Below are 107,677 nucleotides of genomic sequence, written 5' to 3'. Positions count from 1 at the left end.
TGCGATGCGCCCCCGCCGTCGGAGCTCCTCGTCGCCTCCTTGCTAACTGTAAACTTGCTCGTTCTAGAACTCCCTGTGCTACTAGTTTATTGCATTTTCTTTTGTAATTGTTTTTTTTTTTTTGGGTTTTTCTAAACTATACCCCTAAGGCCAGGTAGTTGAGTTTCTAAGGTGTACTCATGCTTTTTCAAGTTTCAAAGCCATGCCCTTCTTATCAATACTAAAATGTACCCTTATTAATTATTATAAAGTTAATTGAGAGTGTGATTTCGTGGCTTCAGTTTTCGTTATTAGGGTTGTAGTGGTTAAGACTTCTTTCTCGTATCATTTCCTTACCTTTTATCATCTTTTTATTAAATTCATAGTTAACTTTAGGTGACATGGAAGTCCCAAGGAGGGTACCATTTATTAATAGTAGTGAGTTGAGGGGCATAATTTAGAAATTTGAAAAGGCATGGGTACACCTTAGAAACTCGACTACCTTAGGGGCATAGCTTAGAAAACCCTTTTTTTCCTATTTTACTTGTTTATATATTGTGTGGGTTGATATAACCATTGCATTTTGTGGGTTTTAATTTGATTGTATTTTGTGCGTGAAAATAGAATTAATGGAAAATATAAAATCCCTTTTCTTAAACCCGTATTATTTGTCGAGTTATACTTTTTACTAATTGTAAAATATTGTATAATACTTGGGGCCTGTTCTCTTACGTTGAAATTCAGTTAAGTTAAGTTCAGTTCAGTTCAGTTCAGCTGAGTTCAGTTCAGTTCAGTTCAGTTCAGCTCCTAATTTCCTTCTCTTATAAAATATTCATTTCAGTTCAGTTCAGTTCAGTTCAGTTCAGTTCAGCTGAGTTCAGTTCAGTTCTGTTCAATTCAGTTCAGTTCAGCTGAGTTTAGTCAATGAGAACAGGCCCTTGATGTAATTAGTAAACCGATGATATTAATGGGGTTTATACTTATGCAACTAATGTAATTATTTCAACTTAATATTAGCTCAAGACCGTTTTAATTCTGTTGTAATATCATTATCAGGTTATATAATTTGAAAATGAATCAATCAAAAAGGAAGGTGAAGAAAGACGAAATGCAAAAAAACAAAGTTGAATCTATAGCAACTAAAGCAATTACAGGAATAGATACAATGAAATCTTTCAAGGAAATCAAGAAGTTGGAAAACTTCTCATGGAGGTTTCCTCGTACATTTCGAGTGCCGAGGTGGAATGCGAGGGATTCCCCACTTCCTACCCCCATAGAACAGCATGTGGAATTTTGTATTGCCTCGAGTATTAAATGATTGTTCCAAACTCAAGTAAATCTAATTGCCTATTTTTTTGGCAAAGTGTCCGTCGATGTATCTCATGAGTTCATTCTTCATAAGCTGAAGAAGCTTCCAAGAGGCAAGAATTAAGAAATATTACCAATATGTTGAAATGGGTTGTTAAAAATGGGAATAGTAGTCACTCCGGATTACGATGCCATAAAACGAAAAATCAATGAAGGGGGCCCGTGTTAAAGTAGATTGGGAAATTAGTGTCGCGCCGCAAAGTGAATTCTGGGTGAAGGATCTGAAAAAAAAAAATACTTCTGTGCTGTGGAGTTTGTATTGCTGAATTACCTATTGAGACTAACACAGATATATTCCAACCGTTATTTGTTCAAGATGCAAGTATTCCACCTGATAACTACTCTTCAAATTCTGCTCTAGAAATAGAATAAAGTTTAGCACATGCGGTCTTGTTATGTGGGTGGAACTCCAAATTAAGTTGATGGTGAAAACTTTGAATTTTTAAACTCTTATGGCTTAGCAAAGAATAGAATAGAATGCCTGAGGTTTCGCAGATGTACCAATTTCCAAACTAAAGAGAGGTTCTATTGGATTTATGCGCCTTCGGTTAAAAAGTGGTTTTAATTTTGATCAAGATCAATGGGATTAAACTAAGGCAGAACTGAAATACGAAATAGTTAGATTAATTGTCTATTATTCTGGTGAAGTGGGTGTCAAAATATCTCATGAGTTTATTCTTCATAAGCTGAAGAAATTTCCGAGAGACATTTTATGTAAGTGGATTCAAATATCATGAAAAAAAAATACATTAAATTATTCATAAATTAACAAATTACGTAAAACAACAAGTATATTATATTATACATCGTTAATATATATAAAATTTTGTGTACAGATACACATCAGATTAAGATTAATTATAATACCCCGCATTTTCATACATATTTTCCTAATTAATTAATTAAGGATTATTTTATAAAAAGGGTATTTTAGTAAATTTATTATTTGGAGCCAAAATAATATTTGAATTTTGGCGCCAAAAGCATTTTGAAAACTAATCATTATTTTGGATAAGATTTATTATCCATTTATCTTATTTTAAAAACCGGATTATTTACATATTTTGGATATTTTAATTTAAGAAAAATAATATTTTATAAATTAATTATTATGGCCGAAAATTCCCATTTATTTAGCTAGGAAATTTGGATATTCTATGTATAGAAAATATGATTTTCTTAGTTAATTATTGGTGAATAATTGGTATTTTAATTAATTAATTATTTATTTAATTATTCTATATTATTTACACAATTATTTTTTATTCCTTAAACCGAGCAAAATCTTCCTAAATACTAGTAAGGGAATCTCCTATTTTCCTTAATTCTAATTCTCCATCTTTTTAGTATCCAATCATCATATTCTCTTCCCTTTTGTTCCTCTTGATTATTCCCCAAGTAATTCTAATTTCCTTATTATTTTTTATGACATACATACATTCCATATTCAAGTATATACAATCACCTTAATATCCAAACTTTCCTTAATTCTTTATTCACTTCTCCAAGTAATCTCTTAAACCCTAATTACCATAATTCTTCCTACATTTTCCTACCATAATTCATGCTCATACTAGCCTATAAATATCCCTTCATACCTCTCACATTCTTCACACCAATTCTCTTCTTTTCTTCTCCTCAATTTTACACAAATCATCCCGTTTATCTTTGAAGCCAATTTTCGGGCACTTCTGGTCAGTTTATGGGGTATTGACGTTTCACATAAGATTGTTCATCTCGAAAAATCCTTGAGGTTAGGCTCAAGAATCACCCGATTCGGAGTTATATTGAAGGAGTTATAGCCTCTGCAAGTTCTGCCTATTATTTCCTACGCAAATCCAATTCTTCTCTTTTCCTTGGTTTCTTATCTTTTCTTCTTCTCTTCTCTTATTCATTTATTATAATTATTATTATGGGGGATTTATAAAAAAATTATTATGAGTATTTTTAATTATATAAAATCATATTTTAATGATGTTTATGAGAAATTAATTAAAAGGTTCATGTACATATAGTTGGGGGTTTTTAATTATTTGTTAACCTTATATTGATTAAGGTTATATTTATTTGTAGGGTGTGTTCTATCAAGATTCTTGATGAGGTTCTTTTGGTGTGTTTGCTAAGCAAGAATCAAGGTACGTTAGGTGGCTAGATACCTTTGATAGTAATTGGTTTGAATAACATATTTTATATGATTTGATTGGTGATTGAATTAAATTGATTTGAATTGTGATTTTGAAATAAATTATGTTTGGAGGTATTGATAAAAGTATTTTGAATGATTGATTTTTAAATCATGTTTGAATTACTTATCGTGTTTAAATAAAGGATTTGATTTTAAAAGGGTTGTTGAATTAAATAAAAGGTTTTTCAAGGAAGAGTTATTGATTTTGAAATTTATTAATATGAGATTTTATTCTCAAGTATTTATTTAAGAGGTTTTGATTTGAAAGTATGTGGAATTATTAAAAAGGAGTTTGAATTATATTGGATTTATTGAACCATTGAAATATTATAATTAATGCTTTATAAGCATGTTGGTAATCCCACTATGCGGATTTTGGTTTATTGATAAGACTATGGACTTTGTATGACCTAGTCTTTCCTCAAGAATAGCCTTGTAATATAAGGAGACTAGCTTGGAGGGTGTGCACAATTGGGTGAGGAATTGGATTAAAAGAAATTGGTTCAAAAAGGAATTGGATTTTAAAGGAATTGGTTTATCAATTATTTTTGTTGAATCATTGGAATTGGTTTTGAATCATGGGTTTTGGAATTATTGGATTATTTATTGGAAATTGGTTTTAAAACATGTTTGCGAATAAATTAAGTTTACATTATCCTGCACTTATCGTACTTAGCATATTTTGCTAATCCGTATTTCCTATTTGTTTTGGTTCGCCCTGTTTACTGTAATGGTAAGCAGTGTTGACTATTTTTAGGTGGAGTCATGAATGAGCATATGGGAGTCCCGGGATTTGCTTCACTTAGTTTAGGAATGTTGGTCTTGTGTTTATTTTGAGTACTCATAAAAATGTTACTATTTTTATAAGTATTAATAAAGAAGAGTATTGAAGTTTCCGCTGCAAAGTATTGTTATTTTTAGTAAGTTGACTAGCCTTGCGTAATCACGCGGCGGTAACACGCCCAAGTCTATCTCTACGGTATAATTATACGTATTATACTAGTATTTCCGTAGAGGGAGATTTGGGGGTGTTACATTAATAAACCTATTTTTAAAAAAAAAAATATTTTAACAATTTTTATAAAAGAAAAAAATATGAGATTAATGGACCCAAAACTTTGACTTTAGATCTACCTCTGCTGTTGCTATAACTGTACTTTCAATGAAGGACATTAATATATTTAGGAAAAATTGTTAAAAACTACCTTTTAGATGACATTTTTTTTGTTAAAAACTACCTTATTATTTTTTTTTATGAGAACATACCATTATAATAAAAATTTTTGTAAGGACATACCACTCACCAAATTTTAAAGTTTGACCTTATATCATGGCGCTGACGAGTCACATGCCGGTCACGTGACTTCATTAAACCCATTTTTTTTTTTCTTTTTTCCTATTCTTTTCCTTCATCTTTTTCACCCTTTACCCCATACTAACCTTCTCCCTCCTCAATTCAAACCCACCTGCAATAACTCCATCGATATACTGTAGCAAAGATGCCAAAAATAAAATTACATTGAAGAAAATTATACTACACGCTAGGACTTTAAACACCACAATTAAGGTAAGTGCACTACTTATTTGCCTATTAGGTGCTTTCAATTTATTTTTTATTATTTTTTCTTTTTTTTTTGGCTTTGCATCTAAAGTTTCTCCAACAATTAAACATGGCTAAAGCTGGAGTCATAAAGAAATGGAAAGCTATAGCAAGCAAGGGAGGCAAGGGAGACCAACTACAATTTAAAGATGCTATTGACCGGTTCGAATTGGCCAAAAATATTAACATACAGAAATCCCCAATTAAACTCTAATATAGTTACACAATTTGTCAAACAACCACAACAAAGATTAAGATATTTGAATTAAGATATTTAAACTTGTTGTTTGTAATTTCTAAAAGGTTCTATTTCTGGAAGAAATTCTAATTGAATGCGTTTAGAGGAGAGATAAATTGAGGAGAGAGAAGGTATTGGGTATCATTAAGGGGAAAGTGGTGAGAAAGATGAGGGCAAAGAATAGGAAAAAAAATGGGTTGAATGTAGTCACATGATTGGTCAACGCCGTGTTGTTGGGGTCAAACTTGAAAATTCAGTGAGTGGTATGTCTTTGCAAAAAAATTTGGTTTAATGGTATGCTCTCACAAAAAAAAAAAAAAAAAAAAAAATAGTAGTTTTTGACAAAAAAATGTCATTTTCCATATATTTATAAAGTTTTAAGTGTTGATGATTCTAATCTTTCTTTTTTTATTTTTTTGACAAAGGATAAACTATTCTAATCTTTCTAAATATAATGAATTTTTGCTTTACGCTATTCAAGACCCAAATTTGGCTCATGTTGTGCTTGTGTATGTGGTATAAAGCCCAATACTACAGCCCACACGTCTCCTGGGCCAGCTACACAAACGAGCCCAGCTCAACATCTCCCTCCTCTTCCTCTTTCTGGGACGCGTGCTGATTCCCCCTATCTAAGCTCACACCGAAGCCCACCTTCCTCTCCCCTTTCTCCTCCTAACTTGGGCGCTAATGTTGGGCAGAATAGGCCACAGGTGGACCGTGGGCCTGTTCAATCAGCCACGGCCCACTCGCGGTCTATCCACTCAGCCAACCCAAGTGCTCCCCCTAGCCCACAAGTTCATACTCCAATCCCAACTCTTCTTTCTTCTATTACCACGAGAAGCAAAAATGGGATATTTAAACCAAATCCGAAGTATAAAAATTTCAACACTATGGTTTCTAATGTTACGAAATCCCCTCTCTTTCGTAACCCCATTTCTGCTCTTCGTGACCCGAATTGGAAAATGGCAATGGATGATGAATTTAATGCTCTTATTAAAAATAAGACGTGGGAGTTGGTGCCCCGTCCGCCTGATGTTAATGTTATTCGTTCTATGTGGATTTTTACTCATAAGGTGAAATCTCACGGTTCTTTTGAGAGGCATAAAGCCCGTCTTGTAGGTGATTGCAAAACACAACAGGTTGACATTGATTGAGTGGAGACTTTTAGTCTGGTGGTGAAGCCGGCTACTATCCGTACTGTTCTTAGCCTTGCTTTATCTAAAGCTTGGTCAATCCATCAGCTTGATGTTAAGAACGCATTTCTGCATGGTAAGCTTGAGGAGACGGTCTATAATTCTATATGCATCAACCCCTTGGGTACCGTGATAAAACTCACCCTGATTATGTGTGATTATTACGGGGCTCTTTATATGGTCTTAAGCAGGCACCCCGGGCGTGGTATAAAAGGTTTGCAGATTATGTTGCTTCTATCGGTTTCACTAATAGTAAGAGTGACAATTCCCTATTTATTTATCGTCAGGGGGACAATGTGGCTTATTTGCTTTTATATGTTGATGACATTATTTTTACTGCTTCTTCTGATTCTCTGCGGTGTTGTTCTATTATGTCCCTTCTTAGCTCGGAATTTGCTATGAAGGATTTGGGTCAGCTTAATTATTTTCTTGGCATAGCAGTGACAAAACATAAGGGTGGATTATTTTTGTCGCAACGCAAATATGCGGAGGAAATTATTGACCGAGCAGGGATGGCTTCGTGCAAACCTTCGGCTACACCCGTTGAGGTCAAACCGAAGGACAGTTCTACAGGTTCTCCTTGTGCCGATCCTACATTGTATCGTAGTCTTGCAGGAGCCTTGCAGTACCTTACCTTTACTAGACCAGATATATTATATGCGGTCCAACAGGTTTGCTTACATATGCATGATCCAAAAGAGAGTCATATGGCGGCTCTCAAACGAGTCATTCGGTATGTACAGGGCACTATTGATCATGGTTTGCATCTGTATTTGTCCTCTATTTCATCTCTTGTGTCATATACGAATGTTGATTGGGCCGGGTGTCCGGATACTAGACGCTCCACATCCGGATATTGTGTGTATTTGGGTGATAATTTGATTTATTGGTCCTCAAAACGGCAACCGACTCTATCTAAGTCTAGTGCTGAGGCAGAGTACAGGGGAGTTGCTAATGTAGTTTCTGAGTCATATTGGCTTCGAAACTTACTTTTGGAGTTACATTGTCCAATTAAAAAGGCAACATTGGTGTATTGTGACAATGTGATCTGAGTGCTATTTATCTTTCTGGCAATCTGGTGCATCCTCAACGAACAAAGCATATAGAGATGGACATTTTGTTTGTTCGGGAAAAGGTAGCACGTGGTGAGGTGCGTGTTCTTCATGTTCCCTCTAGGCACCAAATTGCAGATATTTTTACAAAGGGGCTCCCTCGTGTCCTTTTTGAAGATTTCAAGGATAGTCTAAGTGTTCGCCCTCCTCCCGCTTAGACTATGGGGGTGTGTTATGATATATTAGTTGTTAATATATCTTTGACTTTGTATATATTAGTTTCCTAGTTTGTAGTTGTGAATATTTTGATGTATATCTCTTAGCTTAATTAGTGGCTTAATTAGTGGCTTGATTAGAGCATGTAATTTGTATATATTCATAGTCAATGGAATGCAATTCTCACGGAAAAGATTTCTTTCAGTTCTCAAGACTTTTAGCTCAAATTATATAATGGCTGGCTATACTACTTGGGAATTCAGCAAAGTGATCTATCATTAATTACTTGAGCAACGCATTGACAATGTAGTAAATTTACAATTATCTTTAACAACATAATGAGTAAGAGAGGAATCAACAAAGATGCATAAATTAGACTACACATCACTTCCAGAGTTTCTCCATAGGGATCCCTTAGTCGGGTCGGTTAATAATCAGATTCGAGTCAAAATCGGGTTAGCTTTTGACTGTTGCAATAATAAATAAAGATGAGAAAAGGGAAAGAATAATAAAAGTTGTATTCAATCCATTGAAAATTGTACAACATATCACATATATATAATGCAAAATAAAACTAAAAATAAGGAACATGATCCCATGATCATTGAACATTCCAACATTAACCCCACTAAACTAATCCATTACTATAATGACTCCACTAACATTACGTGTTAACTAACCACTAACAATTTGAAGCAAATATTCCAACATTGATAGCTCTAATTACATAAAGTTTAATTTAACAATTCAACATTACATACTCCTCTCTCCTATACGACTTAACGCAATATTATTTGAATCTTTGAACACCTCAATGTTACTGGTAGTACAAAAGTGTAGTCAAAGCTAATAACTTTAAAGTCTTTAGAAATCAATATTGCAAGCGTTGACCGGGAGACAAATGAATAAGTCAAATTTAATTATGTTTTTTTCTTCTTATTGTTCCTTTATCAAGTTTAACATACACTAATAGTACTAAACTACGATGTAATCAATGTAATAATGCAATGCACATAATTTTCAAAGTTTGGCACAATAATTCAAAGTTTGAAACTTGATTAGAACAGTATAGTTGGACTAGCTTATAAATAATACAAGTAATCAATATTTTAATATCATTTAAACATTATTATTAGATATAATGAGAAGCCAAACCTTATTTTTCTTCATCATTTTACTCAATATATGTTGCTCCATAATAACAATAGTAGCAACTACAAATTACCTTCCTAGAGGTTCTTCCTTGAATGTTGAAGATGCTTCTTATAAACTTCTCGTCTCACCCGACAAAACCTTCACTTGTGGCTTCTACACTTTCAATGACACCACCAATGCCTATTATTTCTCAATTTGGTTCACGAACTCGAAAGAAAAAACCGTTGTTTGGACGGCTAACCGAGAGAAACCCGTCAATGGCCGAGGCTCGAGGCTCACTCTAAGGAAAGATGGTGCGTTGGTCTTGACTGACCTTGATGGCTCAAATGTCTGGCAAACGAACACTTCCTCAACAACTGTCAATCGAGCCGAGCTTCTTAACTCCGGGAACCTTGTTCTTAAGAACACAAGTGGTAATATACTTTGGCAAAGCTTTGATTTTCCTACTAATACTTTGCTCCCTACTCAACTCTTTACCAAAGAAACTAAATTGATTTCGAGGGTCAACCCTCTAGTTTTTGCTTCGGGCTATTTTAGTTTCGTTTTTGATAATGATAATGTGCTGAAAATGGTCTATGATGGTCCCGAAATTTCGAGCTTATATTGGCCTGATCCTGATTATAACATCTTTCAAAATGGTAGAACACTTTATAATAATAGTAGAGTCGCGTTTTTTGATGAGATAGGGACTTTTGTTTCGAGTGACAAGCTTCAATTTAGTGCTTATGACATGGGTTTTGGAATTAATAGGAGATTAACAATGGATTATGATGGGAATTTGAGGCTTTATAGCCTAAATAATGTGTCCGGGTTGTGGGTCATAACATGGCAAGCAATAGCTCAACAATGTCGAGTTCATGGTTTATGTGGTAGAAATGGGGTTTGTGTTTATTCACCTCAACCAAAATGCTCTTGCCCTCCATACCACGAACCCACTAGCTCGACTGATTGGAGTAAAGGATGCAAGCCTAAATTTGATAGGAATTGCTCTGACTCCCAATTCCTCGAGATGCCTAATGTTCGTTATTTTGGCTTTGATCTTAATAGCACTACAAATGTTTCTTTCGAGCATTGTAAACAGCTTTGCTTGGGGGATTGTCGTTGTCAAGCGTTTCAATACGTCGCTACATGGGGAAGGAAGTGTGTTACAAAATTTTCCCTTTTTAACGGACATAGTCCATTTCAGGCTAGCATTTATCTCCGGATTCAAAAGAGGGTACATGGATTAGAACCCAATAACACCCTTAATGTGTCGCGTTTAGATTGTGGTGGTGGCAGGGAACCGAAAATAGTACTTCTGCCCAATACATATTATGTCACCTCGAAAAGTTTCAAATGGGTTTATATTTACTCTTTTGGTGGGACAATTGGAGCATTCGAAGTCATAATTTTTGCTGCAACCTGGTGCTTTCTTTTCAGGAAACATGGCATTTCGGCTTCTTTGGAAGAAGGGTATCGAAATATTTCTAGCCAATTCAGGAGCTTTAGTTATAGCGAGCTCAAGAGGGCAACAAAAAAGTTCTCGCAAGTTCTAGGGAGAGGAAGTTTTGGAGCTGTTTACAAGGGTGTTTTGGTTGATGACCGAATAGTGGCAGTAAAAAAACTAGAAAACATGATTCAAGGGGAGGAAGAATTTTGGGCTGAAGTGAGCACATTTGGTCGGATCAACCATATGAACTTAGCCCGAATGTGGGGTTTTTGCTCGGAAGGGGTATACAGGCTCTTAGTCTACGAGTATGTGGAAAACGGATTATTAGATAAACACTTGTTTCGTCCTCCACTTGTACTAGTGATACCGTTCTTGCTTGGAAACCGAGGTTCAAAATCGCGATAGGAACGGCAAAAGGCTTGGCTTATCTTCATCATGAGTGCCTTGAATGGGTTATTCACTGTGATGTAAAGCCTGAAAACATTCTCCTAGACAACGATTACGAGCCAAAAATTTCAGATTTTGGCGTAGCAAAGTTATGCCAACGAGATAATGGTCATGGTTTGTCCAAATTATCCAAAATTAGAGGCACGAAAGGGTATATGGCTCCTGAGTGGACAACAAACCTTCCTCTTACTGCAAAAGTTGATGTTTACAGCTACGGAGTTGTAATACTAGAGCTCGTGATGGGAATTCGACTATCAAGTTGTTGTGTAGAAGATTGTCTTGGTGACGAAGGAATACATGAACTGGCAACCTTTGTGAGATTAGCGAAAACAAAGATGCAACAAGGTGGACAGGATTCATGGATGACGAAGTTTGTCGATCCGAGATTAGAAGGAAGATTTAACAAAAACCAAGCTGAGAAAATGATAGAGATCGGACTTATATGCGTGGAGAATGACAGGAATAAGAGGCCAACTATGGAATCAGTGGTCCAAATTCTTGCAGATTATGAAGATGAACTTGCAGTAGTGTCTATTACTTCAGATGATCATTTGTGATTTTATATATGTAACTTTCTTTTTTAAAACAATTATTTATGTAACTTTGGATGATGAAATTGTAATTTTTTTTTTTTTGTTTGAAAGTTATAATTAAGTAAAATCATAAGCATAGTAACACTTCTTCAGCTTGTGTACTGTTGAATGAAAGGCTTTGGTAAAGTGATCCATACATTTATCGAAAATTTCAAGCATACATTAAGAATGTGAAAATACTAGTTATCTACATGATTATCAAATTTGACATAATTGCTAGCTAGCTAGTTATTTATCGTATCACAAGTAGTACATTGTTGGCTTAGGTGGTTCCATGATCTCCACAGTGCCTTCAAGCATTTTAGCCACCTTTCCCATCGACGGTCTTGCCTCGGGTTTCTCTTGAACACACCATAAAGCAGTTTTCACCATTCGATCAATTAATTGAAAGTGCACCTTATCATCGTAAGAGTGTTTTATTTGACAGTCCAATATTTCCTCCATTTTTCTCTCTTCGATTGCCATTTCGAATGCCCACTTGGGAAAATACCATTCTTCACTAGGAATATTGACAGAATTTCCTTGAATCATGTTTCTTTTTCCGGTTACTATTTCTAGCAAAACCATTCCGAAACTGTAAACATCAACCTTTGAGGTAACACTCGTACCAAGATGGTTATACCATTCAGGCGCTAAGTAGCCTCGTGTGCCACGGACTCTTGACATAGTCACTAGTTGCTCCTTCTTCTTAAGCTTTGACAAGCCAAAATCAGCGACTTTAGGGCAAAAATCATCCCCTAAGAGTATGTTCTCAGGCTTGATGTCACAATGTAACACCCATTCCAAACACTCTTCATGTAAGTATGCAATAGCCCTTGCCACCCCAATGGCAATCCTATACCTGATATCCCAATCGAGCATGGGTCTTTGCTCAAGGCTCGACGTTGAATCAATCTCATGGTTATTATCCCCATCATTCCTCTTATTATGGGTTGGTCTAAAGAGATATTTAGCCAATGACCCATTTGGGACATGTTCATAGACCAAAATTCTTTGGCCCTTTTCGTTACAAAAGCCCCATAAACGAACCAAATTGAGATGGTGCATACGTGCTATGATAGTCACCTCGGCCCAAAACTCCGAATCACCACCGGTGACATTTTTCAAGCATTTAACAGCCACCGGACGACCATCTTGCAACTTCCCTATGTAAACATCACTAAAGGCACCGTTTCCTATAACATTTTCCTCAGAGAAATCTTTTGTTGCTGATTTAATCTCAGCATAAGTAAACCTTTTGGGCCCAGTTGTTGGAAGTAGCCCAAGCCCAAGTGTTTGGGCCATATCTCTATACTTCACATACCTCTTCAAAAAGGCCCAAAATAAGAGCACTCCACTAGCAATCTCAAAAGTGAAAATGACACTTACAATTATGATATTCCAAGTTGTGTTGTTGGACTCTCCGGACGGGTAGGGTAAACTAATAAGGGTCGGGCATGTGGTGTTGAGCAATTCCGACATACCTGTGAAATTACTTTGATGCAATTCGGAGTTGGACACTCTAAGGTAAAAGGACATTTCCGTATCAGGGGACCAATAGCCATTCAATAATTTCTCAAGTTGGAGTACGCAATAGCCTGATCCATCATACTTAAACCCAAACCCGAGGCATTTGTGATTTTCCAAACACATAGAAGAGCAATTAGCAAAGCTAAATGTCATTAAATTTGTTTGGTTCGACCCACCTGAGTAGTTAACATAATCAAGACGCAAAAATTTGCTTCTTGAAGGATCAATGTTGGGAATCTTGATCACACACGAGTCTGACGTAGGGCTTCTCATATAACCAGGTGGGCATACACATTCGTAACCCGATAAAGTTGACCCATCACTATAACAAATATAACCCGGCCCACATAAACCATGTACTTGACAAATCTCTAGCAATGCCTCCCAAACAGGGATCCATATCCCCTTCTTTGAGTTAAAAGTAAGGATCCGAAGGTTCCCATCATTTCCCAATCTGATCATTCGAATCCGATGCTTCCCAAAATCCGCCAAATAAATCGGGTTTCCATCTGTTACAACCCGCCCATCAAACCCAAAACTCACAAGCCGATTTGTAAGGGACCAATAAGTATCCGACCCATTAAAAACCAAGTTTTTCAACCCGGTAAGACTAAACTTCCCATTTTTAGTTTTTAAAACAATACTTGTATTTGTTAACGTTTGATTGGGAAGCAAAGTATCAGTTGGGTAATCAAAACTCTGCCAAGAACCAAACACCAAATTCCCATCATCCCTGAGAAACAATCCGGTGGCGTTCGAGTTCACTGAAGTTGGGGTTGACCATATTGTGGGCCCAGAAGAGCTTTTGATTAGCCGAAGCTGACCATTAGAAGTGATGATCAAGGAAGCCGTTGCTTGAACAGGGATATCCCAGTTGGCAGACCAAACTATGGTTTGAGCAGATATGTTGTGGTACCAAATTGAGAATGTATATAGGTTGGAAGAACCGGGGAAATGTCGAAAGCCGGCTGCGAAAGCCGAGCTTGGAGAGACAAGGGTTTGATTTCGCAAAGGATGCCATGGGGAGTTTGAGATGGAGAATGAGGAGATAGATTGAACAGAGGAAAATGAAAGCAGAGGAATTATTATGAAAATGAAAAAAGAGAGTGACATTTTAATGGAATATAATGGTAATATGAAAATGAGGAATTAATGAGATGATAGGATGATTGTGTTACTTTGTTTTATAGGCAACAGTACATTTGAATTGTATTCTTTGGTTGAGGGAAAATTTCATGAGAATTGACGTAAAAATAGTTTGTGTATGAACCTCGACTGTGCCACTACTAGAGATTAGTATGTCGGAATTGGAGTTTGGGCGGGTGAATAATGCCTCAAACGTAAACATAATTGTTGTACTTGTTAGATAGGTAAAATTTTAATTAATTTAGATTTAAGAATGAAATAATAGAGGTCACTTTTTACATTAATTTGGCTATCTTCTTAATTGTATGAAATAGATAACCAAATTTCATTAAAGATTAAGCAATGTAAATTCTCACAATTTAGCAACTAGTAATATTTTTTTGTCAATAAACTATAGTTTAGGCCAATTGGATCTTAATTACAAGCTAGATAGTAGTGTATTATGTACTTCAGTAGTTAAACTATAATTAAAAGGCCAATAGCAATGAATATGCTTATATAATTATATTTGATTATATTTACAGAATTACAGATAATCTTAATGAGGTAAATAAAAAAGAGTGAAGGGAGTGTTGAATAAGGCATAACAAGATGTAATTGATGGGACTACAGTCTACAGGCCCTGTTCTACACGTTTTTAATTTAGACTTTTCAAAGTCTTTTGTTTAGGCTTTAGGGTGTAGAGAATTACACTTCTAATTTTAGGTCTTTCTATGCAATTAGCAATTTTATCACTCTCAAAGTGTACAGCCCGCTAACCCGGACCGGAAGAACCTGAGAGAGGTTCCAGCCTAGTAGGGCCTTTCTCCTCGCAAAAAAAAAAAAAAAAAAAAAAGAAAAGAAAAAAAAAAGAAAAGAAAAGAAACATGCAATTAGCAATTTTATACTTCATAAAATTATGGCACTCAATGTGAGTAAAGGGTAAAAAACTAAATAGATAAAACCCTTTGATATACCATCGTATTTAACAGTGGGATATTGGCCAAAAGGTATAATTGAGGGCATAAGGTTGTATACTTGTATTTGATTTTTTTTTTTTTTTTTTTTTTTTTTTTTTTTTTTTTTTTTTGACAAGAAGGTTGTATACTTCTATTTGATTGATGGAATACATGTCAAGTACTCAATACGCCCTAAATATTCTACCAAGTCAAGGTCTATAATTAAATTGGTCAATGGTCATTTATTCATTTGCTTTTATTTTTCAATATTCGCGATGCATGTAATAGAGTATACAATACTTCCGAAATTGATGTAAATTACCATAGTACTGCTTTGATCAAGTTGTACAATTATGTGCACCAAAAAAAAAAAAAAAAAAAAATCAAGTTGTACAATTATTTACTTGAGGCAAAATATTGAATTAATGTACTATGATTGACCTATATCATTACTCCGTATGCAACAATCCATGATGTTGGTGCCTTAACTTCTCAATTCTCATGTACATACCTTAAACCCTTGGAAAATCAGGTCTCTTCTTTACCCTTTTTGTGTAAATGACATTTATATGGAAGATAACTAGATAAGAAAAGAAAACAAAAATCCTAAATTTGGAACACAATACAAATGCATCCTGATCCTAGTGCAAAGCTATTTTTACAAGAAGTTTCCCAACAAATAATATTAAGTATTGTCCTTGAAGAGTAGAGTAGTGTTCACACTAAATACCCTAGCTTGTTTGATCCCTATATTGCGTACTTGCATGTACTCACTACACCCCTTATTGTTTGCACCGTTTGATCCAAAAAGCTTCCACAAAAAGTAGGCTCATATGGTGCATACAAAAAGGGATTGAGGGAGTAATACATAAGTTACATTGTATGTTCATAATAAAATCACAAGGGGAGTAGTACAGTGCATGTGCCATCGGCAAGAGCTGAGCATACTATTCTATCCTTATTTCTTACCAACCTATCTTATCACGGTCATTTGAAGAAGCGAGATTAACTAATTACATTAGAAAGAGGAAGGGTTAAGTCTACTTATTTAATTTCTAATCCCTCATGAAAGTGTACTCAACATACTTTCATATACAGATTGCTATTGTATTGATTGTGGTACTCGATTATCCTCAATAATTGATAACATTGTTATATGTACGTACTTTTTGTTTTGGTTTTAAGTATCGCAAAGAACTTAAAATTTATTCGGAGTTCTCAACATTCCCACCCCTTCATTATCTATTAAACATGAATATAATCATCGACCACACCTTCGTTATGGCTTAGAGGCGATGAGATACATAGCTACGTACACGCTCTAGAGAAGTGAGTCCAGAGTCTGGACCACGCGGTGCATATTCACAACTTATTAGAAGCAGTCAATGCTTCACATACATAGCTATTATGCAATAACATGCAACAATGTATGCTCAAATCAGGCAACCAAAGTACGTATTATTGATTCACTAATTTACTTATTATAGCTAAGTAATGTCTCTCGCCATGAAAATCCAACCCCTGATCATTTACTTCTTCAATTCTTACGTCAAAGACGCGGTTGCAAACTTTCTCATTTTCCTTGACAAACTCTTCACTTAGCTTGTTGATTCTTCATACACTTTCAATGAATTGTACTATGATTGACATAAAACTTATAGAACGTATTTAAATATCTATCTATCTACTTTATGACAAAATTTATAGCTATTGAATTGGTTGTGTCATAAATTCTCATGTCTAATAACAAGGACAAATAAGGTAAAATTGGTATAAACCACCTTTTTGTCCGACTTTTTTGAAAAAACCACCTTTTAAGTTTTTTTTTTAACTAAACCACCTTTTAAGTACCTAAATTTTTTATTGCACCACCCCTATTTCAAATCTAACATATTGCATCTCAACCATCCACTTCCAAATCATCAACCATAGCAAATCTTTCCCTTCCATATCAACCATCCACTTCAATTACCTCAATTTAGGTTTTGAGAATAAACAAATATTACAATTTAATTTTGTAGCAAAATTAAGTGTGGTTTTTTAGAGCGTTACTCAATTTAGTCATGCATATACATAAAGGGGAGGGTCAAATGTTTTTGGAGGTGAACAAAATACATGATTTAGGAGTGAAAGTCACAAGTTGTGGGTCCCTTTGATGTCTTAGTTAATTTTTTTGTCATGATTTGAAATAGGGGTGGTGCAATAAAAAATTTAGGTACTTAAAAGGTGGTTTGATTTAAAAAAAAAACATAAAAGGTGGTTTTTTCAAAAAAGTTGGACATAAAAGGTGGTTTTTACCAAATTTACCGACAAATAATAGTCAGATTAATTAGTATAAAAATTTGTCTTACCGATTGGTGTGAAAAATGCAACTATTTACATTAATAAACCTTTTTTATGATGATTAACTAATTAATGATTTACATATGCAATATTGTATAATTAGTATTGCGTCTCATTTTGTTTAATCCAAGTATTTACATTAGACATTATGTGTTTAAAACTTGACTCCGAAACAATAAAAAGTCAAATTTTAGGGGACAAAAGGAGTATCGAATCGTCGATTAGAGAACGACTAGTCGACTATGCATGCCAGACCCATCATATACGTCTAATGCATGTTACATATATCATTTCTTTGACATCCGTACTTAGCTTTAGCCTTGAGTATGGACCACGATGTTAACTAGCTAGTTTAAGTAGTCAATTTTTGAGATCTTCCCTAATTCACTACCCCACCTAATTGCTTATTATAAATTGTAACATAACATATTATCATGCACCAATTATTTATACTAACGTACGTACGTAATTATTATTAATCACTATGACAACCAAAACTTTCATCTTCTTCTTCCTTGTTGTTAGCTCATATTTCTTTGTTCTAGCATTATCATCCTCTAGCTCAAACCTTCTTCCTAAGGGCTCTTCCTTAGACGTCGAAGACACGGTTTCGAGCTTCCTTACTTCCCCTGACAAAACCTTCACTTGTGGCTTCTACACTTTTAATGAAACCACCCATGCCTATTATTTCTCAATTTGGTACACCAATTCAAATGAAAAAACCGTTGTTTGGACGGCTAATCGAGACAAACCCGTTAATGGCCAAGGCTCGAGGATCACCCTAAGGAAAGATGGTGCCTTGGTCTTGACTGATCTTGATGGCTCAAACGTATGGGAAACAAACACTTCCTCAACAAGCGTTAATCAAGCCGAGCTACTCGAGTCCGGGAACCTTGTCCTTAGGGACAAAAGTGGTAAAATTTCTTGGCAAAGCTTTGATTTTCCTACTGATACTTTGCTCCCTAATCAACCTTTTACTAAGAACAAAAAATTGGTATCTCGAATTTCACCCTTAGAGTTTTCTTCTGGATACTATAGTTTCTTTTTTGATAATGACAATTCTTTAAAAATGACATTTGATGGTCCTGAAATTTCTAGTATATATTGGCCTGATCCTGATAACGATGTCTTTACAAATGGTAGGACAAATTATAATAGTACTAGGGTTGCAAGTTTTAATGAAGAAGGAACCTTTGTTTCTAGTGATTTGTTTAAATTTAGTGCTTCGGATTCGGGTTTAGGGGTTAAAAGAAGGTTAACAATGGATTATGATGGGAATTTGAGACTATATAGCTTGAATTCTTCGTCGGGGTTATGGACCATAACATGGCTAGCTGTTACACAACAATGTAGTGTGCACGGTCTATGTGGTAGGAATGGAATTTGTATTTATACACCTCAACCAAAATGTTCATGTCCTCCTCATTTTGAACCCATTAGTTTAAGTGATTGGAGCAAAGGCTGTAGGCCTAGATTCGATAGGAGTAGTCACAATAATTCTCGTTTCGTCGAGGTACCCCATGTCGATTACTATGGTTTCGATCTTAATGCTACACAAAATGTTACTTACATAAAATGTAAAAATCTTTGCTTAAAGGACTACCGGTGTCAAGCTTTTAAATACATTCATAGGGGAACTATGAAGTGTTTAACGAAAGGAGCTCTTTTCAATGGATACAGAGCCAAAACTAGCTTACATATGAGGATGTCAATAAGGTCACTACCATTATTAGAGCCTAAAGTTGTCCTTAATGCATCGCGATTGGAGTGTGGAGGTAAGGAGCCGAGGATAGTACCGTTGCCTAATACGTACTACGATGCCTCGAAGAACAACTTTAAGTGGGTGTATGTATACTCATTTTTAGGGGTGATTGGAGTAGTTGAAATGATAATTCTTGTTGCAAGTTGGTGTTTTCTATTTAGGAAACATGGAATTTCGGCTTCTTTGGAGGAAGGGTATCGGACTATTTCTAGTCAATTTAGGAGCTTTAGCTATAACGAGCTTGAAAAAGCAACCAACAAGTTCAAGCAAGTTCTAGGAAGAGGAGGATTTGGAGCCGTGTACAAGGGTGTTTTGGCCGATGCTCGAGTTGTGGCCGTGAAGAAATTAGAGAACATTGTCCAAGGAGAGGAAGAATTTTGGGCTGAAGTAAGCACATTTGGTAGGATCAACCATATGAACTTAGCTCGAATGTGGGGATTTTGTTCTCAAGGGAAATACAGGCTATTAGTCTATGAGTACGTCGAAAATGGTTCTCTAGACAAACATTTGTTCTCGTCCTCCAACGATTTCCTCCTCGAATGGGATAGAAGGTTCAAAATTGCCTTAGGCACGGCGAAAGGCTTGGCATACCTTCATCACGAGTGCCTCGAATGGGTAGTCCATTGTGATGTTAAGCCCGAAAACATACTCCTAGACACCGAGTTTCAGCCTAAAATCTCGGACTTTGGCTTAGCAAAGTTGTGTCAACGCGGTGGTCATGGTTTGTCCGAATTGTCCAAAATCCGTGGCACAAAAGGTTACATGGCTCCTGAATGGACAACAAACCTTCCTCTTACAGCAAAAGTCGATGTTTTCAGCTACGGAGTGGTGATCCTAGAGCTCGTACGAGGTAATCGAATGTCGAGCTGCACGACAGGCTATGATCATGATGATGAAGAGACACCGGAACTAAAGACTTTCGCGAGATCAGTAAAGAGAAAGGTGCTAGACAGAGATGAGGACGACGACTCATGGATGACAGAGTTTGTAGATCCGAGATTGGAAGGGAAATTCAGCAAGACTCAAGCTGCTAAAATGATTGAGATAGGGCTTTTATGTGTTGAAGATGACAGGAATAAAAGGCCAACAATGGAATCAGTTGTTCAAGTTCTTGGAGAATGTGTAGATGTAGCTGATGCAGTGGATGACATAGAACCTTAAAGTATTACAGAGTGAAATTTAACGAGATATTATCGTATATGATGTACTGTTTTATGTTCAAGACAATTTTAGCAGTAGTTTGTAAGGATATAATTATAAATTGTTGTATGTTTAAGTGTATTTGAGATTAATTTTTAACCTAGTCTTTAATCTGATTATTGAATGATTTATCTTCAATAAATTTGATCATGTGAAAACTAAGGGTTGCCAAACTTATATTTGTCCCTATTATAGTTATGCTTGTTGACCACACTGATTAATTGTTTTCAATCCAATCTTTATTGTTTCAATATTTTGTGTAAATTACTTACATGTATAAACTATGTTACTCGGACACGGGTACGGGTATCCGATATTGGTACGGATCCGAGTGTCCGATACGTCATTTTTAAAAATTTAGGACACGGGGACACCGGCTAAACTTTGGACTCGGGTACGGATACGGCAATAAAATTTTTTAAGGAAAAAAACCGGATAATTAGTGCAACAAAATTAAAATATTCATGAAAATTGATTACATAAACTGATAAACACATAACAAAAGAAGTCTTAGAATAAAAACTTAATATCCCAAACAATACGGACTACATAACAAAAGAGTGAAAGACCAAATGTACTGAACAATATATCAAAAGATGTTCTTCAATTCTTCACTTCATAGTTTTAAACTTCCAAAATTCCTTCAGCAGCTCAAGGATGACTAAAAAAAACACTTCTTCTCAAAGGTCATTAAATGATATAGCTTCAAATTCTGGTTCATTGAGGGAAAGGTCAGCAACTTCTAACAAGCTATCTCCATCAATATTATCTCCCCCTTTAAAACCATGCAAACAACAAAAGTTAAAATAAATAAAATGAGACGTTATTTACAAGTTGAACATGAAAATAATAAATAAATAAATGTTACCAACTTACCAATATCCCAATATTTGCTTGGTCCCTCTGTGTAATCCTTTTGCTTTCTAGAGAGCAATCGTAAGTTGTTGTGAATATAGACAAGAATTTCCAAGCGTAGAGTATTAAGCTTGTTTCTTTTGATACTTTGGATGCCCCCATATGTGCTCCAATTCCTCTCACAACAAGAAGAAGAAGCGGGTTGTGATAGCAGCTTGAACGCAAGGCTTTGCAACATTGGAGCACCTGAGCCATAATTGGACCACCATGACATGGGATCTTCATATGCCCTTGCTGCCATGACATGAGGTTCATTAAAGAACCCTAAACCCCCAGAAAAAGCTCCATATTCAAGAAAGACTTTCCGAGCATCATCGGCATTTGGGAAAAGCCTTTGTAAACACGCGTTTCTGTTTCTTGAAACCTCTTCATCTTCATTAGGAGGTACTCTTGGAGTGCTGCCTCCCCCTTGAATCCATTCTTGAGTGTAGTATTTAGGAACTAAAGAATGTGCCAAGCAATGTAAAGGGGTATTGCTTTTGTTCCACCTACTCTCAATGACTTTTTGAATAGCATCATAAAATGGAGACTGCCCTGTGAGAAAATCAGCATCTTCATGATCGAAAATAACTTTTTTCACTTGTTCGATCATCGTATCCCACATGTCATACACCAAATGTAAGACACATGAGTCTGTATCAGCAGCCCTCAAGAAGTTCATCATGGGTAGTGTAAATTCAAGAAAATAATCAAGTCTATCCCACCATCCATCACTCACCAACAAATCCTTAACCTCCCTCGCCTTAAGTTCAACATAACCCTTCCCATTGACCTTAAATTTCTTCCAGTCAGCATCCATCACAGTTTTTTCAAGAGCATCCTTTACCTTTCTTAGCCTAGTTGCCATCACTATCTTAGACCCAAACCTAGTTTCAGCAACCTTTAAGAGTCTTAAATCAGAATAACGTTCAAAAATTGTTTTGGACAAACTATGATTTTGAATAAAATAATTAATTTCATCAACTTGCTTCACTAAATCTGAAATCCATTGACACTCTTTGAAATAGTAAAGTTGTTCGGAGTCTTTCATAAGTAGGAGGAACAAACCCATGCAAGTTTCCATTGGCTAGCCTTTGACAAAATTTTCTGAAGTAAGGATTTCTTGCTAAGTTGAAAGAGAGCATACCCGTATAAAACATCATAGCACATTGTTTGTCAGCTTCTTCCCTTTCTAACACATTGAAGGATAACTCCAATGTACCTTTTCTTTTCTTTGAATGAGCTAAATCCGAACCTTCGGGAAGAGAGATGTAATCCTGCTTTTGTTTGGCGCTTAAATTACGAGACCTTTTCTTCTGTTCAGCTTCATCATTTTCCCTCTTAATCTCTCGATATATGTCGTCTGCGATTGTGCAAGGTGAAACACCCAGGTTGGGAATTTTAAGCAAATGCCCTTTCACTTTAGAATAAGAACCACTGACTTCTTTGTTGCAATACTTGCATCTCCACTTCCTGTTACCACCTCCACCAGCAGACAATTGCAAAACTTCGACATGACTCCACAACGGTGTATCGTCAAACCCTTGATTCTTAGTTGGTCGAGGCATGAATGCTGGATACAATTATAAATTATAAGACAAAATTAAATTAATTAAATAATACAAATAAATAAGAAAGTATAAAAATTGATAATATATTTAGAAGATAATCATATATGTAATTAAAGATTATCAAAAGAAAATTAATCAGGGGAATTTGATTCCTATGTACCTTGATTCTCAATTTTGTGGAATGTTTCAGCATATCAAATTTGTGAAACATTTTATTTTGATGGGGTGTTTTATATAGAAGACTATGGAGTAAACTGTAAACCAGTAGGCAGTAGTTAATGAGGGAAGGGGAAGAGTCAAGGAGGAATAAGCATGAGTAGTCAGGGAAGAAGAAGGATTAGAAAGAATTTAAGACCAAAACCTTTTATTGTGCATTTGTGCATCACACGTGGGCTTTTCCCAAGGTTTTGGTCTTATCAAGATTTTTATTTTATTTTTAATTTTCAAAGTAAGGAAAAAAAAAACGTATCATCTATTTATCTATTAATCAAATTAATGTATTACCGATTAATCAAATTGATAATCAATAAATAATTTGATAATCAATCAATAAATTGATAAGTTATTGATCTTGTAACTTAGTAGTTAATCAATCGATAAATTGATAATACATTGATCTTGTAACTTCGTTCGACTTGATTCTAAATAGGTTAGCCAATAACTTAATATGAACAATTCCTTAGTTATTGATCAATCTAATCAATCAGTCGTAATACGATCGATCGATCAATAACTAAGGAATTATTCAATACTTAGTTATTGATCAATAAGTTAACCAATAACTCAAAATAAATAATATCTTTATTGTTGATTGTTGTTCTTATAGTCTTATAGATATTATTCACTACTTAGTTATTGATCAATCGATATATCGTGTTACATTGATTCGATTATTTCGTATTACATTGATTCTCAATAGGTTAGCTAATAACTCAATATAAACAATTTCTTTGTTGTTGATTGTTCTTATAGATATTATTCAATACTTAGTTTGATCAATCGATATATCGTATTACATTGATTTGGTTATTTCGTTCGACTTGATTCTCAATAGGTTAGCTAATAACTCAATATAAACAATTTCTTTGTTGTTGATTGTTCTTATAGATTTTATTCAATACTTAGTTATTGATCAATCGATATTCGTATTGCATTGATTCGGTTATTTCGTTCGACTTGATTCTCAATAGGTTAGCTAATAACTCAATATACTACCTCCGTTTCGTATTAGTTGCAACTTTGGGGTATTATTTGTGAGATATATAATATTCCAAAGTTGCAACTAATACGAAACGGAGGTAGTAAACAATTTCTTTGTTGTTGATTGTTCTTCCAGATATTATTCAATACTTAGTTATTGATCAGTCGATATATCGTGTTACATTGATTCGGTTATTTCGTATTACATTGATCTTAATAGGTTAGCCAATAACTTAGTATGAACAATACCTTTTTTGTTTATTGTTGTTTTTATAGAGTTGTTTCAATACTTAGTTATTGATCAATTGATAAATCGAGAATTTGTTGATTCGGTAATTTTGTTTTATTTGATTCTAAATATATTAGCCAATACTTTAATATGAATAATTCCTTTGTTGTGTATTGTTGTTCACTTGTTGTTATAGAGTTATTTGACTTATTTCAATACTTAGTTATTAGTCCATCGATAATACATTTCCTTATAACTTAGCTCGCTATATTAATCTTTAATAGGTTAATTGATTTGGAAAATTAATTGATCAACTATAAATTTTCTTCTTGACTCTACTAAATATTACAATTACTTAATTGATCTAAAGAATAAAAACAAATATTTACAATTGATTTATAACTAATAAAATAAAATCATATAAAAAATAGCGAAGATAACCTTTCTTTTTATGTCAATTGAAGTATAATTTTATAAAATTTTTTATTTAAATAATGTATAAGAGAACTGTGATTTTGATTAATAAATTAGATGTGATTTTACCACCAGTAAAGTGTCTCTATGTCATTTGAGCTTTTTTTTTAGACTAATAAATTACAATTGATTTGTACAATGGAATGTTTTTAAATTTATACATTAAAGCGTGCAAAATATAAACAATATCCTTTTTTTTTTGTTTTTTTTTTTTTTACAATAGACTACTACAGTAGTAATTGAAATTCTAATTAATATATGTTCAAAAATTGTTTAAAAATACCTGGTAAAAAACATTCAAGAATTTTGAAGGTTGTTTTTTTTAAAGATAAACTTTCTTACTTTTTGTTCGCTATTTTATACGTCATTTTTTTAAATCTGTACTCCATCTATTTTTTATATAGTGTACCATATATTTTTTTTGAGTAATATTTAATTATTTATTCAAGTTGTTATACTTCATTTGGATTTTTTTTAAACAAAATGTATACTCCAGACTCCAGTTATATATACTCTGTATTGAAGTTTTTTCACCATAATATATCAAATATTTTCTTGATAATCAGAAATCTTTTTTTTTTATTTTTTTTATTTGGCAAAGATAAAAAAATTTATTGAGTCTATTTTTAACTAATTAAGATAAATAATATAATATTTAATTTACACAATACGAAGTATAAAACCTTGAGATAACTTTCTTAAAAAAAAATACTTGGGATAGCTTGTTTGGGAAGCCAAACCATTATTATTAAAAAAACGAGTATCAGTGTACCACAAAACCTTTCTGTACCAATGTATTGGAAACCACAAAACCTTTTAAATGTACAGTACACTTCAATAAAAAATAAAAATAAATGTACATTTGTACAGTACAAAATTTTCTCCGCATCTCTTTCTTGGAAACCAGAAAATAAAACCCTAGATCTTCTTTAATGGCCGCATCTCTTCTCTGAGTTATCTTCTCCGCCTCTCTCCTCTTTCTCCGCCCTCTCTCTCCTCTTCTCAGTCTCACTCTATCTCCTTTCGTCTTCATCTCTTCTTTCTTCCGCCCTTTCTCAACTTTCACTCTCATCTCCTCTTTTCCCCACCAGCCCGCATCACCATCAACTAAGGTTTCGAGGTTTTTCGAACTCCATAAGGGCATCAACTAAGATTTTTCATTTCGAACACCATCAACTAAAGGGGTTTCATGTCAAATTCGGCCATGAAAACTCTAGATCTAGAGTTTTCATGGTCGAATTTGACCATTAAAACCCAAAACCGACGTTTTTTTGGTGTAATGTGAGGACGTGAGGTATGTTCTCTTTTTATTTCGTTTAATTTGGTTTAAGTTTTGTTTTTCAACTTTACTTTAATGGTGGTTTGTGATTGAAATTGTGGTGGTGGTAGGTAGTTATGGCCTTTTGGGTCGATCTGGGGATGAAGGGTGGTGAAATAAGGTGGGTTGTGGTAGGTGCGGAACTGCATATCTAGGTTAGATGTGTGGTTTTGTTTGTTTGGTTTTTGATTGGTGTGGTTTGGTTCGGTATTTTTTGCTTCTTCATCTTCTTTTCTGCTCTAGCCGTACCCGAGAGCCAATCGGAGTATCCGGAACGGATTTCATACCCGAGTCCGTGTCGGGTCGTACCGACCCGGGTATGAGGCCAAAAATGGCGTGTCCGAGTAACATAGTGTATAAAACTGTAAAATATAGAGGAGAACGTTTCACATGTCAATTTCATTGATAGCATTTTGTAGTCCTTCCTCCACATACTTTTAAAGATGAGTAAAAATATAAGGTACCTCCCTCTGTGTTTTAATAAGTGTTACAGTAAAATAAATATTATTGTATAATACATTGTTGGATTTGTTGTGTAAAATGTATACTTTCGTAAAATTAATTTTCTTATTATTTTTATTAACATATGATTTGATAAATTAATGATCAAAGTCATGTTTCAACATGCGTGTTTGGTCAAAGTATAACACTTATTAAAACACGGACAAGTATAGAATTATCCAATATTTTCATTATCCCTTCAACTTTTATGCTTTTTCTTAGGCTTTTCCTTAGACTAGGGCAACTAACGCGCGCGATGCGTGCACATAGCTAGTCATATCTAGTTACTCTTTCGGCTTGGTCTTAAAAACACAAATTTAGTTATTGGCAAAATTAGTGACAAAAAAATATGTACACAACTATGTTTATGAGTATAAATATCCAAGACAACTAACATTAATGCATGAAAGCAAATAAGTACGTAATTAAATATTTCAGAGGGTATAATTGTCCAAACACTATTCATTAAAAAAACTTGTACATATTAATGAGGGTATATACGTAAATGAACATTTTAAAGGGTATAATTGGCATTACACTATTCATAAGAGTAAGTTTCTACTTTTTATAAGTTAGGGAATCTTGCAATAATGACTCCATCTTTCCCACATATGAGTATATGACATAAATGGACAGCAATTAAACATACTTTTTTTTCCTTATTATTTCTCTCTTTCCACCTTTTACCCAATACTTTTTTTTTTTTTTTGACAAATAATAATAATTCATTGACTACTTATTACTTTATTAGTCTACCAACAATTACAAAATAATACCTCACATGGTAAGCACTAGGTTTTTTTTTTTTCTTTGAAACAAAGTAGGCAGTAGTTAGTGGGGTGTTATTTTATGAAATAATTAGAAAAAAAATTGCTACTTGTGTCCAAAAATAAATAATCAAATCATAGTGATATATCAAATTATCAATTGTTTCAAAAAAAATATAAAAATTAAAAAATAAATAAAAAAATTATCAATATAAGAAGTTGAAAATGAAAAATGTAGACGATTCACAAATTGAAGCTAAGAATTGTTAAGTGATCACCAAAAATAACTACTAACATTAAGGGATGGCTCGACGGGGTCCACCACAAAATAGAGTAGGGATCGCATCGATAATTGAAGAAAATGGAAAACCCCTTTTAATTCACAGATCAAACCTCCCAATTTCCAATCGATCATCAAACATAAAAGATACAAATTATACAATGGTGATTTTTGCGAAAAGATTCGCAGGAAAGGTTGCCATTGTTACAGCTTCTACTCAAGGAATTGGATTTAGCATCGCTGAACGACTTGGCTTAGAAGGAGCTTCTGTTGTTATTTCTTCTCGTAAACAGGTTACTCAATTCACTAAATTTCTTTCCAAATTCGAATTGGAATTGAAATTGGAATCGTTTGATTTTAATTTGGGTTTGAAATTTTGATCATATTTGTAAAATTTTGTTTCTTAATTTCCTCTGGGTCTTATCTATTTTGCTGATTTTATGTGAATTTCTGTAGTTCTTGGGGTTTTTTAGCTTGAATTTGAAATTGGGTTCGTTTGATTTTTGATTTGGGTTTGAAAATTTGATAAATTTTTTTTATTGTGGAGTTTTGTCTTTAATTTCATCTGTGTATATTAAATTTGATTTAATTAAACTAATTTTGTAGTTCTAGATTATTTAGCTTGGAATAATAGTTAACGAGTCTTTTGTATATATCTGGTTTTAATCAAATTTGATGATTTTTTATGTTGTTGAATTTTTAGCTTGAAATAGTTAAGTAGGTTCATTTGATTTGATTTGGGTTGTTGCAGAAAAATGTGGATGAAGCAGTTGAGAAGCTAAAGGGTAAAGGGATTGATGTTTTCGGTGTTGCATGCCATGTCTCAAATGCTCAACAAAGGAAGAATTTGATAGATGAAACTGTAAAGGTGCCTTTTTTTATCACCTTGATTTTGTTTTTGCTTTTGTTTTTTCGATGATTTCTATGTTTACATTGATTTTATGATTTTTTTCTAATTATAGAATGAATCATGGTTGTTGATTATGCACTATGATGGGTTTCGAGATATTTTATTAAGTATTTCGGTATATTAGTGCATCTAATTCAAATTTTTACTCAGTACCTATTTGATCATGAAATGTTGTTCGAAATTGATTAATGTGTCTTTGGTACCCCCAAAATGTCACCCTGACTGTGAGATAATGGCGTGCAATTGAAATAGATAGATTGTAAAGTTCTCAAAATTTTAGCTTCAAAATGAACTAGGGAACTTCTCCTGATGTTATTCTTTTATAATGCTCTCTAATCTCTAAAGGCATAAGCTTTTTTAAGGAGTGACTTGCTCGTTAAGGAGTGACTTGCTATCTTGTAAGAATATCTACCAGGATTCTAGGAATAACTTTTCTGAAATGCTATAGCTTTCCTTCTATATTTTATTAAGTTTTCAATGGCATTCTATACTACGGAGTAGTATTTGTTGCTGTCTTTCTGTAAACTGCTTTCCTGGTGAGCTCACAGAAAGTGCTTTCTTGCTTGCAGAAATACGGGAAAATTGACGTGGTTGTATCTAATGCAGCAGCTAATCCTACTGTGGATCCGATTTTAGATGTACCAGAATCTGTCCTAGACAAGTTATGGGAAATCAACGTCAAAGCTTCAATACTCCTTCTCAAGGTAATTTCAGTAAGAAGCTGGATTAGTATATTGCTCCCTCCATCCGAAATTAGTTCTCAAGTTATCAAAACATCTCACAAGTCATAATTAATGATATAACATGAAATTAAAAATCCTCCTGTAAAAAAAAAAAAAAAAAATCCACCCTTTAATTGTTAGTTGTGTTATATGTTATATCTAGTTTTCCCTAATATTCATGGGTTTAATTGAAAATCCATACTGTTCTAGCAAATGTGACTTAACTTATTCTGGACATTCAAAATTAGGACTTTGTTGAGGGAGTAAATCAGAATGTATGAGTTGTTGACAGGGCCGGCTCATAGCATGAGCACAATGAGCGATCGCTCAGGGCCCCACTTTGAGGGGGGGCCCAATCATTTTTTATAATAAAAAAAATAAAAAAAATCTAATTTAGTACTTTTATAAAAAATATATGTATATAATTAAAACAAAGCAAAATCAGAAAAATATGCTTCAATATATTTGTTCCAATTCAAGCATTCTTAAAAAATGAAAATAAGATACTAAGATAGGTATCCTTCAAGGTTTTTTTTCCCCTCTAAGCCTCTCACCTCCCAATCTTTATAACTTTGTCTCTTAAAATTCTTTGATGAACTTATATACTACGTAATTTTATTTTTTTTTTTTGTTCAAAATAAGATTATGAAGCATTAGAGAAAAGATGAGTCCAATTGTGAAAAACGTTAAAAAAAATTTAGCAAAAAGAGCAAGTTAACCCAATCTCAAATGACTTAGAATTTGTAATATACACCCGAGTGTAGTACCGTACACCCAACTAACCTAAGGTTAATTTGTTTTCTTCATTTCATGATAAAATGAAAAACGATCATCAAAATGAGAATAAATACTCATGGGTGTATGACTGTACAGGACACCTCTCCAAATGACTATCATGTATTTGTAATTAATTTTAATAAACTTTTTATTATAAAATTCACGAAATAGTTGATTGATGTATTTTTATATAATACAAGTTTATTGTTTAGGCCTTAGGGGCCCCTATTTAGTTTTCGCTCCGGGCCACAAAAATGTCCAAGACGGCACTGGTTGTTGACATGTCAAGGCTTGTGCTGCATGTGGTGGGCTATCTTTTGTATTACTAGTATGCATATTTGGTCTAACTGACTATATTGTCTCTTCTATGGAGGCTTAAGTTTCTGCCATATTCTTTGGCTCTTTGCTCTCTGCATCACATTTTCAAAATATTTAGTGCTACAAATTTTCCCAATCTCTTTACCCTTCTTCAAAACAGGTCGATTGCTCTAGTAAAAATTTGCCAATTGGAAGCGTTGAAAGCATGGGCAATATAAAAAGTCGAGCAGAAGTGGACAAGAGCCTTTTTCTCAATTGTTGCTTCCTATGGATAACCTGATTCCAAGGATTCTTGAATTTTGGTAGTCACATACTCACAATTACATGATAGCATCTAACATACTAGTAGCCACTTGTTCAGTTTTCTGCAGTTTGGTCTTACGTGTACAAGCGTGTCTTCCATTAAGTACTTATTTTTCCACATATGGATAATGGAAAGTAATTGACAAGCCCAAGTAATTACTACGTATTTTCCGTTGAATTGTGTTTTCTAATGATTTGTTTCCCCACCCCCCTCTCCCTGCTCCCTTGGGTCAGTGAGTTGTATCTTCACATTTGCTGTGCTGCAACTGTTTCTAACCTTCAAATTCTTATATGTCTTCTTTTTAGGATGCTGCACCCCATCTGACCAACGGCTCTTCAGTGGTTTTCATCTCATCAATTACTGCTTATCAACCCCCATCATCTATGGCTATGTATGGAGTGACAAAAACAGCTCTTCTTGGACTTACAAAGGTACTAGTTTCAAGTCTTACAATCTGGATGCCATATATTCTGTATGTAAAACTAATACAAAGTTTATGATTCATATCATACTCCCCTGTTCTTGAGTAGGCATTGGCAGCTGAGATGGCCCCAAAAACTCGTGTCAACTGCGTTGCTCCTGGTTTTGTACCTACCCGCTTTGCTGATTTCCTCACAAGCAATGATTCAATTGTAAGTATCATTCTAACACACTTTCACCAGAAGTTTATAATGTACACAACCTTGAAATGGTAGCTAATGTTATGTGGAAACTATAATGTCAGAGGAAAGCTATTGAAGAGAAGGCACTACTTAATCGACTTGGAACCACTGAGGACATGGCAGCTGCAACTGCCTTTCTTGCTTCTGATGATGCCTCTTATATCACTGGAGAAACATTGGTGGTTGCAGGAGGCACTCCATCCCGCCTTTAATTACATTTAAACTCACCTTTTTGTTTGCATAGCAGTTGAAACAAGATTAATAAATCTAAATGTTTTTTTTAATTTTTCATGATTTGCATTTAGTATAGTCTTATAGTTATTGAGGCCAGGGAAAATCAGAGCTCACAGTAACCCAGAAAAATTCCCTCTTATGAGCTGTTAGGAATTCCGCCACCTAAATAAAGGGTCTGGAGAGCATGATTTATGAACACGATAGGTATTATACGAAAGAAAGCCATCTCTGTTCCCCAACAATCTTTACAAGGACTGTAAACTTAGAGTGGTTGTTCAGATACAAGACTGAATATTCAGATACAGCAGACAAGAAGCAGTTGTTCTGCCTTGTTCAACTCAAATCATCAAATGGCAGATAACTTCAAAGCAGCAAACAAATCACATATCACCACAAACAAAAGCTCCTCATAAAATAGCAAAGTATTTATAGATCTATTGTACACATTTTATCGAATTCAGCCTTCATGCATTGTATTAATATATCTGATTTTGCCTATTCAAAAAATATATATATATATCTGATTTTGCATGAATGTGTTAAAATTTGTCAAGTAACTTATTACATTTCAATTGAGGAAGAAGATGAATGATTTACCTGGAAGTTGGGGGAGTTGGATTTCTTGGTGATTTTTTTTTTTTTTTTTTTTCATTCACTGGTATATCCATTTAAGGTTCTAAAACAGAGTACTGACACGAAATTTAGACGAATCCTTTGAGTTAAAGTTTGTGTTCGCAGGACTATACAAAGCTTGTATCATCACATTAACTGCTGCTTAGCTAGCTAGCACAAATAATCAGGAAAACTCATATATCTGATGCTGCAGTAATTCCTACTGTATATGCCATTTCAGAGTTCAGACATACAAGAATCAGTCCTGCATAAGCAACTGATTAACTCAAAATCAACGCGAAAGCTTCTGTACTTCTCGTCAAGGTATGTTCTGTAAGAATTGGAAAAGCTTTGATGATTTATCTTCAACATGTTCTACATGAAGCTACTATTAGTTCAAGATTTACAGTATGCTAACATGTCAGTGTCAAGCTCAAGATTAATGTATTGTTTAAGCCTATAATATACTCCCTCCGTCATTATATTTTTGCATTACCAAAATATGGGTCAAACTTGAAAAACTTTGACCTTAAATTCTCCTCGTTGGACAAAAAAAAAATAGTCATGTGAGATCTTATTTGGTTCGTCTCATTATAAACTTAATTAATATCAACAAGTTTTGACACGTGTTTTGGAGATTGCACAAAGTCAAATGGGGCAAAAATAAAAGGGGGACAGAGGAAGTATTTAACTACGGAGTAGTTGGGAGTGATAATTGACCTGTTGTCATATACAGCATATTAGCATAGTATTGGTGGCTATACAAGGGATTCGAATGGCGGCCTAACGAAAAAATATATCAAGTAGTAATAAATTTCATAGTTTATGAGTATAGAAATGGTTATAAAATAGGCTGTACCTTTTGGTATGCACCAAGAGGCCATTTAACATGTACCATTTTTGCAGCTATATATATAGGACATCCGTATCTCTAGTCCATCACTCAACTCGACACAAAAACGGTGTAGTAGTAGAGATGATGAAGAAGAATGGTTGCGTCGGTTTTGTTCTGATGCTTGCTTTTCTGCTGCTGTTAACTGCACCTCAAACCACGGTGTCTGCTCGCCAACTTCTTCCCCTTTCAAACATTGTTAACACCAAGTCTCTCGCTGATACAATATGCTATATGTGCGAGGACTATAACTATTGTTGCGGAACATGTGTTTGCTATTTCAATGTCATTGATGGGGAGTTCATATTTACTTGTGACAAAGAAATTTGTGATTGATCAACCAATACAATCCAACAATGTACGCTTGTTCAAACGTAATATAAATAAGTTGTACGATCTAGCATGATAGCTACCTTCATTAGTATTATGTTTTCCATAATAATCTTGTTCATAACTATTTGATTACCGTTTCCCCTTTTTATCAAAATCCTTTCCATTCCATTTCCATATTTCTTACCAAACACCCCCTTAGTTCTTACATTTCGATTGAGGAAAAGATGAATGGTTTACCTGGAAGTTGAGGGAGTTGGATTTCTTGGTTTTTCTATTTTTCATTGACTATCCCCTGAAATTTATTGGTATAGCCATATAAGGTTCTAAAATGAGTACTGACGATTTTAGACGAATCATTTGAGTTAAAGCTTGTGTTCGCAGGACTATACAAAGCTTGTATCATCACAGTAACTGCTGCTTAAATAATCAGGAAAACTCATATATCTGATGCCATTTCAGAGTTCAGACATACAAGAATCAGTCCTAGATAAGCAACTCATTAACTGGAAATCAACGCGCAAGCCTCTGCACTTATTAACATAAACCTACTATTAGTTCAAGATTTACAGTATGCTAACATGTCTATGTCAGGTTCAGGATTAATATATTGATTAAGCCTATAATATATTGAATTAGTTCGGAGTGATAATTGACCTGTTGTCATCATATACAAGTATACAACACATTGTTGGTGGCTAATTGGCTATAAAAGGAATCCGAATGGTGGCCTAATGAAAAAATATATATTAAGTAGCAACAATTTCATAGTTTATGAGTAGAGAAATTGTTATAAAATATAAGCTGTATCCCTTGGTATGCACCAAGAGGCCATGTAACATGTACCTATTTTGCAGCTATATATATGTAGGGCATTAGTGTCTCTAATCCATCACACAACTTGACACAAAAACGGTGAAGAAGTAGAGATGAAGAAGGAGAATGGTTGCGTTGGTTTTGTTCTGATGCTTGCTTTTCTGCTGCTGTTAACTGCGCCTCAGACCGCGGTGTCTGCTCGCCAACTTCTTCCCCTTTCAAACATTATTAACATCAAGTCTCTCGCTGATTCAACATGCTATTTCTGCGAGAACCAAAAGTATTGTTGCGGAACATGTATTTGCGATTACGAGGACGTCGATGGGGAGTTAGTATTTACTTGTGACAAAGAAGATTGTGATTGATCAACCAATTCACTCCAACAATGTATGCTTGTTCAAGCTTAATACAAATAAGTTGTATCATCTAGCATGATAGCTACCTTCATTAATGTTATGTACTCCATAATAATCTTGTTCGTAACTATTTGTTGGTTTGGGCGATATCTAAGTGTTACTCATACCGTCTTACATCATGATAGAGTATAAAACATATGTCTGGGTCTCAATTATTAACTTAAGCTTTTGATTAAGATGGTTCAACGTGATATAGAGGTCACGGGTTTGAATCTCATTCACCCCTCCTTCAAAGTGGAATTTTCGCGCCGAGTATGAGAGAGATTGTGCTGCATCCACATTTCAATCCCAGGGGGCCTTTCATATAAAAGGGAGTGATAGAGTATTAAACATTTTCATGAGCCTCAATCATCAGTTTAAGCTTTTGGTTGAGATGGCTCACATACACATCATATTAAATATCATTATATATCATTATATTGTGAAACAGTTGAGCTGAGAATTATAATAAAAATTGATTAGTTGGAAGTGATTATTGAGGTAGCTGGATGACCCCCAAAATTGTCCGTATATGAGAGTTGTTAATCTTGTTATAGCTAAGCCATAGTAATAAGATGATTACATTAAACTATGCAAAGTAATCATCGCTGGAGTACATTTTTTTATTTGTTGAAAGGATGATATCATGTATCATGGTAATGATAATGATAATGAATTACTCGTATATATTTCCTTTATTCTTAACAGTTTGACTTATTTTTCATGTAGTGTGGTCAACTTGAATGTTAACTAATTTATTTAGTTTATAAAATTTCTAGGATTATAAAGGATTGTGATCAAAATTTCATCCATATTACTTGCATTTGCTGCCCTCTCAATACCCAAAAAAATGTGGTCGATATAAAATAACCTTGGCAATACCTTGTTTGATTGTGTTAGATTTGCTTTAGAATGAATAATGATCAAAGATATCCATTGAATGAAAAATCTTGTAAAAGTCGAGTGTATTAAAATTTCACGTTCAAATGGTGCTTTTTTTTAGGAATTTTTTGGCCATCATAACAAGGAAACATAAGAGTATTTAATAAATATCCCTCTTAATTTGGGTATTTGGGTATAGACTATGAACTTTGCTTCTGATGGCCCAAAATGGATGGGCCGACCCTAGAGGCTTTGTTTAAACTTCTCTTTTAATGGCCCAATTGGAACAAAGATCATGAATTCAAGTAGCCCGAAATAAAATGTGGGAAAAAGGGGGTGATTACAGCTGATTAATTATTAGAGGGTGTTAATACATAATTTGCTATCAAATCTCGTTCATATTAATGAGTTTGGAGCTGAGTTCTTTGTACACCAAATAATTATCGATGAAATTTCATAGTATTAAACTAGTACGTGCATATGTCAAACAAAATATTTAAAGTTTGAACATAAAAGTAAAAGTATGCACAATATTATAGAAAGGAAGGAGTACTTAATTCTTTATATAGCTTAATGACTGTGACAAAATTCATATTATTTTCCATTTATTGTTGTTGCAATTATGTGAACTAACCTCTATGGCAAAACCTTGTGAGTTGTGACTTTGTGGTCAATCACATCTATAAGTCCATACCCACTTACGTACTTTCAAAGAAAAATAATTAAATAAAACAAGATAAAATAAAATTCCTTTTCTCCCTCAATTTTCAAGATTTTAGGCTGTAATAATTGATGTAAAGAGTAACCAAACCCTTTAACATACATTATTGCCGTCCAAAAAGAGAATAAGGGGTATGAGTATGTATGATTTCACATACTACTACTAACTTAGTAACTTACTAAGGGCTTTTTTGGCATTATTTCTTATTTTCAGTATACTGTTTTTTTGAAAACTAAAAACTAAAAATAGAAAACAAGAAAAAGGTATTTCCACTTTTCTGTTGTCAGTTTTCAAAATTATCATGATTTTAATAAGTCTAAATATTTTTTGATTCATTATGTGACATATATAATATACTTTTAAAAAATAAAAAACCACAGCGATGCCAAACGTACCCTAAGTTAATGAAACAAGAAAACTAAGGGCTTTTTTGGCATCATTTCTTATTTTCAATAAAAAACAATAAAACAATAAAAAAAAAACTAAGGGCTTTTTTGGCATCATTTCTTATTTTCAGTATACTGTTTTTTTGAAAACTAAAAACTAAAAATAGGAAACAAGAAAAAGGTATTTCCACTTTTCTGTTGTCAGTTTTCAAAATTATCATGATTTTAATAAGTCTAAATATTTTTTGATTCATTATGTGACATATATAATATACTTTTAAAAAATAAAAAACCACAGCGATGCCAAACGTACCCTAAGTTAATGAAACACTTTCACTGTTTTTTTAATTACAATAATAAAGTAGAATTTCACACTATGAAATGTAATTCAATAGTTAGAGTGAGTGATGACTCTTATGATAAGTACCATTTAAATATTTAATTATCCTTTTTTTAAAAAAAAATTAAAAATTTGAAAGTATAAATCAAGATGAATATATATATTAACAATATTTCACATACTTCCACAAGATGAATAATACAAAAGTTTATATAATTCAATAATTTTATTTTATTTTTTAAAGGCAGATGAAATATAAAATCATAAGATAGATTCTTTATGGCAATTTCATCACCTAACTTGTTGATTTCAATCCTGGCTAGCTAATTAAGTAATTAACATTATCACGACAGCCATGGGCAAAAACAATATGTCACAGCCATCAACAATATGAATTTTTTAAGGACAACTTTAATATCCAATAATTTTTATGAATCTTCACCTAATAATGACATTAGTCAGCTTTAAATTAAAGAGTGATTCTGATTCCATTTGGTATTTTGGTACGTAGGACATAGTCCTTAATCCTATAAGATTTTCTTGTGTGAGGTACCACTTTATTAAATCACATTTTAGGTCCTTGTCCGAAAAAAAATAAATTAACTTCATAGTATGTAGTATGTACATACAGTATAATTTTCTTTATTAACATTAATTAACAGTTATCATAGCCTTGTTAGCAAAAGAATTACTATTATTTATTCTCTTTGATTTAAAAAAAATCTCAAAATATACGTTTTAAAAGACCATTAATCAAATGTCGCTTATTATCATAAGAGAAAGTAATTACTTTTTTTTTCAAAGAAAAATACAACGATAGACTTAGGACATGTTCTCATACGTTTATTTTCAGTTCAGTTCAGCTTAGTTCAGTTCAGTTTAGTTCAGCTCCTAATTTCCTTCTCTTATAAATATTCATTTCAGTTCAGTTCAGTTCAGCTCCCAATTTCCTTCTCTTACAAAATATTCATTTCAATTCAGTTCAGTTCAATTCAGCTGATTTCAGTCAATGAGAACAGGCTCTTAGATTATGAAATTCGATCTTAAATTTTAGATATCACCTCAGTTTGTTTTTTATTGTGTGTGTGTGTTTATGAGAGAAACCCTAGAAATTTGTTTAAAGACACAAGAAGTCCTTTTGGAATCATGGATAGAATAGCATAAAGAATAAAATAAAAATTGTGACCCAATGGATTATATTAGAGCGCTTACTTCAATATATATAAATAATTTTATGGTCTATAAATTGTTGAGGACTACTACGTGATGAGAGAAGATCATAGAATATTCTTGCCAAGTCCACATATAATTAATGATCATCAATCAATGATACTGATAATAATGAACTTATAATTCACCAACCAAACTATGACCAAGTAAACATTAGAAGAATTTTAGATATTATATGTATCATCTTATACACAACGAATGTATTATATACGGAGTAAAAGACATAATCGTCTTCTCCGACCTTAACAATTTAACAAAAAAATTCAACTATCCATTGACCATTGTATGTAGTATCCATTAGAATTCCAGATACTATTAAAAAAATGAATGATAAGAAAAAGTGTAAATGTGTGATGTAGTAGTGCAAAAATTCAAGAAAAAGACATACTTTTTTTTTTCTTATAGTTGATCAAGACATAATGCTGAAGGTAAGCTAAAAACCTGTCAAACACGTCGTTTATTTTTTTTTCAAACAATTAGATACATACAATAAAATTATGTAGTGTTTGATACTTTGATTTATTCTCCCTTAATATCATCTTTTAAAATTTTCAAAAAAATATTGAAAAAAAATATTTCATTTTTCAGACTTGAACCTCGATCTCAAGTCCTCAAGTAAAATGGCATGCTTAATTACTTTCTTTGGGTTTTACTTTTTGTTGTTTATGTTTATTTATTTATTTATTTATAGCTGTAATGATTTGACCCCGTTTTCAACTAAATATAGTATATTAGAAGTAATACAAATTCTTAATATAATACGCGGATATATTATAAATTGTACTTTTATTACATATAATTGCATTTTAGGGAGTGTTTTATTTCATGTAAATAGTCAAATAAAAGGCTAAATACTAAACACTAAAAAATACTCCGTAGTTGGTAGGCTTAAAGTAGTCCAAAATTTATTGGGTCTATAATTATTCTTAATTGTCAAATTTGGCTTGTAAAAATTTTGAAATAAATTTCAATGTGTGTAGTACAATATAAGAGTGTTTAACAAGTTCATTGACCTATATAGTGTGTGTAATAATGTTTTCAGTCTTTTGTTGTATTCAATCGAGCATATTCATTCAAAGATGATATGGTATGAAAGAAAGTAAAGAAATGTCTTCTTAGTTTTCACTACGACCTAGATAACGAGGAACAAAATTTTGATTTTGTCAACTTTAAGATTGAAATTATAGCTAGAAATACCAGGCCAAGTAAATTTTAATAGTAACTATGGCAAACCTAGGTTATTCGTACTTCAATCTAAGATACATCGATACATGACATTTAAGTTTGCAAACTCACGTATTAAAAATCTTTTGTACATACTTCGTATATGTGTTACTCCGTATTATATAGGTCAATTATAGTGTTAAGATTACTTAAATACATCAAATAAATAGAAAGTTCTATATCCACATGATTATTTTTACTAATGTGCACTTACCTGATCCTATTTGGTCTAATTTAGTGTCGAGTAGTCTCACCTGTACTAATTATTTTCTAGTGCTAAATTGAAGTTTACTTGTATCTATTAACACATACATCATTAGAACTCTCATTGATCTGAAAGTTTAAATTGAACTTATTAGATAACAACCCTTATTAACCCCTACCAAAATATCATAACTATATGAACTTATTTTTACTAAAATAAGTAATAAAAACAACGTGAACAAAACATGACCTTCTGATATCATATAACCAAAAAAGATTCATGACAAACCAGCAGGCTAGTGAAAACTGAAAACGGGTTTCCCTAAAACTTGGCCTTGACCAGTAGTGGTCAGCATAAAAGGAAGGAGATTATAGTTAAGTAGAGATTAATTTTTTTTTTTTTTTTTTTTGACCCAAAGTAGAGATTAATATTATAAATATGTAACTAAGGACAATTGTGTTGTTAATGACTTCTCTGATCTAGGTATGTATGTTAATTAAACACTTAAACTTTGTGCTTGATGAATTATTTAAGAACAATATTCATAAACTTTGATAAACGTATACTTCGTGCATATAACATAATTCAGTAAACAGCTTTACCAAAAGCTAGTCTCTTTGACCAACAAATGTTATACGTAGTATAAAACATAGAGGACTTAAACTGGTGCATTGCTTCTTTTAAGTTTTACTAATGGAGAATCTTTGTTGTCAACATGTTGCATGAGTTTATATTAGTATAACAGTGGTATACTAATACAATTTAAAATTATTATTATATATTTATACCTTATCAATCATACTAATTTAATTTGATAATGCTTCTCAAATAATTACTACATTAAGTCACATATCTTTAAAAAATTATTATATATTTATACCTTATCAATCATTACTAAACTAATCACAAATTGTAGAAAATGAATGTTATTATGGACTCGTATGTACTATGTAGCAAGTAGAATATTGTTGAATTAATCTAAACTGATATCTCAAAATAAAAGTTGTGTAATTTTTTATTACAAAGTTTTAAAATCGATTAAAGATATTGGTGATCAAAGTTGTGTATTGACAAATGCGAATCATTATAAATTACATACTTGTATTAAAGAACAAATTTAAAGAAGTTTTGTAATACGAGTAATATTATTCTAATAATACATATCACCAACAAACATCATGCATGTAACATGTGGAAAAGTTATACCAATTGTCCAATTTTTAAAAGATAGCATCCCTAATTGGTTAGTTGATATACTTATTTTGATTAAGAATATAATAATGAATTAATGATCATCTTCTTTTTTCTATAACTGTATTCATATTAAAAAAAATTGAAAGCTTCTTTTTCTTTTTTTATATTTTATTTTTTTTTTATTTTTTTTTTATGTCACTTTAAACATGACATGTCATCTTCACAACATAGTTTGCATCTAAAAAATGCTTATAACAAGACTTGAACTCAAGACCAACAAGTCTTAACTTACAAGTCTTACCATCTTAGCCATTTATTAATTGTGTTTTTTTATCCAACAAAATTATAATTAACTTAGATAAGTTAATTGGTATTTTATTATACTATTTGTTTTCATTATGTAATGATTGACTTTGACAACTAAAAAATGTTTATAGCAAGACTTAAACTCGAAACCTACATGTGCAAACTAGCAACCGGGGCATCGCCTGGACCGCACACTAGTTGTTATTAAATAATACAAGTACTACGTCATCCAAGTCTCATATCATATTTGTGTATTCAATTTCGTTCTTAGCATTTAAAATCTAGGCTAATTTAATTGTTGAATTCTAGTAGGTCTTGTGGAGTTTCAACAATTATATTGGCACCGTATTACTTAGCTTGACTTAAATGACTAGTGATGAGTTTCAATTCTAGCTTAATTTACTAGTCGAATTCTAGTAGATTTGTGAAGTTCCAACAATTAGGCTCTGTTTGTTTAAGCTGTTGTGGTCTGCTATATTCAGTTAAAATCTGTTCTGCTTGATCTGCTTAGTCCTGCTCTACTAAGTATTAATAATATGTTGACATTTATTGTGCTCTGCTCTATTAAAATCCAGTATACTTTGCTTAATTAGAAGCTCAAAAGAACGTGTCCTGAGTATTGGGACCATATTACTTGACTTAAATAATCAGCTAGTGATGAGTAATAAGTTTAAGACAATTATGCTATGCATATGCAAATGAACCTCGAGTGGTGAGTCACTTATTACCGAGGCCTTGGGCCAAATGTCCCCTTCTTTTCCTCCATTCTCTCTCCCCCCATATATTCTTTAATTGGTTGGCCAGACACAAAGTATGCAAAGATACGCATTCCTATGACACAAAAACTAAGTTACACCTTTTTTCTTTAATTAATCAAAGCACCGAAAACCATATAGAAAGCCATAAAGATAAAGACAAACAAGGAGCAAAATTTAATGGGAACAATGGAACATAACATATTCCTCACTCTCTTTATTTGATTCTCCTAACCTTTTCCCCTATTTGCTACATTAGCATATAATAATATTTTTGTTTCAGGTTAAACGGGTTTAATGTAATAGTTTGATTGACATGTATATTTATTTTTAAGGTGTTTAGAAAGCTACGAGGACAAGTGATGAGAATTAATTTCTGGATCTCTTAGAATTAGGAGGAAATAAAGCTCTAAACACCTGAATTATCTCTCGTCACTCACTCTCACATGTATAGTTATTAGTGTGTAACAACTTTGATTACTAATAACTTTGACCATCTATTAACAAAGCTCACAAAATTGATATGTTGAAAATATATTTTGAGATAAATCTGAACATAATACTTCTAAAAAAAAATATTTTGATATGGGACATATAAATAGTACAGAAGTTAAACCGTTGCATATAACTTGAAACGAAGTGGGTAAAAACCAAGGTTAGCCCTATAATGAAGCGTATTTATTATTTAACATTTAATATGTACAGTATTATTCATTTATTGATGTCTGATATTGAGGATACTGTTATACGGTTAAGTATTAGCGCATAGCGCCTATATGTTTTAGAAACGTATAGGATGACTAAATGTACCACTACAGCCTAATAAGTGACAGGTGGTAGGTATTTTAGGAGAAAAATAATCAACGACATAGGATGACAAAAAGTACCACCGCATGCATAATAGTACACAAAAAGTACTATTAATACAACTTATACTTTAATGGTACATTATAGTACACAAAAATGTACCATTGTAGAAAAACATCAAATGAAAAAAAAATAATAAAAACCCCATGATACCCTCCTATATGCATGCTAAACATATAGGTGCTATGCGCCTAGAAGCACTCCTCTTATACGGAGTAGTTCTAAGTGGATGATTTTGAGGATATCTCAGAAATATAAATAAATTAAAGATACAAAGATGCACAATTATTGTGATTCAATAATGTCAGATTGTTTCAGCAAAAAAAAAAAAAAATGTCAGATTGTCAGATATACTGACACTTATATACTCATATACTTTCTTTTTTTTTTTGAACACGAAGTGGAATATAATTACAGTATACTCCTAAGTTTTTTAACAATATTACAGTACAACACAAGTGGAATATTAATAAATTTCAAATTTATCTTAATTAAACTAAAGTATAAAAGTCTAGAAGTAAAAGTCTCAAGGGATTTCTCTCTCGTTTAATCATAGTACTAAAAAATGAGATCAAATTACGAGTAAATATATCATTTGTCTTTAATGATTTTCTATGAGGATTAAAAAACACACACAACGTATATTTTTGTAAAAATTTTGTATATACAATCCAAAAGTACATATTCCTATATCGAGTTTATATATATATGGATTAGCCATTATTTAGAGCGAAATTTTGACCAATATTGAATTGACTGGATTGTTGAAAAACCCTAATTAAGATGTTTGTCTACTTTGTTTTTTTATAAAAACAACACGAGATTATATTAAATCAATATCCGTCAAAGTTGTAAGGCGCGACTTTGAAGAAAAAGGATTGTGGATCAAGACAAACAGTACATAGTCATCATAACCCTAGCTAGTATCCCACCTAACAACTTGGTGAGCTCGAGTATTTCCTGCACTTTTTACATGAGAAACAACAAAGAGATCAAAAGCTAAAGAAAGAGCAACAATGTCATCAATAAGAAGATACACGAGACAATTGTGCTAGCATCACTCTCCAAATGAAACCTTGTGAATACTTATATACTCCGTATCTGATTTACACAAACTAATCTTATTAGTGAAAAAGTGAAAAACTTTAGTTAAAAGATCGAGTGGACACACTGGAGTACTGGACAATCAATTTACATATCCCTTTGAATAAGCCAACAAAATCTTTTCACGGTGAAAATATTTGTTATTTATACCACCTTTTTGTGTGTTGTCATATATAGAAAATCAAAATAATTGGTGTATCAAAAGTTGGCTAAAATGCATGCATATCACTAATATCAGCATATGCATGGGTTGAAAATAGGTCATTTTCGCACCTTTAATCAATCCACTTTATATTTATTTTAAAAAATAAATAAATATTAAATTTACTCCACTTTGTATATAAATATTTTTCATGCAAGTGAAGATATATGAATAATGTTTCTTTTCCAGCAGGGGGCAGATATAAGGAATACAATTTAAAGATATTCGGAAAAGTTTTCTCATGAGGAGTGTCTTCTAACATTGTCCTTTGTTCTAACTGTAACACAATCTATATATATTACGGAGTAATTTTTATATTTAAAATGAATACTACTTTGTATATGCTTGTTTTTTTTCCTTATAACTAAATTTGCTTTTTTTTTTTTTTTATAAAAAAAAAAATAAAAAAAAAATCTACTTTGCCTTTTGCACCTTTGCTATATAGTAATACAAAGGTACTTTAGGCTTTAGCTACTTTATGTATTTTGGATAAAATGAGACTATATCTTAATGAGTTGATTACTTAATGTGTTTATTTGGTCTTCTTTGATCGAAATGATTAGTCAAATCAAATCATGATATTTTCGATTGACACTCCCACGTACGTACATGTAGGCATGTAGTCACTAAATGAGACATATTCTAAGAATTTTAGCATGACCTTCAAAATATACGAAGTATATATTATTCCATTTATTAAAATAATGACCTACAGAAGATGCTATTATGAACATAGTTAATCATATAGTCGATATAATTTTTATTTGTATTTTTAAAAGCAAGGAGACCTTTTTCTTTGTTAGTTGTTGTTTACATGAATTATACTTGTAGATATCATAACTAATTAAAGCTAGGAATAACGTAACAATGGCGGCCATGTCAAGTCGATGTATGGTTTAATTTCAAGAACCAAAATAGTGCAGTTTGTGCAGTCCTCTAAGGCTCTAATTCCTCCAATGTCCAAGACTAGCTATGACACAAAACGAATACTAGCGAGCTGAGGTATGTCGTGCTAAGACATATATGCATGCCATTTAATATATAATACGAAGTACATTTTCAGGTATTAAATTAGAAATATGTATTAGAAAAAATTACGTTCTGGTTGGAGTAATTAATTAATATATATTTAGAAAATGATTTGTATTGATCACAATGACAAATAGGCCATGAGAAGCACATAATTTGACAAATAAGTACGTTAAACACAATTTTATGGGAAGTAACAACGGGGAGCATACACAAACATTTATGTTTGCATTGTGAAGAAAGAGACATAGGGATGGAAGTAAGCATGTAAAGTGAATTGTTGTTGGTGTAGATGTGAGAGTTGAAGACCAACTTTTTTTCTCGGGCCGGGTGACCCGATTTCTCAATGACATCACATGAATAGCGTTGGAAGTGTAGATTTTAGAACTTTTTCTCGGGCCGGGTGACCCGAAATCTCAATTACATCACATGAATAGTGTTGGTAGTGTAGATTTTAGAACAACCTTTACATAGTCTTATTTGTGCTACACACTTCGCCTTCAAGACATAACTTGAGTAATTAGATTAAACTGTGATCTCATAATTATTTTAAAATTACGTGGAAAATGACATTCCAAACTTAATGTTGGTTTGTGAACAATTCGTGGTTAATGTTAAGTGTTTTAAATTTGGACGGCATGATCATTTACATGTTGGTTGATTTGTGAGAAGTAAGAAGTGTTAAATATTATCTTAATAAAATATGAACGAAAGTACTTATTATATACGAAGTATAATATATATATCAAAAAAAAATTGTTGTATGGTGTATAAATTATTGGTAATTAATTCATTTCTTAAAATTTACTAACATGATTTTAATTTGAATCATGTTAAATTCATTAAAGGATTTTCTAAGGTATGCCCATATAATGGATTGAATCAAAGTGATACTACCACGTAAAGTCAATATACTAGGATTTGAATACTGGCAGTTGATGGACATTAGAAGATTAGACTACAATATATACGCTAGCAGGTAATTAAGGACTTGAAATGATTACATGATTAATAAGTTTGTGATAATAATACTGATCAATAATCAATCAATCAATAACATAATACTAAAACAGGCACCATAAATGACACGTGTTACTTCCTGGTATTGTGTTTTTTCTCCAAACTCCTCCCTTTTCAGCATAGCAAAGTCTTTTATTTTTGGAATATTTGTATAATACAATTATAATAATATATTATTCCTAATTAATCTAATATAATATCTTTATAATTATTGTATTCCTTTTTGTTTTGTGTTCTATCTATTTAAAATAGTTACACAAGATTTTGAGACTTTTTTAATTAATGGAGAATAAATTATAATTTAGAAGGTTGATATATATGGTGGAGATTATAAACTAACGGAGCCAAAAAAAATACAATATTAACGTTTAAATTACCATTCTATTATTTTGAGACAAAAATTATCATTATATAGTTGTAAAATCTTATGAAATAATAATAATTGAGTTAGTATTCTGTTAAATGTTTCCGTAATCACAAAGTCTTATATGTGGCTAGCCACATGGTGTGGCCATTTCACATAATCACATACAAGACAATTAAATAAGTAGCATGAGGTTACAGTGATGAGTAACTGGGGTTACCTTAATATATGTAGGTTACTTAAATGAGAAAGAGGGGTTACTTTCTTAGATAAGTGGAATCATTCTTTCATTTTTTAAAGCATAAGAATAGGGGTTACTCACTTACTCGAATGAACAAATGGGGTTACTTATTTCTAAATTACTTGATTTCATTCGTATGATGAATTTGGGTTACTTTTATGGATTACGTGAGGTTGCTCCAATGAAAAAATGAGGTTACTCATACATATAAATAAAGATAACTCTTATAAATTAATGTGGTCACACCATGTAGCTAGTCACATACAAGACTTGCCCTTCTGTAATAACTTTACTATCTTATAACTTTTTTTTTCCTTTAAAAAATCAATTAACTATTACTAAAGCATGTCATGCTTACATCGATCATTTTGGACATAGGGCCTGTTCACATTTACTTAATTTCAGTTCAGTTCAGTTCAGTTCAGTTCCAATCAGTTCAGTTCAGTTCAGCTCTTAATTTCCCTCTCACATAAAATATTCATTTTAGCTCAATTCAGTTCTGTTCAGTTCAGTTCAGTTCCAATCAGTTCAGTTCAGCTCCAATCAGTTCAGTTCAGTTCAGTTCAGCTCAATTCAGTAAATATGAACAGGCCCATAGTCGCTATCCTAAAAAAACTTCTCGCCAATATATGATGTCATCTTTAAGTTTTATTATTTTTTTTAATTATTCTACTTAACTTATTTATTGGAAGTACTATAGTTTTTTAATTTTGAACTAAATTAATTCATTATTAAAAAGTCATACAAAATTTACATTGTATAGATTTTCTAGGAATAACATATATACATCATTAATGTAATATAATGTATACTATTTATAAATATTTTTCAACACCACTGATCAAAATATTTTTTTTTTCTCAATCGTAGTTTTAATAATTATTGCCTTATTATTGCATTTGTTAATTCCACATAAGTTGCTTTTTTTTTTATATTATATATTGTATATCACAAAATAATTATGAGAAAAAAGACTATTATTACCGTGCATCTATCGCACGAGCATTAATCTAGTTTTAATATAATATGATGTGGTTATTCCATGCTCCTATCTCACTTCAAAATTGTCACTCTCTAATAACTAATGAGCTTAATTACACCTAACATAATAATTTAAGGCTTATGAATGATATGATAGATCCTAGATGACCTTATCTAAACACAACATTGCTCTCCGTTTTCTTACTTAAATTAATATTTTTTTTTTGTTTTAGAATTATTTATTGAATTACCTGTTATTTTTGCTCTTAGCATATTATAATAATTAATATATACAGAGTACGGAGTACAAAGTTTTAATAATACACAATTTTAAATGATATTATTGTATTTACATGTTAGTAAAATAATGGATCATTTCCTATCTTAAATAAGTGACAACAACCAATTAATTATTAGAGTTGACAAACTTGATTATAAACTTTAATCGATCTATTTAACTACCTTACTAAAGAATTATATATGTGATCGAAGTAAAAACCTATGAAAATCTCAAAACTTCGACCCTTATTTTTTGGCCAATTTCTTGAAAAAAAAAAAAAAAAAAAAAAAAACTGGTACCTCTTATATTAATTAAACTCGAATTAACCTCAAATCATCCCTAAATGTGCCACAAACATGTAAAAGATAATAAAATTGTTAGCTCTAACAGAAAGTTGTTAGAGTTTGTTATTATTACACTATATATTCTGTAATTGTAAGATTATTCTTTAGATTCTTTCATAATAAAATTTCCTCTCATAATTTCTCTCATATTTTCTCTCTAGAATTTCATCTTCTTCTTCCGCTTTTCAACAAGCCTTGTAAATAGACTAACTATAAATCTACACGACTCAGCTCATTCCTAACTCAAGGAATATGGTAATTTAAGTTAGGTAGTAATCTATTTCTTGATAATCTTAATTACTACAAAAACTCCACCTATAATTAGTAGGTAAACCATCCTTTATTAATTTGATCCCTTGCCTCGAGTACTTTTGTACTGTACCACTAGTCCTATATTATAGTACAACAATACTACAGTACAACACCTAATAATACCAGAACTAACTACCATTTTAAGTTTAATTTATTAATGATACTTTGTGATTAAAATTAAGTTTCAATCAATAAATAAAAAGTTTAGGATACCTCTATTTTTAATCAAAGAAAAATGTTAAGAGTGTATTAAATGCTTATATATAACCCTTAGGGCTACATATAACATTACCCTTAATTAAAAGATGTTTTAATATGTTAATTTTGCACATTTTTCACTACAATTTTTTCAACTTCCACTCCATCCGTCCCCGAAAGAACGACCCATTTGACCTAATTTTAGTCCCAAAAAGAATGACCCACTTGCATTAAAACACCCACTAATTTGCAATAATATTAGTCCAAAATTAGCTTCCACATATAAAAATTTGATTTTCCATTTAATTTTATTACTTTATCTCTCTATTTTTTTAACAAACCCCATGTAAACTTCTTTCTGTTTAACTTTCTTAATACCCAAATGGGTCGTTCTAGTATGCCATTAACATTTGTATTATGTACTACAGTGAAAATTTTTCAATATTACTTAGCACTGAAATCAATAAATTAAAAAATCTCATATACAAGTTTGTTTTATCTTATGCAACCAAGAGATTGAATATGAGGTTTGGTTTACATTATTAATAGTATGAATATTCTTTACCCAATAAAAAAATGTTCTGTAAGGTAAAAAGAGTGATCAATCCTATTAATTCGAGACCTCTCACAAATTAATCAAGTTCAACTTTGTACAAGTATGTATGAATCTACTCAACATAGTCTTTAATTAACAACCAATTTTATTTTATAAGGCCTTTTTCAACTAAGAACTAATCCAGAATCTCCTGTATTATTATTCCAATTTTATTTTATAAACTGTTGAATAATTGGTAGACACTACAGCAATATAATTAAGTTTATATTTTTGAGCAACAATATTCCACAAAAGAGAAGGTAAAGTGGTAGAGAGAAGGTATAGTATGATTAATTTTCCACTTTATTTTCTTACATAATAAGGATAGAACATATCAGAAATAAAGGGATTTGACAGCCTCTTTTTCACTGTACTCCGTAATCTTTGTCTTTTTAGCTTAAAACAAATACGGACCATAAAATGTTCCATTACTCAGCCTCCATTTACTAGATTCTGGAGTTTCCCCTTGGATTTACCCATAGTTTAAGATGATGAAAAAAAAAAACACAATTCAAAAATCTAGATGATAAATCAATATAGTTAAAAATTAATTGTGATATCAATTTTTTTTTTTGAAAAAAAATAAAATAAAACTCCAATCCTTTTATTTATCATCACTATGTTTATTTTTCAGAAGGATTAATAATCATGTTGCTTGTACAAATTGATCCCGCATAACTGCAATGTACTCCGTAATAGCTAAATTAAAACGAAGATAGTATACCATTACATGATTGGATCCCCTTATCAACAAGACATTATTAACATTTTTTTTCTTCTCATTTTGACTTTATATATCCCAAATAAATGATTTATGAATCATGTATTTATGTTTTAAGATTTCCTCTAACATTTCCTCCAAAAAAATAAAGAAAATTAAAATGTCCCCTATATTACAACTTATACTCTCCCAGGCATATTAAAGGGTAATTAAAGTATTGAAGGATACAAAAACATTACAGTATAAAAAAGGTGAGAGGGAGAGCAATTTAACAATGGAATATTTGTTGACATAGAAAAAGTAAGAGAATTAGAACCTAATTACAAAAATGGAATAAAAAAATGAGACAAATGATTATGGAGTGCAACGAATATAAGTTGGGCTAATTCAATGCTTATAATGAAACCCACAAAAAGGTGACCTTAAAGCATCATTGATCAACACTTCTTAATTAAAAATAATACTCGTAGTACATCTTCCTAATACTTTATCATCCTAAAATATCCTACTAATTACCTACATAAACATTTTCAATTGACTAATTATAGGTAATTATGTAAAGGGTGCAAAATAGTTATCATACCAATGTTTTGCTATTAGCCTATCATTGTAATAGTTATAGTAGGTTAAATTTTCAATAAGCATTCATTATGAAGTCTTAAGTAACAAGTATTAAGTAACCTATAATCCTGATTCGATTCACTACTCTATAAATTGGGCATTTACTCGATCTCAATTGTTTTTATTCTAAATATAACATCCTATATATTAAGAGAGGTTAACTCCGAAACCCTTTATTAATATCGCAAATACTACCAAGATTAGAGCAATTGCTCAATCTGACAGCCTAATTAGTTCATATTACACACAACTTTCTCAAAGGAAAAGTTAAGAAAAATGACTATGTTTTCCCATTAATTTTGACTCAACATTTTAGTTCAACTTCATCCACCAACCAACCCAAAATAGAACAAAGATACACATATTTGCATGTTAAATTACTATAGCAAAAAACATAGCAACCCCCCATAAATGAGGAAGAAAAATCAATTTATTTCCAACCTGAAATAGTATTTATGATTGCATTACATAATTTTACATATAGAAGTACATATTCTACCCTCTTTTTTTTCCTTTTTTTTTTTTTTTTTTGGAGGTGGAAAAATAAAAATAAAACCCTAATCTCATATGAGAATATTATCAAAACTGCCCATACATATATTTTTTTACATAGTAGTACAAAAAAAGAAAGAGCAGGGGAGAAGTATATCATACAAGATTGAACCTTTAAAACAGAGCATTTAAAAAAAAAAAAAAAAAAAAAAAAAAAAAAAAAAAAAAAAAATTGATTTAGCAGATTTATATTTCACATAAAATTAGCAAAAACTAAAACCCACCTTAAAATTTTTTATTAATCAATATTTCTCAACCCCAAACACTTCCCCAAATTCTTTCACCAATAAAACTGACAATCTTCCTAACAGACCCCTGTTTCATTTCATCACCTACCATCTTCTCATCATCATCTTCATCTTCACCTCCTTGTTCATCAACCCGGCCCAACTCAGGCCCGACTCGGCCCGACCCATCTGACCCATTACGAGTAACATCATCATTAACCTTGATCTTATCAGAAACCTGATTATCATTATTATTATTATGATGATCGAAGCTTGTTTTGTTGTGCTTCCTCTTTTCTTTCCGGGTTAACCCCTGTTTCTTCTTCTTCCTTTGCGCCACCAAATTATCTTCGAAAGCATCGATAATTTCATGAATAAGCTGCCTATTAGGGGAAGAATCCCATCGAGCCCAGTAGCTAGTATAGCAGGTGAAGCAGTAACAGCTCGAATAAGGAGGGTGTTGCTGAAGATTACTATTATTAGTAATATTATTATTAAAATGGCTCTGTTTTTTGGCAGAGGATTTAGAAGGGTCAAAATCAAAAGGGGTAGAAGAAGAAGATAAAGAAGAAGAAGAACAAGAAAGAAGATAAGCTAAGACTTCTTTGTCTTGAGGAGAGAGAGTAGCAGCAAGTGTTAGGATTGCAGCAGGAAGATAAGAGAGAGAAAATTGATCAGAAGATGGTGTTGGAGGTGAAGGTGAAGGTGAAGGTGAAGGAGAAGGGTGGACTTGACCTTTGCGGTAGAGTTTTTTCATGGTGGAGAGAGAAAGTAGAGAGAGAAAGAGAGGGAGGAAGAAGAAGAAGAAGTCTTATCTAAGGAGTTGAGTTGGGTTGATATAGAAGAAAGGGAGAGAGGAAGAATATTGAGGTTAAGGAATGGTTGATGAGTCTTTTTTATTTTCTCTTTATTGTGTTGAGTTGTCATTGTGGACCTTTGTTTTTATGTTTTTAAGTTCTTTTACTATATGGTATGGTGTGGGTTATGTAATGTAATAATGTATGTTATGGAGGAATGTTATTTGGTTTGGTTACTTTGACCTAGTCTATACAAGAAAAGAGCTCATTAACGACGAGAAGTCCGTGGTGAACTTGCCATATACTTCCCTTGTTTTTAAATACTTGCTTTACTTTTTTTTTCCGACCATTTTTAAATATTACTCCATTTTCTTTTTTGAAAAGCTTTTACAATATTTAATTCATTTCCCACACTTAGTGGACCCAACATAATTAATACTCTCTCTCTCTCTCTCTTCCTATTCTCTCTACTACTTTTTCATTTTACAATTTTTTATTTTCTCAACTACCCCACTACCTCCATATTTTATTACTTTCTCCAATGTCTCCTAAACCTCCATGCATGGAGAAATGGAGCAAGTATTTAAAATAACATCATTTATAATTGATGAGTTATGACAGGATTTTCGGTCGCAAGTACATCCTAGAAGGGGACATTCATAGAATAACTTTTCGGTCGCGATCCCATTGCAAAAGCAAATTATGAGGGATAAAACCCCATCACGAAAGTCTATTATATATAGAATGTTTCATTGAGATTTTGGTTGAGTCATAGGGAGTTAGGTTGGGTCGTTTGTATGAAGTTGTGTATGTTTTATGACGAGCTAAAAGATCGTCATTTAAAGTGTTATATTTGAGATAGTATTAAAGTCAGTAACTAGTGGGATGTTATAAAATAATCATAATTTTATAGTGTGTTCTCTTGGACTTATTATTATAATTTTAGTTTTATTAAGTTTATATTAGAATAGTTAAGCGTCATTAAGTTTAGTTCAACACAATTCAATTATACTTTAGTACAAGTCAACTTTAAAAAGTTTGGTTCAATTCTGTTCAATTCAGTCCAATCTTCATCATCACCAAAGTAACAACAATAATAACATCGCAAATTTAATATATTTTTATTTTTTATTTTTTATTTTGACAGGATTATATACTTTAATTTGGATTTGCCTTTATGATTTTAATTCGAGTTGATCATGCTTGGCTCGAGCTTAATTAAATACAATTTGTTTGGGACTTGAATTTGATTTATTTTGATTACAAATCTTGATCGTTCAGTTAACTCAAGTTGGACTTTTCAAGACTTAAGTCAAATAAACCAAAATCTACGCAAAATGTAGGTTGCATGGGCTAAGTCAAAGGTGATTGGCTTTTTCTTTTTTTTTTTTTTTTTTTTTTTTGTTGTTTTTTTTTTTTTTTTTTTTTTTTTGGTGATAGGTGATTGATTGGCTTTAACTTTTAAGAACACTAAGTCACTAATCTATAATGTAATTCATGTTACATCATTTTCAATCTCACAAGGCAACGCAAGGTGAAGCATGCCACAAGCTCGACCTGATGATCAAAAATCTAAGTCAATAGCATATATAGATAGAGTCTAAAGACGAGGTGGATAGTTATTGAATTGGGTATACATAAGTCATGATAAATCATTTTGTTAATACTCATGCATAAACAATTATGGTTTGTGTCATTTCACGATAAGTCAGATAGTTGTCAAATCAGATTAGATTTTTTATAGCACGTATTAAGACTATAATAATTATAGTAACGGCTCATGATCTATCAAAATCTTGCTCAAAACCACATCAAGTGGTCTCTAGCTAATCTCTTTACAAAGAATGTTAGATAACAAAAGCCTAAAAAACTTATCAAATTCACCCCTTGCTCATAAGTTCCTAATTCAAGAAAATAAAGATCACTTACCAATTTAAGAAGGTGAAATACAATTATACAAGTGGTATGTTACCTTAGTATGTAAAAGGATGAAGATGACGTATGTGATAGGGTATTAAGTATAGTGAATTGGGAGCAGCCTAGCAGGGTTCACGTGCATCGCGGTATATGTTTGGCAGATTCTTATTACAAAGTACCATTCAATATTTCAATTCAATTGATTATGCCGTTATTGGTTTTTGCAGCGCTTCAGGCCAGTGTATCTGCAGGAGTTCTTCTACTTACTTGTAGGGTATGCCCTACAATTTAAGGGTGTCAATCTAATCTGTTTATAGTCTTGTTTCCAACTCTGTAGTTAATGAATATGTTAGGCATACTCGTAGAGTTGAGGATCGGATACATTTAAGCAAGACTTGTTTCACTTGGATTGGATTAGTATTGTAAGTCTGAGGATATAAGGTCGAGTTCTTTTAAATGCACGTCTGCACGTGTTTAGAATGATATCCCTTTAAATCCCTCTCCTCAATTTCTAGTGTTGGAATCTCAAAACTGGTTTAAGAAAGTGTAACATTTGTGGTTTAAGTTTAAATCCTTAAAATAGAAAGTCAATTGAAATTACGTCTTACAATAGGGAGTACACAATTACTCTTAAAAAAACTGGATGGTGCAATTCAAGTAACTTTTAAACTATACTATCGATAGAATTTGTTACATACACCCAAGTTTACCATACACCCAACTAATCTAAAGTTAGTTTTTTGTACTTTTCATTTGATGATAAAATGAAAACAATAATTAAAATACTCATGGATGTACGGTACACCCGAATGTATATATAATAACCTCTCTATCTAGTATAAGTGTATAACCATGTATTCTCATGTAAATACTACCTCCGTTTCATAAAATCTGCAACAATTTCCCAAAACGGAAACTACACATTATGTGCAACAAACTAAAAGTTACCTCTTTTAGTAAATTTTTTTGTGTCAAATTACCACCATACCCTTACTAAAGTTTACTTAGCTTCAATAAACAACATATTAACTCTTTAACCCAAATTAATTTATCCCTAATTAAAACCCTAACCCACATTCTCTCTCCTCCCTCACAACCATATCCACCACCAACACCACCAATTTTTCTCTCTCCTCCCTCTCAACCACCACCACCACCAATTTTTCTCTCTCCTCCCTCTCAACCACCACCACCACCAGCACCATCCTTATCCTCTTTTCTCTCTCTTCTCTCACCGCACCACCACCACTCAGATCCACCACACCACCACCACCACTCACATCCACCGCACCGTCTTTTCTCTCTCTTCTCTCTTCTCTCGTGGTTGGGGGCGCATTTCAGATCATGGTGGCGATATGGGGTTGCGATTCTTGACGGTGGTGAGGTCGGGTTTCAATTTGATGATGGTGGTGAGGTAGGTCGGGTTTCAATTACCCTCGATTGCCGCGCGACCCTCGCACTCGTGAGGGTCACCAATTTCTCCAACTCCAGTTCGCCACTGCTTTCACCATTTTCAAAGTCGTCGTCGTACGATTTGGTTGGATTTGGGGGTCGTGCGATTTGGTTGGATTTAGGGGTCTGCGATTTGGTAGCGTTTTGGTGGTCGGCGATTTGGTTGGGTGGGTTCGTTGGTGGTGGTAAGTGGGGGTTTTGGTTCTTTGGTGGTGAGTTGGGGTTTTGGTTCGTTGGTGGTTGGGTGGGTTTTTAGTGGTGGTGCGAGTTGGTTGGATGGTTTTGATGGTGGTGGTGCGAGTTGATTGGTGGTGGTGAGGTGGGGCTTCGTTCGTTGGTGGTCTGGTGGTGTTGGTGGTCTGGTTGTGGAGTTGGTGGTCTGGTGGTGGTCTGGTTTTGATGGTGGTGGTGTGAGTTGGCTGGCTGGGTTTTGGGTGGTTGTGGTGGAGTTGTTTTCTCTCTCATCTAATTAATCTCATGCCCTTTTGTTTTCCAATCTTTGCTTAAGAAATTTTGCCTTGGGAATTGTGCAAGCCCCTTTGTTGCAGATTTTATGAAACGGAGGTAGTAGTAAATATTTACAACCGAAGTTAACTTAGATGTTACGAAAGAGAAATGGTGTTAAACTATTCTATCTATCAATTTATAATAAGAAATAATACAGTTTTGTGAGATTTTGTTAAATTTATTTTGATACTCCCTACATTTTTAAATAATTGCTCCATTTCTCTTGAGCACGAATGTCGATGTTAATCTTTGATCAATAATATCTTTAATTATTAATAAGTATAAATTTTAACAATTGAAAATTAATAATCAATTCACTGAGACGATTCCAACAAATAGCCACAAGACTATATTTTTTCTCATGTATAAATTACAAATATTAGTCAAAGTAGGATGAATGAATAGTGTAAAAAATAGAATTGGAGCAAGTATTTAAAAACGGAGATAGTACATAATTGTTTAATACATATGTATGGAAATTAAGATATTTGCTGATTAAAACACATCAAAAACTCTATAAAAAATCCCAGATAAAGCGATCTTTAAGAGATGAAGGGACCAATACCGGAGTGAGCAATGTACAAGAATTTTAGCCTTTGTTTTTTTGAAGCAACTTCCAATTTTACCTGAGTTGGGTAGGCAGCATCTCATCTCAACCGCAACGGGCCTGTAATAACTGACGAATAACAGAGGATAAAACAGGGCCCAATTCTTTTTTAGCCTTGTAAATATGGATTGTCATTATATTTTTGTTCTTTTACGGTTTTTGGCCGACTTTTTTTCATGCTATTATTAATTAAAATTATTGAGTGAATTGTACTTTTCTAATTCTGACCGCACTACCCTTTTTTTTTTTTCTTTTTTTTTATCAGGCCAAATTTTTTTGCTGAACTCCCGAATAAAAATTGTGAAAGTGTACACATTAAAAAGTATAAACAACACTCGTGAGCTCTGACGTCTCCAACATTATTTGAAATAATCTACTCGTACAGTCGTACTACTAGATTCGTATGTTGTAGGTCCACTCTACAATTTTTCGCAATATGTTCCACTTCTCGTTATCTTACTTACGTGCTAGTAGCGGAGCCAATAATCAACACTCATGATCATAATATCGATACAATGTCTTTAAAATCTTGACTACGTCATTGCCATTAATAAAGTGTTTGCAATAATTTATACTTGTAAATGATTTTGAGTATGTGATAATAATTTTAATGCTGCCAAAGTGCCGATATTCAATCATTTGAATGGCTAAAGATTGATTTATAGTTATATCGACTTTTCGAGAATCTACAAATTAAAACGACTATATATGTTTTGGAGCCTAGCCAGTAGCCCCTCTTTCGCACCAAAAAAAATCCGCTTGCTCCCTTCTCAATTTGCAATAAATTATGATATCCTTTTCGATACTCAATCGCTAGTAGCTAATATAATAAATCGACTATAGCTAGTAAAAAAAGTAACCATGTATATAAAAAGAAACTAAATTTGTTGAACACGCCCTTAATACGAAAAGTCACTTGTAAGTTTGTAACCCTTTCATTGATCATATTTTATAATCATTTGGTTGCGTAGGACTTAGAGGGTTGGTACAGTTAGTTTATTGTACACTAGCCTAGTTTTGAGGTTGCTTGTTACTGTAAAAAAAATCCAAATGTATAACGACATCGCAAAGTGAATAGAAAATTAAAAGGTGTTAGAGGATTGTCATTTGTCAGTGGATTTGGTGAGGGGCAATTGTTAATGTAGTAATAATTTATGATTTTTGCTATGAAATATGGTTTACTACTTTACTTGATTTGGATGGTAGACTGATTACTTACCTCTAAATAAAACTATAAGATAAAATGACTTCAATGATAAGCTATAATATTGGAATATATCACAGTAAATACATACGGTTTTCGATAATAAACCATGTATGTGTGCAATATTGTAGGCAGAAATCAATCTCAGATTTTGAGTACCACCTCATCGAATATTCAAGTGTTGAACTTATCGAGCTATTTTGATACGAAGTATATAGTTATCATTAACGCGGTGTACTAATTAGAGTGGGCCGGCAGGCCCGGCACATACTACTGCTACAATATTTAAAAATTCTAATAACAACTTCATGCAGCATTTATCCTGCCTATCTCATCAGTTGGGCTTTTAAATTATACAAGAATCAAAAGGACTTAATGAATTCATATAATATTAGCTTGAAATGATTAAGAAAATCTTCATTTCTGCATACTTTTATTTATCTATGCATAAGATAACAATGAAAAAGGGACAAAAAGATGATGATAATTGAGTTTAAGCCCTTTAAGGGACCACCCCAAAACACACTTAGCATCATACACGTAGCAAGAACTTCTTTCCATAATAAGAATATGATTTGGTTTATTTGGTTCACAATGGAGCAGTTCAGAAAGTTACAACTGATGTATGTCTGTCTCATTTCAAAGATCAAATAAACCCATACAGATTGAATTATTGGAACATGAACATATCATCAAGTCAAGCCGAGTTATGTAATCAAGTAATGTGACTCTGAAGTGACACAAGAACGATGTTGATGGTATCGATCATCAAATTCACCTTGGCAAACTAGCATAAAGGAATGTGGGTGACAGGAACATGCTAAGAAGAGCTACTTAAACGGGACTTGATCCATGATTCAAGGTTCTTCAACTCCTCGTTGTTAATAGAATGTCCTAAACCTGGATAAGCCTGCAATAAACCAATCGGGTGTGGTGAGTCATGATACTTCCATCTCGAGGATGGGTAAATCTAAGAAGTAAGAATATTTTTCTGCTATGTATGTAAAGACGATCAAAAACATGTCCCAACAGTCTAATTTTTGCCCATCTCAGAGATGGATGTTTATCAATCTTGATGAGTGGAAAATAGCAAACAACTAAACATCATTAAGTACCTTAAACTCGCATGTAACACCAGCTTTTTCAAGAAAAAGAGGACCGGCTTGCCCTGCCTCGAATAGGACTGTAGGGTCGGTTAATCCATGAGACCAAAAAAGTGGTGTCTGCACAAAAACAAGCTATATAAATAACAGTTTTTACACCAAACAAGTGTTACTAAAAAAGACGGCTAAAGTGGCTTGAAAAAAGACATTGACAATGTGGAAAAAATACTTTTTGAGAAGCCAAAAGGTGGGTAGGCATGCAAGCAAGTGCTTCTAAAGTATTTTATATACTGAAGACTGAATATGTACATATGCCTTTTATATTCAGTGTTGTAGATTTCAACAAAAAATTGACTCATTCCGTGTACAATGAATCTTCAAATTCCACACGGGTCAGCCAGAATTCTTTTCCTTAACTTCGAAGTCTACGTAGAATGAAAAATGGGAAGAAAAAAAAAAGAAAGAAAATAGATTAAGTGTGCTTGGTCCATGAAAAGTCACTGCTCAGAGTGCTTAATGATCTAATGCATGATAATTAATAAAAAAGGATGCAAGTTCAGACTCGTAAAATGTTTCCCACAATAGAAACAAAAACAGATTATAGTATTGAATTGCAAGTACACGAAACTTGTACCTTCTTTGCGTCTGCTGGAAACTTTTCAATTATGGAATGATTAAAAGGAACCCAGCCACTGAAAACTGCACCACCTCCTAAAGTTTTTGGATAAAGCAATACACTAGCCAAGGTCAAAGCACCTGCAAGAATTAACCCCCACTGAATAAGTTTCCAAGTAGTTACAATCAAACCTTGAGGATAAATTCCAAGTGCGTGAAGGGATTAAGAACAGGTACCTCCTTGACTAAACCCACAAACAAATATGTTCTCAGGACTTATGCCTGAGTCAATCTCTTTGTCTATCATTGCATGGACATTTTTCACTGCTTTCAACACAGAAGTTTCATCATTTGGAGAATGCTGAATAAAAGGGAACAAAGGTACTGTAAGAATAAATATATATTCATACTTCATACTCCAGTAAAGGTACCATAAGCTTAAGTACATCTGTACATGTGTATAGTCCAGTAATATTTATACCCTTTGTCAAATTAATGGACCCCAATCCTTTATAGGCCGTTTCAAAACAATAGGGTTCATTGACTTCATTCTAGATTCTAATAAGTTAAAACTTGTACTTAATTAAGTGAATTTATCCTTAATGTTACACTAAGCTAATAATGTAGTAAATCAAAAGAGATGTGGAGCACTATAATAGTATGAAAATATGGTTCTCAGTCACATGTTCCAACCAACTGACCTTCCCCACTATTTAAAGGCAGAGGGATTATTACAAATTACATAAGTTAGCAGCCAGGAATGTCAATGTACTGCACAAAGTTGTTATCACACACAACATTATTCAACAAGTATGCCAAAATTGAGTTGGTGACTGGTGAGCTATGTATCAGACCAAAGTCAAGAAACTTCTCCCCTCTTTTCTCCAAGAAGCTAATGTCTAAAAACTAAAAGTGAGTACTGATATTGATCAGAATGGTAGTGAAGCTGACATCGGGAACATAGATGCGCTACAGACTTTTTTAAGTCTGAAGGGCATTGAATTTGTGTAATGTGTTAGTACATGGTCCAAATAATTGCAAAGTTGAAAGAACATGAGAATAACAATGAGCTGAGTTGGTTTCAGGTATTCCTTATACGAAGTATGAGAGAAAGTGTTACATAAGTCTCCAAGCAAATAGGTGAGTTTCACATTAAATTTGATCAACAAAGTGATAAATCAGTCTCGCTTTGATTATAAATTTTCATTTTATAAGCTTGGATCAATGCAGTTAACATGTATACCTTTATAATACTCCCTCCGTCCCATAAATGACATAATATAGTTCCTATTGTGTTTTTTTTTTTTAACGGTTATCAAGAAATGGGAGGAGAAAGTATAAGAAATACATTAAAAGTGGAAAAAAAACTAGATAAAAGTACAAGGCAAGTGGATAATTTAAGGGGAGAAAAAGTGAAAAGTACAATTATAGACAAAAGTTAGAGAGAAAAAGTGGAAAAGGTACAATTCAAGTGGATAATTTAAGGGTAAATTAGGAAGTTCAATGAATAAAGTTAAATAATGAGGGTATAATGGTCTGTATATACTATCCAAAAATAGAAATAGGAACAACATTTTGGGTCTCCAAAATAGGAAAACAGGAACTATGTTGTGGGACGGAGGGAGTACATAATATAGGCTGAGGTAAAGCCAACAATATATGCTCCCTCCATTTCCGTTATTAATATAATAATCCTCTATATAATTTATTTACTCTACACAACAAACGTAAATTCCTTTCAAAAAGTTTCTCTTCCTAACCATTTAAAAAATTAAACAGCTGAAAAATAAAGACTATTGGCTCTGAGTAAAGCACAAGAATGATTCTTGGTGTCTGAGAATCTCATAAACAATTACAAAAGGATCACTAGGTCGCTTGGCTTCCAAGGAGTTGAATAGAAAAAACACTCTTGGTGATCAAGGAGGCCCCTCTCTAGTTTCAGCTAGATAATTTGATCGCCTCTATTATAGATAAAAGAGTGCAAGTTAAAGCTTTAAAATTGTAGCCTTAAGAAACTTTTGAGTTCAGTCTCACATAAAGATCTATGGGGTTATGTAGATATCAGGCTACCTTAAAGGCCAATTTGAAGCTATGGAGTCTTCTGTCCAAGATTTTCAAAGATTATCCATGAGTGTGATCTCTAGGGCACAGTGTTTGAAAAAGCGCGCCTAGGCGCTGAGGCGCAAGGCAATAGGGGGTAAGCGCCTTTTTGGGTCTAGGCGAGGCGATTTTAATAAGGCGCACTTGAGGCGCACCTGAAGCAAAATTCTGCCAACTGTTTATATAGTGCACCTCACTTCAAGGAGGCGCACCTAGGCGCTGCATAGCCCTTATCGCCTCAGCGCGCCTTGAGCTTTTTTATACATTGCTAGGGCACGACTCTGACCCTTCTTCAAATAAGTGCATATTCTAGTTCTGAAATAAAAAGACCAGAAGCTTTAAGCATTACTCTATAGTTGTTGCTCAAGTTGTGTTATGATACCCAGAATCATCATAGATGCATATAGCCTTGGTTACAGGCTTCCTATGGAATTTATTGGATTCAGTGTCAAATATGTTCATATGGAGGATGTGGAACCCAAGCAAGCTTGCTTTAGGCTTGAGGAGCTTCAAGTTTTCAAAAGAAATTCTTCAACTTTTGTCCTAATGGGGTATAATAGAAAATGGCCTATATCAAAGTACATCCACAGTAATCAAGTGAGACTACTTGTGTATGAGGGAGGATTGGGGCAATTTCTTACAAGATATCATCAGTGGTCTCCTAGAGATCCTTGTGTATTGTTTATGAGTTCTCAAACAGCAAGAATCATTCTGTGCCTAACTCAGAGCCAAAAGTCTTATGTTTCAGTTATTTTGCCTCAAAAAAAAAAAAATGTTTTCAGTTAGTTTTTAAATCCGACTTCCTTGGCCAGATCAATAGCACAACTATCCTTGGAAAGTTGGCAACTGTAAGTAGCTATGTGTCCATGTCAGGAGCATTAGCCAATGCCTATGACATTCCCTTAACTTTATTCAGACAAGGCATTGGATGATATGAAAGTCGATTTTTTAAACGATTCAAAACAGAGACACATAAATGAGGCAAAACTAACAACTGAATATCAAGAATAATCTAAATGAGTAGCTTACAGCTGTCACAGGTATCTCAGGAATGTCGAACCATGAGGGCATGACAGCACCATCTGCAAAGGAAGGCAGGTTATCAGAATAGAAAAAATGTAATGACCTGTAACTCTAAAGAGGAGAAATTTCTGGATAAAAGTTCAGAATAAAATTTCAAAGGATAGAGAAAAAAACAAAATACTTCTCTATTTTACAAAATAAGAAAGAAAAGAAGAATGGCATTAGAAAGTGGAATTAGCATTTTAAATTTCTTCCATAATACTCCGTATTGTAAACAATGAAGAAAATTGGGAATCCTAAACTCCATCTTGTTTAAGTTCAAAAATGGGTATATTAGACCCTTGTAAGCAACTTCCTTAATTTTTTTATCCTTTTTCGTGGGGTAAGATCCTGATGGTTAAATTCTTTAGTTGCTTACTTGCTTTCCTAGCAAATGTCATTTAAGTAGTTTAGACATTAACATTAATCAAACTTACATAAGGATTTGAAACAGACGAGTTGCCTACATTTATTCCCCATTCATTAGGCAAGTCTAGGGGTGCTAATCGAGCGAGTCGATCACGAGCTGAGCTGCTGAGGGGTGCTCAACTCGAAAACTTTATACATGTGCTCAACTCGTGCTCGCTAAAGAATCAAGTCATAAAATGATAAAAGAGGATATTGTTCAAAAATTACCATTTCTTGGGTATTTCCTGATGACCTCCATGGACACTATACAGATGTATACAATATTGGAAAAAAAAAATTACGGAAATTAAAAAAAAAGGAAGGAAGAAAAAAAAAAAAGCAACCGCTGGCACAGTAAGCGGTGTTCAAATGGCCGACCTGCAATGGCTCTCAGCAATCATTATTTTGATATCTTGAGTTTTGAAGCATGCAAACACTATTTATTGCACACAAACTATCTGTTTGCTGATTATTAACTATTACACTGAATGACAATTTCCTATGGTCATACCTTTCTCTGTTCTCATGGCTTGGCAAAATACAAAATTTTAAACAGTACAAATTCATAGGTGCATCCTGGTAATTTGGTATACCTAGAGCTAAGCGTACCCTATGATTGCTCATTAAGATCTTCAAATGAACCAACTTTAGTGCATCTAACTCTAGGGAATTCTCTTATTGACCTAACTCACAAAGTAGCAAATAGATGATAGACCTCGAACCATGAGATTTTGCCTGAATTACTATCGACAGACAGAATAACGTCAACAATGCAACATAGCTTATCACCAAATACCTCTTCTGTTCAGATTCCAGTCACTCATTTCCCTATCCTAGATGACTTACAATGACGGCAATTAAAACCGAAGTTTAATCTTGATCATTTATCTCAACTGTCCAAGTACCCTATGCCCAAATTCTGACAGGTTAAGCTGTTCCATGAGCAACATCAAACCACATTGGAACCAATATTTGAAGATCATTTTTAAACCATTACTGCATTACACTTATTTCTTGCACGCCAATCATAATCCTCTTACCCACACACCAAATGTGAAATTAAAAGATGTAATCCAAATAAGAGAAACATCAATTCCTCTTTCACACTCAAAACACACTTCCTTCAACTCCACATTACGCAGTGATCGCAGTCTACAATCAGATCACTTAATATAGCCATCCTACATTCATATTCTGAAATCTCAATTCCAAGTGCTAATTAAACCAGAAACAAAACCAATTTAGATATGCAGCAAAGGATGAGATACCCAGAAACCAGTAATGCTAATTTTTTCAGCAAATTCAGAAACTTGATTATGAAAAAGTCTTCTCTTTCACACAAATCAAAATCAAACACAGAAAAGTCTTCTTTTTCACACAAATCAAAATCAAACACAGAATCAATAGAAATGCACACCAAAACTAGAAACTAAACACCCAGAAACAAAATTACACAAAGAATCAACAAACGATAACCAATTTCATTTACAACCCACAAACGAAAATTACCAAAATCAGTAAAAATAAAAAAACAAAATCAAGAACTTACAGTTGCAGGTAACTGGGTTTGGTGGGGCAGAAGGGAAAGACCATTTGGAGGAATTAAACTCAGGAGAAGTGAACAAACTTTTGATGGGTTCGTTGGCTGGTCCAGAATCACCCAACCCGTGAAGCCATAATATGAAGCTCTTGCTCCGACCCGCTGCCATTTGCTTCGGGTTCGGGTTAGAGATGAAGATGAAAAGGAGGGTGATAAAGAGTGAGAATGCGAGCACTGCAATTGGCTTTGCTAGTAGTGAAATTGAGCCTGCTCCTACCTTCATTTATCTCTCCTGTTTTTCCATGGAGTTTCTTCTTTTGTTTTCTTTGGTGCTTCTTCAACTCTCAATTGCAAATACCTAAATTGCCCTGTTTGTTAGGGATGTAGTGTACACGTTTAACATTTCATTAAGACTTTGTGATTAACGTAAGGATTTGCGATTAAATTACGCATTGACTAGAGTTATTACGGACTAAATGAAGGTAACGTTATACATTAGTCAATTAGCTATTCGATACGCCTTCCCAATGATCCCTCGGAAATTATGAGAAGGACCTTAATGCTTAACCTTGTCCTGAAACGTTTTCCTTAAGCTAATTTGAAATCTATGATACACAAAATCAAAATACTTAGGGAGTTTTTGAAACTCAATGTCGAAAGCTCAGGTAGTGACGAAGGACACATCCCGAGATTAAAAATGATTGTGTTAGAGCCGAATTCGCCTACTTGTTAGCCACGTTAAGGTATGTGACAATAGACATCAAAACAATTATGAGGAAATGTCTGAAACCACCTGAAATGATAGTTAAGAGGCAAAATATCACTGTAGTTTAAAGACTTTTAAACACCCAAGTAGTCTCTCGGAAGTCTAAGACGGCAGCACCCATGGAAAACACTTCGTTCTCTATTATTTACAAATTTGAAAAAGTTAAATATTCTTAAATTTGAAGGTATACGATACATGAAATTGAATAAATTTCAAGAAATAATTTCAAAAGTGACATAAACGTAGGGGGTAGCTAACAAGGTCATGAATTTAGCGTACAAGCATAACAGTCTTCCTAATAGGTCTCTAAAACACCAAAAACAAGCTTGTTTCAATGACTTTGTGACAAATCTAGTATTGACTAATGTTTTACATGGTAATATGTAGTCAAAATGAGTTTTGTAGGTTCCTATTCCTATTCAAAATAACTTGGGCCGTGTTTGTGTATAGCTTAAAGTTCAAGCTGATTTTGACTAGCTGATTGTATTAAGTAATTTGACTAACCTATTTTATCAGCTGATTGTATGAAAGTGTTTGGTTAATAACTGATAGCTTAAAGTTGTTTGAGTATGTAAAATGACCAATAAGCTAATTGTGGAATAGGTAGTTTAAGTAGGATTTTTAAATTAAATGGGTGTATAAGTGTCATTTTACCATATATTAATGAATAAGCTAATTAAAAAAGGAGCTTTTCAAAAAGAGCTTATTTAGTGGAATAAACTCTTTAATAAACTTCCCATCAATAGTCAATAAGCTAACGTTGATTAAATAAGCTGTTTACCAAACACAACCTTCATTTTTTCATTTTTTGCTCACCGTTAATATCAATCGCCTTTAAAAAATGTGTCAACTAAACAAGAACGGAATATTATCATGGATGGAAATGGGTAGGTAGTAGGGCCCACGAGGCGCACAAATCCAATTAGACATCAGAAAAAAGAAGAGAAGAGTGATACACCGGAGAATTTTCACAGGCGAACCGTTCTCTTTTGACCTTCTTCTCAAATCTGAAACAGAATCCATGGCAACTTCTAAGCTTCAAGCTTTATGGAACCATCCTGCCGGCCCTAAAACCAGTAATCCTCTTTTCTCCTTTCAATTGAAATTATATTAAAAATTTATACTTTATGCTTTTGATTTCCTTAATTTGTGATGTTATTGATTTCCCTGAATTAATTTGGTGTTATTGATATCATAACTACTTTGGATTGTTGAAAATTTGTGCCGAAAATTTAGACATTTTTATTATTGTAAGGGTTATTAATTGTTGAAAATCTATATGTTCGATTGAATTGTGCTCATTAAATTGAATTTGCTGGAGGTTTTATGGGTAATATTTGGAATCTTGAGCTTAATATTGGTTTATGAAAGCTCTGTAGAGCTTAGATCAGGATTCAATGTGGGTCTGTTTCATGTGGTTGGTGGCTCGGTTTGGATTGATTCATAAAGGGTTGCTGAATTGCTATGGTGAGAGTGGAATTGTGGTATGAAACTGTCATTTCTTCAATTGGTTATGCTAATTGCAACTAGCGTCGATACGGGTATGTATGATGTATCTAGGTGCTTTACTTAACCCGTCTTTGATAAATTTGCAAGTTTTTGTTATTATGAAGTGCATTGTGCAAAGTTCCAAAATGGTGGAATGTTTATGTGTTTGTGGTGTTTGAACTTTAGGTATTGGAGTATATGGCAGCTTAGTTGGTGTAGTTTGTGTATGTGCTACTGGGGTATCATGATTTTTTGGTTAATAACAGGAAGATGTGCCTGGAAAATCTTATGCTTTTAACAGAAAAAAGAGCCAAGGATCCTATAATATATAGAGTATATTGAAGTCAAATTTTGTCCACATAGGGTGATATTTCGCCAAATTTATCTTTATAAAAGAAGTTTTGTGCTAGATAAATGTGAAAATTAATTTAAAAATCCTTTAGTTCCAAATTCTTTGTACTGCAAATATCATGTGAATGGTGATAGCATGAAAAGTGAGAGCATGTTATTGCCCAATTGCCCTTGAGTAATGGCAGGAACTTACTGAGCAATGTATGATGCCTAGATAGCTTGTCGGATGTCTAATTCTTAGGTTATTCACTGATTTGAGACTAAATATGACTTCCTTTGATGATGAGAGAAAATTTATTAAGTTGGTTTGGCTTTAGAAGTTTATGTATGGACCAAACCCTCAGTATGCTTCCCCCCAAAGTGATCTTTTCTTTCTCTCCTAGATTTAATTATCATGGCCTTAGCTCTAATTGTATCTTTGTTACAATCATCTCCAAATAGAATGTTGGCAATTTGATAAAACAGAAGCTCTTGCTTTTCTCTTTCTTTAGTGTGTTGATGGATGAGGTATAGAGCATGCAATTAAGTGTGAACTTATGGACATCAATTAAGAGTAATCTACATAGAAGCTCGAACTACATATGTCAAGAGGACATATGAGAATTTTCTGAAGCTGAACTTCTATATATAAATTTGATGTGTCATAAATATGAGTAAATAATCTGACTTAATTAGACTCATATGATTGGTATCAAGGAATTAAAGTTGGAATGTGATAGTGAGAATATGATGGTTTTCTCATGCCTCTAGCTATTTTTTATGATCCATGTTTACTCACTCATCTGATAACTTATTTTCCATCGCAGTTCATTTTTGGGCTCCAACTTTCAAATGGGGCATTAGTATAGCCAATATTGCTGATTTTGCTAAACCACCAGAGAACATATCATATCCTCAACAAATAGGTATGTGTGTATAACTGACACTAGCAGCTAGGCAGTCTTTTTTGCTAAACTCTGTTGTTCCTTAATTCTTTTATTTTTCTGATGTCCTCTTCCTTGTACTTCTCAGCGGTCACAGCCACTGGAATCATATGGTCTCGCTACAGTACAGTAATTACTCCAGTGAGTTTTCATTTTCCTTTTTTAATGCTGCATAGAATAATATTTTTGTGATTGTGTTCTTAGTAGTTTTAAAAAGCGCGCCTAGTTGCTAGGCGAAGCAAGGCGCAGGCCAAAATGCCTCGGTCTTCCCATTCTATAATTTGTAGATAGTAAAAATTTAGCTTCCTTAATGTTATTTACGTTAGACTTTCCACAAACATTATATGTAAATACGCAACTCCTGATATGGTTCTTGTATTATTGGGTTATAGTCTTCTTTTTGGTGTTTGAAGGCCAGCTATATACTTGATGCTATGTACTGTTTACTTTAGTCTTCTTTTTAGATTCCTGTAAAACTTTTGAGAATGCACTCTACTTTAACAGTGGACGTTGTGCTATATTCATATATACAGGGTATATGTTTGCAGATTGCCTAAATGTTTAAATTCTCTCAGCCTACCTTACCATTGTAGTCCTAGGTTGATGGTGAAATGAGCCCAATAAGGCTATGACCCAATTTCATGTCTTCAGTTTTTCACTGAGCAAATAAGTTTTTTTCTTGATTAAAGGTTTATGATCTAAGTCTGTGTTGCCTGATATTCCATGGAAGTAGCCTGGTTGATTTGGGTGGAGGGCTTAATAATGCTTGCATATACAGTCACAATGGTTTAGATGTTCTGGCATACATTTCTGTTGGGCATAAATTTTGTTTGTGTTAAGCATTGTTTTGAGATGTGCAATCAAATCCATAAGGCTTATGCCTGCTATGTTTCTACCGTTTTGCGGCTCCAGGTTGTTGATGAAAAACCTACAGGCTACATTGATAATTATTCTCTCTTTATGTGGCTTCCTGCTAACAATATTGCAATAATTGTTGCAGCTTGATGCCAAACTTTGATCTTAATTTGTGAGGTTCCACCGTATTCTCTGATTTTAAACTTACACTTCTTTGCATTTAAATTTGATGTATGGATGGTGTTCATGTGCTGTAACTGAGGATATTTGTGCATTTCTTTACCCTTCAATCCAGTAACTTATGTGTGATTTATTATCTCAATGCATGTGGTAGTGGCCTATAGTATGATCAGAACAAATTTGAATTCCCTGAGCTCAAAAACTAGTCAAATGGCACACGACTAAGCATTTCTTGTTTATCATTGCTACTTGAAGCTTTTTTGTTTAGTGTGTATCAAATTGGATATAGTTTTCTCTATGCATTGAATTTGGTTGAATTCCGCCCTTAATCTTGTTCTATTCTGATATGCGGGAAGCTTAATCAGATGAATACTTCTCTTTTCAGATCAATCTGTGGAATTGGTAGAGTTCATTCTTAGCTTGTTCTTGATCCATGCCTTAATTATGCTGATGTTTCTTTTACTCCTGGCTGCAGAAAAATTGGAATCTTTTCAGTGTAAACGTGGCTATGGCTGGAACTGGTCTCTACCAACTTTCCCGAAAGATCAAGTAAGTCTATCCTCCCTCCTTTATATATGGATTTCAATTAGTGTATTATGTCTTGGAACACCAATAGCAATGAGTCAATAATATAACAACCCTGGCATATATCATATCTTAAATGGGAAGGCCAAATACTTGCAACTTAACCTGTATTTTTATTAAAATTTCAGGCACGATTATTTCCAAGAGGGAGAAGCTGTTGCTGCAAAAGAATGATTACGAAAAGCTAAAGAATAAAAAACCTAAAACACAAAAGTTCCATGCCCTAATTTGGCTTAGATCGGCATTTGTCCTTGTTTTTGCTGATGAATATAGCTGACACTGTAATGTTTTCTTTTTTTCTGTATCCCATTATAACAACAATTTTGATGGGGGCAATTCTTGAGCAAATTTGAAAAGGCAACTGAAATTTACATTTCAGTATCTTGTAAACCTGAAAATACAAGTTTCTCAGATCACAGTTGTTGGAATTGAAATGATCCTTATCTTTCATTGCTGTATTGCTTACGTATTTGGTTAATTGGGATTGTAATGATCCTCATAATCTCATATACACTGTATATAAACTCTTCTGAAGCAGGAACTAATTTGACCTCAACAATCAGGCTGTGACCAACTTTGATTTGAGACTACTAAAACCAAAGGATGGCATAAGAATATCCATTCATTAATCCTTATCTTTGCAAGCATAATCATTTGTCATTCCGATAAGTCTAGTCGATTACTTCATCCATTCGAGCCAAAGGTTGACGCAAACCGTTCTATTATTTCTATTTCTATAGATGATACATATGGAGAATTGCTTCTTTGAATCTTTTGTCCCATTTGTTCAAGTTAAGTGGTCTTTTCTGATAAGTTGATACACCATTCATGCTGTTGAAATGCTGATAAACTTTTCTTGTATTTCTAAAATTTAACAAAATGTCATTTGATATATCAAAAATTTATTGTCATTGTCAAACTCATTTCAAATTCTGTAAATCAATCTTTTTACTCATTTCAAATATACAAATCAGTCTTCTGAAGACAATGTTTATGTCATAGCCCTATTTTTAATTCAATTAACTCATTTAAAATCGATAAATCTTTGTTCAGTTTAATAGCAGTTCTTGACTAAACTTCCAAAATCAATAAAAACATTAGTAACTTCATCTACATCCACACCAATCAATTTTAACAAAATCATATTTCAAGCTCCAAAATCAGCCAAATTCACCATTAAAAAAAAACTTTAAATAAAATGTAGGCACTTATAGACGCAAAGCAGCTGAAAAAAAGCGCAGCAAAGCCTGGAAAGTGTCGCAAAATAAATAATTAATGTGACGAGAAGGGTCTCTTAAAATGGCTTTTATTTATGCCATCTCCTCTTCTCTCCCTTCTCAATCCTAAATACATTAATTAATTAATTAATTAAGATTAAGAATTACTGAAAATTAAATAAATACTAAGATTAATAGAAATAGAAAATGTAAGAAGCTCGGTAAGCAGTAACGTTGATTAAAATTAACAACAAACGGCCAGATAGCTTCTATTTTATATTGCTACAGCCATTTTGGCAAATCAAGAGATTATTAGAGTATTCATTTTAAACTCTTCTCTTGGTACAATGCAGCTCAATAATTTTCACAAATTTAAATGACATAATTTTTAGTTTTTTGGGTATAAACCCAAATCAAAATAAGATCAAAAACTCAGATTTTTATTAAAAAAAATAAATAAATAAAAATTTATGGGTAGAAAATCAAATGAAATTAAATCAAAGACAAGATTGAGAAGAAAACAAAATTGAATCTTTGCTCAAAAAAATGATGAGTGGAGCAGAGAAAGAAATAGGCGATTATTAGGGTTGGTGTGATATGTTAATGGAGTCAGATACATGCTCGTATTTATATCGATAGTTTTATGAGCGGATGCTATTGTCTAATGGGCTAGGTTAACTTGAACCTTTTATGCTCATAACTGGTGGGTTTTGGGTTGTTTAGCCCATGTATGTTTTTTTTTTTTTCTCTCTTCTTCTTCTTCTTCTCTTGGTGTTTTATCATCAATCAATACTATCTATACTAAAAGACACACCAGCAATGACACGTGTCATCTCCAGGTGTGTCCTTACCGCTGATGTCATTACTTTCCACATGTCAACTTCTTGTAAAAAATTTTCCCTCTAAAACTAATAATTTGGTGTTTAGAGAGCCACAAGGGCAGGAGTGAGAATCGATCCCATGATCTCCTGGAATCGGGAGGAAAGCTCTAACCACTTGAGCTATCCCTCACTCTCCCTCTAAAACTAATAATGACATCATTAATTTTTTTTATCAACAAAAATAAAAATTTGAAAATGCTAAATTAATTATATATTTTTCTAATAGATTTTATATTTGAATTGACTAATTATGCAATTTCTATTGGAGAATTAAAGGAAGGTCAGACTATTTCATTTTCTTATAGACATTACGGAGTATCTTTTTCTCCTACTTCATATATTTTATACAGTACAAATTACATGAATTGGGGTACTCACTCTTTATTAATTTATCAATTTATTAGATTTTTTAAAAATTATTTCTACTACGTACATATTACACACAAATAAGCTAAAAGATATTGTTAAATAAAATAATAAATTATTGTTAAACTCGTGCATCACACGAGCCTAATCTAGTATATACTAAAAGACACACCAACAATGACACGTGTCATCTCCAGGTGTGTCCTTAGTTATTTTTCTTTTTTTTTATTAAAAAAATCTACTTATTAATTAAGTAAGCAAAACATTCAAAATATATATATTTTTATACATATTTCATATTAATGTGGTAATTATTAGTATATTAAAATAAAAATAGTTCACAAATCTTTCTAAAAAAAGGTTAGTCAACTATAAACCAAAAATTACATACTTTAAATTACAACCAGAAAAAAGATTGCTCGATTTTTTTTGTCTACTTTTATTTATTTGTGTATTGGAAGCGACAATTAAAAAATACAAATATAAAAATTAACCTATCACATACTTTTATTATCCCTCAACGACTCATTTATAATTATATTAATTTTCAATCAATAATCTATAACTATAGATCACCGTGCATGGCACAAGATCTAACCTAGTTTAATAAAGTTTAAAGAGTTACAATAGATATTAATGAGAACAATCACATGATTTCTAAGAATTGACTTTCCTCCCATTGTACTCCCTTTCTTTTGAACTATCTTGTCATTTTGTCAAACCAAGTATGATAACATATTTAAACCTTTTCCTTTTATACTTTTCTAGCCAATTCCCAATTTTAAAACATTATTTGTGAGTTTATGTCTCTCAAGGCCTATCAAATACTTTCACCTGAACTTTGGAATGAATTTAACCAACAAGAAAATTCAATTGTACACAACCTTAAATAAGTTAAGACCTCAAATTCTATCCCAAGACACTTACACACCAAAATCACGAGACAAAGGATTTTCCGGACTTGCCACCAACCTAAGCAAAGACAAGTAAAGTTAAATAAAAAGAAAGTTAGGGCATGTTCTCATTTACTAAACTGAGATGAATTGAACTGATTGGAGCTGAACTGAATATTTTATGAAAGAAGGAAATTAGGAGCTGAACTAAACTGAACTGAATCGATTGGAGCTGAACAAAACTGAAATTGAGCTGAAGTGAATAGGTCCTTAATTTGACCAGAATTAAGTTAGATATACAAAGATTATTACTTCATACTTCGTACATAACAAGTCTTGATCTTTAATATCAAAACTATGACCAATACAATAACAATCGAAAGTAATTTGAAATATCTTTTTAATACGTTCGATCCGTTTGATCACAAACTTTACATAAACCCACTATTCAATATTAACGATATGACCCGAAACCATGAGACCCAAATCATCGCCGATCACATACCCGATTTGACAACTCTATTAGAAACATAGGTACGGGTGAAGACAAACCCCAAAGTTTAACAAAGGCCCAATTTTAAAGGCATGTACTTAACACTTCTCCATTCCTTAAACCCCCCAAAAAATATCCACATGCCAAACCCGTGATCCCTTCATAAACAAACCACCGTAAAAAGATGAGAGAGAAAACTAAGTAACAACCAAAAGAAACCAAAATTGTTACGCCTGTTTTCTTTTCTATTTTCCGGCGAAAAATCCACCGTTAAATCCGCCGTCGATCCACAAAACCGCCATTAATGGAGGGAGTCGGGGCTCGTTTAGGCCGATCTTCTAGCCGTTACGGCACAACCACCGTCTTCAACGGCCCCGTTAGAAAATGGAAGAAAGAGTGGGTCCCAATACCCCCTTCTTCTTCTTCGTCTTCTTCTTCAAATTCAAATCATCATCATCATAGTAGTAGTAATCATCATCATTCATCCTCTAATGGCGCCGTTAATGGTAGTAATGGTAACAGTGGGTCTCATCTTCGTCTTTACAAGTGGGCCCCTGTTAATAAGGAGAATTCCAATTCTAATTCGAATGATAATAATAGTAATTCTAAAGTTAGTACTATTGATGTTAATGGTGGTGGTGTTGTTGTTAATGGGAGTAAGGATACTTCTATTGTTGACGACGTCGTTTCTGAGGAGCCTCCCAGAAGAAAATTCAAGTATATTCCGGTAATTTCCCCCCTTTTTCTGTTTGTGGGTTGTTGAATATTTGATTATTTTTACTTAATTGGTTGATTTATGGAAATTTCTGCTGATGAATTGAGGTGGGTTTGGGTTGAATTTTTGTCTTGCAGATCTTTTTTGAGAGAATAGTTGATTGTTTTTAAATTGTTGGAGATTTGGGTGTTTTAAATTGCTTTAATTGGACCTGAAGTTGATGATTTGAGTTGGGTTTTTGGCTTGAATTTTGGGGGAAACTTTATTGGGGATAGTGCCCTAAATTTTTGAAAAATTAGGGTAATTTTAAATGCATTAATTGCACTCTTTGCTGTTGTTTTGAGGTTGGGTTCTTGCAATTTAGTTCTTGTTGTAGGTAACAAGCTGCGATCTTTTTTCCCTTTTTTTTCCAACAAAATTATCTAGTTGCCAATGCTTTAAAATCCTAAAATAGATTTGATTTGAGCTTGTGAATTTGATTTGACAAAAGAAAGAAAACCAGGCAAACGACCTACGTCGTTTCAGATGGATGGAATTCGGTATCTTTCTTTGATTGGCAAAGAAGGGATCAATGTAGCTAAAAAGAAGATTCAGGGTTTAGTACAACTTGATGAATTATTGGTTTCTTTGTACTACGTAGTATTTAGAAGCTAGGAAGGTGACTGGTTTGAAGTATACTTTTGTATTGTAGAATATGTCTTTTAAAGTAGGATTATAAGTATTTGGCTGACACTTGGCAATATCATGGATTGTGTAAGATAGCCTCTTGTTTAAAAGGTTATAATGTCCTTTGAGGTATTCAAATCTATCACAGGGGTCAGGGTGTCAATTTATTAGTATAATAGCATGTGCTTTTGATGAGGTCGTACCCTACTTAAAATAAGTATAAACTAGACTGAATCCTGAAATTAATGTGATTATATCTGTCTTCTAACACCCAACAAGTAAATCCAGAAATTTTGAACAGTTTATCATTACTCTTTACTATATATGGAATTGAATCTTTAATTATGCCTTTAGTGGTCATGGTTATTCGATATATGAGATGAAAGGACTTTTCTGGTTGCAAAGCACAGTTTGTGGGCCAGTTGTTGTACTTTGTTATTCTTTGTTTGCAAAGACCTAGGAACTTGTATTGTTGGAAGATGTTTTTGTTGTTGTTCTCTTATTTGGTCACCGGAAGTAACTCAATACTAGATTGTCAAGTATGTTTGCACTTGAATAATCCTGCTTAGTGCTTGTGCTTTTATCCTTTTGTCCTAAATTCCTAATTTCTATTGAGAAATTGGGTGATGGCGAGGAGAGGGCTCATGGAATGGATGAGTAGATTTTGTAAACTAAGGTAGATCTTCATTGTTCAAGGAGTGTTCATCCCGGGTTAAGTTATGCTGATGATCAGGGTTATTAAGGGTTTATGTGGATATATGGTGCTGCACAATTGTCCTCTTAAGTTGGCCTTGATACCCTTTTATTTCTGGTTGATTTGTAGCTCCCTTTTACATGAGTAAGCTGTACCTTGAAGGTTTAAAAAGAAGATTATAATATTTCTGTTCTGTGGATGACAATGTTGGAATTCTTATATCCAGAATTTCCCTTTTCCCCTGGCATTGAGTTGATTCCTAATAGCATTAGAAGAGATTGATTAATTTGTGATTGTACCAGTGAAGTAGTACTAGCTGCATGTGCTTATATGCATAGATCCCTTGCTTGAGGATGATGTTCTGAATTATGGTGGGTCTATAAGTCTATTAGGTTGTGATTTTTGGAGCCAGCTAGTATTTTGGAGTTCAGCTGCTTGAGTATGCAAATGTTAGCTGGAGCATGTAGTAAATGTTTGGTGTCAACAGGGAGACTTTATGTGGACAGTACCCTTAAGTAATTATTGTCTATTAGTTTTCTACTATTCTTAGGATTTTTTGTAGGAAACTAGATGGTCTACTCTTCATATGCAAAAATTAGGAGGTTATGTAATTGGTTGTTAACCTCGTTGGAGTAGGTTACTTTCTAGGTGAATTTGATTATATGTCATGAGAGAAAATAAAAGTTCTAACACAGTGGAGAAAGCAAAAATTTGATTGTTTGGATAGGCTCGGTATAAAATTCAGTTAGGAGTTTGGATTAGGTTAGGATTTGATGTAGAACTCTTGTATGATAAGAGTGTTCTTTAGGGTGTTGTAACTCAACATGTCATACATATCATTGATAGACATAGTGCATTGTTTATTAATTTTGTCTTGGTTTTTGGGTTTATTGCTGTTACTTGTGTTTGAATCCACATTCAAATAACTCAATGTGGTAGCCCCAATACTTAACAGGTCTATACCTTGTAAAGTTTGATTCAGTTAAAGAAAGAATGGTCTTATCTTCTTTCTTTTTAGTTACCTTATTTTTCTTTAATTCCTGGGATTTGGAGGATTGCTAAATTTGCATTGCAGCTTTGTGGAAATAGAGGTGTTTATTGATGTATGCTAATTTGCATGTACTAGAATGTCTAATTGACTATTTGACTGGTCAGAAGTGCTGCCTTGTTTTTTTTTTTTTTTCCCCTCCTACTGATAGAATAAAAGGTTTAATGTAGACAGAGAAATCATGACGATTGGGACTTGAATTACCTCTGATATAGCTTATAGAAGATACTGATGTGTATGCTGTGGAATGTCTCAGGAGTGGCAAGATTACTGTCAGTCGTATAAGATATTGAAATTAGAATATTCTATGGCAAAGGGGAGAGTATGATGGTTTTTTTTTTTTTTCCTATTATTATAGTTCTTCTTTACAGCCCCCTTGGCCACTGATAGACCTCCCCAGACCTTGCCAACATTGGGTCCAATCGTCCATTATTAGTTATAGTGGTTTTGGGCCATTTAATTCATTGTTTATCTCCACGTTATGGGTTGAAATGACTACTCTGTGGAACACATAGTATAAATATCTGTATATGTAGTAGCTTCTAGTCTTCTACAATTAATTGTGACCTATTGTCTCATTCCATGAATTACTGCCACTAGTGCTGCCTTTAGTTGTCTTTTTGAGTTTCTGGTCCTTTACATGGACTAGGAGTCTACCTTTTCTTCTATGGTGTATTGTGTTTGAGGGTATGTGTTACCTTATTGACCCTCTCATTTGGATGGAGGTTGAGGATAAAGGTCTTTTTCATCTATACTGGTGTGTTGTTGTTTGAGGGGATGTAGTAGTTTAATGACCCTCCCTATTGGATGGAGGTTGAGAACCACGGTCTTTTTGAGATGGCTTTGATAACACTGCAAGTACGTGCTATCATTCAATTTCATTCAAGTTAGTACATTGTAATTTGCTTGAGACTTTGATGTAGGGCAGAGACCACCCGGGGTATCATTTATAAATTGGTATTTCATTGTGTTTCATTGTCCTTTTGTGGGAGACAATTCAAATGCATGATGCATTATGCTAAATCTACTCCTTGGGATGGACTGAATAAAGCTTGATGTGTTATCTCGGAAGAACGGTTCTGTGTTTCTCAAGTACACTTTGGGAAAATCAGTAATTCTTAATTTTTGGCAATATATTTGGGTTCTATTTCTAAGGCAGTAAGGCAGGTGGATTCTCAGATTCTGTCTCTCATAGCTATCTTCTTATCAACCTTTATGATCACAAATGCACATATCTTTTGACTTTATTGTGAATATTATGGTAATGATGACTGACAAAATTTGCTAAATGAATCATATCTTTGCTAAGCACTTTGACAGATTATTTATTTGCTTTGAAAATTATGACAGATTGCAGTGCTAGAGGAACAAAAAAAAGAAACAGAAGAGAATTCTGATGATGATGATGACGAAGCTAAGCCTGCTGAAAGCGATGAAAATGCAGGAGAACAGGCGTCTAAGAGCGATGGTAATGTCGAAAAACCTGACATCAATGATGTGCCCATGGAAGAGGACCAGGTAAATTAGTTTCCACTAACTTGTTCATTTTGGTCATAATCTATCTTGAAAACTTGTATGTGCCTCCCAACTAATGCAAAGTATAATTTAAGTCTAATACGGTAATACCTTTGTCCAACCAAACTCTTGCATTCTTCAAAGTCAAATCTTGATGATTGGCCTATATCAATCTATATTAGTAGAAGCGAGTAAAAAATGTACAAAACAATTTTGAAAGTATGGTCTAAAGTACACATATAATCGCGTGCTAAAAGTTTAAACTTAAATTAAGTTAAAATAGAAGTAAATTTTAATGAAAAAGAAAGTTAAATTGTAAGGTTAACACAAGATAGATGGAATATGGTTCATCAGCTTAAATTAACAGAAGTTTTTGGTGACAAATCTGACAATAGAACTTTGGCTTTGACTGTCTTCAGGATGTCGAAGAAAACCAAACTCCACCCGCAAGACAAGATTTGAATGAATTGGACTTGAGCCTAGGCTTGACATCACATGATGAGGAGAATGATTCTGACTCTAAGACAGACCCTAAAGCGGATGTTCAACTAGAAAGAGCAAATTCCGGGGCCTGAACCAAAAGATAGCACACCTGTTCTTTGATTGTGCTAAATGCAGGTTTTTTCTCTGCTTTTGTTGCGTTGTTATCTCCAGCAAGTGAGGGAAATTGCCTGTGAGTGTATTATTTAGTCATCATCTGAATTTTTCATTAACTGAGCTGATTGTATTGTAACGGTAATTGTGTACTAAAACGATACTACATTCTTCCATTTTTCAACTGATTGATTTCTCTATCTAATTGTTTTAGTGAAGGTTTAAGAAAAACTGTAGCATGTACTATGTCATACTTTGTAGTTTGTACTAGTAGTTACCAATAGTTAATACAGCAAACATTTAGTGCTTCTTTTCACTCTGCTACATTTGTTATTTTCTCATTACCATCTTCATTTTGCCTCTTTTTGAATTGATGTTAAGGCGGAGTAACATTTTATTCAATTTTCTTTTTATAGGCAATTTTAGCTTTTAGGTAAGTTAACAGTCATTCTTTTTTCAGTACAGAGTAAGTTTTGCTCTCTACTACAGTCAGGCCTCACGTTTATCGTTTACTCTTCTCTCTACTTTCTACGAAGTATCTTTTTTCATATTTTAATGCATTGTAATTAGCAATCCAAAATGAATTTACTAAAACAACCCTTATGAATATACCTAATTAAAAGAGCTCGTATCTAGTGTTTAAGGTCTCTATTATACGAAGTAACAAGTATTAATTTTATGTAATCCAATTGGTATAAGGTTAAGATCAAATTAAAAGAACTTTTATTTAATGAAAGGTTTTAATGGATAAGTTGTCTTCGTATGATACGACCTGCTATTGACCTGCACCTGACTTTTCTATTAACAATGCCTTGTAAGGTCGTAAGGAGATGGAAGAAAGAGAGACTTATTATACCTGCTTAATTTTTGGAAATATTTGCTCATAATGTCGCCATCCAAAAATTATGGTTCATCTTTTTAGGTGCTCAAATTTTTTTCTCAATTATTGTTTGATATACAGTAGGGGCATTAATGTCATTGTCTTAATTGGACTAATAGTCAGCTTTGATCTAGATTGCATTTATAAAAATTGGGCTAAATTTAGTCGAGTTTAATTTAATAATCTCGTGATTGAAAAATAAAAAAGTCAACAAAATATGCACAACAATTGAGCCAAAGTTCTCGTGAATATGCTTACAAAAGTTCTGTCAAGTAATGAACCTAGATTGGTTAAAAAAAAAAAAAAAGTAAAGAACCAAGATCAAATATTGTAATTGTATAAATTACGTTGATTAATATTGAAAAACATTACTCATTTGGTACTCCATAATATTTTTGTCATCATTATCCATTTTGATTTTGACATCACAATTAAAAATATTTAGTCCTTAAACTCCTAATATAGATTAATAACCATTTAAAATTTTTAGTGAAAACAAATTAAGAAAATAAGATCTAGTCCCAGTACTATTTTAATTTGGAAATGTAATGGAGATTATTCTATTAGTATGAAAATAGAATTCAAAGGGAAAACTAACCTATGCATAGTCGATACTTAAACACTTCTTTTCAAAAAATATAGGGATTCAATCTTAAGTGCTGGATATCATCTTTCAAGACTTTAACCAAATAAATCTAGATATGTTGAAGCATTATCATGATAAGAAAACAAGCTAGAAGTATTAGACTAATTTTCATTGATTTTATACGATATATTACATACAACGATGAAACTAATCCGATTCTAGGACATATACTAAAATATACAACTAAATGTAGTTGCAACGAATTGAACTAATTCCTGAAAAATTGATTACTAATCAAAATTTTGAAACCACTAAATTTACATACAACCTTGATCAATCTTAATTATTATTATCATCATTTCCCTTGAAGAACAGAAGCCAATAGTCCAACTCTAATTCCATGGACCTTGTTACCAAAATCAACATCCCTGCAATAATAAGAAACCCTAGGGAATTGATCAACTTCGAAACCCATCGAAGATCTCTTCTTGGCAAGTACCTCTTCATCCCTCTCGACGACATTCTTGACACTCGAATCACGATTAGTCGTTCTCTTGTAAGGGCTAGAGTACTTAGCTTGCAAGTAGCCATTGCGCCTCCAAGGTGCAACTAACATGTTTGCTTGCTTTAATGACTCCTTCATTGCATTACTCATAAGCCTTATTATTTGTTTAAGCACTTGAGTATTTTTAGTGACCAATATTGAAGGGATCATTTCTACTAGCGAGGTGTAACGAGTTGTAGGTCGCGCTATCTCAAATTCTCCTGCCAAGAATACCTCGACTATGTGTCGAGTTTTTCCTACGTTCACGTCTATGTACTCGTACGTTCCAGCCGGGAATCGGCCGGTTTTCTCCCACCGGGACTTGCAAAGGCCTGTGTCAATTAATTTCATTAGCAAAACTACCATTTATTGCAAAAAACTTAAATACTTGACAATGTGACATTTTACTTCAAAATTATCTACGAAAATAACAAACTGCTCCTTTGATTAATTTTCTACGTTTCATAGGAGAAATTAAAGGCCAAATTCAGGATAAATCAATGTAAAATGAATAACCAATGCAACTTTTCAATTCATAGATAATCTAGATAATAATCTTTGATACCATATATAGAACATTACTCAATTAATCAAATAAATTTGCATTTTTGGACACCATACCATAAATAAATGATGAGCTCATTATGTCCAACATATTGCTTCATAATGACTATTTTCTATATCAAAAACTTTTGCATGCCCCCGGTGTACAATAATTTTATTGTACATCGAACATTTTTGCGAAAAGTGACTATTTTTCTTTACAAAAGTAACCCTTTTTCTTTACAAAAGTAACCCTTTTTATTACAAAAGTGACCCATATTTTCACAAAAATGACCCTGTTTTTTTTTTTACAAAAGTGACCCTTTTTATTCACAAAAGTGACCCTTTTTATTCACAAAAGTGACCCTTTTTTTTTACAAAACAAAACAGAGAAGTAATATAGGAATTTTCATCAATAACAACTATCATTCGCTTTAAATTCGAGAAGCAAAAAATCCCAGATTCACCTGAACAATCATTGTAAATTTTTGTGGGAAACACCATAATGAAGACTAACACCGTAGCGAAAAGAAACGTAGATTAAATTGCCATACCAAATAGCCATTTTTGTGCCGCTTTGATAATAATTTGAGATGAAGCCAATCATCTACTTTTGCGTGTGGAGGTTCATAAATGTTGATAGAAACAATCGATTGAATTTCAATTATATAAATCAAATACTCAATTTAAACAAAATTTTGAGAAAAAATCGTCATTTGAGAAATTGGTTTTACGGTCAAAATTTTTTATCAATAAAAGATTAATTGTAGGTTGAAAATTTCTGAATAGAGGAAGTGATTTCTTAGGCATGGAAGATGAAGAGAAAATGAAAGAGTAAAGAAGGAGAGAGAGGAAAGTAAGAGTAGAGAGAGAAACTGAAAGAAGAAAGAAAGATCCAGAAAATGAAAAATAAGGAAGAAGGTGCAAACAGACAGATGATAACTTACTTTATTTGAGCTGATTTACAATAATGCTATTGTACACCGGGTGTTTTATAATATTTGTGTTTCTATATTCATGTTTGCATTATATTTTTAGCACATTGAAATTTATTGCAAATAAAAGTTAATATGAATTGAATGGATTAAAAAAAAATAAAAAAAAAAAAGCTTACCAGCATCAAATCCTTTGTCACGAAGATGAGCCATTAAACTACGTTTAAGGCTACTTCTTGAAACATCATTAACACTTCCATTAAAACCACCAAATAATTTCAAGGCAACATCAATTTCATTCCAAATCTTTTGTCTTGTACTCTTTTTCTTACTATTACTTGTACACTCTAACAACAAACTTTGTAACAACTCCTTCCTTTGTGTATCATTATCGACTTCATCATTGTCAGATACCCAGTTTGCATCACGAGACTCATTACCAATATCTTTATTTATATCAACCTCATCGATATCGATATCGATATCAAAGTTATGATCCATTCCATGATCACCTTTCTCGATAAACGAGTTTACGAGATCCGAGAGATCTGCCCCGCTTTCCGGCCAATACTCACTACCACTACTACCATCACATGGCCGATGCCACTTGGCGGCCTCGTCGAAGGCCGCCGCTACCCTATTGAATTTGATTGGTATTTTGGCCATATTTGTATAGTTGTTTTACTTGTCTAATATTGGACAATTAACCACTTGTTTATATAGAGAGAAAATAAGTGAAATGAATGAAGAGTTGAGATTTATAATGATGATGTTATGAAGAGAGAATGAGGTAAAAATGGTGATAGAATGTAAACATGTATGACAATTATATATATACTTGTGTTACTTAATTTTTGGTTAACCTTGAAACAAAAAATGGGACTTAACTCATAAATTATCCTTGAATTGTAATGAATGTGGACTATGAATATTCCCTTTATTTGCGTATAGGTTCATCGGTTTCTTCTAATGTATATGGATAGGTATTGGTCACCAATTCACTTAATTGGTTAATTATAAATTCACAATGTATTTTGGGGAAAAACAATATCCATATAATGAGGGATAGGTTATTATCATATGACGTGTCAGATCCGAATATGCGATGTATATATTTTTTTTCAAACACAATAAATGTTATCCAACTCAGCTACATAAATCATGATATCTCTTGTCTACAACTAAAATAATTTATACACGTGTATACGTTTGATTTTCAATATATGTTTTTCCTGAAATAAGATGAACCTAACCAGGACTAGATATAGCCTAGACTTATAAAGCCAGCTCTATACAGAGGAATAGGATGTATTTGATGCAAGATCTTTAACATCGTCATTAAGCTTTTTATTTAGTTAGGTTTATAATTTCATCTAATTGTATCACAATGTAATGAAAAACTCAAATTAAAATAGCATTATTTCATATTCGTATTTTAAAAGGAGAAGTAATGTAACAATAAGCAAGTTAATTACTTCCTCCGTTAATGGTTATTTGCAACAAAGGGGTATTATTTGTGAGATATAAAATATTCCTTTGTTGCAAATAACCATTAACGGAGGAAGTAGTTCGACTAACACTTTTTTTTAAAAATGAAATAAAATAAGGTATGTTACTCTAGTCAACTACATATTCAATTCACATACTTTTGGAAGGGTGTTGGGAGAGCTTGGCCCCTGTTCCAAAAGAGTTTAGCTTGGGAGGTTGGAGATGGTACATCTATTAACATTTGGGAGGATAGGTGGTTGCTGAACCAGTCCCTGAGAGAGCTGCTACATGGACCTCTACATTGGCTAACTCAAAACTTGTCCCTTCATATGATAAACAATATCTCCAAGCCAAATCTGGAACATCTCATCTCCTTTCCCATCCCTGATCTACTCTTTCAAAAAATCCAATCTATCTCTTTTTCCACAAATCAAGACTCTCACCTCTCCACTTGGACTTATAAGGGGAAATTTGATTCACAAAAAGCTAGAGCCTTTCTGGTTAACTCAGAGATAACCTCCTCCCCACCCTTTGATTGGGGTTTAATTTGGAAATCCTCAGCCCACCCAAAGATAAAATCCTTCCTTTGGATGCTTGTTTGGAACAGAATACCCCACAAAGCAAACCTGAACAAAAGAATCCATTCTATTTCTCCCAAATGCCTTTTCTGCCCCTTGGATGATGAAACCTCTGCTCATATCTTTATTCACTGCCCTAGAGCAAAAGAGTTTTGGAACCTTATCCCTCACCCTCATGGACTATCCTACAATGGAAACTGGCTATCTTGGCTTGATCAAAATATGAGATTATCCACCATTAATACTTGGGATCTGCCTTGGAATGCAGTGTTCTGTTTTGCTATATGGCAAATCTGGCTGAGAAGAAATTCTTGGTCCTTTTCACAAACCAACACCCCCATTTCTTCAGCAATCAATCAGTGCAGATGGGATGCTTCAGAATTGTTCTTTTGCAAACAGATTTCTGAAAGTCTTAAGCCCTCCTCCCAGCACTGGTACCCTCCTCCTCATGATTTTCTAAAGGTTAACTGTGATGCTTCCTTTGATGTTTCTACTCTGGAAGCTGGGTGTGGTGTGGTGGTGCGAAATAGCCTAGGAGAGTGGGTTGAAGGACTAGCCTGGAGAGGCTATCTTCCCTCAAGTCATGATGCAGAGCTGAAAGCTCTGGCTCTTGCTATGAACAGAATCAAAATCAAGAACTGGGATAAAACAATTCTTTGTTCTGATGCAAAAAGAGCAGTAGAGGAGATTAATTCTGTTGACTACATTCCTAACTCCTCCTCACTAATTAAACAATGCAGGGACCTGAAAATGGAGCTCCATCTGGATACGCGCTTTGAAGCAAGGACTTCCAACTCTGTTGCTGATGCAATTGCTAAGGATGCGAGGAAGAATTTAGTATGTATGAATGATATTTGTATTTTGTCAAGTCCTCCTATGTACTGTAATGAGGCTTTTGTTAGAGACCTTCTTAACTCTAGAGAGTCCTCTACTCTCTCTTTTACTGGTGATGTCCCAGATGAACGATTATGTAACTTAACTATTAACTAATTCGCATCCTTTGTTCAAAAAAAAAAAAAAAAAAATTCACATACTTCGTATAACACAGGCCTATTAATTGTATATTATAAATTTGTAATTTATAAAATCATGTACCAAATTACCAATAGTTGAAGATGACAATAACACAAGATCTAGCTGTTATGTCATAGTATATGATCTGGTGTGTTACTTCTATAATGATCTTATTACTTGAAAACAAGTAGTAGTGACAAATAAACCATGAATTTATAGTAAATAGAAATGTCTTCTCATCTTCTGATATATTAATATACTTACTTTATTTTTAATTTGTCTTGCATGAACATAAACGATTGCATGATATAGTCACAATTATTTCCTATATTTGTGGCAATACTAACACGACTAATAGAGTTGAATGCTAGTATTGCGATTTGAGAAACAATGCACTTCTGTCACTCGGATCGGAGGACAAACAACTCAACTCGATATGTGTGATTGACCGATGGTATGCTTATCCACTTTTTTTTTACCTTCATACTTGTATTCCCTACTATCTAGATTTTCTCTTTTAAAAATTTATAATTGCTTGACCAAATAGAATTTAGTTATAAGTACCTTGATATGTTAATGTTTTATTTGATTATTGAAATCACGATTAAAATTATACGTGGTCAAATTAATTCACTAAAATTGTAAAGAAGCAAATGGTGTAACTATTGACAAGTGAACTAGGTCATTAATCACATACAATTGATACAATGAGGAAACTAATTCAAATGAGGTTAATGATAAATTGATAATACATAATTATATTGGATCATTGATTGAGTTATTAAGTAGGCATGAAAATAAAAGAGGTGGTCCGTGATTATTAAACAATGAGTTTACAAATGTATGATTTTACCAACGAAGTTATAGTAAAAAGTTATACATTATGTATTTACGGGCATCAGTAGATTGATTGAGTGGCGCCACACGTACAATAAGTAGAATCGTAGAAGTTCAATTGAAGTATAATCGTACTTGCATTATTATCCAACTGAAGTACTACTGTACTAAACAAATTAACAGAATATACTTTTTTTTTTTTTTTGAAGGGAACAGAATATACATTTGAGTCTTTCATTGGGCCATTTTTTCATCTTATTTTTGTCCATATAAATATCCACTAAACCCTATGGAAGTTAGGATAATAAATTGCGCCTATTTTGGGCTTATTATAATAGAAATGCGGAAAATGGACGATGTCACATATATATACTCCGTATATATATTTTTTTTATGAAACAACATAATTAAATTTATCTGTGTCTTTGAAATATTGTGTCTATGTTCATTGGATCTTTTCAGATTATGTCCACATACATCTTGTCTAAAAGAAAAATAAACTCTTTCACTATTCAAAGCAAGCCACTCTACAGATAAGCTAATCTTGGTGATTGTCTTTAAAAATAAAGAAATAGCTTTCGTACAAAGGATTTCCTAAGTTTTATTATGCTCTGTCTTTTAAAAAATGGTTTATTATCATTAATGAAGGTAGATTTCATTATTATATTATATTATATTATATATACTATATTAAAAGACGATTCTAAAAAAGTTTAGGTGCCATGTGGCTCATTCGGTCATTCCTTAATCAATCGAGTCTTTTATTCACGTGTTTAAAAATATAACTCGGTACAAGATTTGAGCCCACAACTAAGTTTTAAAAACATAGTGTTAGCTACTAAGCTATTGCCATATTATATTTCATTCTATTAAAATTAAATATAAATAAAGATTTCAATAATCATGGAATTATTGCAGTAGCTCGGGGTATCGCCTGAGCCTAAAACTAATTTTTAATTATAAAGGTGCTTCAAGAACTGAATAATTTGGCTATTATTGAACATAACATTTCGCCATGGGATTATATTAGTACAATGTATTCTATGTTGCCAATTACTACAATATCTTGAGGATCAAGGAGTGGAGGGATAGTTAGTCCTCCATCTCCTCCTTAAGTGGCGGGGATTCGATCCTCATCGTTAAAGAAAAAATCTACTATGTATGTGACATGTAAAACTCAAATATTGATTATTTTTTTAGTGTATACTACTTTGTTTAAATAAGTACAATAGCCTTTTGGTTTTCTAATTCACCTTTTTATTTAATGATAACAAATGTAATGTCTTCATGCAATTTTCACTAAAATAATGATCTCTAACATCATAAGTAAAATCAATTCTATTCATCATCGTTTTTCATCATTTGTACCCCTTCAATAATTTTATTCATCATTGTTATATCTCATTAAAAATATTTTTTTTTTTAAAAAAAAAAAAACTTAATCTACGTATCGATATTAATTAATACTTCGTAAATTGTAAATTTTAGTGTCATTCTTAGAATGTGTCGCGTCATGTCGTGTTATTTTTTCAAAATTTCTAAACATGGGCCACGCTTACGATCCATGTCGGCCCACATGTTAGCACCGGGCTGCCAATTCCAGTCTCAACTATTGGCCCAATTCCGAATTGCATCTGTATGTCCCAAAAACAGAAACAGTAAATAAGGAATTTTTCTTAGAATTCCCAAATTACAGCCAAAAATGGAAGGAGAAAAAAACCGATGTCCAAAGTCGATCTCTTTCTCTCTCTTCCCCTGAAAAGTTGATGCAAATTTTGAGTGATCTCATCTCTTCTTAGAAAGGTAAGTTATACAAATTTTCTTTTTATGTATTTGATCGAATACTTTCCCTTTTTATCGATTGTAGAATTGATGGATGTGTATAATTAGATTATATGCTTTTTTTTCTTTATTTTTTTTTTTTGGTAATTTGGTATGAATTGAATATAGTTGTTTGCTTGAATTTTTCTTTTTGTTTGAATATTAATTTACAATAATTTTATGTGAGATAGACTTGTAATAAATTAGTCCTCAAATTTTCTGGGGTTGCAGTTATTGGGGTTGATTTGTGTTTTAGATGTAAAAGATTGCATTTTGAGTATGAACCCTGATTTTCAATTTTTGGGTATTGATTATTAATCATAAGAAGCATAGGAGTAGGAATTTTAGATTTTGACTTATTTTAGGTGGGTATGTGCTTGGATTGTGTTTTGAGGGTGGAGAGTGTTTTTATTGATGGATCAACCATTGACATTGTATGTTACACTAGCTGTCACATGCCCGGTTTGACGGTTGCGATGTTGAAGATCGTATGTTTGGATCATTTGGGTTTGCTTGGAGTAAGATTATGGTGCATTTGGTTTGTTCATTTGATTTTTGGCCGGTTGAGAAGTTGGTGGGATGTGAAATGCAAATATTTGTGGTGAATCTTTTGTGAATTCAGAGTGCTTGCATGATGTGAATAGGAATTCGTGGCAAATGCTTGGATGGGGTCCTGTGGTATTTATTTAAATTTAGATGAAAATAATCCTGATTAGGCATGTTGAAGAATATTGTGTATATAGGAAAATGTTTGGGTAACTATGTGAAGGATAGGAGGAAGGAAGAAGAAGGAAGAGAATGTGAGGTGAGGCCGTGAGGGTAGGGTAGGGAAAGAGGGATTTGGTTTATTAAAGGGGAAGGAATATGGATGCCTCCATTTCCTTTCTCTTCCCTTGCCTAATTCTTATCCAAATAAGTGACAATTTATCCGTTTTTTTTTCCCTCACATATTCTTGATCTATTCCCTCCCCTTTCCTTCCAAATCTTGCTATTAAAACGGGAAAAGCCTGTGCTTCCTACTTTCTTCCCACCTTTTTGTTTGATGGAGTCATTGAGGACTTATATGAGCAGTAAATTTTTCCTTTTTGATGTTATGTACATTGTTGACCTTTAATGATGTGTTCCAATTCATGATATTAGAGCAAGAAGTCAACAAAAACCACCAGTCCGCCTCCACCTCCATGACACCACCTTAATCTATCAAAGCCCTGGTAGATTTTAGGATTTCAAGGTGTATGCTGGGGTATTTCTTATCAACTCTTAACAAAGAAGCTGTGGACCCTGTGGTTATTGAATAATGTTAAAACAAAACAAAGTTTTTGTGTTGGGGGGGGGGGGGGGGGTGGGTTGTTGGGGTTGCCATACAAGAATTTTACATTCGTATCATTGTGTGCAAATTGGTACGAATTAGTTAAATGTGATTTCATTCTTTTTACAGCTGTCTCAGGACTCTTAGTCAAATTACTTTGGGTTGAAGTATGTAATTACATCTTTTATGTCTAGAAATTGAAATTTCAAGGTTTTGTGAAGATGTTTATAACTTTTATCCATGGAACTCAGCATCTTCTTTCCTTGTCGCTTGTCACTTTATCAATGATAATCTTTGATGACAAAACCTATTGCTTCATACTCTCTCTACATTGAGGTTTGGACGAGATACTGTGAACCCAGGTGCATATATATATTTTTTTTCCTCATTATGCTGCAGAGTGAAGTGTTCAAATTAGGGTTTTCAGGGGTCTGCTTCAGCTTGGAGTCGCAAAATGTAATTCATCTTATTGCATCAAGTGTTGATGAGGAATCTAACTGGTTAAGTAGCCTGTGGTGGCAATTTGGCAAGGGAGCTCTTCAGAGTTATAGGAAGAATAGGAGTCACCATGATTTCTCATCTCTCCCTTTATTATTTGTTCTTCCACTTCTTCGTTTATACCATGAAAGAATATTTCCTTCCAACTATCTATTCTTTCCATCAGTGTTACCGAATACTGCATTCCCCTTGCGAATTGCTTATTCGGAACACATATTGGAACACGAATATTGGTCTGCTGGAAGTCTGTAAACTTTTGGGCTAGTTTTCAACATTATTAGGTAGCATATTGCGATCTCATACTTGTTTCTTCATACCAAAGTGTACTACGTATTAGGTAGATTCCTTCACTTTTTAGAGGATTTTGATTGGCAGTAGATTCTTCATCTTAGCAGTGTTTTGTACATTGGTGACTTAACTAATACTTCCTCCGTGATTTTTTAGTTGACACATTTCTTTTATCACATTCACGTTTGCCAACATATGATTTTAATGGTTTATAATTCTTATTAGCAACATGTAAATATTATAAAAAATTGATATGTTAATTAAATTTACATTAAGGCCATTTAAACAAGTTCACATATGACTATATTTTTTCATATTTATATATCACAAAAGCTAAATAAAGTATTATTTGTAATAAGTGTCAAAAGTTAAAAACATTTCAACTAAAAAGAACATAGGAAAACATTAAAGATTTAGGGGTGGATTTTTTTAGTTGATCTTCTTTCCTTACAGTGGATATGTTTGTTTTGCTGTTCTCTTTACATCTGTGTATGCATTTTGTTGAGGGTTGAGGATTTATTTTTCTGTGGCTGTTGTATCATATGCCAATCAATTTATAGGATTTTTTTTTTTTTTTTTTTTTTTGGAATCTATCAATATCTATGGATTTGTTTCATTATAATTTGATGTACAGCAGAACTGAAGCTTTAATTTAAGATCATTTTACTCAAATATTTTTTATTTGAATCCAGGACAAATAGGAAGACATCAAACAAAAGGGAATCTTTAGTTTCGTTCTAGGATCCTTTTTGCTTTGAATGCTTACTTTTTCCTATTGACTTAAACCATTGAAATATATGATCACCTTTTCTTGTTAGGAGGTATTTTTATTGCTTGTTGATGTTTTTAAGCTTTTGCACCTTTCAAAAATTGCATTACTCATGCTTTGAACTTGCTTTAAAAAAATTTATATTAAATTATCATTTCTCATGTTATCAACTCTTGAAGATCATATTTGTTAAATGCATTTTTTCGACTGGAAATGGAGGTAATATGTTAATATGAGGTCTATATTTGCAGGAATAGGTTGGAGATCATAAAAGCTCTGCAAGGTTCGAAGAAGCAATTCATAAGGACCAACATTGTGGTTCACACTTTTGATCATGGATGCTGAACTGTTAAACTTTTGGGGCCCAGTCACATCCTCTATTGACTGGTGTGAAAAAAATTATGTTTGTTCATCTTATATTGCAGAGTTTTACAACACAATTTCAAATATACCAGCCATCATTTTGGCTGTCATTGGCCTCGTAATTGCCTTGAGTCAGGGTTTTGAGAAGAGATTTACTGTCCTTCACCTTTCAAATATGATACTTGCAATGGGGAGCATATTGTTCCATGGAACACTGCAACGTGTGTAAGTAACTTAGTTTTTTTTTCTCCTACAATTATCATTTTTTTTTATCCTACAGGTTTTTTGGTTATGATTCTATAAACATCGCATCTAATGGTATAATTTTGGGCATTTAATAGTTCATGACTTCTTTGGTTTGACTAGTTAACAGCTTGATGCTTTATAGTGCACCTCGAGTTTTTGGTTCATGTATATTGAGTTGTTTGATTTGTCAGGCAACTAGATCGATGGGATAATATTTTTGCTTTACTTTTTTGTGACTTTCTTATGCATTTTCCCACTCAATTTTGGACTCATTTTGATGAATCTTGCCCGTTTCTGCTATATTGTGCTCATTGCTTCATTTTTAATACCCTTTTTGGATTCTATATGAGATATCTGGCATTGGTAGCATCGGTCAACAGTGTATTGACACTTGAATGGGCAAAGTCCTACTTTTGGAAAGTTTGTTTGTGGTAGAAACGGCCTTTGGGTTTTCTCATATTTACACCTTTGGTATTGCTTAATTTCCTTTTTGCTTCAACTTTTGTTTGTTTGTGGTTGTGTGTGTTTCTCCTTATATTTCATGATTCACTTGTTTTTTTTGAAAAGTCATGATTCACTTGTTAATTCTGACTAAATAGTAGTCCTTATGACTGCTTGTAAAATCTTCATGGTAGTATTAACTCTCCTGAGTTTCTGATGTAGTTTACTATTAAAGTAATAATAATGTAAATTTTAATTCTCTTGTATCAACTCCTTGAAAATAAAAATGCTGTTAATACAATACTGCAAGTTAGATTTGGACCATGCGGTCTTATGCTCGTGGGTCTAGTTAAACCCAAAGCCATTGGTAAGCTCTATTAGGTGTTGGCTACAACCTTTTTGTGTAGAATAAGCCCAAGTGAGGAGCTATGAGCCTCTGAGTATGCGATGCCATTAGCGCCAAAAGAAGCTAATTTGTACCGTCCCACTCCCTCCTCTTCCTCACTAAACAGGATTGTAGCTTCTGGATCGTTTGAAAAGAATCTTGATTTATTAGTGCATGATTCATGTCTGCTGTTTGTTTTACAGGCAACAGCAAAGTGATGAAACTCCAATGGTTTGGGAAATGCTCCTTTATATCTACATTCTGTATTCACCTGATTGGCATTACCGAAGCACAATGCCCACATTCCTCTTCCTCTATGGCGTTATTTTTGCCGTTGTTCATTCAGTATTTCATTTCAAAATTAGTTTTAAAGTTCATTATGCTGTGCTCTGCTTCCTTTGCATCCCTCGGATGTACAAATACTACATCCACACAGAGGACCCTGCAGCCAAGCGTCTAGCAAAGCTGTATGTGATCACTTTATTCCTTGCAAGCCTATGTTGGGTTTGTGACCGTGTTTTCTGTGAGCATATATCTGCTTGGCCTATCAATCCACAAGGACATGCTTTATGGCACATCTTCATGGGCTTTAACTCCTACTTTGCAAATGCATTTCTGATGTTTTGCCGTGCTCAGCAGCGAGGTTGGGGTCCAAAGATTGTTCATTTCTTGGGTCTTGTTCCCTATGTGAAGATTGAGAAACCAAAATCTCAATGAGCTAGACACAAGTACACAAAGCTGGTTGAACCTCTTATTTCCTGTTCACTTGTGTACTCTGCAGTTAAGGGGCATCTCTGCCTGATAGTAACCTACTCAGAAGGGACTGTTTACGTAGGCTGTTCTGAAGTTTAGCTTGCAAACTATACCCATACTTAAATTAGTAGATGTTTACAGGCAATCTGTCAAAGCAAATATTCAGCATTTTTTTGTTTTTATGTTAGGATCTAGATTAGTCGAAGCTATGGGCAGTTTTTTTGTTAGAACTCAAGTATAGGTTCTATAGTTTACTAAGTTTATGTCGTCTTCATTCAATGGAAAGTGTTAAATTCTTGATTCTCTTGTCAGCTTACTGATACCCAGTTTCTGAAATTTCTTGTTTATGCAAGCTTTTCGTGATTTATATAAGTACAATTGTTTTTTATTCATCTACATGTGACACTGTGATTCTGATAATTTACTTTGTTTCCCTGTCTTGACGAATGTTTTGTCGATCTACTCTACTGATAGTTGCCTGCCTGGTTGAGCTTAAACTACTGAACAAGTGATGCTGAAACTCTGTTGGCAGATGTGAATTTGGCAGGGATATGATGACTTTTGGTACTGTTGGTTGGAGCTCTTATATGATGTCTTTTGTGAATGCCAAATGCTTTAGTTGTTTGTAATTAAAATCTTCATAAATGGTTCTAAACTTGAGATCACATCCCATTTATATTTAGCAACGATATTGACGATACAATTTTTATTGACTTGACTCCTTGGTAATGGCAATATCCTCCTTGGTAATGACTTGACTCATTGAATAACTCAATACCCATACCTACCCAGGCCATATGTGTAACAAATTACTGAGAAATCTAAACCACTTTATTTCGTCGAAGAAGGAAAAAAAAAAAAAACTGTACAGGTTTACAGAAAATAGCAATAAAATGTCATTTATCAATATTTTTTCCTGAGAATATTATTAAGTTGTGTTATTTAATGAAATCAGACAACTTCAGCAAACTACGGAGTACTTTTAATTTAGCTCTTTCATATTCTATTAGTCTATACTAAGATAAGATTGGCGGTCTTGCAGTAAGTTGTACGAGTATATGATATTTCCACACAGAAATTAATTAATCATCAATGTGACTAGTTTAGTCAGGATATGAATTCTACAGCTTTACAAGTTCTGATATTCCATTGCCTTCAGAAAAAGGTCGTAATAACAAACATATAGTGTCTCTTATTTTCTGTCTGAATTAAAGCAGACAATAACCAGATTTATCTGCCCCTTTCCCTTAGCACAACGTAACTCTTGTTTTCGCTCTTCTGTATCTTAGAGATCCTCTTCAAAATATCAGCAAACGCCTTCTTGTCCTGCAGAAAAGAAAAAACAGGCTTGAGGAACAGACTCAGACAAAGCATTGTTTATAATTTGGTATAGTTAACAAGTATGCCAGAGAAATATACAGCCATGACAGCTACGAAAAAAATGAGAAGTGAAGCGGGCCAAAGAAAGACATCAGAAATTCACATCATAATAACCATATCATTTAGGTTCAAATTATGTGCAACAATGAGTAGCCATTTAAACAATCAGCCAACAAAAACATTACTTGAACACGGACATCTGATATTGGTGAGGCAACCTTTTGTTTGAAGAGGAAAAAGATAACATACAAATGTATCAGCCACATTTGGACATAGATTTATAATTATAATTTATGATGATTATGTCAAGATACAAACCATAGCCACTGGACAGATTTCTAACAGCACCAAAATTCAGATCTGTGCAATTTAATCATAACATCATGTAACCAACAAATTGCCTCGAGCACAAATGAAATAATATATTAATATGTACCTCTGGTGACTTTAGTCTTGATTTAAATGTGCCCACAAGATCAGCAGTGGTTACAGGCGCTTTTTGCAACAATACAGCTCTAATTTCTTCTTCCGAGACAGGGCCCTGAGCAGGTGTGCCTGAAGTAGATGTACCACCAGCCTTTGTAGACTGTGGTGGTGTAACTTTTGGGGCCCCACCACTTTTTGATGCATTTTCCTTTGTGGCTGATTTCACATCCTACTCCCCAACATCAAAATCAGTCGAGTAAGAAAGGAACTAAAACGAATTATTGCATCAACAGTATAACAAGCGAATGAAAATGAGGCCAGGTGAGAAAGTGACTTACATTTTCAGTTTTCACCTTTTTATGAGGAGCTGCACTAGAAGATTTTGTATCATCACCATTTTTCCTCTTTCCTTTTGCCGATTTTGAGGCAGGAGTTGCCCGAGAAGATCCTCCAGGAGCTGGTTTTGCAGGGCTGCTATCAGCTGGCTCATCTTTCGGGTCCTTCAACTTAGGAGCTAAAACGGGAGAAGGGCGATCTTCCTCATCCTAACATTATATGATTGATTGGAGAGAATGCAACAAAATTTCAGATAGAAAAAGGCCAACTAGCATTGTCTATGAAGAAAATAATATGCAGCTACTATATACTTACGTCATCGTCATCATCTTCTTCATCTTTCTTTTTTTTGCCTGAGCTGTCATCTTCTTCATCTCTGTCAGACTCATTAAGCCCATTGGCCTGTCCCTGCAGCAATTTTTTCAGCTCCTTTCCTGATTTGCTCAGTCCTCCCTCCTCTTCATCAGCCTCATCGTCATCCTCATCCTAAGAAACTTTATATATGAGTATCATTCAAAAAATAATAATAATAATTCGATTTGCAAATCCACAAATAAAATCCTAGTGAACATCATTTACTCTTAAAATCAGATTCTAATCCCGCATTGAACTTCTTCAGAGTCTGGACACAGGGCCCAGTTGATTTACATATTTGTTACTGTGTGCTCAATTTAAAAGAAAGGTAAGAATCTTGGAATTGAAATTAATATAGCAAAGAAACGAAATGTACTTTTGCCTCTAGTAGCATAATGAGCGAGGGGCTGCTAAATCAGAAGCCAATCCATTAAACTTCTAATTATGCTAACCCTCCATAGCTCAGCGCAATACCAAAACCAAGTCCAAATAAAGTAACATATGAATATATAAAAGATAACTTAGGGCATGTTTTATCCACCAGATTTTTACTAATCTTAACTTATCTGAAATTAAATCTTATTAGAACTTATTAGTTGTAATTTAAACTTGAGTAACCCTTATCAACCCTTATTTTTCATAATACAAATGAAAATGAGGTGAACAGAATAGGCCCTTAAAGAAACAAAACTGCTTTAGGGCAGTTCAATTTGAGTGTATAAAATGGTTCATTGAACACAAACCTGCTTAATCTCTGGGGGTGCAGGAACTTCAGGAGCTAGGTCTTCCCGCTCCTCAGGATCATTACCAACAGCTTCATCGTCATCAGTGAAAATTTCTTCATGCTCCCAGTCATCACCTAGATGATTCCAAACAAAAGCAATTAAAAACATGATTTGTTATTGTTGTGTTTCATTTTTACCCCTAAACTAGTATATTTGATAAGAAGACCCAACCAATCATTGAAAGTGGAAGAGCTCCCTCAAGGACCCTAACCACATTACCTTCCACCGCCACAACAGCAAAACCTACCATTATCAAGTGCAGGAAGGTAATATTACTCTTAAGATCAGTTACAATGCTCCGATTAACACTTGATACCTTTAAATCAAAAGTAGGGGAATTCTTATAATAGAAGTATCTGATACATAGCAGTGCCTGACACAAGGGTCAATACACACCACAGTGATTAGGGATACATAACAGTGCCTGATACATGTTTTCAACAATGGACCCTTCCCAACCCCACGACACCCTGGAGTCCACGAGAGAGAGAGAGAGAGAGGAGGGGGGAGGGGGGGGGGGGGGGTAAGCTCTAGATAGGAAGTTGATCAAATGATCAGTTGTTGCCCAGATTATGTCAAAAACAAATAATAATGGCATGTACTGACATGCAGTTAAATGTGGCTGACGAAATGCTGATTCAGCTTAATAGCAAGAGCCATAAACATCGAATATCAACACTATCAGAACTAGGACAAAGGTAGGTACCCAGAAAATTTAACATTGACCATCTTAAAGAGTTTAGGACGATATGGTTTGAAGTCTGGAACCACAAAAAATAATAATGATGACAACAGATGTAAAACAACACAAAATCCTCACCTTTCTCAATATTATCATCTTCATCATCAAAGTCACCTCCAGCAGGGCTTTCATTGCCGTCGTCGTCGTCATCAGCTCCTTTGCTAGATCCAACTTTTGGCTTCCTATCTGCATCCTCTTCTCCTTCATCCTCTCCCTTTTCTGAAGCATTACCCTCATTTTCAACAGCTGATTTCTTGCGACCTTTCCCTCCACCACCAGTAGAAATATCTTTCACAAGATTCGCATCAAAGGTCGGGAATGCAGCAGCCCCATTGCTGGCTGTCTTCATCATCCATCTTTCGTAACCATCAACAAACTTTCTCCTATTTTTCATCTTCTCCTCTGCCTCTTCTAACGTAAGTTGCTTATATTGTGCAACCTTATTAAAGTTGTACCTGGCATAGCCACAAGTAATCACAAACTGATTTTGGATTACTAGTTTTGGAGTGGTGGGGAATGAGGGGTGGGGAGAGATTCCACGGAGAGAGAATGCCAATAATTCATGCAATAAGAAACCAAGAGCAGCCCAAAGTGTTATCATGGAATCATATTTCACTCACATCATCACATTATAAGGGTTATTGACTATTGAGTTTACTGTGAATGTGATAGCAATAACATCTGAGATATAAAGCCCAGACAGCTATAGCTGTACTGTAAAGAATAGACATGACGCGTGCAATCATTAATCACAACATACAGTAACTGTCTACACAGTATAATTGGATACTACATAAAGGACACAGTTTCAACCATGTTAAGTTAAACTTGAAATATTTGAAAAAATGGAGTTCTAAAATTGTATGAGTATAATTTATCACATACCAAGAACCAGCTGGTATTGCAACAAACTCTTTGGCTTGCAACACTAGGAGATAATATGTAGCAGATTGTGCACCTTCCAAATGACCCTGGAACTGTGATTGACCAGTTTCATCTTCCAGCATCCAAGGCTTATTCTTGAACTTCTCCTATTGAAGATTACACATCAATGTTACAATAATTCACATGGAACAAGCAGCAAGATATGTCTATAACTTGTCCAACATGACTGCACATCAAGTAACCTACAAACACAAGATGAAAGCAATATAACTCCATGTTCGCAGATAACGTGTATACTAAATGACTGCCCAAGACCATCACTATCATTACTTTTGATAGTTACAAGTTAAACGATAGATACCAAACTATAAACCTTACAAAGACATATGGAAGAGAGGAACAGTTTCGACACCAAAAAACAAATAAGATTTCAAATCAACACAGGGTAACTTCTTTACAGTGCAAAATAAGGTAATTGTCATGTGGGCAAGTCAGGGAAGTAAGACTTTGAAGCTAGACATTAAAGCTAAGAAATTGAATATCAAAAAGAATTGCAGGTTCAACACAAGTGTATCTACATACAAACAGAAGGATAGATAGCAAGGGTTTAGAACTTTAGATCTCCAATCCCCAAAACAAAAGTAAAAAGAGTGCACAAAACTGTCTGAATTTACACAGTACACAGAATGAATTATATAAAACCTTTATTGATAATAGAGTTCTGTAATTTAGTACTGATGACTGAACAATAGTAAATGATGCCAAGCGTCGCATCATTATTGAATTAAGGAAAATTTGGCAACAATGACATATAAGCAATTAATTATATACTACCTCCGTTACATATTATGTGCAACTTTTAGGTATTATTTGTGAGATATAAAAAATTCAAAAGTTGCACATAATATGTAACGGAGGTAGTAGAATGAATATATCTGGTAGCTTTACGTGTATTGGCATGAATAACAAATCGATGTTAAGATGTAGATAGATACAACATCATGCATAAGGTAGTAAATTTCAAAATTTATCCGCGGATCTAACATCTTGTACTCTCTTTGAGCCAAATCATTTGCATTATCTTGACTTTCAAGATATATTTTCAAATTAAGACCACTAGTTTGAAACACATTACAACATTTACAGCATAAGGAAAGCCTTTTAGGCTGTATACAAATATTCTGTGTATACATGTAATACATGACCCTGGTAAATACAGCTGCATTAGACTATACAAAAACAATCACAGCCCAATTCAAAAGAACATTCTTTTATATCATACTCCCTCCATCCTTATTTGTTTGCCCACTTGACTTTTCACGGCCTTTAAGATATGTCTTTAAACATAAATATCTCCAATTTTATACACGCAACAATTATAAAAGTTTGATATTCCTATAGTAGACATTGTAACGAAACCAACAAGGTCCCACATGAATACATTAATTCTTATAGATTATAGATGATTTTAAAAGTTTGACCTAAAAAATACTATGGGGCAAACAAATAGGGACCGAGGGAGTAATAGAAACAAAAAATCTCAATATAGTGTCAATCATGTCACTATACAAACACTTGAGAGGATGTGATGCAATATTAGTCTTCTAAAGTTTTTCACAGATACTCCCACCTGAAGTAGTTTTCCTTAACAAAGTAAAATATTGAGTGACAGGAAACCTTTATAAAGTTTGAAAAAGAACCCTAGATTATCTTGATAAGTGGGTAGCACAATTCATTACTAGAGCAAAATAAACACCCCCTCCTTCCCTTGACTTCATACTTACCATTTGAGATGCCTCAAAATAAACTTCATATTTGCTTTTAACTTATAGCTAATAATTACATAATACCTTTTCCTCCTATCTCCACCCCACTGATCCTTTCTCCTTTTTGTCGAACATATTGTCATTTGAAATTTCACTATACATCTAACAACCATTCTTAATCTTCACCTCAAGCCAATATGTAAAGTCTGTGATGGGAGTATGGGACGTGGGCCACAGAAGAAAAAGTAGGCAACCATTTTTTTTTTTTCCATAGATACAAGCATTCATAAGCAAGTATATTCATATACATAACAGGATTGATGTTTAGGTCACCCTTCTTACTTTACTAGTAATTGTGATAAGTATAAGTAAAACCTTATAACCATATCTTCAATTGTGCTCTGTCCATACATGCAACATTTTCAAGTTTCGACTGAACAAAAATTCTTCATGCTAACACCATTCACTTTTATTTCAACCCATTCGTCCTTCCCCCAAAAGATAACGCATACAAATGCACCAAAATGATTGCATTAGTTTCATTTTCATTGTACTTGTTCATCTAGCATCCACAAAGTTGTCCATCTACAATCACTTGTCTTGTTCAGCAAAAGCTAAACCACTCAAAAAGCACAAATCGCAGCAACTAGAAGCCATTAACATATTGCTTTCCCGGGTACAAACACATCAACAAACTCCCTCCCACACTGATCACGTACTCCCATACAAAATTCAAGGGTGCCCCAAAAAGTATCTTACCAACCCGACCACCTCTACTTCAAACATGAATCAAATGACCCAAACAGTTGTGACTGATACCGGCATTTGAAATATTGATCAACTCTCAAAGAACTCTCTAGAATAATTAATTACCTAATTACACTAGAATTTACTCTTAACTAGCCAAGAATTAATCACCCAAATTGTTTCCCCAATTCAAAAACCCTAAACATTAATCAATTAAATTGTATACCCAATCTACCACGAAACTTAGAAAGATTTACCTTCAAAGCATCGGTAATCTGGCGATTTTGAAGCCCTTCTTTCTGCAAAGTCCATTTATTCTCCGCACTCTTCTTCTTAGAGAAATTCGGCAATCCAGTCGGAAATCTCCCAATAAAGTAATTCTTATCATCGCTCGAATTCGTCCTAACATTATACTCCTACAAAATTCATCAATCAAATTCAAATTCATTGAATCCAACAGAAAATGAATCAAATGATGATAAAGAAGAGAGAGAAAATTGCGCACACGAATCAATCGAGTGATAGGGGTACCACATTCGAAGCATTTAGCACGATTTTCCGCCATAGTTTTACCGCAGTTAGAGCAAAGCGTCAAATGCTTGCAATTGCTGCCATAGAGATCGCTGCTTGATCCGCATCGACCACATGTTGGCTTCAGCATCAAATCGAACGACATAGCTGAGGTTTTGTTGCAAGAATTTCTGGAAATTGGGAGAGGATTATTGGGAATTAGGGATTATAGTTTGAAGAATTAGGGTTTGTAAGTTTCGAATGAATTTTGAGCAAGGTTTTTTTTTGTATGATTTTGGAGAGGGTATGAGAGAGGTTTGTGTTGGTATTAATTTCGTCAAGAAATGAGCTCGATTGTGGCTTTTAGGTGTAGCCGTGTAGTGGTTTTGCCTACAATATTGGAGTACAAATTTACAATTTTAGCCCCTTAATAACGAATTATGTTTGTATAAATTGTATTGTTTATTAAGGGGTTCTCTACTTCTCTCCAATTGTAAGGTGGTTTTCTAAGGCCCTTTTCTTTTGAGCTTATGAGCAGGGCCTTACTAAACTAGTGAAATGATCAAAGTAACTAGTATATACAATTATATAAGTATATTAGATTATTAGCGAATAACTGCGTCAAACTATTGTATTTCACATCTTAGACTATGAATATAGAAAATACTAATCTAGACTAATGTATTTGTACCCTATATTGACTACGTTTTAAAATACATATTTACTCAATTGCACATTTTCGATTTTTGTGAACACTAGACACAAAGTGTAATCATACTTCTCTTACCCTAATGCATAATGAGGATCAAGAATTGGCTAAAATGGTAGCAAAAGATCACTTGAGAAGGATTAATACTGGAGAGTGATGCACATGTTGTAACGCATGACTTGAGCCTTGCAAGTTGCAAGAGCATTGTTGGGTTGGTGACTCCCAAAGTTCCAATTAATTGTTGAAGGCGTACTTTGTATTTGCATATAATTGCTTTGAGTCCTAGTCTTTCACTTTATACGAGTAATGTGTATAGAATAAGACGTGCAACCTGAATCACATTTGAATAAATCAGATCAAAATAGACGAATATATATATTTCAACTTCGGTTTTAAGTCCAACAATCAAACTATAAAATAATTTCGGCCCTGTTTGGTAGTAAGCTTATTGGGGGTATATTAGCTTATTTGACTAAATTTAGCTGATTGACTAGTCAAACAAGCTAATACAAGTGTTTGGTAGTAAGCTTATTGAAAGAGCTTATTCCACTAAATAAGCTCTTTTTGAAAAAGCTCATTTTAGGAGCTTTTTCAATTAGCTTATTCATTAATTATTGTGAAATGACACTTATAACCTCATTTAATTTAAAATCCTATCTAAACTACCTATCCCACAATTAGCTTATTGGTCATTTCACATACTCAATCACCTTTAAGCTATCAGCTATTTATCAAACACTTTTATATAATCAGTTGATACAATAAGTTAGTCAAATCAGTTAATAAAATCAGCTAACTCAATCAGCTTCAGCTTTCAGCTTTCTCCCAAACAAGACCTTCATATTCTAGTTCACATAGGATTAAATCGAATACGGATGTACTACATTTTTTTTCTTCCCATTTTTCTTTTGGTTTTTGGTTATTTCAAACAAAAAAAAACCTGAAACTCCTTTTAAAAAAAAGTAGCCTCACATTAGTACATTACCATTAGTTAGTTTGTACACAGTTGATGCTGCCTGACCTTTCTTCTCCAATATCTTCTTCCCTCACCGGCGACCGGTGACCGGCTGAGAACGGCGGCGACCGGTGAACGGAGACCCACCTAAGCTGGACGCCACCGGAAAAAAATGAAAGGGAAAAAAGACTGAGGTTCAATTGTTCAAAGTCGATATTTTGCTCTCTCTTCCCTTGAAAAATTGATGCATTAGAAAGTAAAAGTTCAGTGATTTCATCTCTTCTTATAAAGGTAAGATTGTAAGAATATCATTTTTATTATGTGTAGTTGATTAGAAACTTACCCTTTTTCTTGATTGCAGAATTGATAGGTGTTGAATTAGATTATTTGCTTTTTTTTTTTTGGTAAAATTTGTATTAGTTGAATATAATTGTTAGCTTGCACTTTGACTTTTTAATCAAATGTGAGAAAGGTTTGTAATAATTTGTGTGTTAAATTTAGCCAAGATTGCATTTTGAGAGTATGATCTCTGAATTTCAACATATATGAATTATGGACATTGGTAATTATTCATAGGAAACATAAAAGGAGGAATTTTGGATATTGAACTAAATTAACCCCCTTTTTTTTTGGGTTTGTGGGTATGTGCTTGGATTTTGGTTTACTGGTGTAGGTGTTTTTATTGCTGGATTAAACATTGACATTGTATGATAGTATGATATACTCCTACCGTCCCTAAATTACATTCCTACTTCTCTCTATTATGTGAGGAATAAATGCTAGAAGTAAGAATGTAATTTAGGGACGGAGGGATTATTAAACATTGACATTATTGATCAGACATTTATTGCTGTCCGGTTGCGATGTTGTAGTCTTGTAGATAATGTGTTTTGTTCATGTGGGTTTGCTTTGCTTGAAGTAAGATTGTGGTACATTTGGTTTGTTCATTTGATATTTGGTCAGTTGTGATGTTGGTGGATATATAATGCAAATATTTGTGGTGAATCCCTTATATATTTAAGTGTGCGTTTAAATTAGTGCATGATGTAATTAGGAATTCGTGGCGATTGCTTAGATGGGATCTTGTAGTATTCAAACTTCAATGATAGTAATCCTGGTTAAGAATGTTGAAGAACGAAGTGTATAGAGGAAAACTAAGGGGAAAGAGCGAAGCATTCAAACTTGAGGTTTTCAAGCTTGTGATATAAATATGAACTTTGGAGTGCAACCAAGTGTATAGCTGTATCTAAGTGTATCAGGGGTTCATGAAGGATCTAGCTGGCTAAGCAACATGAGCAGCAAAAATTTGGAGGGGAGCTCTGAAAAATGATAGCCACTCGGCCACTCCATAATTAATTCAAAAGAGACCTATATTTTGCCATGTAATTGTAAGTTTTAAAAGAGATTCATTTTTGTGATTTCAACATAATGAACACTTGTAGGCTGGCCTTAAAGAATCAATTGAACAAAGATAACATTCTAGGTCATGCAGCCATAGAAGAGTTGGGTGAACCTGAGTCAATGTAGGAGACAGAATACCACTGTTTTCCCTTTTGTAATTCATACACATTTAGTAGTTTCTTTGCTAGCTTCTTTACTCGTAGGCTCGACATAGTTCTAAAGCTTTGGCTGAGAGGAACAACAGGAGCCTCAAAGCCTTTCCCATTTCCACCTCTTTGGCTTGTTTTACCATTAGATGGAGGAAATGCTTGTGCTTCCAACATTCTATAATTTCTATTGGTCTTAAGTACAATATACTTTATATTTTGAGTGAAACAATTTTAAGGGTTTAATGGTATGGGAAATTTTTTTTATCCGTTGTCTAAAATTTTATTCCCTCCTTCTCTAAGTGATCGTCCTTTATGCATTTTTCATTTTGTTAATTTTGTTGAGATAATAGACTAAATTGGTGGGGTCTAAAGTATTACATGTGAGAGTAAAGCTGATGGAGCCGAAGGAAAGGTGGTGTTTCTATTTGTAGGGTATTTGATTATGGGCTCCTTTAGAATTGAACCATTTCAATGTTGTCCAATCCCTGCATTTGTTTAGAGCTCATTCTTCCTACCTATTGCTCAAGAAGACATTTGTTTTCTCAGCATGACTTTTAAAGTCTGGAATCCTCCGTGACGTAACTCTTTGTGACTATTGTCCAGTGCTTTTTTAAGCTTATTTTTTTTCCTAATGTTATTTTATTTATTTTTTGCTTTTGTCTTGAGCTCTTCACTATGTGTTAAACATACATTTTTATTTTAATAGGAAAAGTAGGGGATAGCTTGGAGATCATAAGAGCTCTGCAAGGTTTCGAATAAGCAATTTATATCGACCAACTTTGTGCTTCACCAGCAATATGATCAATGGATGATGAAGTGTTAAACTTCTGGGGGACAGTCACATCCTCTATTGACTGGTGTGAAGACAATGATGTTTGTTCATCTTATATCGCAGAGTTATACACACAATTTCTAATGTACCAGCTATCATCTTAGCTGTCATTGGCCTCATAATTGCCTTGAGTCAAGGTTTTGAGAAGAGATTTACTGTTCTTCACCTTTCAAATATGATACTTGCAATGGGGAGCATATTGTTCCATGGAACACTGCAGCGTGTGTAAGTAACTTAGTTTATTTCTCCTACAACTATCATATTTTTTTTACCCTATCTCAGTTTCTTGGATATGATTCTACAACATTGCATCTAATGGTAAAATTTTGTGCATTTATTTGTTCATGACTTCCTTGTCTGGTTAGTTGACAGCTTTATCCTATCTTTTGCACCTTAAGCCTTTAATTTATGGATATTGAGGTGATTAGCTTGTCAGGCAACTTGATTGGTTGGATAATATTTTTGCTTTATTTATTTGTGTCTGTCTTCTTATGCCCCCCCCCCCCCCCCTCTCAATTTAGACTCGTTCTTACGAATTTTGCCTGTTTTTGCTGTATCGTGTTCACCGCTTCATTTATAATGCCCTTTATGGATTCTATTTGAGATATCTGGTATTGGTAGCATCATTGTTCATTTGAAAGATGTTGATTATTCCTGCATGAAATATGCCTGTTTTTTGTTCTACAGGCAACAGCAAAGTGATGAAACTCCAATGGTTTGAGAAATGCTCCTTTATATCTACATTCTGTATTCACCTGATTGGCATTACCGAAGCACAATGCCCACATTCCTCTTCCTCTATGGTGTTAGTTTTGCCGTTGTCCATTCAGTATTTCATTTCAAGATTAGTTTTAAAGCTCATTATGCTGTGCTCTGCCTCCTTTGCATCCCTCGGATACACGAATTCTACATCCACACAGAGGATCCTGCAGCCAAGTGTCTTGCAAAGCTGTATGTGATCACTTTATTTCTTGCAAGCATGTGCTGGGTTTGTGACCGATTTTGTCGTGCTCAGCAGCGAGGATGGGGTCCAAAGATTGTTCATTACTTGGGTCTTGTCCCCTATGTGAAGATCGTTAAACCAAAATCTCAGTGAACAAACACAATCACGCAAAGCTAGTTGAACACCTTTTCCGGCCCCTTAAAGCTCTCCACAGATCAAGGTGTCTCACTGCCTGATAGTAACCCACTCGAAGGGACTGTTGACAATCTTAACAAAGCCTGTTCTGAAGTATGGCTTGTCACGAAACTATCATTTTTTTTGGTGGTCCACCCGGTTCACCCTTTGGGCTAATCCGGATTCGGGATCAGTTCTAGGTGGTTAGGTTCCAGTCCCCTCCCAACTGTTACGAAACTATCATTAACCATACATACAACAATAAATGGTTACAAGCAATTTCGGTAAGGCAAATATTCATTGTTTTGTTTTTATATTAAGGTCTAGAGGATTAGTCGAAGCTATGGTAGTTTTTCTGTTACTCATAGAACTCAAGTGTAGGTTTTACAGTTCTTTATAAAGTATTGGGTTTCTTCATTTGGTGGAAAGTGTAAATTTTTTTATTCATTTGTCATTCTTACTGTTACCTAGAAGCTGAAATTCTTGCTTATGCTACCATTTTAGTGATTTATACATTTTTGCACAACTCGACTAACTCTGTCACTTTGATATTTTACCTTTTTCATGTGTAATACAAAGTAGTTATTGCGATGCTTATTTGAATGTCTTCATGTATTGTTTAACAAATAGTAAATTTGTTATCTGATTATTTACCGATTACCATAATTTATTATCGGCTTCAAAGTACAGTACTGTAGACCTGTAGTAGGTAGTCTAGGTACCATTCGTACAAGTTTATTTCCTTGCGATACGCCATGGGACACGACTCACACGAGAGTTATGTTGTATGCATGGACCTCGTGCTCCCAGCCTCCCAGGCCCCAGTACTCCAGTAGTAATTTATGTGGTCAATTAATCTGACGCTTGTTACCCGTACTAAAATGGACCAACTTTTAGAAATTAAAAGATAGCTGATCTAAATCAACCCAATAAGAATTAACCATCTTAGATGAAAAATGGTAAATGTACTTGAAAATCCAACGACCCAAAACTAAATATATGGGCACACGCTTGCCACGAGGACTAAGCAATATTTTGAATTTGGGACAAGGGAGTGTCTAGATTTCACCCTTAAAATAGAAAACTTTTCTTTTAATTTTGTTTATTAATGTTGTAATACAAAGACTTATACTCGTATTACTCTTACGCCCCGTTTGCGTTTGATAACCGATTATAAATAATGGTAATAGGATTAAATGAATGAAGTTAAATGTAAATTTGCAAAGTAAATTCATGTTCGTTCACTCCCATGGTCATTCAAATGACCACCAAATTGTCTATTTTTCCTCTCTAAATTTTCATT

The 107,677-nt window shown here is 33.5% G+C and overlaps 10 protein-coding genes, 1 non-coding gene and 2 pseudogenes across 12 annotated transcripts; 7 read left to right on the top strand and 6 right to left on the bottom strand.

Moving 5' to 3' along the window:
- Positions 1-8,972: 8,972 nt before the first annotated feature.
- Positions 8,973-11,499, top strand: LOC145612437 (putative receptor protein kinase ZmPK1; annotated as a pseudogene).
- A 196-nt stretch (positions 11,500-11,695) lies between these two features.
- On the bottom strand, positions 11,696-14,107 carry LOC145612600 (G-type lectin S-receptor-like serine/threonine-protein kinase At2g19130; the record flags this gene model as incomplete). The annotated part of the gene is made up of 1 exon (XM_081667940.1): positions 11,696-14,107. A coding segment is annotated over one exon (2,412 nt), but the record flags the coding sequence as incomplete, so codon positions are not given.
- Positions 14,108-17,875: 3,768 nt separating this feature from the next.
- Positions 17,876-22,358, top strand: LOC145610883 (putative receptor protein kinase ZmPK1). The gene is made up of 2 exons (XM_081666147.1): positions 17,876-20,275; positions 22,305-22,358. The coding sequence occupies exons 1-2, from the start codon at positions 17,876-17,878 to the stop codon at positions 22,356-22,358; spliced, it is 2,454 nt and encodes an 817-aa protein (XP_081522273.1).
- Positions 22,359-27,530: 5,172 nt separating this feature from the next.
- On the top strand, positions 27,531-32,049 carry LOC145611193 (tropinone reductase-like 3). Its single transcript, XM_081666483.1, has 6 exons — positions 27,531-27,880; positions 28,339-28,455; positions 29,067-29,201; positions 30,924-31,049; positions 31,149-31,250; positions 31,343-32,049. Exons 1-6 carry the CDS (start codon positions 27,611-27,613, stop codon positions 31,490-31,492), a joined length of 900 nt encoding a protein of 299 aa, XP_081522609.1. The 5' UTR covers positions 27,531-27,610; the 3' UTR covers positions 31,493-32,049.
- A 19,340-nt stretch (positions 32,050-51,389) lies between these two features.
- Positions 51,390-52,364, bottom strand: LOC145612132 (uncharacterized). Its single transcript, XM_081667504.1, has one exon. It carries the CDS (start codon positions 52,215-52,217, stop codon positions 51,486-51,488), a length of 732 nt encoding a protein of 243 aa, XP_081523630.1. The 5' UTR covers positions 52,218-52,364; the 3' UTR covers positions 51,390-51,485.
- A 6,066-nt stretch (positions 52,365-58,430) lies between these two features.
- On the bottom strand, positions 58,431-65,147 carry LOC145611851 (putative carboxylesterase SOBER1-like). The gene is made up of 6 exons (XM_081667231.1): positions 64,782-65,147; positions 62,792-62,844; positions 59,900-60,023; positions 59,682-59,803; positions 59,060-59,167; positions 58,431-58,854 (listed from the first exon to the last, which is right to left on the bottom strand). The coding sequence occupies exons 1-6, from the start codon at positions 65,053-65,055 to the stop codon at positions 58,765-58,767; spliced, it is 771 nt and encodes a 256-aa protein (XP_081523357.1). The 5' UTR covers positions 65,056-65,147; the 3' UTR covers positions 58,431-58,764.
- A 1,286-nt stretch (positions 65,148-66,433) lies between these two features.
- On the top strand, positions 66,434-70,378 carry LOC145611510 (mitochondrial pyruvate carrier 4-like). The gene is made up of 5 exons (XM_081666846.1): positions 66,434-66,614; positions 68,184-68,282; positions 68,389-68,441; positions 69,811-69,884; positions 70,049-70,378. Exons 1-5 carry the CDS (start codon positions 66,560-66,562, stop codon positions 70,092-70,094), a joined length of 327 nt encoding a protein of 108 aa, XP_081522972.1. The 5' UTR covers positions 66,434-66,559; the 3' UTR covers positions 70,095-70,378.
- A 964-nt stretch (positions 70,379-71,342) lies between these two features.
- Positions 71,343-71,428, bottom strand: LOC145612888 (small nucleolar RNA snoR109). The gene has a single exon (XR_014106799.1). It is a non-coding gene; the product is annotated as a small nucleolar RNA snoR109 (small nucleolar RNA).
- A 2,470-nt stretch (positions 71,429-73,898) lies between these two features.
- LOC145611996 (uncharacterized) lies at positions 73,899-79,318 on the top strand. The gene is made up of 3 exons (XM_081667378.1): positions 73,899-74,497; positions 78,244-78,411; positions 78,828-79,318. Exons 1-3 carry the CDS (start codon positions 74,075-74,077, stop codon positions 78,981-78,983), a joined length of 747 nt encoding a protein of 248 aa, XP_081523504.1. The 5' UTR covers positions 73,899-74,074; the 3' UTR covers positions 78,984-79,318.
- Positions 79,319-80,705: 1,387 nt separating this feature from the next.
- LOC145612518 (uncharacterized) lies at positions 80,706-83,208 on the bottom strand. The gene is made up of 2 exons (XM_081667870.1): positions 82,670-83,208; positions 80,706-81,344 (listed from the first exon to the last, which is right to left on the bottom strand). The coding sequence occupies exons 1-2, from the start codon at positions 83,154-83,156 to the stop codon at positions 80,824-80,826; spliced, it is 1,008 nt and encodes a 335-aa protein (XP_081523996.1). The 5' UTR covers positions 83,157-83,208; the 3' UTR covers positions 80,706-80,823.
- A 4,858-nt stretch (positions 83,209-88,066) lies between these two features.
- Positions 88,067-93,672, top strand: LOC145611585 (alkaline ceramidase-like). The gene is made up of 3 exons (XM_081666924.1): positions 88,067-88,210; positions 91,344-91,680; positions 92,731-93,672. The coding sequence occupies exons 2-3, from the start codon at positions 91,427-91,429 to the stop codon at positions 93,242-93,244; spliced, it is 768 nt and encodes a 255-aa protein (XP_081523050.1). The 5' UTR covers positions 88,067-88,210; positions 91,344-91,426; the 3' UTR covers positions 93,245-93,672.
- Positions 93,673-94,316: 644 nt separating this feature from the next.
- Positions 94,317-101,559, bottom strand: LOC145611743 (transcription initiation factor IIF subunit alpha-like). The gene is made up of 9 exons (XM_081667104.1): positions 101,207-101,559; positions 100,959-101,117; positions 98,189-98,334; positions 97,382-97,758; positions 96,520-96,635; positions 95,738-95,908; positions 95,425-95,631; positions 95,097-95,315; positions 94,317-94,606 (listed from the first exon to the last, which is right to left on the bottom strand). Exons 1-9 carry the CDS (start codon positions 101,375-101,377, stop codon positions 94,511-94,513), a joined length of 1,662 nt encoding a protein of 553 aa, XP_081523230.1. The 5' UTR covers positions 101,378-101,559; the 3' UTR covers positions 94,317-94,510.
- Positions 101,560-102,850: 1,291 nt separating this feature from the next.
- On the top strand, positions 102,851-106,847 carry LOC145611950 (alkaline ceramidase-like; annotated as a pseudogene). The gene is made up of 3 exons (XR_014106497.1): positions 102,851-103,166; positions 105,132-105,482; positions 105,945-106,847. The product of XR_014106497.1 is annotated as an alkaline ceramidase-like (transcript).
- Positions 106,848-107,677: the final 830 nt, after the last annotated feature.

The sequence above is a fragment of the Chenopodium album genome, chromosome 24 (assembly GCF_948465745.1).
Source record: "Chenopodium album chromosome 24, dcCheAlbu1.1, whole genome shotgun sequence".
In the NCBI taxonomy this organism is placed as follows: domain Eukaryota; kingdom Viridiplantae; phylum Streptophyta; class Magnoliopsida; order Caryophyllales; family Amaranthaceae; genus Chenopodium; species Chenopodium album.
The sequence above is the reverse complement of the archived record's forward strand: the minus strand, read 5'-3'. Positions and strand labels throughout refer to the sequence as shown.

Excerpts from the sequence above, each read along its gene's own strand:
- LOC145611193 (XM_081666483.1), top strand. The coding sequence starts at position 27,611 with ATGGCTCGACGGGGTCCACCACAAAATAGAGTAGGGATCGCATCGATA. Across the intron at positions 28,456-29,066 it reads TGATAGATGAAACTGTAAAG|AAATACGGGAAAATTGACGT; the intron begins GTGCCTTTTTTT and ends TCTTGCTTGCAG. Across the intron at positions 31,050-31,148 it reads CTCTTCTTGGACTTACAAAG|GCATTGGCAGCTGAGATGGC; the intron begins GTACTAGTTTCA and ends GTTCTTGAGTAG.
- LOC145611510 (XM_081666846.1), top strand. The coding sequence starts at position 66,560 with ATGGCAACTTCTAAGCTTCAAGCTTTATGGAACCATCCTGCCGGCCCT. Across the intron at positions 68,283-68,388 it reads ATCATATCCTCAACAAATAG|CGGTCACAGCCACTGGAATC; the intron begins GTATGTGTGTAT and ends TGTACTTCTCAG. Across the intron at positions 69,885-70,048 it reads CAACTTTCCCGAAAGATCAA|GCACGATTATTTCCAAGAGG; the intron begins GTAAGTCTATCC and ends TTAAAATTTCAG.
- LOC145611851 (XM_081667231.1), bottom strand. The coding sequence starts at position 65,055 with ATGAAGGTAGGAGCAGGCTCAATTTCACTACTAGCAAAGCCAATTGCA. Across the intron at positions 62,845-64,781 it reads AAACCCAGTTACCTGCAACT|ATGGTGCTGTCATGCCCTCA; the intron begins GTAAGTTCTTGA and ends CTTCCTTTGCAG. Across the intron at positions 60,024-62,791 it reads CTGAGATACCTGTGACAGCT|CATTCTCCAAATGATGAAAC; the intron begins GTAAGCTACTCA and ends CCTTTTATTCAG.
- LOC145610883 (XM_081666147.1), top strand. The coding sequence starts at position 17,876 with ATGACAACCAAAACTTTCATCTTCTTCTTCCTTGTTGTTAGCTCATAT. Across the intron at positions 20,276-22,304 it reads TTCAAGTTCTTGGAGAATGT|GAGGAACAAACCCATGCAAG; the intron begins GTAGATGTAGCT and ends TTTCATAAGTAG.
- LOC145611585 (XM_081666924.1), top strand. The coding sequence starts at position 91,427 with ATGGATGCTGAACTGTTAAACTTTTGGGGCCCAGTCACATCCTCTATT. Across the intron at positions 91,681-92,730 it reads CATGGAACACTGCAACGTGT|GCAACAGCAAAGTGATGAAA; the intron begins GTAAGTAACTTA and ends TTTGTTTTACAG.
- LOC145612518 (XM_081667870.1), bottom strand. The coding sequence starts at position 83,156 with ATGGCCAAAATACCAATCAAATTCAATAGGGTAGCGGCGGCCTTCGAC. Across the intron at positions 81,345-82,669 it reads TGACAAAGGATTTGATGCTG|GCCTTTGCAAGTCCCGGTGG; the intron begins GTAAGCTTTTTT and ends TAATTGACACAG.
- LOC145611996 (XM_081667378.1), top strand. The coding sequence starts at position 74,075 with ATGGAGGGAGTCGGGGCTCGTTTAGGCCGATCTTCTAGCCGTTACGGC. Across the intron at positions 74,498-78,243 it reads GAAAATTCAAGTATATTCCG|ATTGCAGTGCTAGAGGAACA; the intron begins GTAATTTCCCCC and ends AAATTATGACAG. Across the intron at positions 78,412-78,827 it reads TGCCCATGGAAGAGGACCAG|GATGTCGAAGAAAACCAAAC; the intron begins GTAAATTAGTTT and ends GACTGTCTTCAG.
- LOC145611743 (XM_081667104.1), bottom strand. The coding sequence starts at position 101,377 with ATGTCGTTCGATTTGATGCTGAAGCCAACATGTGGTCGATGCGGATCA. Across the intron at positions 95,632-95,737 it reads AAGAAGATGATGACGATGAC|GATGAGGAAGATCGCCCTTC; the intron begins GTAAGTATATAG and ends ATATAATGTTAG. Across the intron at positions 94,607-95,096 it reads CAAGACTAAAGTCACCAGAG|GACAAGAAGGCGTTTGCTGA; the intron begins GTACATATTAAT and ends TCTTTTCTGCAG.
- LOC145612132 (XM_081667504.1), bottom strand. The coding sequence starts at position 52,217 with ATGAAAAAACTCTACCGCAAAGGTCAAGTCCACCCTTCTCCTTCACCT.